We start from the raw sequence: 136,355 nt of genomic DNA, 5'->3' as shown, positions 1-136,355 counted from the left end.
TTGGCTTCCATGCAGACGAGGTCGCGCTCGCGGAACAGCCTCGGGGAGGCCCCGCCACGCCTCGCAGCGTCCCGCAGCCCCAGAGCCGCCCGGGGCCTGGCTGCATCTCCTCGCCCTGTGACTTACACTGCTCGGTCGTTTTGCTGCTTTTTACAAACCGAAACACCTGAACATCTCAGCATCACCTCTCTGTGTCCAGCGCGCTTCGAGGCGCTGGCGGGGGGTGGCCGCCCGCCTGCGGCCCGCCGCGGTGCTGTGCTTCGGGAAACAGAACTGCTCTAGCGCAGGGATGAGCTTTGCTGGGGGTTTGCTGTACATGGTGAAAAGGCGTCTGGCTTCTGCCGTGCCCGGCACGTGCCGTCACCAGCTGCTGCCGGACTGTCCCGGCCGGGAGAGACCGGCTGCCCCTCGCGTCTGGGTTGTCCGGCTACGGCTGGGGCTCTGCCTGCCGCTGCACTTATGTTCCCAGATTCACGGCCCTGCTTTGTCCCGCCCCTGGGCTCAGGTCTGGGAGGCCAGCGGGGGGCTGGGGCAGAGCCTTGTCCGGCTAGGGGGGAGGGGGCCGAATTGCCCTTGGCCTCTGGCCTCCCTTTCTGTCTGTCAGGGAACTGGGCAGTTCCGCCTCCAAGGTCCACACTGACTTTCACGAGCCTTTGGTGCCGGGCTTCAGAAACACGCTCACCGGCTCCCTGTCTGAGGGACGCCCAGAGGAAGCCTCCCGGGGACAGGCCGGCCGGGCAGCCGCGGGGGCAGGAGGTGGATGCTGACACGACTGCGATTTTACTTCCAACACAGGCGAAGCTCCGTGCAGGAGGGAAAACTAGCCACAAAGCGACTGCCTGCGTGTTCACGCACTGGCTAGAGGCCGCCTGAATTACTCGACAGTGCCAGGCGTGCAAGGGGCCTCGGACTGCCGGGCTGCCCGCGGGCCTGGACACGCCCCTCGCTGTCCTCGGGAGGCGCAGGTCAGAACCATGGGGGCCGCGCCTCACCCCTGTGAGCTGGCCCAGGCAGAGACCAGACCAGGGAGCACTGGCGAGCGGGGAGGGGGAGTCTCGGGCTGGGGCGCAGGGCCAGGAGCCTTCGTGGAGGGCGTGGGGTGGCCACTGCCCCGCGAGTGAGGCCAGTGTGCCTGAACCAGCTCAGCGCGGGAGACGGCATCTAGACGCAGCCCGCGGGTCTGAGGTCACAAACACTTGAGCCCAGATGTAGGAGAAACTAAAACAGAAGCAGCGCTGGGGTGGGGCCGGCTTATTGAAATGTCACACTGTGTGTGGAGGGCTGGTCCCCACAGGCCCCTGAACTGGCCGAGGCCTGTCCTGACGGGCAGTCACCGCTGGCCGCTCTGGTCAGGCCTGGCCTGGGGCCGCCGGCTTCTGGGCCTTTGGGGTGTGTGGCTCACAGTGGCGCGGGAGGCCGGGGCTGCGGGCGAGCGCGATAAGGAGGGCGCGGACGCTGTACTCACGGGCATGTGCATCTGCTGCCTGCCGGTCTTTGCCTTCGAGGGGGGCAGCTTCCTCTTCAGCTGCTTGACCAGCCGGGCGACCCGTGCCTCGTCCCTTCCCGCCTGCACGGGCTGCAGCCGGGCGCTCTGGAAGCAGGAGAAAGCAGCCCGCTCGCAGTGCTTCTGCAAAAGACGGGGTGCAGGTCAGGGATGGGGTGACTGGCCCGCCCAGGGAAGGGCCGGTCACTGCCCCTGGACACAGCCCGGCAGGGACAGCGAGCATCGCCCGGGCCCGGCCCGGGGGCCGTTCCTCGTGGGGACACACTTTCTGAGTTTAAGGCTCTGAAAGTGGCAGCAAGGGGGCAGCCGTGGGGAGCCCTACTTGGCCGGCAAGGGGCGTCCTCCCTCTCCGCCAGGCCCGCGGGCCTGGGAGCTGCGTCTGCCCCTGCCCTTCTCTGGGGGCTGCTGGGCACCGGCTCCCGGCAGCGCAGCAGCACAGCGACCCCCGGTGAAGCCCCGGGGCCCCAGGGCCCCAGCGTCCTCTGGCCGCTGAGGGAGGAAGCCTGGCTTGGGGCGCGGGGAGCAGGTGCAGCCCCTGCAGGCAGCGTGCTGGAGAGGGGGGAGCCTGCGGCGGCCCCTTGTCCCGGCCACTGGCCCCCCGCGGGGTGGCGTCTGGGGGTCCCAGCTCCGGGGCGCCGGCTCAGCATTTTCCAGGCACGCCCCAGGCCGGCTGCTTTGCATGCGCAGCCGGAGGGAGGCCCTTCCTGCTGCCAAAACGCTTATTTAATAGGAACTAATTGTGAATGTTGCCTATAGCACTTTTTTCCTTGAAAACCACACGCTCATGTGTTTGTTGAAGCTTTTTCTTTTCTCTTCTTTTTGACCACAACCGGCCTAACTTACTGGAAAAAAATACTGCTCGTGTTTAAAGAGGTGAATTTTCCAGCTGAAACTGAAAACAGCGACTGCTCCATCGCGCGGATCCGAGAGCCGCGTTCTCACAGCCGTTCTGCTGAGTGAGCACTTCCACGGCGTGTTGAAAGGAAAGCAGGTTTCAGGGCATCGGGGCCAGCGCCCAGACCACACCCCGGGGGCGCGGGGCTGCACCCCAGCCGCCTGCAGTGGCGGCAGCTCTCTCCGGGGCCCTGCAGCTGCTGTCTGCGCGCGGCTCTCTGCAGAGCAGGTCTGTCCCGGCAAAGTCGGGGTTCCCTCAGAGTGTCACAGGCGCTCTCCGGGCGCGGCAGCCGGCCCTGCACGGCTGTGTCCGGAGGGGAGGACACTGGGCCTGGCAGCCACCAGCCCTGCCTGTCTGGCACCTCCTTCTGGGGACACAGCTGCTGCGGGCCAGCTCCTGCCCACAGTGCTCCCGGATGACCGCCTTCAGGGCTTTGCAGAGGGGACAGTGAGCAAGGCCAGGGCGTGAGCCCCAGAGCAAGGCGGCGCTGAGGGCTGCTTGAAAGCACCGACCCCCTCGTAGCTCACCTGCCACCGGCCGCCTCTCCACGGGGCCTTGCTCTGCCGGCCCCTCTGGCCCCACAGCCCTGCCCCACGGCTTCTCCCGGTGGCCGCAGGGAGCCCAGCCGGGTCCTTCTCAGCTGTCAGGGCTGTGCTGGGCATTCTAGAAAGTTCCTCCCTACTCCCTAGCCTCTACCTGCTCCAGGGAACCCCCACCCCCGCTCACAGCTGTGACAACCCAGCACCCCCACAGATGGCGAGAAGGCCCCCAGGAGCCCCCTGGCCGGCCCGGCTGCAACACGGGACTCGCTCGCTGCGCATGGCTCTGAAACGGACCTATCTCCACTCAACTGGCCGACCGTTGAACTGTCCCGCTGGCCCTGCCGCGACATGGGGCGCTGAAGTGACCTGCGGTGGAGCCGCCTCCTGCCCCGCCCGCGGACCCCCGGCTGGAGACGCCCGCGCCCACCCGCCCTGCCCGAGGCCGAAGCGGACAAGCCCACCCCCCCTACACGCCCCTGCGCGGCTCTGGCGAGAAACCGGGCGTCCGGCGCGCGCCCCCTGGCACGTTACAGCTGAGCTGCAGAAGGACACGCCCGCAGGGCCCTGGGACCCCTCGTCGGGAGACGGACGGGGACGCTCTGGCTGGAACCGGGCTCCATGCGCTGACCCGCCGAGCTGCGGCGGGAGAGACGTGCACCCGGCGGCCCCACAGCCCGAGTGCCGAGAAAGGCGCCGCTGTGACTCACTCACTTTCTAGACTTTCACAGTCACTCGCCCTCGCTGTCTGCTGCTGGGCCTCCCTCCGCAGCCCGTCACCGCCTCAGGACCCCAGACTCCAGGGCCGTAGCCCCCAGACAGCTCGCCGCCGAGCGCACCCCGCCTCCCGGCCTCCGCAGAGGGCTGGCACCAACGGTGAGTCGTCTCGGGCCGAGACCAGGCTGAGGGGGCCGAGGAGCATGCCCCCCCCAACAGCAGGGTCTCCACCGCCCCAGGCCCCGGCCCCCCCCCGCACCTCTTGGGCCCTCCCCTCTCCCCCCGCCGCCCCCTCTTCCCCTTCTCTCAGTTCTGGAGAGGTGGGTTGTGCGTGTGGGTGCAGCTGCACTTCTCGAGTGTGCAAAGAGCTGCAGACACCCGTGTGCAGGCGGCGCCGTGGGCGCTGGCGGCCGAGAGGGAGCGGCTGTGCCGACCTGCCCCGGCCTCCTGCCACGCGCTGCCCGGGCATCTGGAGAAAGCGCCTGTGTGGCCGGGGCCGCGAGGCCGTGGCGGGCCGTGAGCAATGAGTATCTGCCCCAAATGAAAAGAAGCATCTCCCCAGTGATGAAGCCCCCCGCTCCTGAAGCCGGGCGTCCTAAGCCTCGCGAGTCGCTTCTTGGTTGGATTCACCAACCTCGCGTCAAAAACATTTTAACACATTCCCGCGGCGGGTCTTACCTTCACGTCTTCTGGCGCGGGCGGGAGCTCGGGTTCCTGGAGCAAAGGAAAGTCAGCTCTGGTTACCTGTGCACGTGCGAAAGCCCCTCTGTCCTAGCCGAGGCGGCCGGGAGCCGCGGCGGGGAGACTTACCAAGTCTCGGGCGGACTCCTGCAGCTGGCCCACGATGTCCAGGAGCTGCCGCAGCCTGACCAGCAGGAGGCCGGGCCCGTGGGCGCTCGGCTTGGGCGCCGCCGTCCCCAGGAGGATGAGCAGCAGGCAGACCGCGGCCCGCCCCATGTCCGCGGCCGGCGTCGCCCTGCCGCGCCCGTCCCCGCTCGGCTGACAGTGACGGGCCCTCAGCGGCGCCCCTATTTATCCGCGGGGGGGAAGGAAGCCTGGAAACCTTGTACGGTGGACGGGTGTGAGTAACCCTTTTCTTTTCCACTGGCGTGCGTGCGGGGAGGGGGCGGGGGCCAGGGACGGACCCGCGGCAAATGCGCCCCGTCGGCATCTTCGACAGGAAGGAGCGGAGAGGGTGAATTCCAGCGCGCGGCCCGAGGCAGGACGTGCGCAGCGTAAACAGTAGGTGCCACAGGCTTCAAAAGTGTAAACAAAGCGCTTTGATCTCCCCTGCCCCCCCATCTCACCTGCCCCCACAGTCATAAGGGCACTTCGAGAATGAGTAAGGGGGCGCCCCTCGCAGAGGACTTTTTCTTCTGGGAACGACTCTGCTTCTGACTGGAAGCGCCCAGTATTCCATCCCAGAGGTGGAGGAGAGCCCACCTTTTAGGAAATTTTAAATCGTGTGGGATTTTCCAAATTAGCAAGAATATTTTAGGTTCTTAATCAGGCTAAAGGATTTAGGATAGAACGTGCTTCCGCCTCTTCCCGAGGGCGGCCCGGGGGCCTCTGCAGAACGCCCACCCGCCCGCGGTCCAGGCCTCCTGGCGCGTCGCCAAGAGCCCCGCGTCCCTCTGCTCTCTGGGAGGCCCCAGCTCCAGCAGCCCCACGACTCGCTCCTGTGAAACCAAAGAATGCCCTCAAACAGCCAAACCACAGAGAGCCGTTGCTGGCTGTGTGGCGGTTCCTGGCCAGGGCTGGCACAGCAGGCACCCGGCCAGCCGGGCATGGGGTGCAGCTCCCCGAGGGCCTTGCAGCGACTGCTCGGCGCCTGGGGCAGACTGGCCATGATCCTGGCCGCTCGGCCAGGCCTCGCACCTATCCTGGCCGCCTGCAGCTGGCCGCCGCGGCCGAGGGGGATAAACTGGAGTCGGGACCCGGTTTGCTGCCAGACACCTTGGGCAGCGTGTCCGCTGGAGCATGTTGGGGTCTGGGCTCTCAGCGAGCTTGCTCTCGGCACAGTGGCCCCGGATGAGGGTGGACAGGAGCTGGGGAGCCAGAGAGGCCGCAGGACCCGGCCAGGCTCTCCCGCAAGCTGGGCCAACTGCTGAGGGTGGGCATCCCTTCCCCGTCCTCCTCCCGGGAACTGGCCATCCCCTTCTGTCACGCAGGCAGATGGAAGGGTCTGCAGTGGGCGTTCAGCCTGGATTACCAGCGTCCTTCATAGGAGACCAGGGCCGAGAGGGGCCAGGGGCCCAGGAGGCCAGGCAGCTCCCAGCCCCCAGCCCTGCTGCCCCTCTGGGACCCCCATCTACCTCGTCAAATCCTTGATCACCTTGAAACCATGGGCTTGCGTTGCCTTGGCCATGGGGCTTGTGGGGGTTTGGGGAACGGAGGCTCTTTGGCTGGGGCTCCGGTTCGGGGTGCCCGCTCCCACGGGGCCCCGGCTTTTTGTGATGGTCACTTTTATCGTCTCCATTCAGTCAGCCCTACCCCCGGCATGCGTCTGACATGGCCACCATAGCAGGGAGCCCTCAGGACACCAGGATGCTGCATGCCTGGGGTGGAGACCCGGCGAGCCCACCCAGACCCCAGCGGGCTGCAGGGATGCTGCACCCCCACGTGCTGGTGCCAGTCGGGCCCCCACCCCTGTGAGCAACTTGGCCTCTCCCAGGTCTGGTCACGCCCCAGGGCGGAGTGCCCAGGGAGCAGACGAGCAGAGTGGGAGGACCCGCCTGACCACGTCCTCCCCCCAAGATGCCCGGTGTAGAGGGTGAGGATCGAGCTGCGAGACGCTCTGTCCAGCCAGGTTGGGGCCCCGAATGCCCCCGGAGTCCCGCCTGCCGTCCAGCACCAGCGCCAGCCCTGTCCCTCCTGGGGCTGCAAGCACCTGCCTGGCCAAGCACCCTGGAGAGGCAGGAAGGGGCTTGGCCAGCAGGTGCGGCAGGGCCTGAGGCCAGAGGAGGCCCCAACTGCTCAGCAACTGAACTGTGATAACGGTGGAGACTGCCTGAGGGGCAGCTTCTCGTCCCTGCAGCACGTGGAACTCGGCTTGTACGAGAGTATCGCCAGATCACACATCTGGGGAAAGCGGCTCTAGAAAAGCTCATCCAAAAACATTTTTTCATCAGCCTGTTGCCAACACTTTGTAAGTCAGTTAGTGAACGATGTGTAACTTGTGCCAGAAATAATGCTAAACAGGCACCTCACCCCCCCACCCCGCGGGGTTCCGAGAAGAGGAACCGCCCCCTTTGAGGACTTGGAAGCAGACTTTACTGACGTCCCTCGAGCAGGGGGTACAGATATCTCCTGGCATTGGTGAGCGCTGGGGGTCTGGGTGGGCAGAGGCTTACCCCACGCGCACGAATAAGAGCCAAGAGGTGGCTAAGGTACTCCTGAGAGATTATCCTGAGACTCGGCCTCTTCAGGCCATACACAGTGGCGGTGGACCAGCTTTTGTGGCTGACGTCATCCAGTCAGTGGCTAAAGCCCTGAATGTATCCTGGAAGGTGCACACAGCACATTGGCCTCAGAGTTCAGGGAGAGTTGAACGAATGAACCGTACCATTAAAAGTACTTTGGCTAAGGATTCTCCCCTTTTGAGCTATTATATAGAAGACCCCCACCTTGCTCAGGAAGAATCCCCCGGGACTTACATCAGACAGGTGTGAAGAGCCTAAGAGAACAGCTCCAGGCTCTGGGCACTCCCCTCCAAGAGCTCCAGCGGTCTACAATAGAGAGAGCACCCTGCCCCCTGGGCTCCCCCGTGCCTGGGTGAAGGATTGGAAAAGGAACCCCTCAAACCCACATGGGTTGGTCCCTCCACTGTTACTCTAAGCACCCCCACGGCTGTAAAGGTTTCAGGCGTCACCCCTTGGGTGCATCACTCTAGAGGCAAACGAGCCTGCAAGCCAGAAGAAGACGCTCCGGCCAGCAGATGGATGGCGGCCCCTGACCCAAAAAATCCTCTCTGCTTGAGACGGCGAAAGGATCAGCCCTCCAGAGCAGCGGTGGACGACAGCCCTGCTCCGGCCACACTCGGGAAGCTGGTCAATCCACGCACGGCGGAAGCCTGAGGATCTTCTACATGTGTGACCTCTGGGTTGCTATACCGGCTGGACTCGTAGCGGCCCTCCTGGCAGTCGGTCTGGCCACAGTTGCCCCCCACGACTGGGATTGGAAGGAACGCTTTCTCCTTGCCCTGAGTTACCCAACACTGTGTGGGGCACAGCTGTATTCAAACGTCTGGTAGAATGAGCTTGTGTGTGGATATCTCCATGCACCTGCTCCTCACAGCCGCCCTTCCCCCTGTCTGCAAGGGCTTCTCTCCTGAGCCCCGGGGGACTGTGGCTGGGAGGTGGGAGCTCCAAGTCCTTCCTCAAGATCCCGCTACTGATACCCCTGTAGTCCTCGCCGTCTGGAAAAGGGGGCGTCCCGGATCCGGCTAGGGTTTGATGGCTGTGAGCTCTTTGACACACAAGATTGGGTTCGAAGGTGTTCAGATTATGGAAAACATTCAGAATTAATGAGCAGGGATATCTATATATGTGGGGGGCCCACCCTGGAGAAACCTGATGTGTGTAGAGACTTCTGTTCCTTGGGATGGGGCTGTGAATCCTGCTCACCCAGTCAATAGAGAGAGAAAGAAATTCTGCTCACCGCTGGGCACTAAAACCCAGGTCAGACATTGCCATCAGCCTGGCCCGGGGGTCCCCTGACAGAACCTGCCCTAACAACCACTGTGTTCCCCTCTACCTCACAGTTCATAACCCGAACTCTAACATCTGGACAGCTGGTGTTGTTCTCCAGCCGGGTTTAATGCATCCTCCTGAGTTCAGGAACACTCAGGTCAGATTCACGTCAGGCTAGTCTTTGTGCCCCGGCTGACGACAGGCCCGCAAGGGTCACCTTCATCTCGAGCACCTCAGATTTATCCCAACAAATGACTGAGTCTGCACGACTAGGCACGATTAATGCTTCGTACTCAGCTCTCAACCCCTCAAATGCAGTCGTTGCTTCAGATGGCTGGATCCGTGTGAAGCCAGGCCCCATCAAGCACACTGGGATTGTGCTCAGCCCAGACCTGTTCCCTCCAAAGATTTCACCTGACTCCTCCAACCAGATCTCGGGGCCTGTGTCTCTGTGGGGAAATGCCTCCGGTCCTTTGTCTCACACCTCTTAGGTCTGTGCAACAAATGACACATACCTAGCTTGTAGTCGAGGAGTTTACGAATGTTTTGTTCCACACAACCAGTCATGCTTCATTGTCACACTAGAGCCTAAGTTGTGTGTCGTAACTGGAAGGGACGCGCTTTCAGCCTGGAAGCCCCCTCATCGTACAAAGAGGGTTCCTATGGCCATCCCACCGGTAGTGGGTCTGCTGGCTGCATCTGGGGCAGCTGTGGGTGCGGCTGGAATAGGAGAGTCTCAGGTCCGTTGTAACGAGTGCGGGGACCAGCTCAAGTCAGATTCTGATGCTTTCACAAGGTCAGCCTTAGCCCCACAACGCCAGCTTGACTCTGGCAGCTGTGGTGCTCCAAAACCGGCGCGGGCTAGCTCTCCTTGCGGCTGCCACGGAGGTATCTGCCTGTTCTTGCAAGAAGATGGCGGCTTCTATGCAGGTGAGTCTGGGGTGGTCCAGGAAACACTCACCCAGCTCCAGGGTCGAATGGACCGCAGATGGGACGCCAACACCAGTCAGCCGGTGGGATTCCTTCTCTTCACGGCTGCCACGGCTGGCCCCTTGAGAGGGCCCTGCCGATCCTCTTCTTGATGCTGGGCTTTGGCCCTTGTCTGCTTAACATGCTTACAAATTTTATGTCTACACGGGTGTCAAAAATTAAGCTTCAGCTGCTTCTCACCCCCTACCGGCCAGCTAGTAGTGAGGGGGACACCTTAGAGGATGATGCCTTCTGAGAAAACAACTCACAAAGGCATCAAAGGGGGGAGATGAAGGGGAACCGCTAAGTAAATAAATCTTTGCAGCTCCTTGCTAGAGGGAGCTGGTGCAGTTAACAATCCAATGCAACTGTAATCAGCAAGCTTGCTCACTTAACAAACCTTTCCTTAGCAGACTAACAAAGTTACAAGGTCAGACTGCCGGCCAAGTTAGTCTATCTTTTTTTTTTTTTTTTTTTAACGATTTATTTATTTATTTATACAAGCACCCGGTACATTCAGAAGCGCGGGAGGGTGAGAGAATTCACCAGAGCCAGAGCGGGGAGCAGAGCAGGCAGACTGAAGAAACACACTGCTGAGGGGAGCAGCGGGTGGCAGGAGAGGTCTGCGCGCCATGTGGGACCCTCACCGGTGGCCGGGGATCGAACCGGCGCTGCAGAGGCTGCGGGCAGCTTTGCAGCCCAGCGCTCAACCGCTGCGCCAGTGGGGAGGCCCTTGTCTTCTTTTCAAGGACATCCCGAGATGCCTGTATTCTTGCTTTTCCCCAGCCCCTTGTTTAGGAACTTTGCAGCAAATGATGTGACCATGTAAGGACAGTTGTGTATAAAGGAAATTCTTTGTCTGTAAACCAGTGCTCAGACCTTACGGGGCTCCCCAGGTCGGGGACCTCATGCATGAGTACTCACGCTTCTCCTGCCCTCACCGTTCCTGAAGTCCCGCTGGTTCTTCCTCTGCCTGGGGAAAAGTAGCATTATTTCTACAGCGATAACATCTCTTGTGGAACAGGAGGCTGAAGGCGGCGCCTGTATAACGTGAGGGGCCAGATTCCCTCCCGGGGCTCTGCGGGTCACGCTGACCCGGCCCGTGTGCACAGGACAACACAGAGAGGAGGGATGGGCGGGGGACACGCGTGAGCACGCACAGGTGGCCGTGGGGCGGCGGCTTCCTGGGCAGGGCGGGGCCGGGCCCAGGCTGTATTGGGGCTGTCGGGGGATATAGGGGGTTGCACCTGCGGGGCTGGTCCCCTGGGAGGACGCGCCCGGCGCCCAGGTCACATGTCCATCTCTCCCTCACCTGCCAGATATGATGTGACTGCGGAGAGAGAAAGCGGCCGGCCGGCCCTCTCCCCCGCGGTGCGGCGGTCATGAGAGGCGGTCAGGTCGGGGCTCTCAGCTCCTCGGGACCCGGAGGTGGGGGTCAAGGAGAAGACCTGGCACAGCCCTCGAGAGCAGACGGGCCCTGAGTCCTGCGTCCGGGGCCCAGCGGGCCGCCAGGAGGGGCTGTCTGAGGGCGAAGGCCGGATAAGGTGCGTGGCCCGGAGGTGGGGGCAGAGGGTCCGGGGTGATTGGTCAGCAAAAGCCGGCAGGAGCTGGGGCTTGGGGCCCGGTTGTCTTCTGTGGCCACAGGGGAGAGCTGAGTGCTCGGACCCCTGGGGGCCGCCCCAGGAGAAGGGGAGGTGGGGTGGGAAGCCTCCACCCCGTCCACCTGCCCTGCACTCCAGATGCCGCGTGCCCAGGTGAGGAACAGACAGAGAAACACTTGAATGTGCCTGACTGCCCTGGGGGTGTCCAAGCAGGTGTGTGCCCCCAGGTGAGTGTGCCCCCAGGTGAGTGTGCCCCCAGGTGAGTGTTCCCCCCAGATGTGTGTGCCCCTCAGGAGGGCCCGCGGCCGCCTGTCACCCAGAGCCCTGGCCCATGCCGGCTCCACTCAGGTTTGTGTCTGTCTGGGCGGTTCCTGCGCCCCGGCTGCTCTCCAGCCGCAACCTCCGGCGTCCAGGGCGCCTGGAGCCGGGCAGGAGCCCGCAGCTGGGAGGCGCTGAGGGGAGCGTGAGCCGGGTCTCCCCGCAGGCCCTGGGCCCAGGCGCGGGATGGCGGGACCGGAGGGGCCGCGGTCACTTCTGGAGGTTTCCGTCAGGGCTCCTGAACAACAGCCTTCACAAGGAAAACCATCATTTTAACGGAAAGACAACAGCCCTGAGCCTGGCGCTGCGTCTGTGCAGAGGTCTCTGCGCAGGCGCCTGGGCCTCAGCCCCTTCGCCCAGGGGCCCTCGGTGTGGTCATGAAGCTGCCGCCTCTGGGCGCTCGGGTGCTCGACGGCAGGTGTCGTGGGGTATCCTGGCCCCAGCCCTTGGGGCCCAGCTGGTCCCAAGAGGGGCAGAAGACGTAAAACAGCCCCTTGTCCTGGAGGCCGGGAGCAGCGGAGGCGACTTCCGTCCGGCTGTGTCCAGGCTGGATGACAGCAGGAGAGCCCGCGCCCCCGGGGTTCCGCCCCCGCGAGGGGAAAACACGCCTCCCGAGAGCACATGGGCGGGCGGTGAGCCGGGCAGACGTCACCGGACAGGTCTGTGGCTAGGAACACGCTGAGTCAGCCCGCGACTGGAGAATCCACGCCGCCCGAGAGTGGACTTCCCCTGAGGCGGGATTCTGAGCCCCTCTCCCCCCCGCCCCCCGCCGCGCCCCCACTCCCCTCCAGGCGGGGCGCGTCCCTACGCAGGCTACCGCGGGCCAGGCCAGGCGGTGGGCTGCTTTCAAGGAACTTTTTTCATTCCGAGCTGAGGATTCTTGAATCCAGGATTCAGCATTTACGTGAACAGGCTCCAGCCAAGGTCAGGAGAGGCTCTTGACCCACTGCAGGAGGTGACCCCTGTATGCTGGGGCAGTGGGCACAGCCGAGGGCAAGTGAGCACCTGTGGGCACAGGCCAGTGAGCCCCGGGCACAGGTCAGCAAGCCCCGGGGGACAGGCCAGCAAGCCCCAGGGGGACAGGCCAGTGAGCCCCAGGGGGACAGGCCAGCGAGCCCCAGGGGGACAGGCCAGCGAGCCCCAGGGGGACAGGCCAGCGAGCTGCTCCCCCAGTGGCACATGGATGCTCTGGCCCCTCCTGCTGTGCAGACCTGTGTCTGGCGGGAGGGGCTGCAGGTGCCGTCTTGCTCCCAGCACTGTCAAAGCAGCTCATGATGCAGCAACACATTCTCTCTGGCATCTGCAAACCCCTGGGGAGGGCTGGGCAAGGCATGGGGCTCCCCTTGGTGGGACACTCAGAGACGCCGGGATCCACCTACCGGGGGGTGACAGAAGAGGACTGTCTGGGCCGGTGCCAGGCCCTCTGGGCAGCACAGCATGGCACATGGCGGGGGCCCTGCCCGCCACTGGCTGCTGTCTCCTGGCCCACAGGTGCCTGCACAGAGCTTGCCTCTGGACACAACAGCGCACACAGAGGGCATGCCCAGCGCCCGTGGCCCGGCTCACACAACCAGGACGAGACTGCGGCAGGCACCCAGCAGGCGGCTGCCTGCCTGTCCCTGGCATGTGAGGACACTCGGCGCAGGGCTCAGCGACAGCGGCTCCCCCTGCAGCTCCGGCCGCACGCGGGGCCCTGGGTGTGCGCAGGAGGCCACACAGAGGCCACTGGCAGCACGGGAGCCCGTGTTCATGGCACAGCAGGCACCGGCCGAGGCAGTTAAGAAAATCCTGCAGAAAAGCATTTCTTTTGATGATAATTTTAACAAATAATTTGTGTAGTTTCCTTTTTGGTAACTGCTGGGTCCCCACGGCCACTGTTAGCATCTGTGGGGCAGGAGGTGAGGAATTACTCAGAGGCGGGGGCAGATGCCTGCGCTGGGCGCCTGAGAGGTGGTGGGCCTGCAGGTCCGCACAGTCAGCGCCCGCTGGCCTCGTCCCCGAGAGCGGGGCCGCTGGGGACAGGATGGGAGCGACTCAGCAAGGGCTGGGGGCGTCAGGTCAGACTCCATGAGAAGCTCACGTGGCTGAGTGCCCAGTGGCCCTTCTGGCCTCGCCCGCAGGCATGCCAGGTGCGGCTCCATCTCGAGCCGTGCGGCCCCTGAGTGGGTGATGCTGGCAGCGTGGCCCACAGGCGCAAGGAGCCCCTGGTGTGTGTGGGGGGTACCCGATGGCCCCTGAGCTGGGGCAACTGCAGGGGTCCCGGCACGGGGCGCTTGCAGAGACTGGACGACCCAACCCCTCTCTGCCGGGCACCCCGCTGGCCCACGGGCAGGTCTGCGCCAGCTGTGGGGTTTGGACTGAGAACGGGTAGCGGCGCCCACTGGGACCCGGGCTGGATGGAGCCGTGCAGGGCTAGGGGTGCTGACCACTCTGCTGTGGACCAGGCCGGGCTGGTCGGTCTTCACCGCGGGCAGAGCTGCCTGGGTGATGGGAGCACGGCCGGCTCCTGGCTGACAAATGGCCCCGCAGGCCTGTGACTCACCGCAGCACGGGCTGGGCCCCCAGGAGCGGAGGGTGGGCTGGGTGCAGCGTGCGGTCAGTGGCCAGGGCTGGCCAGGACCCACACCGCCCTTCTCCTGCCAGCACCTCTGGCCCTGGCTGGCGGCTCGGCCTGAGGGACATTCTGGCCAGCAGGTCTCCTGCCCGGCCAGCCTCACCAGGGCCTCTTGCCAAAGAGAGTCAGCTCCAAGCTGGCCTAGGAGGCGGGCGAGGCGGGGCTCGGCCCCTTGTCCCATGCCCAGCGTGGTGGCCACTGTCTATGCCTGTGCAGATGTGGGGGTCACAGCCACAGGGGTCCCGGCTGCTTTAGCCACAGCGGGGCCTTCACCCGCAGCCCAGCGCCCAGAAGCCAGACTCCACAGCGCGGCCACCCAGCACCTCCGAGCCCTGCACACAGCTCCGTGGAGCCCTGCTCGTCCCTGGCCCGGGCAGTGAGGGCCCTGGGGCCCCCGAAAGCCTGTGAACTCTGTGCATGGACACGTCAGATGGAGCAGGAGAGAGGGAGGTGGCAGCTGTCCCCGAGAGCAGGAGCCGTCTGGTGAGTGCCCAGCCAGAAAGTGGCTAATGTCCTCAGGCGGGTGATGAATGACCGGGTGAGCCCTGAGCTCACGATGCAGGACAGCACAGCCTCCAACGTCACAGGCGCTGGCCCCATGCAGGCCCCCAAATGCAGACCCCCCATACAGGGCCCCCCGTGCAGGCCCCGGTGCAGGCGGCGGGGCAGCCGGTCCAGGCGGGGCAAGGCTGCTGACGCAGCATTCGGGCCCAGCTTGGGAGCTGCGCGGCCCCTCAGTTCTGGCGACTAGACCTTCACGCCCCCAACTCTCTCCCGGCAGAGCAGGCCCCCTCCCCCGACGCTGACTTGGCGCCTCTGTGGGACGTTCCAGCCGCCGGGGGCCCGTCCTGCTCTCTCTAGCACATGCAGCTGTTTCCACATCTGCACCGTCAATGTGCTGACGGTGCCGCCCGGGCTGTGATGGGGACGTTTCCCAGCCTCGCCTCGTCCCCCCACATCACAGGGACAGGTGGCCGGGAAATGACTCAGGAGGAGCGGCAGGAGGCTCCAGCAGGGCCTGGGGCTTCACCTGCATTAGCGGGCGGGCGGTCTGCACCCCAGATCTCAGGGTCCCTCCCCTGCCGAGGCTGCCCCCCGGCCCTGCAGGCAGAAGGTGCCCCCCTGGCCGCACCGCCGGGCCGTGGCGGGTCTGACACGACTCCAGGTGTGTGGAAAAGACGAGCGGACCTGCCGCTCCAAGCACGCGGCCTGCGGAGTCTGCGGCTCCCGGGCTGGGCTAGGGCGGCGGCCTCTCCCGTCTCCCTCCCTTTCCACGGCTGCTCAAACCTCAGCGCTTTGTTGGAAAAGGGGTCGAGGCGTGCTGGGCGCGTGGGAGGAGGTCGCCGCCCTGTACCCCGACCCGTCCTTGGCTGAGGCTGAGGCTGCGAGTGGACAGGAGGCGCGTCCGCGGGCTCCCTCCATGGCGGGCACGGGGCAGCGGAGCCGGGTCCTCCCTCAGGCTTCCCCCCGCAACCCGTGCGCCCGCAGATGCCCTGAGGGGCCGGCGGGGACCCTCCCCGCAGCCCAAGCCCAGCTCCTGTGCCTGACAGGGGGAGGGGGCCGTTCGTCCCGCGCCCAGCTCCTCCGGAGCGGCCTCACCGGCAAGGGAGGGCGTGGCGGGGCCCACAGTCCTGGCTCCGGCATTTTAGTGCCTTCAGTCAGCAAACGCAGCCAGATGCTGCCGCAGCAGCCACGGGGCCACAGCGGCCTGCAGACTCCCCCCAGGAGGACGCCCTGACATGACACGCCAAGTGCACAGGCAGGGCCCTCCCGCGGGCAGGCAGGCCGGGCCAGGGCAGCGCTCGGCAGGCGGTGGGGCTGGTTGTGGCCAGCAGATGCAGGGAGGAGGCGGCTGAGTATCTGGCCTCCAGGCTAGAGGCCAACTTTGGGGTGAGAAGGAAGCATGGGGGAGGAAGCTGCCAGGGAGAGGAGCCAGGGCCCGAGAGGGGGGACAGCCCAGCCCCTCACCCCAGGGCAGGCGTGGCTGCGGGCACCGGCTGTCCCAAGCCTGATGGCTTAGAGAGGATGAGAGCTGAGCTGGAGGGGGACGGGGCGGTGACAACTGGGCACAGCGGCGGGAGACGGTTGCAGTTTGCTGTAAAGGGAAACGACGAGGGGAAGAAGTGGGGAGAAGGGGGCTTCCAAGACGGTGCTCAAGACGGGCGGAATCGTGGCCTGTTTTGCACTGGGGGTGCCATTGGCACGACGATGGCACGGTGGTGCCAGGGCGAGCCTCGCTGCCACCTGAGTGGGGCGGCAAGGGCTGAGCCGGGAGGGGCAGGCTTGCTGCCGTCCAGAGGCACCTGGAGGCACAGGTGCGACCAGGCGTCAGCGTGGGGCTGCCCTCCTCAGGAGGCGGACACGGGGCGAGGGCTTCTGAGGAGGGGCGGGGTGGCGTGGGGACGGGGGAGGCTCGAGACGCCCGGGCAGGAGTGGGCAGCTGGAGGGCCCAGGCCTGTGCTTCTGCGTGGGGCGGGCTGTGAGGACGGCGGGGAGGGAGGGTGTGGCCGTGAGGGCAGGAAAGGACCCCCTCGGAGGCGAGCGGTCAGAGCCGTGAGCACTGCAGGGAGGTGCTGGGGCTGGACCCTGGGGCGCCGGGAAGGGGCTTGGAATGGAGGCAACAAGGAGCTCAGGGCTGGACGTGGACGGGGGCAGCTCAGGGCTGGACGCCGACGGGAGCCGGGATGTGTGGCCGGCAGCATGTGCCGAGGAGCCGTGTGGACAGGCCCCCCAGCGGCAAGGTCAGGGAGCTGGGGGCAGAGGACCGGGAGGAGGGCCCCTGCGGACAGCTGGGTCACCGCGTGCCAGCGGCCAAGGCGGAGGGAAGGACATGTGACGTTGGTGGTGGGAGCGACCGGACAAGAGGCCACGGGCGCCTGGGCCTGGAGCTGCCTCAGCAGGGCCTGACCCTCAGGAGGGAGGACGTGACTGGATGCGGCTGCGCGTCCCTGCGGCCCCTGAGGGGCAGCTGTGCCTTCCCCTTCTCCCAAGCTCTGCCCGCGCCTCCCGCCGCCGGCTCTCAGGCCTGGGATTCCCTCCGAGCCTGGCGTCCTCAGCCAGTCGGCCTGTCGCTCCATCCCTGCTCGGGGCCTGATGGCCGCCCACTACTGTGGTCTGCGAGGCATCTGCAGCCCCCGGTCTGCCCTCACCCCGTCTGGATCCGCAGCCCCACAAACGCCCACGCATGCGCCTGGCCCCTGCTCCCGCAGGCTGCTCTGCAGCAACCCTGTTCAGGCTCAGAGGCGAGAAGGAGGCTGCCTCAGACCCGGAGCCCACCCCACGCCCTGCCCCACCCCACTGCCCAAGCCTTACCCCCAAGGCCCACCCCAGCCCTACCCCATGGTCCATGCCCCACCCAAAGGCCCATGCCCCACCCCCACGGCCCAGAGCCCACGCCACACCTGGCCCAGGCTGCAGGGGCAGGTGGCCGTGGCCGCAGGCGCGTGGACCGGGCTCCTCTGGTGCACGAGCTTGTTCTCGTGGGTTTTCCCCGCCGTCCACAGGCCCGGCCACACCGCATGTGACCCGGCCGAGCCCCAGGGCATCTCACAGACTGCAAGGCGCCGGAGGGCCACCAGCCGGCCTGGGATGGCAGACGCCGTGCTGGACGTGGCCCTGGACGCCGCCGGGGTCTAGTGCTGGGCGCGGCCCCCCCCCACCCCCGACGCCTGCCCACGCTCCAATGCCTGCGCTCAGGGCCACCATGCCGCTGCCCGCACGGGGTGGTGCGGCCTGTGGGCTGGGCCCTGGGTCCGAGCGGCCGAGTGGCTCCTTCTTGGGGCGGTAAAGCCACCCATGGGTCGCGGGGAAGGGACCCCAGAAACCACTCCCTGGAGTCCACCTCCAGGCCAGCCAGAGGCCGCTACCGCCACCTGCTGGCCGCTGACAGGGTGATCCTGTCCAGGAGGGGCTGGACTCAGAGGATGCTCTTCACCAAGAGGCGGGTGGCCAAGGGGTTGAGATGCATCCTGTGAAGCTGTCCGCAGCCTCCGCAGCACGAGTTCCATCCCCTGCCAGGGAGCTCCCCACACGGCGCAGCAGACCTCTCCTGGCTCCCGCTGCTCCCCTCAGCAGTGGATCTCAGTAAATCTGCCTGTTCTGCTCCCCGCTCTGTCTCTCACCCCTCACATCTCTGGCCTGAACCCCAGCTCTTGTATGCATAAATAAAGAAATCTTAAAAAAAAAAAAAAGGGCCTCCCCTGGTGGCGCAAGTGGTTGAGCACTTTGCAGTCAAGCTGCCCGCAGTCTCTGCAGCGCAGGTTCCATCCCCGGCTGCTGGCAAGGGTCCCACATGGCGCGCAGACCTCTCCTGCCGCCCGCTGCTCCCCTCAGCAGTGTCCTTCGTCAGTCTGCCTGTTCTGCTCCCCGCTCTGGCTCTGGTGGATTCTCTCACCCTCCCACGCATCTGACTGTACCCCAGTTCTTGTACAAATAAATCTTTAAAAAAAAAAAAAAAGGAAGCGACCCTGCACTCCCTGGCCTGAGCCTCACCTGCGGGAGCCGGTGGAGGGGAGGGTGGCAGCGGCGTGGGGAGGGGCCTAGCCCACAGTGCCAGTAGCGGGGGCCGGCCACCAGCCCCCTCCCTCCGGGTGGCCACACAGTCTGGCCTCCTCGCATCGGCTCTTCCCCAGAGCCCAGGTTGCAGGGGCCACAGAGCAGGAGAAGGAGCGGAGCAGACAGGGTCCCTGCAGGCTGGCCAGGACAGCCCAGGGGCCACTCACTCTGCAGATGCAAGTGGCCGTGGCAGCGTCAGCCAGTGTGGCCCTGCTATGGGGGGGGGGGCACGGGAGCACCAGCGGGTCGCGGGCCAGGGGGTGGGGTTTCTGGTCCCCCGTAGTTGGACCTCTCTGTCCATCTAGACAATGGAGGGTGGTGCCCCATCCACCCCCAGAGCTCACGGGTAGCAGCCAACAGGGGGCCACGGTTGGCTGGGACATGGAAGGGAAGCAGCTCAGCCGGGCCTTGGAGGAGTGGAGGGCCTCCTGGAGCATGGACAGCAGGACCAGACACTCGGGTGGGGGCCGTAAGGGCTGGAGCCTGCGGTGGGGACCCCAAGTGTGGCTGGGGGAGGGGACACCGGAGCTGGGCCTGGGGCTCCAGCGAGACCCCCAGTCTGAAGCTCAGCTGGGTGCGTGGAGTCGCTGAGACGGGCCGGTTAGTGACCGCCCAGGTCAGTCATCTCCATTCTGCACCCTCTCAAGGAAAAGGCATTTCATGTGGTCACGGGGGACGAGGATGTGGGAGCATCAGAGGCTGAGCTGATGCTCTTCTCCCTGCTCTGTTTCAGCCTCTGAGAGCTGAGGGTGAAGTTGCAGGTGAGATGACTCACTGCTCAGAAAGCACCGAGGAGCCTCCGCGGGGCCTGCTGGGGCTCGGGGGAGCTGGGTTTTCAGGAAGAGGCTCCGAAAACAGCCTGTTTGTTTAGGAGGAACATCTCTGGGGACAATGCCCCCTCCCTGCGGGTGCTGCCCTGGCCTGAGGCACTGGGGAACCTACAGGTCGGGAAGGGGCTGGCCCTGGGCCCCCCAGAGCCTCATGTCCTGCCCCCCAGTTGCAAAGTCCTTCAGAGGGAGTTTCAGACGGAGGCTGTGGGGCCCTGACTCCTCTCCAGGACGGCGGGCTTCTGCGCGCACCTATTGTCTGGGTTATGTAACTCCAGGCCCAAGCAAGTCACTCAAACGACTTCCTCTTTCTGGGGCGAGGCCTGGGCGCCTTGCCTGCACTGACAGCGGCTTGAAGGCGCAGGATGCTCAGGCCGGGGCTCGCGTCCAAGGCACGCGCCGACCAGGGGCCCAGGACACACCAGGCCCTGCCGGCGCGTTTGGTCTTGAGCCGCGGGCCGTGTCCATTTTGCCCACCGTCCTTCCTTGAACTCCGAAGGCCAGTCTCTCCAAAGCCAGCGCCCCCAAGGCGAGCCGCTTCGGACACAAACCCAGGGTTCAGACAGGACGCGGGGGGCTGGATGGGGCGGGCCCCAGATCCCCAGAGCTGCCCCCAGCCTCCCGCCAGCGCCTGACACGGAACCAGAGGTTCTGGTCCTGTTACAGGGCAGCCCCGATATTGAACGGGTTCCTGGCTGTGGGTCCTCACCGCGCGCTGACAAGGGACTTATGAATACTCCACTGCAGGACACACAGAAGGTTCATAAAAGGTTGATTTACAAGGGAAAAGGAAAGAAGGAAAACGGACAACTCAGGGAGAAAATAGGGAAATAAAGTCTTTCATGCGTCCGACCCGATCCGCCGACCTGGAAACCCAAAAGCACTCTCCGAGCTGGCCGGACGCTGCGAGCTGGCGGGGAGCCAAAATGGGGAACCCCCCCAAAGCCCACGTGTCTGGCTTATACCAACCTGGCTGCTGAACCCCACCCTCAGGTCCCAGCCACCTTCCCTCTGGTGGGGACGGGATTTGTCTCTCCCAGTGTCCTGACGGCTTTGGTCTGGAGTGGGGTGGGGACCCCAAAGCCTGCATGGGGTTAGCTCGGCACATCCTTTCCCCCAACCGTCCCGCCGCCATGGCTGGCTGCGGGCTGAGGCCGGGGACTCGGCGCACCGACCAGACGCGGACCGCCCGTCCCGCCGCTCCAGGGAACCGAGTTCTAAGACGCCCTGGAGCTGGGGCTGTGACGCCTTCCACCGGGCGGCCCCGCCGCCGGGACCGACGCCCTTGCACCCCCCCCCCCCCCCCCCAGGCCATCAGGTTGGGCGACTCTCCCTTGGCCGGGTGTGCGCTGCTCCCCACACAGGACGCCTCTGCCCGCAACTGCCCCCGGCGTGGAACGGCCTGTGCTCGTCACCCGTGGCAGGACTGCTGGGGGCTAGGCCGAGGGCCTGGCCCCTTCCACGCGCTCCGACCAGGCTCTCGGTGGCTTCCTCACCGGCAACGTGGCTGCGCCCTGGTTAGACAAGTGCGTCAGAGGTGGCCCCAGCGCCACGGCCTCCCGCGGCTCCCAGGGACGTGTGCGTGTGACTGACGAGTGTGAGCCGGCGAGTGTGAGCTGACCTGGCAGCCCGGGGCGGGTCCCCTGCCTGTGTCCGGGAAGGGCTGCAGGCTGCTGCGGCCTAGGTCCCCCTGCCGAGGGGTCTTCCCAGCTGGGGCTGGGACGCTCCCGGAGAGGGAGATGAGCACAGGCACCCCCAGGAGAGCGCTGTGGGCCGAGCAGAAGTCGGTCAGCGAGGGGGGCAGTTCCACCAGGGGCCGCCCGGAGCCGCCGACGCCCTGAGCTCCAGGGAGGCTGCCAGGCCTGCTCCATGCACAGTGCGGTGGCCTCCGGCGGAGCCCGGGTGGCCACTCTCCGTGGCAAAGAGGACTCACCGCCCAGTGTCCCCGAGGGGTTCAGGAGTCAGCTCGGTCTCACGACATTGAAATGGTTTCCGCGTTCCTGTTGCCCGATTAACGCAGGTCCCTGCGCTGGGAGCCTGGGCTGGAGCCCAGGAAGGTGTGGAAGGTGGGTCTGGGCGCCCCCGGGTCTGGGCTGGCCTGAGCTGCCCCGGGCAATGCAGAGGGGGCAGGAGCTGCTGAAACAAGCCGTGGTATTGGCCTCGTGGCCGACGCCCCCCAGGCCAGCGGGACTCAGCCAGCTCTGGGGTGGAGTCACAGGGAGAAGTGGCCTCAACTCCACGCGGTCACAGCCCCCCAGGCAGGCGCCACACCTCACAGGCCGGCCCGCAGGCCAGCAGCCGTCCATCGGGAGGCCAGCAGGGCAGCCCAGCCCGCGTCAGGCCTGTCCTACCAGCTGGGCTCCGTGGGGCACCGGCGCAGGCATCGGCTGTGTCGTGCCTGCAGGTCTCCGCCGGGGGGGGTGCCGGGCAGGGCAGCCGTGCCAGTGTCCTCCTGCCGCCCGGTGGCCCAGACCCGGTGCTGTCCCAGTGGGAGGCTGCTGAGAAGGGAGGGGAAGGCCGGCCCTCGGCCGGAGCTGGGTGGGCGCCTCGCTGCTGGAGCCCCCCTGTGTGCTTGCACGCGCGTGTGGCAATGCCTCTCCAGCGTGTTTCCTGTGGCTGGGCAGAGTGATGCAATGGGTCACAAGACAGCCAGGAAGGAAGTCTCAGGTACAGGCCTTGACTCCGGGTTTCGGTTTGATTAACAGATGGAATTCCACGCAGCGGAAAGTTGTGGGGGCGGCCCCCTGGCGAGGGCCCGTCCCCACCGTGTGGAGCCCCTCGCCCCGCTGCCAGGCTCCTCCCAAGCTGCTGTGGGGGGCCACCCGCTCCCCGTATCTCTCTCAAAGGAATTCTCCTCTGAGGACAGCGAGTGTGGGTTTTTCCTGAAGAGAAACCACTGAGATTCACCTCAGAGCGGGCTGATCCTTGTGCGTATGGCCGTGACGGGGCCGTCGGATCCGCTGCCCTCGTAAGCGCAGTATTTTGGAAAGTTCTGCGTGACCTAATTTTGGTTAACTGGAAAGAGATCTCATGCAGGCGGTGTTTGAAGTGGCCGAAAGCTCGCAGGGCACTTTCTTTCCAGCTAACCCTGAAACGTTGAAACAAGAGTTAGTGAAAAACAAGAAGACGTACATCCAACTTTCTTCTTCACTTCCAGAACAGCCATAAACCCCGCAGCTCAGCTGCGAGCCCCTTTCTGCCTCGCTGGTTTTGTGCTCAGAGCACCAGCCGGTGCGCACCGCGCCGTCCGCTCACACACGTCATTCCAGACGCCCAGTGGCCCCGGGGGGTGGGCGTGTGGGCCAGGCTCCGCAGGGGAGTGGGCCCGGGGCCCCGTCCAGGTGCCTGCCCGCCCGGCGGGCTGCGGTGCCGGCTTCAGGGCGGCCACCTGTGCCTCGAGGAGTTTCCGGGGAATGTGCCAAAACAGGGAGCGCACCCACCCTGTGGACTGGACATGGCTCAGAGGAGCTTCACTCAGCAGCATGGGGCGTCCCGCCCGGGGCTCCGTCCCTCCTGTCAGGGGTCGTCCTGATGAGACACAGATGTCGGCCACGGTGCGGGGGTGGGGGGGGCACACCCAGCTGGCCCGCCGAGGACCCTCCTGTCACGGGGGCTCGCCCTCAGCCCAGAGCCTCAGTGGCCCCCGCAGCCCCTGCCAGCCCCCTGGGCGGCCCTTCTGCTGGGGCGGGCTCCGAGGGGCCGCCCGACGCCGCGCCGGGCACCCGCTAGCGTGCCTCGGGAGCCACCTGCGCCGTCACGTCCCCTGAGTGTGACAGGCTCGCGCGTTCAGCCTGACACACCGCGCTCGCCGACGGGGAGGCCGGCCGCGTGGGGTCGCCCCAGACAGCTGTGTGAACGCGGGGGACTCGGGCCTGGACGCTTTGCCAGAGTGATTCAGGAAGCCGCTGCTAAGAAAGCGTGATTCACCGTAGAAAGTTAAGTGGGGACTCAACTTGAAATATGACGTGCAAACCATAAATTAAAAAGTTTAACAAAAAAGAAAAGTCCCTTGTGGTTGCTTTTCTTGCAGCTGAGCCTCACCTTACTAGAAACGGGCGGGCGCCCCGGTCCCGGGCGGCTCCGCGGCGGCGGGCTTTCTAGAAGCCCCGCGATTCATTTCCACACTTCGTTTCTCCTTTTCCTCCCGTCCCCACCTGCGCCTCCCTCCCTCCCCCGCGCCTCCTCCATGTTTCACCTGGGCGCTGCTGACACGCGTTCAGGGAAGTCCAGGTTTGTGGCACGAGTCAGCGTCTGTGGCACGGGGCTCGCGCTGGCTTTCGGGGCCTCGCCTGTGTGCGGGGCGCCCACACGGGGTGGGGGGCCGCGTCGGGGCCCAGGTGGGTGTGACGGCCAGCGGGTGCTGCATGCACTCTGCATGTGTGTGTGGGGCATGTGTGCACTGTGCGTTGTGTGTGCTGTGTGTACATGTGTGCGCACTCTGTACATGTGTGTTCCGTGTGCGTGTGTGCTGTGTGTGTGTACATGTGTGTTGCAGTACTGTATGCGCGTGCCATGTTTCGTGCATGTGTGTGCTGTGTGCGTGCATGCGTGCGCGGCATGTACATGCGTGCTGCATGTCTGAGGGCTGGGACAGCAGCTGGCAGAGGGGCTGCGGCGGAGGAGCAGGCTAGAAGCTGCCAGCTTTTCAGGTCACTGTCCCTAAATTCTTAATCCGGCGGAGGCTGTGCGGGGCCTTCGCGGTGCAGCTGGGGCCCAGCCTTTCTCCATCAGCCGCTGTGCTGGTGCGGGCACTCAGGCTGGTGTGGAGAGGGAGGCTTCTGGCCACTTTTGGGGGGTCTCAGGACCCTGGGGGGGTGACGCTCTGGGAGTTGTGTTGAGGAGAGGGAGCTGAGTGGAGCTGCCTCGGGAGGGGCCCCAGTGCTGCCTTTCCCGGGACGCGGAGGAAGGGCCGGGCCAGGGTGGGACCGGGTCCGAGCCCAGCCCCGGGCCCAGCTTGTGTGCACAGTCAGGCCAGAGGGGCCTGGCCAGGCACCGCCACCCTCCTGGCGCCCTAGGGCATGCGGAGGGCGCTGGGCCAGGTTGGGCCAGGGAACGCTGGAGAGTGCTTAGAGGGAGACATTTCGCAGGACCCAGCCACCCCTGAGGAGGCTCATTTAGCTTTTAAGAATTTAAGGACACCCTAAAAGGGTCTTGCAGCCCCTCGTTGTCTAAAGTAAATGCGCTAGGAAATGGGGGGCGCCTGCCTTTCTGGACTGGAGGGGAGTTTCCTATGTTTGATCTGTGCCCCCAACACCCGGCAGCTGGCATTCCCGGCCCCCTCTTGAGCTCCACGTGGGTCGGCAGTGGCTGGGCTCCTGGGGCCTCCCTGGTTTGGGGGCGCCTGCGTGCGGAACCCCAGGGCCGGGGGAGCTGCAGGGAGCCACCTGTCCCGCTGCGTCCCCACAGCTCTGCTGCGTGAGTGCTCCCAGACATGGCAGGGCCCGGCCCCGGCCCTCCGGCCTCAGCCCTCCGGACTCAGAGGGGTCACGAAACAGTCAAGGCGCTTTTGTTCTGACCCCACCAGGAGCCCCCCTCACTCTCGAGACCTGGGCACGTGCTCGGCCGTCAGAGGGGGGTCCACGCTCCTGCGTGATGCCGGGCGTCTGAGGCAGTCGGGACCCTGAGAGCCACACCCACGGGGCCTGCAGGCACCCCTGGCCTCTCAGGTCTCAGGGTGCCTCTGGACAGGGCCTTCCACCCCGCGGGCAGCGGCTCCTGCTTAAAGGCTGCCTGGCAGGACGATTCTAACAAGACCCCGATCTTTGGTGCTGGATTTATGTTTTGGTCACTGATGTTGGGCTCGGTCCCTGCCTCCGGCCCTTTCTTCCCCACAGTCGTCTGTGGATGCATAAGCCAGCTCCTGTTTGTGTGGACCCCCAACAGTGAGACCCTGGGGTCCACTTGGCCACGTCTGCCCCTTGGCATACTAACTGGAAGCTCAGGGGCACAGTGAGGGTGAGGGACGGGGTTAGAAGTGGGTCCCAAAGAACGGGGCATGGCGCGCAGGGGAGAGGCAGGTGGGAAGTGCCCCGAGGTGCGCGGGTGACGGCGTGGAGAGCCAGTCCTGCTCGGCGGCCTGGGCACCTGACGTCCCTGCGGCCAGCGAGGAGTGTGGGCTGGCGGCCCCTGGGACCTCCAGCGGGTATCTTGCTCCTCTGGTTCCAGGGTCACCGCCGTGTCCGTGGCTGCGCCCCAGGGACCCTGAGTCTCCGGCTGGGCCTCGGGGACCGTTCTGCCGGGTGCTGGGACTCCGACTCCTGAGTCATCTGTACTTGTCACAATCGGCCCAAACCACGAGTGCGCCTCAGGCAACCTGCGCCTGAAATTAAACCCCAGGCGAGTTCGCGAGCACAGCCCCAGCAGCCGCTCCAGCGCGGCGGCCACACAGCCCCGCAGGCACGAGAGCCGGCTCCGGAGCCCAGCGCGCCCGGCAGTGGTCCGTTCTCGGCCCAGTGGACTCAGGAAGGGCGTCTACCTGCCTGCAGGGGATGCTGAGGACTGCCAGGGCCGTCCATGGAGGCTGCACGCCCTGGGGTCTGGCCCCTGCACCCCGGCTGGGGCGGTTCGTGCACCCCATTGCTGACTGACTTTGGGGCGCCTCTTTGGGGCTCCCCTATGCACAAAATCCACTTTTCTCCTGTTGATCTGTCATATGTCAATTTAATTACTAGGCCGGCCAAAGAACCTAGGAGGAAAGGAAGGAAACCGTTCCCTGCGGCCCGAAAGGGTGTTTCCTGACTTCCTCCCCCCGCACGCCCCCCTTAGACGAGTGCTGAAGTCACGGCCCCCCGGGCTCAGCGTGAGTGTCTGTTGAATGAATAACCAAACGGTCTTTCCTTTCTCTACACAGTCTGGCGTCCTAAAAAGCCTCCACCTGTTGTTATTTTCATCTGCCATGTTTCGGGTGTGAGCGCTGAGTAATGATGATGTGTCGCTGATGCTTTTTGAGGATAAACATTCTGCTTTGTAGATTTTATCAGGTAAAACCCCACTGAGTTTAGAAATCAGCATCGAAACTTTTTTATTTAAATTTGTTTATTCTCATGTGGATGGTCTCCGTCTACCTAGAACGATGTTGAGGGTAAAACATAGAAACAATCGCATTTCTTTGTTTCAGTCTTTCTTCCTTTCATCCTCGTCATTTCTGTAGAGCGGGCGAGATGCCGGGGAGGCTCTGGGGGCCGCACCTACACCCCGCCCTGCCCAGGAAGCCGCGCACCTGGCCGGTGAGTCAGGGCGGCCGGGCACTTCCTGCCCCGCCGGTGCCGGCCCAGGGGCGCAGCGCGGGGTCCAGGCCCGGGTGCGGGCCGGGCTCGGGCTGTAACCCGTGGACAGCCCGGGCGGGCTCCGCAGGGCGCTTCCCAGGCAGAAGGTGTGGCCCAGTGGCCGCAGTGGCCAAGCTGGGCCCCGCCCGAGGCTGAAAGGACGCGCGTCTCGACCCGCGAGGGCCGCGCGCCCCTCGAGTAGAGGCCACCAGGGCGGCCGGCCCCCCCAGGTCCCCCCTCCGGGGACAGTCCCGGTGAGACGGGGCTCCGCAGACCTGCTCCCTCCCCAGGGGGGGCCGCAGGCGCCCCAGCCCCGCCGGGTGGGGGGCTCCCAGGGGAAGGGGGCGCTTGCCAGCGCTCAGAGAAGCCGGGCTCCCAGGCAGGGGGAGCAGCAGGGGGGCGCCTGCGGGGCGGGGGTCAAACGCCGGGCGTCTTCAAGGGAAATTAACGAGGGCCCTGCGGGGGGGGGGGGGGGGGAGAGGGGGGAAACCGGCTCTGCGCCGTCCAGCCCCGAGAGGGACAGCGCGGCTCTCCCCGCTCCCCGCAGGCGCCGCGCGGGGAGGACGCACGGCCCGCTCAGGTCCGTGGGGTCCGCGGCCGGGGCGCCGCGCCCGGTGAGCTGGGGGGCCAGGCCGGCACCGCCCCCCGCCCCGTCCAGTCTCGCGGACAGAGCCGGGCGGCCGCGCCCGCCGGCCCCGCGCCCCGCCGTCCTCCCCCCGCGCCTCCTGCCTCCGCCCCCCCCCCCCCCCCCCCACCCCCCCCCCCCCCCGCCAGCCTCTCCCCCGCCGGCCTCTCCCCCCCGCGCCGGCTCTCCCCCCGCCGCCGGCCTCCCCCCGCCGGCCTCTCCCCCCCCCCGCCTCTCCCCCCCCCCCCGCGCCTCCCCCCCCCCCCCCCGCCTCTCCCCCCCCCGCCGGCCTCTCCCCCCCCCCCCCCGGCCTCTCCCCCCCCCCCCGCCGGCCTCTCCCCGCGCCGGCTCTCCCCCCCCCCCCCCGCCGGCCTCTCCCCCCGCCGGTCTTGCTCCCGGGCCGCGGCCGACAGACGCTTCTCCCGAGGCCCGGCGCGCGCCCCCCGGGGCCCCCCCCCAGACCCCCCCAGGCCGGGGGCGGGCGCGCGCCAGGCCCCTCCCGACACGGGCAGCGTCGGGCTGAGGTGAGAGACGCGCGCGGGGTGACGCCCCAGGCCCCCGGGCCGCGTCCGGACCCCCCAGTCCGCACCTCGGCGGCCGCGCGCGCCCCTGGTGGGAGCCGCCCAGGGCCCGGCCTCGCCGCCCCGACCCTCGGGCTCGGGGGCCCCCAGGAGGGGCCGCCGCGCTGGACCGTGGCCGTCCCGCGCCCCGGGGGCTGCTCTGAGCGGGCCTCGGCGACGCCCCGACTGTCCCGACTGTCCCGACGCCCCCGGTCCGCGGCCGGCCGCAGGCGGCGCGTCCAGTCCTTCCCCGCGCGGCGCGTTCAGTCCGTGCCCCCCCGCGGGCGTGTCGGGCCGTCCCCCCCAAACGGGCGTGTCGGGCCGCCCCCCACTCCGGCCGGGGCGCTGCGCCCCACCAAGAACCTGGCCGCGGCCGGACGCCGTTTCCCTCTGACCTTCTAGAAGGTTCGGCCCGGCCCCGCCCGCGCGCGCCCTCCTGACTTGCGGGCCGGGCCAGCCTCGGGGTCCCCGCAGCTCGGGCCTCCCGCCCCGCCGCCCCGGCTGCCCGCCAGCGCCGTCTCGCGGGGGGGGCTCGTCCCGGGCGCCGGGCCCCGAAGAGCCTCTCCCCGCGCCGCCCCGTCCGAGGCCCAGGGCCCACCCCGGGCCCGCGCCCCCCGCCCCACCCCCCGCCCCCCCGACCCCCCGCGCCCCCCGACCCCCGCCCCCTGATCCCCGCGCCCCTGACCCTCGCCCCTCGACACGCGCCCCCGCCCCCCGAGCCCCCGCGCCCCGAACCCGCCCCCCGACCCCCCCGACCCGCGCGCCCCGGACCCTCGCCCCTCGACACTCGCCCCCGACCCGCGCTCCCGGACACGCGCGCCCGGACCCCCGCGCCCCCCGACCCCCGCGCCCTGACTGACCCTCGCCCCCCGACCACGCGCCCCCCGACACGCGCCCCCCGGGGCCCGCCGCAGCGTCGCGGCTCGCAGGCCGTTGCTAGGGCCGCCCCAGCTCGCCCCGCGGCCGGCTAGGGCCGCTCTCGGCCTCCGCCGATGGCGTCACGCCCGCCTTTCCCGCCCTCCGTGAGGCGGAACTTCCGGCCGTTTCCAGCGCCCGGCGCGCGCACCGAGCGGGGGCGGCGCGGGAGGCGGAGGCCAGGTTGGTGGTGCCGGGGGCGCGGGGGCGCGGTGCTCGCGACCGCGATGTGGGGAGACGCGCGGGGACGGCCGCCCTCGGATCCCCTGCTCGGTCGCGCGGAGCCCGGCACGGGGGCGGGGGGCCCGGGCCGGGGGGCCGGGGCGCGGCCCAAAGCGGCGGGGCGGGCCCGAGGGGGCGGGACGAGAGGGCGGGGCCAGAGGACTGGGGGCGGGGCCGGGGGGGGGGCGCGGCCCAAAGCCGGGCTGGGGGCGGGACGGAAGGGGCGGGGCCAGAGGACTGGGGGAGGGGGCGCGGCCCAAAGCCGGGCTGGGGCGGGGCCTGAGGGGGCGGGCCGGGGGCGGAGCCAGAGGACTGGGGGTGGGGCCGGGGCCTGGCGGGGCGGGGCCTGAGGCGGGCGGGGCGGGGCGGGCCCAGTACTCCCGCCTCCTCGCTGAGCCGGCCCCGCCTCTGGTCCAGCCTCAGCCCGGAGCGCTCCAGTCCAGGGCTCCCAGCCCCGAGCCGAGCTGCCCGCCCTCCTGCTGGCCACTCTGCGGGCCTGGGCCTGGCTTGGGCCTGCTTCCTGGAAGCACCTGGTCGCCGGCCCTGGTCGCGGGGCTCGGGGGTCGGTGTCTCCAGCATCCTCCCGTGCCGGCCGGGCTGCCTGAGCCAGGCGGGGTCCACCGTGGCTCGCAGCTCGGACAACCCATCTCGTATCCCCGCAGGTGATGATCCGAGGTGAGGGCCAGGGGGTGGCCAACAGGACGCAGCACGTGGGACTTCAGCAGCTTTCGTCCTTTGCAGAGGCAGGAAGAACTTTCCTGGGCCCGGTGAAGTCTCCCAAATTCATCACAGATGGGGAGGGGCAGGAGAGCGTGCTGGTCACCTCCGCGGCCAGGCTCCTGGAAGGACTGGACCTGAGCGGCGCAGCCGGGCAGCTTCTCCGGGAAGCCATCCTGGCACACAGAGACATCTACGGGACTGGGGTCAGCACCCTGCTGTTCCTCGTGGGCGCCTGGAGCGCCGCGGCTGAGGAGTGTCTGAACCTGGGCGTGCCCGCCCCTGTCATCGCCACGGTGATGGAGGAGGGCTTGAATGTCTGCATGGACGCAGCCATCTCCCTCCAGGCCCCTCTCCACCAGGTCTCCGCCCACCTGGACAGCACATGGATGCTCTCTGCTCCGGAGACTTGCGGTGTCAGCCTGTGCCCATGTCCCCCCATGGCGCCCAGCCCGGCCAGCTGCAGGGAGAGCCTGCTGTGGGCCACCTCGCCGCGCGGTCACCGGCCCTCCCCCGTCTCCCTGGCACTCATGTCCAGTCTCCTACACTCCACAGAAGGCAGACTGAGACCAAGAGAAGTGTGTCTGGAACCCCGAGAGACAGTCTGCCCGTGGGGGCTCGCTCCAGAGAGCCAGCCCTGACCCGCAGCCGGCACTTCTGGGGGGCAGGTGGCGGCGAGCGGGCCAGCCAGCCCCAGGGTGCGGGGGTCTGCAGCGCGGCCATGGAACTGGGCCTGAGCCACGGAGACCCCAGCAGCATGCGGCTGGCAGGAGCTGCAGCCCGGCTGCAGGGCCAGAGTGCCCCAGCGCCCCGGGACGGCACCCCGGCCTGTGCATTCGACCTCGCTCGGGTGGTCACGTGCTGCTTGCCAGGCCTGCCCGAAGCTGCTTCTCACGTCTGCCCGGGGTATGTAGCTGTTGTGCCGGTCGCCAGTGCCACTGTGGCCCAGGAGCTGCAGGGCCGGCCCTTGCGTGTCGTTCTCCTCGAAGGCGATCTCACAGAAAGCTACCGCCACCCGGGGTTCAACCCATCTGCGAATATCAGGACTGTGCTGGGCGGCACACGGGGGTTGCAGGACAGCACCGAGGAGCCCTGGGTAGATTGTATCTTGCAGGTGCTGGCCCAGTTCCACGTGGACCTGGTGCTGGCACGGGGGCACGTGCCCGAGCCACTTGCTGAGAGGTGCGCTCACAGCGGGCGGCTGGCGGTGGGGGCAGTGGGCGGCCACGTGCTGCAGGCTTTCGCAGAGGCTTCGGGAGCCACGCAGGTGACCTACCTCACGCAGGTGGACGGAGGCTGTGTGGGCAGTGGTGTGCGCGTGGCCCCCTGGTGCAGCGGTGCTGTGGGAGCTGCGGCTGGGGTGGCGGTCACGCTGCACGCGGAAGGGATGTGCCTGGTCACGGCTGTGCTGACCAGCCCCATGGCTGCACAGATGCAGAGCAGGGCCGACCGCTTCTGGGCCTGTGCCTGCCGCCTGTACCACGCGCTGCGGGAGCAGAAGGTCTTCCTGGGCGGGGGCGCCCTGGAGCTTTGGTGTTTTCGCCAACTCCAGACCCTGGCAGAGCAGGCAGGCGAGGGCAGGCCTGCCTGCTGTGGGGGCCTCCCAAGTGCCGCCTCCTGGCTGGCATCCTCACTGGCGCAGTACAGGCCTGCCGTGCTGGGCAGCCTGGCCCACGGCTGGCACCGCTATCTATGCGCCCTCCTCTGCAACACCGCCCGCTGCTCGTCAGAGCTGGAAGCCAGTTCGCTCGTCCAGCGCCAGCTGCAGAGGGTCACGCGCTCCTGCTCACCTCCTGCCGGCGTGTTTAGTGAAAGCAACGAGCCCAGTGCTGGGAGAATGGATGCAGGCGCCTGTGCCCTGGGGGAGGCGCCAGGGGTCTTTGACGCCATCACACCCAAGCTGGAGGCCTGGCGCCGTGCTCTGGACGTGGTGCTGCTGGTGCTGCAGACAGACAGTGAGGTGGTCACTGGGCCTGGGCGCACGCAGCTCAGTCCCCAGGGCCCAGAGGGCCTGTTGTTCCTGTAGCATTGCTGCCTGAGTCTTTGCAAGGTCGTCCGGGGTAGCGCGGCTGCTGACAGACTCCCTGATGGCCGCGTCGAAGCCCCTGGATTCCAGCTGTCCCCAAGAGGAAAACAGCGGAGTCTGAGACTTTGGCTGCTTCACGCTGACCACTGAGCCCGCGCTGGCCCTCAGGCACCCGGGAACACATGATGCAGGGAGAGCGGCTGTGCCGCCCCAGGGGCTTGGGCGGCCAATTCCGCGAGGCCCTGCCAGGCAGGATGAGGGAGTGGCCGGGAGTGGCCGCTTCCACGGGGAGTGAAGACGCGCCTCATCCAAGGCTCAAGGCTGTGAAGTCTGCACGCGGCCAGACAGCAGGCTGGGCCCAGAGAGCCAGGTCCTGCATCCGACACCCCAGAAAGTGCACAGGAACCCTCAGCTCCCGACACCCCCTGCTCCACCGGTGCTGGCTGGCTCGTGTGTCCCTGGGGCAGCCCCCTGGCAACTCAGGTCGTGTGGAAGGAGGTTGTCCAGTCAGCACCACGCGGCGCCACTCCTGGCAGTTAATAATTAAGGCTCTTGTCAGCCGCTGGGTCATCCAGTCCGCGCTTGGGGCCGCAGTCTGGCCCTGTTCTGAGCCCAGTGGCCACCGGCCCTGAGGAGCTGGGGTCTATCTACCGGCTGTGTGAGAAGAGGGCGGCCGTGGGCCTGGCGGCAGGACCGTGGGCCGGGCGCGGGCTCTTCGTGTGGCCACGTGGGCCACGTCGACAGGAGAGGCCGCGCGTGAGGGCACACGAAGGGATGGTGGGCCGGGGGCTGTGTCCCCGTGTCCAGGAGACCCTGCCCACTGCTGCTGGGCGGTGTCTGTGGCCTCCGGCTATTTAAGACAGTCCAGCTCTGAGACTCTCCTTAGTTTACGTCCACGTTTTATCCAGGGAGTTAAGAAGTTAGACAAAATAAAAAGAAAACTAAGAGGACCTTGAGTTCCACCACAGAGCACGTGCAGAGTTTTGCTTTCCCCGGGCTTCACTGTAATCCGTTTCGGCCGTCGCCCGCCAGCCCTCCCTGAGCCAGCGCGCTTCTCGCCCCGGCTGCCGCGGCTTGCCCTGCAGCCGTGTGTGCGCCTCACGCTTGGCCCCTCAGGAGCTGGGGGTTTGTCCCGCCCTTTCGTCACTTCATAGCCCCTTTCGTGTGTCCTTAGCTCTGCGCATTTGTGAGACTGTGGTTTCCAGAAACGACTACGCTCCTGGGGTTCTGCAAAGTGTCCACGAGCTTTGCAAGGACGTGTGCGGGCATGGCCGAGCCCGCGGGGTGGGGCCAGGCTTGGCCTGTGCCCCGTGAGCTGCTCGCCTGCGGTGTCTCCAGACGGCCTTGTCCCTCAGGGGCGCCCAGACCGCGCGTCGGTGTTCTTTCGTCGGGGGTCTAGCTTACAAAGAAGGCAGGCATTAGAATCTGCCTGTGCGTGTCCAGTGGCCACGGCTACGGCCACGTCCACCAGCTCAGGTGCTTCTCTCGTGTGTCCAGCGATCTCGTCCGTGGCGCGGCATGCCCCTCTCTGGGTGGCCAGCTTTTTCTGACAGGCGGTGATGTGGAGAGGAGCCTGCTCTGCGGGTGGTGGGAGGCGGGAGGCAGGCCCCTCCCTGGCGAGCCCCGCCCCCAGGCTGTGGGAGGGGAGGTGCCCAGGCCTTGTCCTTGGCTGTTTCCTCACAGTCCTTGCTGCTGCACTTAATTTGCACCTTTTTTCTGAGCCCCTTTCGGGGTGTGGCTTCTGCTCTGTTTCTTCTCCTGAAGCCGTTTGTGGTGACGCTCGCAGCCTCGGGCCAGGCCCTCCCTCCCCGTGGGTGTTTGCGGTGCTCACCCCCCAGCGCTGACTTTACAGACCCCACTCCTGCCTGGAAAGTGGCTCTGCTGCCCAGGCGCCCGCCCGCCGCAGTGCCTGAGTGCCCTTTGGCACAAAAGAGAAACCCTGTCCCCACTTCTACCCTGCTCCTCAGTCCACCCTCACCTGCTGCCTGAACCTGCTGCGCCCCTCTGCTCTGCACTGCCCACCGGGGAGGTCCCCCTGGGATGCCCCCTGACGCCCCAGCAGGTCGAAGGGGGTCTGGAAGTACTGCCTCCCCGCTCCCCTGCAGAGAAGTCCCTCCCCGCGCCACTGCCCCCACCTGCTGCAGGGCCCCAGCTCCTCAGAGGCCCCCCGGATCTCCCAGGCCAGTCGCGTGGGCCCTGCCAGCTGTGAAGGGCCGAGAACGCGAAGCCAGCGGAGTATCTTCCTGGTGTCCCTGCCCCAGCCTCCTCGCGACAAGGGGCCTCCTGGCTGGGGCCAAGTGTGGTGTTCGGTTGCTTTAGGTCGTCACTAGATGCTGGGAACAGTGAAAATGGGACATACAGAAACCTGGAGGAAGGCTGGGTGGAATATAAACTAAGGTTAAAAAGGGTTAAGTCAGCGTTGTCAGTGACACAGAAATAGCGCAGCCCCCCTGCTCACCCTGTGCCCCCTGGGGTCCACCGGCCCTCCACAGGCGCGTCCTCAGTGCCCTCTGCGCCGGCCTGTCGGGTGTCCGGGAGCCCCGGGTGGCCCGCGAGACCCACGAGCAGCAGCTGAAGTCAGAGGCGCCGTGTAGGGGGACGGTCACCGGTGTGGGCTGGGCCTGGGGGCCTGCAGGGGCCACTGCCCTCGGGCACAGGGGCGCCCCAGGAAGGCAGCGTGGGAGCCCCAGGTCTGGGAGGCAGGCTGCGGGGCCCAAGGGGGAGCTGCTGGGGCAGCGCGTGAAGGCCAGAAAGGGCGGCGGGCGGTAGCTGGCGGCGGGCAGCGGAGGCGGGCGGGAGGCGCGGCTGCTGACAGTGAAGAGGGTGAAGAGCCTCGGAAGGCGGCAGGGACGCCAGCTCCTGAGCGGACGGGAGGGTGGCAAGAACCTCGTCAATCCGGGGAAAGTAAGGAACAGAAGAAAAACAGAAAAATACACAGTAAGCATGGAGAAACACGACTCAGCGTGTAGATTTTCCTACCAACGTGAACTATCAAAAGCCAAAAACTCACAGTTTAAACATCGAAATCAGTGACACTCGGCCCCAGACTGAGCCCCCACGGGATCCGCCCTGACCTCTGAGCAATGGCGGGCGGGGGAGGGGTGGGCAGGCGGGGCAGGGCGGTCACCCTCTCTCGGGGCCCCGGGCGGCCTGCACCGCGGCCACCCAGCGAGCAGCCCTGACCTCCGGGTGACAGCCACAGAGGTGACGTCACGGGGAAGAGCCGGGCCTGGCCCTCACCCTCCTCCCTGTTTAGCTGGAGAGTGGGCGGCGCCGGCTCCGGGGTGCCCACCCCACCCACCACACCTCCCCAAGGGGCTCCCACAGCCTCTCCCTTTGCCTCCGCTCCTGGACCTCACGAGGCGGGGCCTGCGGAGGCACCAGCCTCCCCCTCCTGCTTAGAAATGGGGGCGGGTGGGGAGGGGAGTCCTGTGGTCGGGGAGGCAGACCCGCCACGGCCAGCAGTCCCGGGCTCCCTGCCGCTGTGGGCTGCTGACCATCGTGCCCGGCGTGGACGGGCCCCAAACGGCGGATGGGAGACCAGCTGCACCACGTGAGTTCGTGGAAATCACGCTTGGTGTGACTGGCTCGACATTCAGGTCTCAAAATACGGATGCAGCCCTGGCCGTGACTGAGCAGAGCGGCTGGACGCCGGCTCCTGCGGGCGGGAGGGCTGGCTCTGCTCGGTTCCTGTGGGCCACCTGCTCAAGCAACACGCGGCCAAGGCTTCAAAGGGAGAAGCACGAGGGTGGGGTGAGGAGGCCCAGGGGCAGGGGCCGGGAGGCCCGAGGGCGCTGCTGGGAGGGCCAGGCCGCACAGGGCCAGGCCACATCTCGGCAAGCAGGTTGGCCCGGCTGCCCTGTCCTGCGCTCTGGGCCCGCGTGGGCCCACACATAGCGGGTTGCTGGGGCCGTTTAAGTGGACGGGCGCGTTCCTGCAGGAGACAGGCCCTGAGAAAGCAGCTGAACCCTCGACTCTCGCCAGGGCCGCGGCTTCCGCTGACCACGGCTCGTCCCGCCTCGTGGCCCAAGAAGGGCCCCAGCTGCACAAGGCTGGTGCCAGCCGCGGGCTCTCCGGGGACGATCTCTGTGGCCAGCCTGGAGGTCGCTGGCCAGGGCTGCAGACAGTCATAGTTTTGGCTGTGGGCGCAATAAACTTGGACCAGGGACAACGTGAAATGTCCTCGGTATGAAAGAGAAAAGCACTCAGCCCTCGCACAGACAACCCCGGCCAGCCCGCGGGCCGGCGTTTATGACGTTCCCAGATCCGGGAGGACGGCCGCGTGACCATGTGTGGTCAGCAAAAGCCAGTGGAGCTTAAGAACACTTCTGGGAACACAGAAGTCTTTCCAGGGAAAGAGGAAGGCCTCGGCGCTGGGCGGCCCGTGGGGGAGGCGGAGGCCCGGGGAGCTGCGGGCCGCCCTGCGTGGGAGTCTGTGCCTGGGGGTCTGTCCTGCTGGGCCCTCCAGGGTAGGTGTCCAGGTGCTGGAGGGAGCCCAGTCTGCCGGGGTTTGGGGCAGTTACTGACCCCCCTGCTTTCTGCTGACCGTGTGGGTCTTTCCTGCGGTGCAGCACAAGCCGGGCCTGCGTGCCCAGGCCGTGAGCGACAGGGTGGGGAGGGGGCGCGCGTTCGTGGGTCTGGGCCCGGAAGTCACGTCACTTTTGTGCAAAGTCTCTTCTCTCCCTGCCAAGCTGTGTCCATCACGCCTCCCGGGGCCAGCGTGGAACTCCGCTGTGTCCACATCGCTCCTGACTTTGTCTTAACCCCTGCCTCTTGCAGAAAGGAGCGTGCTCAGCCTCACGCCACAAACTCTCAGGAGTGGGCTCCCGGAGGCGCTGGCAGGGCCAGCTCTGCACAGCCGCTTTGGAGGCAAATTTGCAATGTCTCTTAAAATGGAAAATCTAGGGTCCCCAAAGTGCATCCTGGGTAGTAGCTCTGGAGAAGTGGACTCGCCTGCCCAGGGCAGTGCAGATGGGCTGCAGGGCCGGGGCGGGCGGCCAGGCGGGAGGACGCCACCTCGCCCGCCGGGGGTTGCGTGGACAAGGACACACTAACCGCATGGACAGTCACTGAGAGGCACACCCAGCGAAAATGCAAGTGGCCGAGCAAAAAGGACGGCGGGCAGCACTTGGGAGGCGTGTCCTGCGGGCGGGCGGGGCTCTTGCTGCCCACGGGGCGCGGGAAGGCCCCACAGACACAGCCAGACCGAGGGGCCTCTCAGGCCTCCTTCGCGTTTCCTTGGTAGCGACTTGAGGCTCAGGGCTCCTCGCTGGAGTGAAGGACGCGTCTGCATCATCGCTGGCGGTGATCCGGGACACGAGGACCCACACCTGTTTCTTCTAAGACTTTCACACTCTGGAATCTCACTTTAGGGGTGATTTTGAGTTAATTTTTTACATCACGTGAGGAAGGAGCCCCTAGTCCTTTCCCACGTGGCCGTCCAGCTTCCCTCGGCTGGCCCCAGCGCCCTGCGGATGCCGGCTGGTGGCAGGCAGCTCCTGCCCTCGCCGCGGCAGCCCGACTCCATGGTGCGGCGTGGGCAGGCTGTGATCAGACCGTCCTGTTCTCTTCCTCTGCAAGGTGGTCTTCGCCATTCTGGATCTTTCTCCTCCACATCAACCCTGAGATCACCGCGCCAGTCCCTTCAAAAACGGCAGTCGGGGGTTTGACAGAGAATGCGTTTCCCCTGTGGGTGAATGTGGGGGAGAATCACCGCCACGGAACAGGACATCTTCCCGCAAGGGCACGCGTCTTCCATTCATTGACATCGTCTTTCGAGCAGGCTTGCGGTTTCCCGTGTACCAGGCGCACGTTTGGGGGCTAAATTTATTCCCCCAAATTAATTTTTTTATGTTATTGCAAACGGAATCTTTAAAATGCGGTGTTTGGGCTATTCCCCAAGCAGTGGGTTTGCTGCTGCGGCCGGTGCCCTGCAGCCCCCCAGCCCCGCGGCACGGCCGTCCCTGAGCGGGAGAGGCGTCCTCCAGGGGAACAGGCCTCCGTGCCCGGCTGCCGCTATCCTCGGCCGCGTCTGGCCGCCGTGCCCGGCTGCGATGTCCACGCATGCGGGGAGGCCGTGGCCGGCAGTGTCAGGCTTTCCCGTGGCAGGTGCCCCTCGGGCTGCTGGTCCCTGCGGGTGGCCGCGTCGCCGTGTTTCTGTCCAGGGGCGCAGGTGCGGCTCCTTGTCCATCCTTTCATCACTTAGGCCCTAAACATTGCTAAGCCCGCAGCCTTTCTCTTGGCTGTGAGCAAGGTAGTGTCTACACAGCTGTCGCGGGCCCTGGGGCGTTTTCTGAAACTGCTTTTTGTGCTGGCCAGCTGCAACCCCCCGTGGCCGGTCATTTCCAGCACGGTCTGCGTGTTCACGCTCTCGGTAAACGGGCGTGCACGCTGGTGCAGGCGCCGGGCCTGGGGGCGGGCGGGTCGCGGGTGGGGCGGGGCCATATGCACACCTCCCGGCACACCTGCGTGTGTGGGCGGGGCTGGCACTCACGCGCCTTGTCCGGGAGACCTGGATTCCCGAGCTCTGCCTCCTGTTCCCAGACCCGCTCCAGGACCTGGGCTCCGGCGTGTCCAGATGGACCGTTGGAGCCGAGCCTGGTTGAGGGCCTACCCCTTTGCTCCGGGAGCTCGGGCTCAGGGGACACAATGGCCACTGGGGGGACAGGCTTGGGGCCGGCGGGGTGCGCTGGCCGGGTGGGGCCGGCGGGTGCCTCAGAGACGGCCTGGAGGGAGTGTTTGTCTTCACAGCTTCCAGGCAGGTGAGAGCAGGCAACTGGGGAGCGAGGCCCCAGCAGGCCCAGCCCAGAGGACAGTGTGCCTGGTCTGAAAGTGCCCACGAAGTGGACGCCTGCCCCGGGTAGCCTCCGCGGGCAGCCGGTGAGACCAGAGGAGAGGTCTGGGTCGGCCTGAGCCGGGCCTGCCCGCAGGAGCCGTGTCCTCCGCCTGACCCCTGCCTGCGGCGGCATCTGCGCCCGGAGCCCGGGGTGAGCCCCCTGGAGCCGCCGGAGGGGCAGGCCCGGCTCTGGGACGGTGCTGGCGCTGCCTCTGAGCTTCGAGTCCGGGTTTCAGAACCCGCTGCCGCCCTCGATGGGGAGCCGGGGCCGGAGTCGGATTTCGGGCACCCATCGCGGGGACCGGAGAGGCCGGCGGCCATCGGACGCGGGGACGCGGGGAACCCGCCCCGGCCCCCCTCGCTTCCCTGGCCGCGTGTCCCGGCGGCGCAGCCCCGACCCCAGCCCGGCCTGGGCCCTGCGCCCCGGGAAGGCGCCGCGGGGGGGGGGGGGCTGAGCCCATCCGGACGCCGGGGGAGGGGGGTGGGCCGCGGCGGGGCCGAGGCGGGGGCGCGGCGGGGCGGGGGGGGCGGGCGGGGCGCGGGCGGGGCGGGGGCGGGGGGCGGGGCTGGGCGCGGGCGGGCGGGCGGGCGGCGGGTTCGGCCGCGCGGGCCGGCGCGGGGCGGGGCCTGGGCCGGGGCCGCCCGGAGCCCGGCCTCGGCGCGTGGGGGCGGGTGGGGAGGCGGCCGCCGGGACGTGACGCGCGCGGCCGGGCCGGGCCGGGCCAGACCAGCCGGCACCGCGGCCGCCGCGGCCACCGCTCCGCGAGGCTGGGGGGCCGGGGGCGGCCGGGGCCGGGGGGCGCGGGGGCCGGCGCGGGGCGCGCGCGGGGCCATGGCGGCGGGGAGCATCGCCACGCTGCCCGCGCGGCCCGAGGACGGCGGCGCCTTCCCGCCCGGCCACTTCAAGGACCCCAAGCGCCTGTACTGCAAGAACGGGGGCTTCTTCCTGCGCATCCGCCCCGACGGCCGCGTGGACGGCGTCCGCGAGAAGAGCGACCCCACGGTGCGTGCCCCCGCCCGCGCCCCCGCGGCCCCCGCGCCCCCCGCGCCCCGCGGCCCCGCGCCCCCGCGGCCCCGCGCCCCCCGCGGCCTCGCGCCCCCCGCGGCCCCGCGCCCCCCGCGCCCCGCGCCCCCGCGACCCGCGACCGCGCCCCCGCGCCCCCGCGCCCCCGCGCCCCCGCGGCCCCCCGCGCCCCCGCGCCCCCGTGACTGGAGGGGCGCTGAGCTGCGGGTGCCGGCCGCGGGGGCGCCCCGGGGTGTCCAGGCAGAGGTGCGCCGCCGGGCTCCGCGGGCTCCGGGCTGAGCCAGACCTGCTGGAGGGAAAGTCCTGGCGGCGCCGCCCGCTGTTCCAACTGGCCAGACCCGAAGGCCAGAGACGCGCCCGGCGGGTGAGGGGGCCCGGCCTCCCCCGCGGGGCACAGGAGCGCGACCTCCTGCTGCTGCCGGGGCCTCACGCCGGCGCCCCCTCTCTGGGCGGGCGCCGGGCGCGGCCCTGCGGCTGGGCAGGTAGCCGCTTCCCTTTCCTTCTGGAAAAAGTGCTTGTGGTTGTCGGCACGACCCCGCCTGAGCAGCTGTGCTGGACAGTTGGGGTGCGCGGGGCCGGAGCCCACCCCAGTTTCAGGTCTGACCTGGAGCCACACCTGCGGCCACGGCCCGAGGGGCGGGAGGGCAGGTGATCCGAGTGGCCACGGCGGGGCTTGCCGGGCCCCCGGGGGTGGCCGCTCCCTCCGTGAGCCTGCGGGGTCCCGGCCGCCTGTCCTGTGACGCAGCTGGGTCCTCGGGCGGGGCGGGCCGGGGCAGGACGCTGCTCACGTTCTGGGGGGCCGGCGCATTGGGAAGCCGCAGCGAGTAGAGCTGCAGGCTCTGCAGCCTCAGGCCGCCAAGCCACCTGCGTGCCCCATGGGGCCGGGAGCAGCCAGGGCCCTGCAGGGCCACTCCAGTCCCCGGGGAGGCCACGGGCGCCCTGGTCCCCCAGCCCTGGACAGTGCGGAAGGGTCCCAGGGAGATCATCAGCCCCTGGCCGCAGATGGTCAGGCGGCGGCCCCCGGCCCCCGGCAGCTTCTGTGTCCCACCGGACACTTTATTTGCCGAGTCAGTCATTTTCTTTGAGCCGTTCCGCGTCCTGTTTCCTTTAGCGTAAAGCTGGAGAATTCTGACGTCAGCCGCGCTGGGCAGTGTGACGCCCGCGGCCTGCTCTCCCCGGGCTTGGCTGGGCTCCACGCTGTGACCGCGCTAACCCAGTGCTTCTCGAATGCGGGGGTCGAGATACCCGGCCCTGCCTGGAGGAGACCGCCGGAAGGGCAAGCCCTGGTGTCCCTGATGCCCGACAGAAAGTTTCTGACCCCAAAATGCTAACAGAGCCAAGCCGGGAGACCCTGCCGGCGCGATGGGCGGCTGAATACGAGAGGGGAAAGGCCGGGCTGCAGCCCCATGCAAGCTGCTGGGGCTGCCGTCCTGCCACCGCCACCCTCGGCCCAGGGCGGGGGGACGCGGGCCTCGCCGGGCCTTTCTGCCCGCGTCTGTGCCTGGCCTCGGCCATGGCCCGGGCCGGGGAGGCGAGGGCGGCCGAGGGACAGGGTGGACGGGACTCGCGGAAGCCGCTCCGCCAGCCCTCCCGGTCCCGGAACAAGCCGCAGTGGACAGACGGAGAAGAGGGCCGAGGTCACCAGCCCCCACCTGCATGTCCCCGGCGGCTCTCGCTGGGAACGGACCGTTTCCTGCCCTTTTCTAAAACCCGGAATAAGGCCCGTTTGACTTGCAGGCCTTGGAGCCGCAGGCGTGGGCCCGTGGCTGCTCCCCGGCGCTGTGCCCTCCGGCCTGCTGGGCCTGCTGAGGCCGCGCTTGGGCCACGTGACCCCAGCGGGGGCCCGACCTGTTCTGGGGAGGGAGCGTTCCCCAGCGAGGACACAGGCCCGCGGGAGAGAGGCCGCGCTGGGCTTGTGTCTGCTCTCAATCTGTTCCAGATGCTCTTGCTTACGAGAGCGCCGGGTGGCTGGCTGTGCCGGCCCTGCCTGGGGCCGCTCCAGGAGGCGACGGCCCGCCTGCCCCCTGCGTCCAGGCTCCGGAAGCCCCAGCCTCGGGGCCTGTCCAGTCCGCGGGTACAGGGTGGCCAGGCCTGCAGCCTGCCCTTCCCGCTGCTGGTCCTATGCACCCAGGCACAGCCCCCAGCCTTCACGGGGCGCAGACCTGCTGTCCAGGCCTTCCGAGGGGACTGGCGTCAGGCAGCAGCTGGCCCTCCGCGTGGTTCAGAAGCAGCCCGTGCCGGGCCTGTGAGCAGGCGACCACCCCTCCAGGCACCGGCGTGTCCGGGGCGCCACCAGGGCCTCAGCCGACCCTACCCCCAAGTACAGCCCCTGCAGGGTCATGCAGGCCCAGTGCCCTCTGCAACCCAAGGTCGGGCCTGGCCCCTGCTAAGCAGGGCTGCTGGTGCTCAGGAGTCCTGGAGTGTGGCGTGTGCAGTGGCTGGGGTGAGGCTGTGGTGGCCTGGGGAGCTGTGGCTTGCTGCGGTGTGGACGCTGCCTCTTCTCTGCTGCTGAGGCCCCTGGCTGGGCTGTGCCGCCTGCAGAGACCAGCGCCCACCGGGGCCTGCACAGCCCTGTCCAGTGGTTGGCAGAGGCCAGGCGTTGGCGGGGCCCAGGTGGCCGGGAGCATGTCCTCCCCCTGGCAAGGCGCTGGGGCTGGGTACGGCCGAGCCGTGCGGGTCGTGCTGGCACTCGGTGCCCCCCACCCCCACCCAAGCCACGCAGAGATCTGGCTTGGAGGGTTGGCGGATTTTCGGGCTGTCTGGAGATGAGAGGAAAGTTGAAGAGCAGGCGTGTGGACTGGGGTCCTGCCGGGGGCTACAGCTGTGGCCGTCGGGAGGAAGGGCTCTGGTTGTGCTGCAGTTGTGGCTCACTTAGGACTGAGACTTGCAACTGCAGGTTAACGCAGATTATCCCAGAAAGAAGTGGCTCTGTTTCTGCTCCACGCTGGCCAGCCTGAGGGCTCAGTGCCTTCTGCTCTGGGAGCAGCCACCATCCCCCAGGGAGAGGCCCCTCCTGTCCCTTGGGCCTGCCCTGGAGCCTGCGGGGGGGGGGGGGCGGGGGGGCATGGAGGGGGGCTCGACTTTGCCTGTGCCTGGCGCCATCAGGGACTGTGTGGGACATGGGACAGCTGGAGAGGCCTGGGCCTCTCCGGGACGGCCCTCGCAGCAGAAGGCAGAGCGTGAGCCTGTTTGGGATGGACGGTCTGCGGCCTCAGCGGGACTATTTTCTCTAGAAGCTCAGTGGGCACACGCTCGCCCCCAACCCCGCCGTCACCCACGCGGGCCCTGCCCGGGGCCACGGCTGCCGCCCGCGCCCCCACCGGGTCCTCCTCTCCAGCGCGCACGCGGCCCCTGCCCTTCCAGACGGCCCCGCCCCGGCCCCGAGCTGCACACCGGGAGCCGCCGTCTCGGCTCCGGCGAGTCTTCCTGGGCACGCGCACGTGTCCCCGCACACGGACATGCGTGCAAGCGACGGGGACTCACACCAGCACACGTGCCTCCAAGCATGTGCGCACACACAGCACACGTGCCACACACTCAGCACACGTGTGCACACGTGCATTCGGGGCTGGGAACCCGCCTTCTCGTCAGCCTCCCCACCCGCCCTCCGGGACAGCCCTCCCCGTCTCCTGCGCGCTGTGTCCTCCCAGGGCAGGGCCGTCCCGCCCGCCTCTGCCAGCATCGAGGGGTTGCTTCCTGGCGTGGCTCCCGACGCCCCCCCCTCGGCAGAGGTGTGCCTGTCTCCGGGAGCCCCTGGCTGGGGAGGGCCTCCCCCAGGTCCCGGCAGCGTGGCGCCTCCCTTCCTCCGGCGGGCCTGGCCCCCTCGCCCGGGCCTCCCTCCATCCTCGTGGTGGGCCAGGCGCCCTGGGCTGGGCCGCGCGAGGGTGGCGGAGGGGCCTGGCCAGGGCTCCCTCTCACAGCCGCGCCTCTTCGGAGGAGGCAGGGGGGGCGCGGGCGGTGCCGGGGTCACCTTTTACAGTGGAAAGTTTCCTTTATTGCTGCTGAAGAACCTGCCGCTTTTCTGGCCAAGCTGCCCTGGACGGCCAGACGCCCGGCCCCAGGCTCTCCCGAGGCGGCCGGTGAGTCACTCCTCAGTTGGGTCAGGGCTGCCTCGCGCCACGGGCGCATCCTCCGGCCGGGCCGCAGCCCACGGCTCTCGGGGGGACAGCGGCGCACACTGAGTCACGCCTTTGTGAGGTGATGTCTGCCTGGGCGGGCGGGGAGCGGGCACGGCCGCCTCGGCCCCCCGGCTGAATCACCGCCAGGGGAGGCGCCGTGGGCTTGCGGTGGTCAGCACACAAACAGGAAGTGGACTGAGGGGACGGTCAGCGTCACTGGCCGAGAGTGGCCTCTCCTCCCCCCCGGGTGGGCAGTCTGTCCGGAGCGGCTGGCCCCGCAGGCGCTAGGTTTTGTTCAGAGCCGGTGTGTGGTCCCCCTGCTCAGTCAGTCCTGGGCCTGGCCATTGTGTGCACGTCTGTGCACGTGTGTGTGCAAACATGCATGCGTGTCTCTGCGTGCCTGCACCTGTGCACCCCCACGCCGTCCCAGTGGGCACCCATTGGCCGCAGCCACCAAGCCAGGCTGCGCTGTGGCCGCTTCCGGGCCATGCTCTGGGAACGGGCTCGCCCTCCAGCAGCTCTGGCTAGTTCCCGGGTCCCTCACCCAGCCCCTTTCTGTCACATTCCCTCCAACGTGTCCGTCCTCTGCGCCCTGAGCTCCTGCAAGGGGGACGCAGGGTCTGGGTCCTCCTAAGTGATGCCTGGACTCCTGGCAGGGACACGCAGGGCCCGCGGGACCCCAGGGCGAGGCGTGGGGGCTCTGGCCATGGATGGTGCTGAGATGCAGGGACACAGGCCCTCCTGCTGGGCTCCTGCGCCGTGAGCGGCCGCCCGTGGGGTCCGGGTCATCGGCTGGGTGTGCCCGGGTACCGGGCGAGGGAGAGACCAGAAAATGCCCAAGTCCTGTGTTTTTGTACATAAAAGGGGCAGGTGGACGCAGAGGCCGCCTGTCTTCACCTGGTCAGGGGCCGCACCGCAGAGCCAGGCTCCCTGCGGGGGCTCGAGGCCTGTTGCCTGTCCGGTGTGCCTAACCCTAACCCTCCTGCCGGAGGGACGCCGCTGCCGGGGCCGGGGAGAGCGTGTGCCCTTGTTGAGCGCCGCAAGCCTTTTGGGTCGGATGATGCTTTCAAAACAGGAGGTGGAAGCCCCATGTGGGAGGACGTGCGGGGCCCTGAGGAGCCCCATAGTGTGGCCGGCGGCTGCAGGCTGTCCCCACGGCCACCCCTCTCCAGTCCACGCAGAGCCCCTGGGAGGCCGAGGGTCACCCTCGATGTTGGGTGTCACGGCCGGGGAAGGCGCCCCAGCCCCAAACCCTGCTCACAGCCAGTGTCCTCCGCGCTCTGGGCACTGGCGCGGCGGCACCTCGGGGAGGCCTTCCCGCAGCCCGAGTCCCCGAGCCCCGGTGGCCGGCTAGGCGGGCCAGGCTCCTGCGGGCGGCTGCCGCTCTTGGCCAGGCCGGCTTTTCCGCAGCGGAGGCGCCGCAGGCTGACGAGGAGCCGAGCGGCTGTTTCCTGAGAGCCTCCGTCTGGGCTGCTTCCAGAGGCGTCTCGTTCTGCACAGTCCAGGCGCCCCCCCCCCCCCCGCAGGCCCGCACACTGGGGCTCTGTTCCCGGAGCCTCCCCAGTGGCAGCGCCAGGAACACAACAGCCCGGCTGGCGCAGGGCGGAGGGGGGCAGGGGTGGGGGCGTGGGGGGGCTGGCCGCTGGGCCCGGGTCTCCGCCCTTCCCTCCCCTCCCCTCCCTTCCCCCGGCCCGCCTGTGCCACACCCCACCCCGCAGTGCTGCTCTGGCTGCCTCCAGCAGGTGAGGGGTGCATGTCACGTGCTGCCTTGTCCCCCAGGCATCTGAGGACCCCCCACCCGCCCTGGTCTGGGGCTCCACAGATGTTCACGAGGGGCTGTGGCTGCAGATGCGCAGGGAGCCGGGCTGCTGCCTCCCGCCTCCGCTCTGCCCGCTTTCCCAGGGGTCCAGCCCCAGAGAAGGGGGCGCAGGGTGAGCGCTGGGAGCCGCCCAGGCCACCCCTGAGTGGGAGCACCTGAGCTGCAGCAGACGGGCAGGAGCCCGGCCAAGGGGCTGCTGCCGTGTCAGGAGCTTCCGCCCAGGGCTGGCCGTGAGCGCCGGCGTGGACCCGGGGCAGGCGGGTGGGGTCTCGCGTGGCTCTGGGTCCTTCTCTGGACCTGAGTCGTGTGGGAGGCTATGCGCCCATCGGCGCCTCTTCCTCAACGGTGACCGCCCCGGTGCAGGCATCCACGCACCACTGGCCGGCTCGCGTTGCCAGGAGCCGGTTCTGCTTGGGGGACTGTAGAGCCAGCGTGGCCTGAGGACTGTCCAGGTCCGTGGCCCTTCCCCAGGCTTCCCCACAGGCTGCTCTGCCCGCTGCGGCCTGCCTTCCACCCCCCCCAACAACCACAGGCCCCTGCGGCCTTGGCTCCCACGGGACTGGTGCCGGTCAGGGCTGGGCACAGCGGCCAGGCCGGCCCCGCAGGCTTGGGGCCTGCACAGCTCACGCCGTGTCCCTGCAGCCGCCCCCGGGTCCGCCGTGACAGGCCTGGCCGCTGGGGCTCGGGGGCCGGCTTGTGCGTGACCGCACCGTGGCTGCACCGGCCGGCATTCCCGGCGCGCTCCAGTCCCAGCACGAGATGCCGCGGCTCAGGGTGGGTGCGCGTGCGAGGCCGTGATGCCGACGGAGCTTGTGGCTGGTGTACGTGCTTTCTCGGCGGTGGCCTCTGGAGTCCCGCCGTCAAAGCAACGTTTGCGGCTCATGGGCTCCAAGCCCAGTCCCGGGGGAGTTGAGGGGACTCGGGTTGCCAGGGGACACTCCCTGCCCCTTCCCCTGGGCCCCTCAGCTCCTCGCCCGCGCCTGGGCCTCCCATCTCACCCGCTCCCCTGCCCGCTGTCTCGAGCTGTGTGGGGCTCCCTGGGCTCGGCAGACCCCTCCTCCCTGGGCGTGTGGGAGCACCTCCCGCTGCCCGGCCCCCCCAGGGCGTGCCCCCAGGACGAGGCTGGCCCTGCCCAGCGCAGTGGTGGTGCCCCCGCTCCTGGCCACGCGGGGTCTGAGCTCTCCAACAGCCACACACTCGCCAAGTGGGGTGGGGGTGGGGGTGGGGGGCAGGTGTTATTTGGCTGTGGCCTGTGTTTAGGAATGTGCTGCCACCTCCAGCTGTCTGGGCGGTGTCCTGATGCTGTTCCTGGTTTATAAACTGTGTGACCTCCGCCCTCGCCTGTGGCCGACCTTCTAGTTTCTTCCTGGGGATGCTCCGGGCAGAATGTGTGTCCTGCAATGGTGCCTAGTGGCCTCGGGTATCCAGTCTGATGCCCTCGCATGGCCTGTGGGGCTGACTCGGACCCTAAGTGTGGCTCCTGGAGGCGCCTGGGGCTCTCCTGGGGGCTGGGTGGCTTCCTCCAGCTGCACCCCCGCAGCCCAGACCTCCGCAGTGGACACAGCCGCTGGAGGGGAGTGGCCGGCGGCTGGCCGGTGGGTGACCCTGTCCCCCACGGCCGGTCTCTGGAGGACAGGGTGGAAGCATGACGCCACGTGAGGGGCCGTGGGACACAGCCCCAGGCGCAGCTGTGTCCAGCGTGTCCAGCACAGGCGCGTCTGGGGTGGCGGGGCTGTGGCTGCCAGCTGGGGAGCCCTGACTCTGGGGCCCGGGGTCGGCACGTCTCTGTCCTTGCCGGCCACGCGGGTGCGGCTGCCCCGACTTCTGTGGTGCCACAAAGGTCGTTTTTCCTGTTACAGTCAAGCTGCAGCTTCAAGCAGAGGAGCGCGGGGTCGTGTCCATCAAGGGTGTGTGCGCCGACCGCTACCTGGCCATGAAGGAGGACGGGAGGCTGCAGGCGTCTGTGAGTAGCCGCCGCCCCTCCCTGCCGCGGCCGGCGATGGCCCAGGCTCCGCCCGCCTCTCGGGCTCCACCAGCAAGAGGCCCAGGCGCCCTGAGGCAGCGGGTCTGGGGGAGGGGGCGCGGGTGGGGGAGCCCAGGAAGAGCAGCCCAGAGCTGGGGGATGTCTGATGTCTGATGGGGGATGTCTGGCGCCCCTGCTGCCCGTGTCACTCTGGAGGACAGGGTGCCTGGAGGGGGGGCTGCCTCTGGGGACACCGGGGGCCGGGCGGGGGGGATGGGGGACGGGGTGGATGCCAGAGTTGGGGGGACTGGGGGGATGTGCCGCCGAGCAGCGTGTCCCAGGACAGCGAGTCAAGGGTGACTGGGGAGACCTGGGCCTTGTGGTGAGGAAGGGCTGACCCTCTCTGCACACCCTTTCTGTGAGGGCCTCTGGGCCTGGCCGGCTGGTGGCGGGTGAGGGCCTGTCCTGGCACTGCCCGCCCGCCTGGCTCCAGCGCTGTGGTGCCACTTCCCGGGAGCAGAGGCCTGGCCAGCGAGGGCCATTCCCCCGAGAGCCGGCATGGAGAGCTGGGCAGCACCCATGGGCTGGGAAGGGCGGCCTCTCCGCGAGGGAGTGCGTCCCCAGACACCAGGGCTCAACGAGGAGGCGCCAAGCTTAAGAGGACAGGCCTGAAGACTGACTGCGCTCCCTTGGGGAGCGGCCCTGGGCCCTGCCCGCTGCTCCGGCCCATCAGGAGCCTGACACCCCACAAGTGGGCAGCCTGAGCCTGGCTGGACAGGGCGTGGGGCGAGGCCTGGCGCGAGGCGGGCTATGTCCACCTGGAGGACATAGCCTCTCCTGGCGCACTGGGCTCCAGGGCCCTCTCAGCACGTGTGGGTGGGCCGGGCAGTTTCCAGGGGGCAGCAAGTCCCCCTACCACACAGCCCTTGGACTTGGAGGCGGCCTCGGGGCTGTCCTCGTCTGCCCGGGCCCTGGGGCCAGCCAGGCCCTCGGGGCAGGGGCGGCAGGCGGGGTCGCCCACCCTCTGCCCCGGCTCTGGCCGTCTCCCCCTCTGCTCCTGGGTGGGGCCTGCGGCCGTCTGGGGTTGCACTGTGTGCTGTGGAGGCGGAGACCGATGCCCTCCACGGGGTGCGCAGGGGCCCCCTCGGGGGAGGGCTCGCGCGGGGGTCCCTGGACGGTCTCCCTTCGGAAGTCGGGCAGCCTCGCAGAGCAGAGGGCCTGCGGCCCCCCCGCCCCGCCCGCCTCGCCGCTCCCCGCTCCCATCCCTGGCCCGGCAGCTGTGTTGCTGTGGCAACAGAAGCCGAGGACAAATACTAGGACCTATGACGTCCTGCGTTCACAGAGCTTGGCCTTGACAGATTGCACGAAGTGGGGCTAATCGCAGTTTCAGGTTTCCGTCGCCACGCAGCCCGAGGCCGGCGCTGGCTGAGGCGCTGGCCGGCTCCATCGGCAGGAACGTGCCCGCTGCGTCCCCACGGCCATAGCGGTGCTGGCTGCGCGGCCTCAGCCCGGCCGCGAAACAGCAGCGGTGACCCCTGCCCCGCGGGCCCTGCGTGTGATCCCTGTGACGCGAAACACTGTCCACCCCAGGCAGAGCTGGGCAGCCAGGGGCCGAGACCGCAGGCCGCCCGGCCAAACTCGTGTGGAAACAGCAGGCGAGGGCGTGCGGGAACGGCGGGACAGGGTGGGCTTCGCTCCAAAGAGCGAGCCCTAGATGGAGGCGGAGCCGGCGCCGAGGCCGCAGCCCCGAGGCCCGTTGGGTCGCCACAGGGGCAGCCTCTGTTCCAGCTCTTCCTCCTGAGACAGGCCACGCTGACCTGCGTCAGCCTGTTTGTAATTCTCGGAAGTGGCGTAAGCAAAAGCATCTCGGGATGGATGTTGTGCAAACCCCTTCATAAGCCAAAACTACAAAATCAAAGTCTGTAAAGGAATAAATAAGCCAAGACCGGAGCTGGGGGCAGTAGGCGCCTCCCACGTGGCAGCAGGCCACCCAGGGCCCTGCCCGGCGGGGGAGGGGCAGGGTGGGGCGGAGCGGGCAGAACACCGGCTGCTTGGTTCTGTCCCGTCACATCACAGGCTCAGACAGCGCTAAAGGCTCAAAGGCTGTCAAAGCCTGGGGGCCCGAGGTCGGCCCCCTTCTCTGCAGTGGCCGCCGCTCCGGCTGTTTCCCGAGGCAGGCCGCGCACTCCGCTCAGTGTGGGCTCTGCTGTCCCCGGGCGCTGCCTCGTCAGCCTCCCCGTCGCAGGGTCTCCCTAGCGTGGCAGCGTCCGCCGTCCTGCTGGGCACGGCCGCTGGGGAGCCCTTCTTGGGCCCGCCACGCCGAGGCGGTCAGGGCATCTCTATGTGGGGCCGCCGCGGGTCATGGGCGCCTGGTGGGGGGAGCCGCTGGTCCTGGCCCCGGCCCTTCGCGGCCTGGACGGTGCCTGCCCCGCGCGCCCCTGCCCACCAGGGGCCCATGTTCAACATGTGCGGACATCGCGTCGCTTTCCTTCCTTTTCCAATTCAAAGTAAATTTAGTATCTCAGCAAAACCAGATCAAGCGCAAGCACTGGTTCTTCCCGATTCAGATACTACCGTGGGGGTCAGCCCGGCACTGATCACCACTGGCCATCCTGACATCCCAGATGCGATGGCCCCGCGGCCTGACCTCGCGGTGTGGGAGTGGTCAGCTTGGGCCAGCGGGCCCACCCCACAGGCTGCGCCTCGCTCCCCACACCCGCGGCCGTTACCCCGCACTTAGACGTGAGCGTGTCGCTCGCTGGGCTGCCGAGGCCGCTCTGGGTGGTTAGCGCTGGAGCAGGTGCCCCCTCGGGCAGGTGGGTGTCGGGGGCGCCTTGGCACCCTGGTCTGTGCCCACCACGCCTGCAGCTCCAACTGGCATGAGGGAGGCGGCCGCCTGGCCCCGCCCTCTGCCCCGGGTGAGCCCTTACCCCGCCAGCGAGGTCTCGGTGCCAGCGTGACGCTGGAGACAGGAAGCCTCTGCCCGCGCCCGTGCAGGAGGCCGCTGTGCCCATGCCCTGGACTGAGGCCTGACGACCTGTTCAGAAATGACCCAGCTGTTCCCGGCTGCAGCCCGGCCTGCAGGGGCATCAGCTGGGCCTCCAGCAAGAGCGTCGCCCCCACTGCAGCGCCAGAGCCGGGCCGTCCCTGGCCCGAGACAGGAGATGTTGGTGGAGAAGGCAGCGCTGGGGCTGCCTGCCGGGGCTGGGGGCCAGGCCCTGCCGGCCCTGGGGTCACTGTCCCGGCCTCCAGCCTCCCAGGCTGGCCCTCTCGCTTCGTGGGTTGCTCCGCAGCTCTCCGCGTGGCTTTGCTCGCTGATGTACATTTGCCTGCTTGTGCCTTTGTCTGGCTTATCTTGGAACCAGAGAATCTGGGAAAAGCCCCGGGTCTGGGTGATGCGGTTTCCCAGCCGAGCCCCTGGGCCCGCGTGGATGGCGCCGCTGCGGCTGGGCTGCCTGTCCATACGATGCGTGCGCTGGGCGGCGTCGCACTGCGTGGAAATGTGCGCGCAAAACACACCCCAGACTTACACCTTGTAACTGTCAATTCGTGCAGAATAACTCAGCGTATGCCGTTGCCCAGCTTGTAGCAGATGTCAGCGTAACACAGAAAATGGGGGTTTCCTTTCTTCCCCCAAGGGAAGCTCCCACACGGGGCGGTGACAAGCGGCAGCTGCAGGGGAGAGGCGGGCGAGCGGCCTGGCCTTGCTCGCGGCTGCGTATGATGTCCAGTGGTGTCCTGGGGGGTTTGTGGGCATCTGGCCACTTCCTGTGCAGGAAGCCACGGTGCCTGATGCCCAGGAGACAACTTTAGCTCCGGGGAGATGTCCTGACTCGAGCAGCTGGTTGTTTCTGTGCCTGACTATGAACCGGGCCCCTCTCTTCCACTGGGGGGTCGCTGGGCCCCCTTCCAGAAGCCACTGGGCCTGACCCAGGACACCTGGCTGGTGGTGGCCCTGGACAGGGAGGACAGGTCGGCTCTGGCTCCCTGTGGGGATGCCAAGGCTGGGCAGCCTGGAGCCCAGCAAGGGGCCCCCAGATGGCTCAGTGTGGCCCCCGGCCGGTGTTTTGGGGCCGTTCCGCCCCTCTTGGGGCTCACCCTGTGGGGCCCTGGCCTGAGACCCGCCGAATCCCAAGTGTGTCTGGGTCTGTGATCCCAGAGCTGCGGCTGGGGTCAGGGGAGCCCCCAGACCTGCACGCAGGCAATCACAACCACCCAGTTCCTTGTTTTCCAGAAATGCGTCACGGACGAGTGCTTCTTCTTTGAACGGCTGGAATCCAACAACTACAACACCTACCGCTCCAGGAAGTACTCGGGCTGGTACGTGGCCCTCAAGCGGACCGGGCAGTACAAGCTGGGGCCCAGGACTGGGCCTGGCCAGAAGGCCGTCCTCTTCCTCCCCATGTCGGCCCGGGGCGGTTCTTAGCGCGCCCGCCTGCCTCCCCGCGCCCGCCCGCCTCCCCGCCTTCGCGCCCTGCCCACCCCGCCTTCACGCCCGGGTGGGGCCTCTGCCCTTCGCCGCCCTGGGAAAAAGGCCTGTGAAATCACATGCTTTGCCAACAAGTTGTCTTCATGGAAATCATACATGCTCCAAAGTCAGAGCTGTGCCCCCCGCGTGCCCACCATCCTGGCGCGCAGCGGGGCCCCCGCGGGCCGCCCTATAGCCCGCGGGCAGCGGCCGGTGGTAGAGCTGGTAGGACAGCCCCGGGTGCACGGCCGGGAGCTGCTCCATGGGCAGGTCCACCTTGTCGAAGCCGGCCTCGTGTCCATACAGCAGCAGCCGCGCCACCCGGCTGGTGAGGGCTGTGGTGTGGGCTGTGCGCGCCAGGCGGCCCAGGTCCATCCAGGCGCCGCGGGCGCACTCGTGCGGGCACAGGCGGAGGGCGAGCGAGCGCGGCTGCAGGCGGCACACCACGAACAGGTCCGACTTCCCGAAGGCGCCGGGGCTGCGGTGCTGCTGGCGGAGGCTCAGCAGAGACCGGAACTCCGCCCGCACCCCGGTCTCCTCGAAGACCTCGCGCACGGCCGTGTCTCCTGTGGGACAGACACGCGGGTCAGGGGCGGGGGCGCGGGAACGCCCCAGCACGGCTGTCAGCTCCAGCACCGCGTCAAGGCGCCTGAGGCCCGCGCCGGGGCCCACGCCTTTCCCACCCTTTCCTTGCCTTCCCCAAAGGGTAAAAGCCGGGTCCCAAAGGCTAAGCAGGCTCGTCCTATTCCCTGTCCCCGGTCGCCGGTCTGGGAAGCTGTCTGAACGTGCCCGGTCCCTCCCCCTCGCCCGAGTCGGGGCTGAGCCCACTCAGCGCCACGCGCCTCCAGTCCCGGCCAGAGATCTTCGGCACTTTCTTTGTTTCTTGAGATAAGACGCCAAGTGTGGGGGTCCGCTCCTCCTCACCAGGCTGCCTGCGGCCTCAGCAGACCTCTTAGCGCTTGTGCCCCAGGGAACCTTCCACACGGCGCGGATTTCCTCCTCCTGTGACTCTCGGGAACGCGCATTCTGGGGCAGGGATTTTGCTGCCCTCTGCACGGTCTCCTGGCGGCTTTCCCGAGACCTCCAGAGCCCCAAGTGCCTCTCTGACCTGGGTTGGGGGTGCCCAGGCCGGGGGCCCTGCTGTGGCGACGGCACAGGCTCGGGGGAGCCCCGGTCAGTGCCGGCCTCGTCTGTCCTGCAGGGCCTAGCCCTGCCCTTTCTCGTCTGCCACTTTGGAGCTGCGCTGCCTTCCCGCATCGCTGAGATTTGCCAGAGGTTAGACAGGGTTCAAGATTACATTTTAACGTAAAAAACATAAAAGAATTTAGAATGAGAAAAAACTTTGACCCAGCATGCAGCATGCCTTGGTTTTCAACGTTTTAAAGGCGGGCACTAGTGTAAACCTTTGTGTCCTCGGCCGATCTCCTTGAACTGTTGTCTGTTTTTAGATTTTAAACACTTTGAAAATTAACCCGGAGGCCTGGTCAGCTCTGGCCCCACTTGCGGGCGCGGGCGGGCGCCTGAGGGGCCCCGGCACGGGTCTCCCCGGCACAGCCGACCTCCTGCACCCGCAGTCTTCCGGGGCTGCCTCGTGAGTCCGCGTTTTTTATCTAGACAAAGTGCTTTTCCCTGTTGTGCCTTTACTATTCAATGTACTGTAAGCTAAGATGAGGACACTGTAGCTGTCGGACTGGTGTGTGGACTGCAGGGCAAACCAAGAGGGTTTTGTTTTCATTTTTGATGCTTCCCCGACATCGCGGTGTTTCAGTCACAGGACAAGAGCGAGCAGACTTTAGGACTTACTCGTGTTCGCGTTATTTAAGGGCAGGGCTAGGCTGACGTGAGGCAGGAGCACAGACGGGCGGTGAGGAAGGATCTGGCCGCCCGTGGCTCAGGGTCGCGACGCCCCGCAGCGCAGGAGGCTTCTTCAGGACGCCGACTCCTCCCTGTGACCGTGCAGACACCCCTGCGGGCGCCCCCTTGCCGCGAGTCTCGGGCAGGGGTCCCCAGCAAGGCCTCGTCTCTAGCTTGCCGCTGCAGGCCAGCGCCGGCCGCCTTCAGCAGGATCCAGTCCCCGGCGGGCAGCTCTGGGACGCAGGCCGAGCTGCACCCTCCTGGAAGCGCTGCCGGTGCCAGCCCCACCCCTCCCCTCATCCTGACCAGAGCCAAGTGGCTGCAAAAGGGCAGGCGGGGGGCGGGGACACACGCAGCCAGGGCTCTAGAATAGCTGGCCCTGGTCTCAGTGGACCCGGGAGAGCCTGGGCGAGGGCCAGCAGGTGCCGGGCCAGCCAGGCCTGGGAGCAGCACGCCGTCACTGAGGCACACGGGGCCAGGCCTTTCTGTGCAGCACCGCAACAGTGAGTCCCAGGCACCCAGAACATTCTACATAAAACACCAAAGATCACTCAGGAACCCGCCTCCTTCGGATGCTGGCTGAAGAGAACAGGGCTCCTGCATGCGGAGGGCCAGCTGTGGCCGGGCTCCCGGCGCGGCGCAGGAGGGGCAGGCGGATGCCACCGCTGTTCTCCCGCCAGCTTCCTGCAGAGTCAGTGCCACAAGGGACCCCTGGCCGATTTCGTGTTTTCCGGCCCGAGCTGTTGAGCTCAATTATTTCGGGGGTTCTCTCTCCGCTGAGGCTTTCTCTGCGCCGTTTTGCCGTGTCTGCTCCCTGGCCGTGGAGGCCAGCAGCGGGTCGCGCGTCCCTGCGCGGGACAGTTGCGCCCTGGTGCCCTGACCTCTGAGCGGCGCTGACCTCACGGTCGCTAGGGGCTGCTGGCCCTTGGGGGAGGGAAGCACTTGTGTTTCCCGTGGACTAAGCCTAGCGATCTCGGTCACAGCCTGTTCTGTTATCGTGCTGGTCCGCGCGGGGCGGCCTGTTTCCAGACAGTTTAACAGAGGGGCGGGCCGAGCGGGCGGCCTCGTGCATACGCGGAGGGGGTTGTGATGCTCTGAACTATGCTGACCCCACGTCAGCCCTGAAGTCACCTCCTGACACTCCCCACACTGAACCAGTCAGAGAACCAAGGTCTTATTTTAACTGTGGAGCAGGAAACCAGACACACGAGTCTCCTGGACACTGTCATGCGGGGGAAAGCGCCTGTACATACCGATGTTCTCGCCCGGCTCCGACAGGCCTCCAGGAAACTTCCACATGCTCTTCAACTGCACAGAAAGCCAGAAAGCAGCATTAGCACAGCATTTGCACACGCATGTGCACACACGCGCGCGCACACACGCACCGCGAATTCCACCCTCGGCTGATCAAGGTGGCTGAGAATCTAGTCTGTGGTGATTGCATGCACGTTTTTCCCCATTTCCTTTCTCCCTTTACTCTTTCTGGGGAAACCGTTCACTTATGAAATCCGTTCCCACCTTTTCCTTCAGGAAACAGAGGCGGTTTTGTTTGGTTAATGTGATAAATTCTGTATGAATGAAACAGTGGAGAGAAACACCTACTGAATTTGTGTTATTTAAACAATTTTGCTGCTAGTTAACTATTAATAGAGGAATTATACAGAAGCTGCTATAAATAAGTAGGAAGTACAGTACAAACGTAATCACTAAAATATGCTATTTTTAATTTTCACAACTATTTTCAGATTGTGTGTCTAATCAAATATATTAATCTTAAGAATTTTCTTGTTCTGTGTCAATGACTTATTGAAAGAGTGTAATTGCTTCTCGTGGGCAGTATGAAGACAGTTGATTCGTTCCTGTCTGTCTCTTCCTGGGGAGGGCAGGTGAGCAGAGCTGGTCTTGGGGTCCACGCCCTGGAGACTGACCCTGCTGCGAGGCCGCGGGGGTCCTCGGGGGGCTCCTCCTCCCATGCTGCGCTGTCCCTCGGGGGCAGACTGGCCCCACCAGAGCCCAGAGCTCGCGTTGAGCCCTCCGCGCAGCTCTAGGGCGCGTGCCTGTGGCGGCACATCTCCTGCTGCTGCCTTCTGGGGAGGCCCACAGCTGTGTCTCCATGGGGGCCTATCGGCTGCAGAGAAACCTCCCTTGCCTCGTGGACGTCTGTCCTGTATAGAGGGCGGCGATGCTCCCCAAGCAAGCCCACTTGGGCGTCTGCTGGGCGTGGCGCTGGGCAGCTGGAGAAGCAGAGGCAGCCGGGCGTGGGAAGCGGCAGACCGGGCCTGACCTGGAGCAGCTCTCAAACCCCAGGTGTGGGGAGATGGTGTCTACACGGCTGGTGGCCACGGGCACCCACGGCACCACTTAGGACTAAAGAACTCAGCGCAGGGCTCGTCGTCGTCGTCGTCCCCCTTGGGAAACCCGCTGTGGAAACCCCCAGCGTCCAAGCGGCCGCTGTCTCTGTGCCTTTGTCTGTGTTAGAAACAAAACACCGACGGCGCGGCACCCGCTGCCTCGGACTCTGCCCGCTCCGGGCACGGTGGCGCGTGGGACCTGTGTGGCCGGCGGCAGCTCTGTCCCCACTGTGGGCCCCAGGGCAGGGGGCTCCGACGCGGGGCTCTAACCACCTCCTAGGGACTTGAAAGCCGACGTGCTGGCTCCTCATTGCCGGAGTCCCACTTGCTGCTTTTTCTGTGTAAACCTTTGGGTCTCTTCTCGGCCCTCCCGTGGGCCCTCTGCGGGGCCGGACGGAAACCCGCCTTACTCGGGCTGCTCAGGGCTGCTGCGCCCGAGATGAGGTCGTCTGCTGCCCGCGCGGCATCTGCTGGCCTGAGGCCCTGCCAGAATCTCCTGACGGGCACAGGGGCTACTCCCTGGCAGCAGCTCACGGCCCGCCTGTCCTCCGGCACCTGCTTTCATGAGGAACTCCCTGCGAGGAGCGGGGAGGGGTCGACATCAGGCCTGTGTGAGCGGCTGTTTTCACCTTCCTCTGAAAGACAGAAATCTCTGCTTGCAGGTAAATCCCACGTCCTTCCCCCGTGGAAGGGCCTTCCACTGCCTTCTGGAAGTGCCCCTCCACCCTGCCTGCCTGTTGGGGCCGTCTCAGCCTTGCCCCTGCGCTGGGGCTGCGGCTGCTGCTGGTTCCGTTCCGCCCGAGAGGCGCTGCAGCCTCCTAGCTTTTGTCTGCGTGTGGTTTTCAGCCATGTTTGCAGCAGCTCCGTGGTTCGGAATGATGACTGCGACGACAGCTTTTTCCTATACATTTGCCAACCTGGCGCTCTTGCGTGGGTGTGCATGTGTGTCCGTGATGAGCAGCTGTGGGAGGCCCTGGGGGTGGCGTGGGATGACCCGCTGCCCCCGCAGCCCCTCTGTCCTGTCAGGAATTGCCGGCCCCCTCTGATACCAGTGAAGGTGTTACCTTCTGATGCAGTTTTCACAGATAGTAACTGGAGGTGAGATACTTCCCCTGTTGCGGCAGTTTTGAGTTTAAGCAATTTGAAAAAAAAAACAAACTTGTTCTGAAGTTAAACTTACTTTAGCGTTTCTAAAAGAATGAGGGAGCAGGAGTGACTCATTTTCTGATGCTTTCTGTCTCTATTTTTCCAACCCCACGGACAGCTTCTGTTTTCCGAGCAGATGAGGAGCCTCAGACCTGCCCTGGGCGTGGCTCCGGGGCCCTGGGCGAGGGTTTGTATAAACAGAGCCCCCAAACCCCGCTCTGCTGCAGATGGCAAGCGTGGGTCCGGCCTGTGCCCTCCCTCCCAGCCTCCCGGTGCTCGCCTTGTTCGCCCCACACTGCAGCCTGCCGAGGGGCCAGGCCTGGCCGTCCTCCATGCTCGCTCTTCCCCAGGCCAGCGTGCCGCATGGACCACGCCCAGCAGCCGGGCAGAGGCCCTGGTCCTTCGGGGCCGGCCAGGGAAGGGCCTCCTTTCTGCTCCCGCACAGCAGCATTGAGCTGTGTGGGTTTTCTATGAATTTCCACATTTCAGTGAGTAATTACATAGATTGGTTCCTACTTACAGACCAGCACCCCGAAGGGCGCGGGTGGGTGGCGTCAGCTGGCTGCCTCCCAGCCTCTGCTCAGCCCTGTGACATTTCATTTGACAAAGCATTTCCGAGTCAGTGCGCTATTTAAAGGTCGTAATGGCTCACCCTTTCTTTCCAAAATACTAAAGTGGCCCAAGCAGGCCCCAGGCAGGGATGAGTCTCACAGGTACACGTGTGTGGGCGTGACAGGGGGACGCCAGTGCACCCCGGTGCACCCCTCTGTCACGCCCCCGCGGGTTCATGTGTGGGGAAGCAGGTCTGCAGGGACCCGGGCTCGGCCCAAAGGACGGCAGCCAGCTGCGGGCAGGCCAGACCCCAGGGCTTCGTCCAGGCCCACCTTTTTCTCTACAAGCTCTTACGGCCCTTTGGCACAGAAAACACTCAGTGAACTCTGGTGACACTTTCTCTTTAAATGCAAGGAAAAAGGCAGCTAATGGGATATACTGAGGAGACAGTAAAGCCTTTTACGATACATCTCTGGAAGTAACTTGTACATATAGGGGGACAGATCTTTTTTTCTAAGCTTAGTGACAGAAATGCACCATGGGTGTTGTGCGAATGGTCGACAATGTCCTTTCAGAGCTGTGGTCTCCACTTTGCGTCTAAGCCAATGTAACTGGCTAAGTCGTTTCAGGTCCTGGCCCCACTGTCAGCCACAGCGGCAGCTGGTGGCAGGGGAACAAGGGGCGGCAAAGCTTCCCTTCTGCAGGTTGGCACAAAGCTGCCGGCCGGTATCGCTCAGTTCCTTATGGGCAGGGTCGGGTCTGTCTTGAAACCTTTACTTAATGTTCGAGTGTGGAGGCACTGGGGCCTGCCGTCCTCCCACAAAATGATTTCTTTGGGGGTTTGGTGAATTATTTTCTTCTGAAGATCAAACTCTGAAACCAGGTAAGCTGCACAAGGTCTTGACTCCACTATGCGGCCTGTGCATTTTGGGTGAATTAATTAGGTCCCCAGGTCTCAGTGTTCTCATCTTCAAAATGGGCATAAAAATGCTCATGGGTGGGTGGTGGAAGCAGTTGCAAACACGCAGAGATGTCCGGAGCACGCGCACGTGGCTCTGTCCGGGCTGCGGCACGTCACGGCGGTCCACTGCATACAGCATGGCAGACATGAGCACGAATGTATAACGTTTACATGTAGGAGAGCAGAGTTAAGTGGGAAGAAGACATCGAAAGTCACTGGATGATGACTTTCGGGGAGGATGATGTCAGCAGAAACCTCAGCTGGGAAGTGGCCGCTGCAGCTGTGATAATTTGTTTTCCAAGGGCCACAGCCCCAAGGCCGTGAGGAGTCCGAGCTCCGCTCTCTGTGCACAGCCAAGTCCCTGCAGCAGCGCATCTGTGGATGCGCGGGGGCGGCCCCGGCGATCTCCTTCCTTCCAGGAGAAAGCAGGTGCCGGGGAGCCGCCTGCTGGTTTCTGACCCTGGGCCACTGGCCACATGAGCACTGGAGAGTCCACTATGAACAGCTGTCCTGTGGATTAGAAACACCACTTCCCCTTGTCCTGCAGCCGTCACGCTGCGACTAGTGAGCAGCCAAGGCCACGCGGTCTCCAGGCCATGTCAGTATCTTTGGTTGGAATAAAAACCCCAAAAGCCCCAAAGCTCAGAAACGAGTAGCACCTCCTGCCCGCTGCGGGCACGGCATGACATCAGCACTGTGGTTTTCTCTAGTGAAACTGGGAAAACAATTTATGGGGCAGAAACAACTTACTTTATCTCGATCTTGTACAACCAATACTTTTCTAGTATTTTCATCAAATACAGCTCCTGTGGGGGGGAAACAGGAAGGTCAGTTGGTGCAGCAATCCCGTTGACCTTAGACGCCTCCACGCTCCCATTGTCCTCAGAACCCTCTGCTCACGGGCCTGGTGCAGAGCTGCCTCCCCCAGGCCCGAGTCCCCCGGTGGGGGCAGCACTGCGACTCGGGTGACGCGGAGATGAAGCAGGGAGAGGGACACGTGACCCAAGGTATGCTTGGAAACAGAAACGCTCCATTTTAGGGTTCTGAAGCAAGAAGGAAAACCACTGAATATATCAACAGTGGCTTCTGTAGAAAACGTAAACTAAAATGTAACGGGACTGCACAAAGGGCAGACCGGCAAAGAAGCGCCAAGGAGGCTGCTCCCGAATCCTGCTGAGCTCCCGCTGTGGTCAGCGCTTGCCCTCGCCAGGGAACTCGGCCTCTGAGTGTTCCCTTCCTGCCCGGGAGGCGGCCCTGCCTGCAGGGCGAGGGGGCACTGCCCTCCGCTCAGAACAATCACCGCGGTTATGCTCTGCCTGGGGACCCCAGTGGGCTCCGAGGTGTGGTCGGGTGAGGCCGGCCGGGCGCTGGCCTGGCGCGGCTGAGACCCCAGCAGTGGACTTTGTGCCCGCGGGGCCCTGGACGCGCAAATCGCGAGGCTCAGCCGAGCCCAGGGAAGATGCCCCGGCCGGCCGGCGTGCGCGTGTGGAGAGCGGCGGGCGAGTGCGGGGGTCACAGGCGAGGCACCAGCGGGGCCGCAGCTCAGGGCCGCGTGGCCTCGTGGAGTGGCCACGCAGGACCAGGCCAGAGGCAAGTTTTGGGGTCACACAAAACTTCTGCTCCTGGAAAGTCAGCGGCTTTCTCTCCAGCTGAACAGCGGGCGCGTCTGCGGGAGGCAGCGGCCTCGCGCGCCCCCCCGCCCCGCCCGGCCGCCCCCCGCCCGCCCCCCGCCCGGCCGCCCCGCCCCCCCGCCGCACTGACCCGCGACGCCCACTCGGTGCGTGGCGGCCGCGGGCAGCCGGCTGGGCTCGTCGCGCAGCCACAGGCTCAGCAGCGCCGCGGCGGGCTCGGCGTGGTGGAAGCGGAAGCCCAGCGCCGCGGCGGGCGCGATGCAGCGGCTCAGGGCGATCGGCACGCGCAGCCACACCGCCGGCCGGCCCTGCGCGCGCCAGCGCCTCAGCGCGCCTGCGGGCCGGACCCGGCGGTCAGCGCGGCCCCGGGACAGGGGCCGGCCCCGCCCCCGCCAGCCCCGCCCCCGCCGGCCCCGCCCCTCCCGGGCCCCGCCCCCCGGCCGCACTTGCCCCGCCCGCCAGCCCCGCCCCCGCCGGCCGCACCACTTGCCCTGAAGGCCGCGCTGAAAGGCGTCAGCGTCCAGCCCGGCCTCCCCGCCCAGCCGAACCCACACGGCCCCGAAGCGGTCTAGCTCGCCCCGCAGCTCGTCCGGGGGGCTCGGCCCGCAGGCCCCGCCCGCGGCCCCGCGATGCCCCGCCCACGGCCGTGCGGAAAACGCCCGCGCCAACGCAGGCCGCAGGCCGCCCCCGCCGAGCAGCGCCATGGCCCCCAGGTCGACCCAGCCGCTTCCGCTTCCGGGGCGGGGCCGGACGCGCGCGGAAGAGCGGCGCCGTCGGGGGGCGGGGCGCCGTCGGGGGCGGGGCGCCGTCGGGGGCGGGACCCTCCGCGCGTCCTCTCGCTCCTTAAGCGCCTCCACGCGAGGACGGCGTGGGCGGGGCGCCGTGACCTCTGCCCCGGAGGTTTTTCTCCGAGGCGCGCACGTTGAGCCGCGGGTCGCGGGCCGGCGCGCCGGGCCATGTCCTCCAAGAAGAGCCGCAAGCGGGCGGCGCGCGGCGCCGAGAGCCCCTGTCCCTCGGCCGCGCCGTTCTGCGCGGGGCCCGCGGCTCTGGGCGCCGGGCCGGGTGTGGGCACCGCGACGCTGGCGGTGACCGGCTTCCTGGAGAAGGGTGAGTGGGGCGCGGACCTGAGGCGGGCGGCGGCGCCTGAGGCGGGGGCGCGGGCCTGGGGGCGACGCCGACCTGGGGGGCCGGGCCTGAGGCGGGGGCGCGGGCCTGGGGAAGGCGAGGGGGGCGACGCCGACTGTGGAGCCGGGCCTGAGGAAGGCGAGGGGGGCGACGCCGACTGTGGGGCCGGGGTCTGAGGAAGGCGAGGGGGGCGACGCCGACCTGGGGGGCCGGGTCTGAGGAAGGCGAGGGGGGCGACGCCGACCTGGGGGGCCGGGTCTGAGGAAGGCGAGGGGGGCGACGCCGACCTGGGGGGCCGGGTCTGAGGAAGGCGAGGGGGGCGACGCCGACCTGGGGGGCCGGGTCTGAGGAAGGCGAGGGGGGCGACGCCGACTGTGGGGCCGGGTCTGAGGAAGGCGAGGGCGGCAACGCCGACCTGGGGGGCTGGACCTGAGGTGGGCGGGCGCGGGCTTGAGGAAGGTGAGGGGGGCGACGCCGTCCTGGGGGGCCGGGCCTGAGGTGGGCGGGCGCGGCCGGCCTGTGAGCCCCACAGCCTGAAGCCCCGGGGCCGGGGCGCCGCCGCCCGCGCGGCCTGACCCCCTCCGCTCTCCTTCGGCGCCCCGGGCCGGCTTGGCGCGCGGACCCTTGGTTGGGGCCGCACTCGCGGGCGCCCGCGCTTCCGTCGGGACGGCGGGGTCAGGTTAAATGTGAGTCTTGGGGGTCGTGGGGTGCAGACCCTGAGGACAGCACCCGGGCCTAGTACCCCTGGGGGTTGGCGCCCGGCGGGCGAGGTGAGGTGGGTGCTCGCGGGGGTCGGCCCCGCAGGGGGCTCTCCCCGGTGACCCGGAGGGGGACGCGTCCTGGAAGCCCTGGACCGGCCGGGGCCGGGCGCGGCCGCGCGTGGAGGGGGCAGAGGAAGGCTGGCCGAGCCCGCCGCGCGTCCGGGGAGGCTCGTTGAGGTCCCGGGGCGGGAAGCTTCGCCGGCCTGAGGCTCTCCCGGCCCCTGCTGTTGCCAGCTTAGCTCCCTTCGAGAGACCCCGGCGGGGATGGTGCTGGGAAGCGCCGTTTGCGGTGGCGGAGAAGTCAGGCCAACCCTGGGTTTTGCTTTCATTGACCTGATTCCTTTTTAGGGACAAAGATGGGGTATTTGATTCCCCAGGAGCCCTGCTGTTAGTTAAAACGATCAGGGCATAGATGCCATAGTAAGTCCTGTAACAAAGCTTGGGGCAAGTTGAAAATGTTTCAAGAATTTTGAGCTGAAGAGAAATACTGTGTCCGCGTCCCGGTGTTCACGCCTCTTGTGGCGCTTCCCGTTCAACTGCCCTGTTCGCAGCTGACACTGTCTCCCCCGGTCTGTTTCTTAAAGTTCTCTACAGGAAGGGGGTGGGGGCTCTGAAGGTCATTTGCTTTTGTGCATAGATACCACATTATCTCCCAGCTCAGCTCTTTCTATGTCTGGGCATGGGCACAGAAAGGCTGGCAGGCTCCAGCTTTGCCCCCGAGCAGCGCACGTCCACCCGGGCAGACTGTTAGTGTTAGGATGATAAATGCTGGTACCTGGCCACCCAGGTGTTAGAGTTGGGTGGGGGTGATGGGGATGCCCGTGCCCCATACTGCATAGCCAAATGGGCTAAGTCTCAGAGCTGACTTGGCTTAAAGTCTGTAATATGAAAAGCTCACAGGTCCCCTGATGCAAGTATGTTTAATTCTTAATGTCCACTCCATAAAGTTAGCATTCATTTTGTCAGTGAGCCCTCAAAAAGGTTGGTTTTCAGTCTGGTTTTGGAATCAGAGGGCTGAAACAGTGGTCTCTGGGATATCCCTGGTGCTGTCGTGAGCTTGCGTGGGTAGCGGGTTTTTAATTACTCTAAAATAAAGTGACTATAACTGCATTTGCAAAATTGTATGAGTTTTTTTTTTCCTTTCTGGTAGATGACAAAGTCCCCAAGACTTTCCAGAATTCCCTTGTCCAGCTTGGGCTTAGCACTATGAAGTCTGCAGACATCTGTATAGGCCGCCCAGTGTTGCTCACCAGCGTGCATGGAAAGCAGGAGGTAAGAGGTCTTTTATTCGTTAGTTTAGAAAGAGCTGAGATAGCTTTGATTTTATTTCCAATACAAGCAGAAGTTGATGAAAGTCTGTTTTAAAAGGTACAGCTATATGAACTTGCCCTTCCTGCGATGTTTCGAGTGGCCCTGAGAATAGTAGTAGCCCTTGAATTTGTGAGGTGGAGCGATGCCTTTCCCCAGAGGGGTTGACAACACTCCCAGCATCGCCCCCAGTCTGTTTCTTAAAGTTCTCTACAGAAAGGGGGTGAGGGCTTTGAAGGTCATTTGTTTTTGTACATAGATAGCAGATTATCTCCCAGCTCAGCTCTTTCTTTTTGCGGCCCTTCATGTGTGGACTCCAGACCCAGAGTTGCTACCCTGCCCTGTGTGCCTTTGCTCTGGACTCCTTGGAGTGTCTGCCCGGCGCCCTGCTGTTCTTACATGTCTTTTGGGAGCGAACACTCTAAATGTGTGCGTTTACCTCACTCTGGAGCTAGAAACCTTTGATCTTCTGCACCTTTAGGTCTGATGAGTCCAGGGTCCCAGAGCTTGTTGCTGGCTTTCAGTAATGCTTTCATTTTCTTCTTACCCGTTAGCGCCGTCTTTCTTTCTTCTAAATCTAATTTTGAGATCTTTCACTCTTTTCACTGTGGGGTCATTATTAATCATCAGAAAAAGTTGGAATGCTTATAAAATTTTTTTGAACTGTGTGAGATTATAATTCCTTTAGGGTAAATAATGATTGTTTTTTGCAGAGCATGCCCTTGGAGGTGCCGATCTTTCTGCCTTATCAATTGATGATGCTCTTTGGATGCTGATTTCTGCCTGTTTTTTCCCCCTGTGTTCTGGGCAGGTCTATACAGCCTGGCCCGTGGCTGGATTTCCTGGCGGCAAGGTTGGCCTGAGTGAGGTCGCCCAGAGGAACGTGGGCGTGAGGGTTGGTGATGCCATCCGGGTACAGCCTGTCCTGGGCCCTGTGCTACAGGCTGAGGAGATGGACGTGGCACTCAGGTGAGGAGGGTCGGGGAACTCAGGCGTGGTGCCCTCCCATCAGGACCGGCACTGCTGAGTAGCAGCAGCGCCTCCAGTGTGAACCATGTCTGCAGCACTGAAAAAGTAAGAAACAAATTAATGGCACCAGTGTAGTTTAATGCATGTAAGATCTGATTTTAATATGTAATAACTTAAAAATAATTAAGGTATTGTTCATTCTGTCTTTTAAGCTTCAGTGCTCAGACACCTCAAGTGTAAGGTACCATGGTTGCACATTCTGATTTGCACGGCCACATTTTAAGCACTAGGTAGTGACTACTGTGTTAAATGGCAGAGCCGGAGGATGCTCTGTGATTGTGGGCCTGGGACTCCCATGTACTGTGATGATTTCTGAGGTGAGAGGAAGGAATATTGGTAGATATTTAACTTTTTCATCTTGGTGTGCAGTGTATTTGGGACTTGTGGTTTTTTTTTATTTACAGGTATAAAGGAGTAGATGAGATGACCGAGCGGGCAAGAAACAAGTTTGTCTTGTCAAGCAGAGTACCTGATAGTGTGTTTTAACTCGTTGATTATTCAGCTTATTAAAATAGTAATTTCTGTGATTCCCTGACAAAGACTAATTGTTTCACATCAAGTTGTCAATACAGACTGTATCGCACATTCTCGTAGTTATTGCTTATGGGCTAGGATTTTGATAGTTTGCAGACACAAGTCATATCTGGTTTAAAAGAGCATCTTTTGATGCTTTAATTGCACCATAACAGTTTGGAGATATGTTTTCATTTTATAAATCATATTCTAATCATTGAGCATAATTTTAAATGTTTTCTGCTCTTTCGCTAGATTCCAAGTTGAAATTTTGGTTTCTTTTCTCCTTTAAAAAATGGAGAAGAACGACAGCAGTGCTCCCCACCCCCCCCCCCCCGGGGAGGGGCAGGGCTCCTGTCCAGGTTCCATGAGGCCTGGGCTGCAGGGAGAAGCCACCTGCTGATTGGATGTGTGGTGGCTCCAGCTAGTGAACCTGAGGGCGCAGTCTGTAGGTGCTGACTGTTGCCTGTTCTGGGGGAACTGTGAGTTTTAAGCGGAAGCATGGTTTTTAAAATTTTATTGTAAAAATGTCATGTTTTAAATGTGGCAGCAGAACTTAGACAAGAAGTTAATTTCCAGTAAGAAAAAACAGGAATTTAATCTGCTGCTTAAGCCTTTTATTGCATTTGTAATGTTTCTTTAGTTAGGCCAGAGCTCCTTCTAGTGGAGATGATTTTATCTGCACCATTCTTTTTTACAAGGCAGAATTGGTTGTTTTTTTACATGTTTGTAAATTTTTTTTCTACTTAGTTTAATAAATACAAACAATTCACTGTAATTGTATCTGGAGTCCTATAAACAGAAGCTAATTTAAATATTTAAGGAGATACTTAGAATTTCTTCATTTGGTTTGTGACATTTTCTCATTTCTTTTTTATATAAACACAGTTGATTCTCATTATTCCCAGTCATTACATTCTGTAAAGTTGCCATGAATGCTAACTTAGCAAATACTGAACAATGCTGGAGTAAATGTGCATATTTATATTTATTCTATATATAAATACATAAATTATGTGTATTTTGTATCCGTTGTGATCTTCAATCCTTACAGCACTCATTCTGGAAGATTATATTTTCCTTATTTTACAAAGAAAAGAGGGGACTGACAAGTGTCAGCTGCCTTGCCTGAGACCCCACTAACGGATGCAAAAACTGAGGTTCAAGCCCTCCCTTCTCCAGTGCTGAGACTTTCTGCTTGGCCTTGCTGCTCCAACCATCTCTCTCTGCCTCCCTTGGTCCTCTCTGAGAGTTGAGACGAGAAGCCTTTTCAACTTTAGCTGGGACATTGTCAGGCAACCGAGTTTTTTTTTGCATGTTTTGCACATATCCGCTGACCCCGGGGAGCCTCGCTGGCACTGAGTTGGGGATTGTAGCGACATTTCAGCAAGTAGGTGAATGGCAGGTTCATTATCGGCAAATAAGGAGGATCATCTCTCAGCTCCATTATTGATAAAGTGATTGGAAACCAGGCTGAGAGCGTGACACATGGGTCTGCTGGCTTTTCCTCTGCTGGGGTGCCCTCCTCCTCTGGTCTGGCAGCGCCTACGCGTGGAGGAGCAGGGAGATGCTCAAGATCTGAGAACTGAGAATGGTCTCTGCGCGAGTGTGTGGGTGCTGGGGTGCCTGCTTTCCAGGCCCCTGAAGACAGGATCCTGTAAGAAGACGGGATCTCATTTTTCCTTAGATACGTGCTTTCTGCAGCGTAAACTTCTGCACTGTTGTTTTCCTTATACCTGCTTCTGAAGAGAATGTGCTGTATAGGCTTTAGCTTGTTAGAATTTAATTATTTTGGAAGGGAATGAAGTAAGCTCTTAATAAAAGCCTTTCTCCAAGCTGGGCAGGTTCAGAAAGGAAATGATTAATTTAGGCCAGTATTTGTCAGATGTGTACTATAAATAGTACAATTTTCATCATGTTCCTCACACGTAGACAGCCACAGATAAGATAAATGTATCTACTCATGTGTGGCACTGTTGTTCACATGAGTCAGTAGGGGTGTGGGTGTGTATAAGGAAATATTATTTACCAAGCAGTATTTACCCTTTCTATGTGTCATGTAATCTGATGTAATTCTCTTAAAAAACCTGCTGTATGGGGGTGACTGGAATGATTGTTGGATTCACTTAACAAATAGTACCCTATATTTGGAGGAATGCTGATTGAGGCCATAGGGCACCAAATTGCAAGTACTATTTCATGGCTATAAGAAGTATCTGAGAAGTAAAAATCAGTCCAGAATTGCAAATCATGCCCAGGTTGTAAAAACCGTTCTGTTGAATAGGTGTGCATGGTGATCATCAGCGTGTCACTGTAAGACATTTCAGGTTCTGCTGCGCTCACTGCTGATTTCTGTTCTTACCCCACCCTTACAGTGAGAAAGATGCGAATGTTAACGAAGACCAGTTGGCTGGTTGTCTTCTGAGAAAGCTAGGTGAGACATACTTTAAAACTTAAGAAACAGAGCAGCAACAAAGACGGGATGTGTTTTCGAGGTCTTGTGTACGTCACAGTGACCGTCACAGCAGTGGGGAGCGCAGCCTGCGTGAGCGAGCGTCCTGTGGAGATGGGGGTGTGTGGCTGCCCGCATGGACTGATGGCAGTGTGTACATCTGTGGCTCGTCTGTGGACAGGCCTCGGGCACACTTACTCTTTCGTCAGAAGGATTGGTTTAGATGTGCACTGTATGTCAGTTTGTTATGGAAGGCGGAATGCCTAGCTATTTTGTTGATGCATTTGATAGAGTCCACGCTGAACTGAGTGTAGAGAATCTAAAATCATCTGGTACTTTTCTGTCCCTTGACAATGCTCTAAATAGGGGACAGTTAGGGCTGTCAACACCCGAGATGATTGTTGATTTAGTCTTTTCAATCCCATGCTTTTTTTTTTTTTTTTTTTTTTAAGATTTATTTATTTATGCATACAAGTACTGGGAGTAGGCCAGAGGTATGGGGGGGGGGCAAGAGGATTCGCCAGAGACAGAGTTGGGGGAGCAGAACAGGCAGATCTACTAAAATCCACTGCTGAGGGGGGCAGCGGGGAGACAGGAGTGGTCTGCTGCACCCTGTGAGTAGCTCCCTGGCCAGAGGTCAAACTCAGGCCGCAGTGGTTGGTGATAGCTTCGTAGTGCTGAGACTTTAAACCCGCACCACCAGGGAGGCCCCAGTCAAATGTTTTGGGTTTTTTTTTAGTAGTTGACAGAAATTGTTATTTAAATGTTAGATGGCTAAAAATTGTGCTGACATATATAATGAATTGCTTTCTAGATGGCAAGATTGTTATTCCAGGCAACTTTCTGTATTGTACCTTCTATGGACGGTCGTGTAGATTGCAAGTGTTGGGAGTGAGAGGGGCCGATGGCCTGATGCTGAGGAGGCCTCAGAGCAGCTCTGACCCAGACGTGCAGGGAATGGCCTCCGAAGGGCCCAACGCAGAGACCAGCACCCTGGACTTACCTTTGCAGCTGAGCCAGTTGGGGCTGGAGGATTCCCTGAACCCAGCATCAAGCAGTACTCCGTGCAAGCCCCCAGATGACAGAAGCATAAATAAAACTGCTGACACTGTGTCAGCTGTTCCACAAAGTCCTGGGAACGGCAGTGGGCTTGGACTTGAGGAATCCACTGATCTGAAATGCAGTTTTGAATCTGCCAGAGAAGGAAGAGAGCAACCTATGGATGAAGAGAGAGTGTTGAAATCAGCCTATCTGGGAGCAAAGTGCAACACCGATACTTTTTATTTTCTCTCTTCAACAACAAGAGTCAATTTTAAAAAGACACATGCAAATTCAAAAGACCAAGACGGCCAATTCAGAGTAACTTATGACATGATAGGAGGCTTAACTAGTCAACTGAAAGCAATACGGGAGATGATCGAGTTGCCTCTCAAACAGCCGGATCTCTTCAAGAGCTATGGTATGACGGCACCCGGCAGTGTGCGCGCCTCCTGGAGGCCGGAGGGCTCCTTCCGCGTGCCTCCTCCAGCCTTCCTGCTTTGCTTTCCTGAGCGGCAGTCATGGTGGGGGTTGAGTGGCTTTGGGAGGTGCCATTCGGTGCGCTTTTCTTTCTCTGCTCGGTCTTTGGGTTGTCCTGTGATTTTCGAGCTTCCACAGTTACTCCTGCTGGCGCTAGAGTCAGTGTCCTGTCGTGCCGCATCACTGTAGCCCCGGCATCGGAGCTGCTGGGTAGACTTGTAGGAGCTGAGCTCGGTGCAAACCTCTTGGCATGACATGATGGACTGACTGGCTCTAGGGGCCTGGCTGCCTCCCTGTGGTTTCCTCCGAGGCCCTCTGCAAGTGTTGGGTGCATTCCACCTTTTCCTCTCCACTTTTGCCTTCTTCATGAGCCTTTACGTCGAATGAGCCCTCACATGAACAGTTTGTTCGTAGTTCTCTGAGAGGGATGGTCAGGTGAAGGTTGGCATTGGGGGTTTACATTGGCTGCCCTGGGTGTCTGGGCTTTGTGTTTTGGTTGCTGTCCTGTGCTCCGTGGAGCTGGAGCTGGCGGGGGATGGGTGGGAGTGCGGCGGCCAGTTTTCCCAATCTGCCTGGCCTGGCTGTGTCTCCAGAGAGAAAGAGTTGTGTTTGGCCTAGTTAATGAGGCTGTTTCTTGGGGAGGGGGTTCTGGGGGGGTTGGAGAAGACTTGACTCTTAGTGTGATGATGTAGATAAACTTGTATTCCAGAACTCGGGTTCTGTGATACAGTAGTGCTGACGCCACCATTCTCTTTTTATAGGTGTTCCTCCCCCAAGGGGGGTGCTGCTGTATGGCCCACCCGGCACAGGGAAGACCATGATTGCCAGGGCTCTTGCTAATGAGGTTGGAGCCACTGTCTTTGTCATTAACGGCCCTGAGATTATAAGCAAGTAGGTGCCAGATGGCGTTAACTATACTTCTTAAATGTTCTTTTAAAAAATGGCTGCATAGGATTCTGTTTGGATATTTCATATGTTGAAATATTTTTACTTTGCCATTTAACATGTATTAATAACTAAGTTTGGATATAAGTTTTGAAAGTGATTTTAAGTATTCTGGGAATATTTAAAGACTCAGATGAGATTTTTAGGCAGATCTTAAAAAACGAGTGGGTCCTTAAATGTATTTTATTTGTTACAGATTCTACGGGGAGACTGAAGCAAGGTTACGGCAGATCTTTGCTGAAGCCACTTTGCGGTATTCTTTATTTTAGGTGTTTGCAGCCAGCAGTCAAGTCCACGTTAAAGTAGAAACACTAGCATTTTATATGAAGCCTGAAAGAATAGTGGGGAAGTAATAATGGTAGCACAGGATGTAGACTGTGTGTCTAGTAAAATTCTAATTACTGTTGCTTTGGAAGTTTGGTAACTCTCAATAAATTATATAATGTGGAAGAATTAAGACTGTTGCTTGGAAAGTTACATGATTCTATGTGTATACATAAGTATGTGGTTTTCTTTCCAGTACTTAGACGTGTAACTAAATTCTCTGTAGTTTAGGGCATCAGTCTAACTGGTCCCCTAGCTTTCGATCATAGAAACCCTTTATGCTTAAAACTTTTTTATGCTTTGCTTCAATGGGACATATCTTTTGCTCTTTAAAATCTAACTTTATCACTTCTCAGTTAAGGCTATTGCCTGACGCTGTGACATGTAGCAGAGTCTGTAGCTTGGTCTGGACTGTGGCCACGTTGACATCATTGAGACGTTTGACTAGACTCTGACTCCTGCGCTCTTATCAAAAGAAACTTCTAAGGTTTTTCCCCCAATGATAGTAGATGGAATAAGTCGTCTGTAGTCCCCGTACTGCAGATTTGAGCCCAGCAGTTGTGGCTGTATAGTGTGTTTTTGTTGTTACATTGTGATATTCCTGGCAGTTGAGGTTTCCTCTTGCAAGAAAATTTATCTTTTTATGGAGGAATTGATCTTCTTGAAGAGTTCTTTTTAAAAGTAGGTTTTTGAAAAAGAGCATTTCTCCATTGTACCTTTGAATTTTAACCTCCTCTAAGGGGACAGTGTCGCTACCCGGGCATCATACACCAGGCTGGGCATTGGCGGCCCCATCCTGAGGGTGGGCTCCACTCGCGTGAACAGCACCCTGGGCTCAGACCTGCTGCTGAGGGCAGAACCATTAGATGTGGCCGTAGAGAGGCAGTAATTTGGGCCAGAATTATTCTGAGATTTTCCAGCTTAACAGCCTGTTGCCTTTGTCTTTAGTGATAAGTAAATCCTAGTTTTGTTGGTTTGAGTTTCAATTAAAAAATCCAGATATCGTAATTTCAGTTGATAATTGGGATGTAAAATAACCAATTTAAAGGTGAAATCTATTATTCATTTTATTTTGTTTTTAGGCGCCCATCAATTATTTTTATTGATGAGCTGGATGCACTTTGCCCTAAAAGAGAAGGGGCTCAGAATGAAGTGGAAAAAAGAGTAGTGGCCTCACTCTTAACGCTGATGGACGGTGTTGGTGCAGTAAGTACAGGCTGGTCCCGGCTGTCCGGGGTGGTTCTTAGCAGCCCGGGTGTCACGGCACACGTGGTCACGTGTGTATGGGTTTGTGGGTTTTCTGAGATAAGGCAAAATACTTGCTATAAAAACTAGGGGAAAGTTCCACAAAATAGTTTTGTTCAGCAGATTCCTTACTCCTTGGGCACTGTGAGCTGGTGTGTTTTTCTGGTACCAAGTAACTTGCAGTGATTTTCTTTTTCTGTAATAAATAGCATTAACTTAAAAATTTGAGGTAGAAATCAGTAGCAAAGACTAGTTGAATTTGAATAGATTTTACTAAGAAATTTCACGAGCAGGTTTTATTACTCAGGAAAAATTATTTTGGGATTTTACATTTAAAAAGCTGAAGGAGAGAAAGTGAGAGACATGAAAGTGCGTTTTTACCACACTTCAAGGAACACATCCTTGTTACCACAGCCCCTTGTGGGGCATCGTGCGCTCCCATTGCTGAGGGCTCTGCCCAGGGCACGTGCTCTTGCTTGTCAGGACTGTGCCTGAGGTGCGCTCACGTCCATCAGGACTGTGCTGGTCGTGAAGGGAGACAGCAGAAATGACAGCAAGGGACAGAAAGATTCCTGTGGCTGATAATACCGTCACAAGAACATACTTCATATGTAGGGTTGGAAATAACTCATGTTTTAAAATTATCATGGTGGAATTGAAAGATTTTAGAATTGATCTAGTCCCAAATCATCCTCTTTTTGCACATTAAAATATCAGACAGTAAGGACTGGTTTTTGTTGCCTGTTGGTAGAAATTGCACATTGAAGGTTTTGTTATGTGCCGCTATTGCAGACATGTTATCATTTGAAGAGTCACACAGCAGCGGGCTTGTTACTGGGGAGGCCACATGGCCACCTGGTTCACAGTCCTGGGCAGTACTAGGTGAGGCCCTGAGGTTTGGTTCTCAGCTGATGAAGCTGGAGCGTTCACGTTGTTAGCGTGTTGGGGATGATGGGGTTGTGGGGACTGACCCATAACATCGGCATCCAGAAGATATGGCCAGTTTGTCCATTTCAGTAAGAAGGTAGCTCTTCAGCCGGCCGGCTGTCTGTTCATGGAGGACCCCAGTGTCAGCCGGCAGGTAGGTACCTGGAGGGTGAGCTTGCTGGAGGGCTGTTGGAATAGCTGCTCGCCATGCCCGTAGCTGCTTTTCTGCCCTGGGCAGGGCCTGCTGTGCACAGGTTTCCTGTCTTTGGTTGGGGCTGGAAGCAGGTGGCTGATGCTTAAACTTGAAACTATTTGAGCGAATGTATATGTCTTGCAGATGCAACGGGCCCGTTGTAATCACGCACATCCCATGTAATTGTTTAGGTTTGACTTTACTTTGTCACCAGTCACAGTCCAGTTCTGTTGTCTCTGAGGTTACACTTGAGTTATCCAGATACAGTGTGGGGTAATTTCCATAGGCGACTGGTCTTTATGATGTGTTCCAGATTTCCTTCTCAGAATAATTATCCATATGTAGATCAGGGTGACTCACACTCAGGTGCTGATTATATTGTGTCTGTTTTCAGGAACTTAAAAATTTATCCAAATTTGGGCCTCCCCGGTGGCGCAGCGGTTGAGCGCTGGGTTGCGAAGCTGCGCGCGGCCTCTGCGGCGCCGGTTCGATCCCCGGCTGCTCCCCGGCCACCTGAGGAGGGTCCCACATGGCGCGCAGACCTCTCCTGCCGCCCGCTGCTCCCCTCAGCAGTGCACTTCGGTCCTTCTGCCTGCTCTGCTCCCCGCTCTGGCTCTGGTGAATTCTCTCGCCCTCCCGCGCTTCTGACTGTACCCAGTGCATGTATAAACAAAACAAACAAAGAAACCAGCAAACAAATAAATAAATAAAGCATGCCTCTATAAAAAAAAAAAAAAATTTATCCAAATTAGCAATAAGCAAACTACAATTTATGAAGATTTCTTAGACAGCTGACTAATAAAGCCTTGTTCTGTTTAACTAATTTGTAGGTTATGATCTTGGCTTTTGAGTAGGGGGGACAGACAACATAGAACAGTTACGTTGAGCCAAGGAGAAGGACGTTCTATTACTCACAAGAGTGGTGTATGTCAGACACTGGAGCTAGGGGAGACAACACTTAATAGTAGCTCTGAAGGCGAGTAATAAAAATGTCAGAATAGGCCTCTGCTGCCCGGACAGTTTGGATCATCCTTGTTTATAGCCAGTTCCCAGATCAGTAGCTCTGTATTTTACTTTTAGAGAAATAATGTGATTTTCATTTGTTTGGTCAGGAGGGAAGTGAAGGGCAGGTATTGGTTCTTGGGGCCACAAATCGCCCTCACGCCTTGGATGCTGCACTCCGAAGACCTGGGCGATTTGATAAAGAGATTGAGATCGGAGTCCCAGATGCTCGGGACCGGCTTGATATCCTACAGAAGCTGCTTCGGCGGGTGCCCCACGTGCTCAGCAAAGCTGATCTGCAGCAGCTGGCCCGCAGTGCTCATGGCTACGTTGGCGCTGACCTGGGAGCCTGGTGCCACGAAGCAGGTGCGCGGGGCTGGGGTGTGTGTGTGGGGGTGTGGTCTGTGCTCTTAACTTGTCACACTCACTGATTTCTTCATGGAATAGCTCATTTCCCTGGTAATCAAATATGTGGTTAGTGAATTTAATTTCCATGATTTAGAAAACTGTAAAAAAAGAAATAGTCACTCTTATTCCTCCTTCCTAAAAATAACCACTGTGATAAAGTGTATCCTTCCAGACTCTGAGTGTGCACACGTGTCACCATATGCATTGATGACAGTGGTGTTTTGTAGATACTGTTCTAAGGAGGTTAGGGTGAGGTGCCTGCAGGAAATCCACATTGCCCTTAAAAAGCGGCATAGTATTTGTTGAAGTGCTGAAAAGGTACACACTCAGCCTTGTGCCTCGGATCCTGTGACATGATACTTGGATGAAAGTGCTGAGACTTTATTCACCACTTGCCTCTGTGACTTCAAGAACATTACCAGGTCAGAGCTGTGATTACTTCAGAAGCTCTTAAGATCCTTTAACATTTTCTTGATTTTTTAGAGTAATTTCAGCGATGGACAGTGTATTTCAAATTGGCAGTTTTTATAAACATATTTGATGGGGCAAGGAGGAATTTACTGAAAAATAGCTGATGGCTTTTTTCCCCTATTGAGGATATATTTATTTTCCAGTTACTTCTCAAGGCTGGGAGTCCGTTCTCTGGGGGGCCTAGTTCTAAGTCCTTTAATGCTGGCAAGGATTTTTCTTTCAGTTTGTGACCTGTCTGTATGTTATAAGGTGCTTCTGAGAATTTAAACTGGTAGATAATGGAGGAGATTGAATTCTTAGATTGGAACACTAGTCATTTTACAGCTTTAGCATGGAAATCTGGCTGCTTTAACTACAAATCACTGATCCATAGTTGTCTTCATGTAGTAGGCTTTGAAGACTGTTCCATTAGTCCTTTCATTCTGATTTTACCTGATAGATGCAGGAAAAGAGCGTAGGGAATTAAAAAGTCAAGGGAGAGAGAACTCCTGGAAAACTGGTAGAATCTTTGAATAGCTTTCTCTTGGTGAAGAAAATCAATTTTGTTTCTTTCTGTGGAATCACTTCCGCAACTTCTATGTTAGAGGACTCGTGGGGAGACTGCAGCTTGGGTCCTCCTGTAGGTGTGTGCAGATACGCTGCTGCTAAGTGAGGCTCCTGGGCAGCCCTGTCTGTCTGGTGTCTGTGCTGCTCCTTTCACAAGGAATGGTGGACTTTTTGTGGTGCACCAGAGTTCCTGGTACTCAGGAAGCAGGCGTGTCAGCGGGTAGCTGTTCCTTTATCCATGAAGTGATGATGAAGGCAATGGTGATGGGGCACTGCTCTGGACTGCACGGGGCATCCGGCAGGGCGTCAGTCTTCTGCATCCCGAGTAAGACGTGAGGACACTTCATGCACTTCAGAAGGCACTGTGATTCTCGTGGTCCAGAAACACAGTCTGATGAAGACAGATGATAAGTACTGTAAAAAAAATACGGAAAATTCATGACGTCCCCTATGGCTTACATTGAAATAGTGACAGAGATGAACTAGCTTCAAGAGACACTTGTACAGGCGGAATGAGCCATTGAAAAGGTGGAGAAGGGAAGGCAGTGCCTCATCTAGACTCACGAGTACCCGTGACGGAGCGGTCCGCTGACTTGAGGTCTTGTGATAGGTGCATGCGGGTCAGGACCCAGGGTCATCTCAAGCCAAATCTATGCCCTTAATCAAAATTAATCTTGACACACTCACCAAAAGGCCTGATGTTTTAGAGCTTGCCCTCTTCATGTAAAAGCAGCTGTATTTTGAAATGTTTTATCTCAGGTTTACAAGCCAAACTCTGACACATGCTGACGTTTAGTGTCTGTGTTCCTGCTGGGATTGGGCTGCCTTTCAAGTGAATGAGTTGCGTAGTCTATTATTAATTCCCGCTGATTCATAATGTTTTAAAGTAGCGGCGTGGATTAGCATGCCACACTTTTGGGCATCATGAAATGTCAGTTACATAGCAGCCACATGGATGTGCAAACTCTGCTGAACTGGGGAGACCCTTAGCAAGTTTTCCCCAAACTCAGGAATTTATTATAAACTTGTCTTCCTCAGGCTGCCTGTGCCATTTCAGGAGAGTGACCGTAAATAGAACCCGGTTTCTTCAAGAAGTGGAGCCAGTCCTTCTGTTTGCACTGAAATAAAATATTTGCTTCCTATCCCTTCAGAATTTATCTTTAGCATCCTTGCTGATTTCATGTCATTTCAGCGCGTCCATACCTAATACTTGGGTCTCGATAAGAGAGTATCAGTAGAACCGGAGAATTAAAACTTACTTAAACAGTGATTATGTCTTTCAAGTCAGTCTCATCTTGATATTGAGTCTCTTGCAGCTTTCCTTCACATTGAAAATTTATCTGTCCTGTACCAGAGTTTTTGAGATATTTATAGCTGTCAGTTCTCCCCCTTCATTAGCTGGTTTTAACAGGAGTTTATGGAGGTCCTGTATACAAAGTCCACAGCAGGCTGGCTCTTAGGAATGTTCTTGTTCTGACATTTCTCATTGTTTGAATTCTGCCAGTACTGTTTTTGAAGTTAGGGTGAAAACACTGATTCCAAAAAATTTCAGTATTTTCTAATGAAGTTCAAAGAAATGGTGTGGTTTAGTGGAGAGCTATGGTGAGCTCCATATTCCAGTGCTGTAAGCACTGCCCTTTATAGCCAAGTGGCCCTGGGTTCACCTGCCTGGCTGTTTCCTCCCCTGTGAACGGGGCTGTAGCACCCTTCTTGGGTGGCGTGCAGATCCAGCCGTCCACGTCCTCCTGGCTCTTACAGGCCTGCATTTGTGAGGAGGTGTTGGTGATCCTAACGGCCAGCATAGCAGAGTTCTCTGCCCTTCCGGAGGGGAGATGACACTGACTGCAGCGGGGAGGGTCCTGCCCACTAATGAGAACAAGCAGACTGGAGGGGTGTGGGCGGGGGGCCAGTGATGCCATCCAGGTGTGTCCTGGGCGCGGTCCTGTGGGCTAGGAGGGACACAGGGCACAGGGGTTTGGGGCTCTTCTGTCAGGACCTGCACTGCCCAGCAGCAGTATCTCTAGTGAGAACCTTCTCTGCAACGTGGCATTTCTCTTGTTGCATTGAAAAAGTAAGAAACAGAAATTAGTGGCACCAATGTAGTTTAATCAGTATATGTAAAATCTTATTTTCATATATAATAACATAAAAGCACTTAGTTGACGAGTGTGTTTTCGTTCTGGTAACGGCTCTTGCTGGAGTGATTGTATCTGGGTGGTGACATGGACTGGAGGGAAGGTGTCTTGTTCTGGAAAGAATGTGTTGGCATTAGGCTGCCTGAGGCATTTTGCCTTCTCTCAGTTTACTTTCGTTCTCCACCCTCAAAACTTTTGAGAGCACGGGAAAATGATGAAAACAAAATGACACACTTATTGTTTAATTAGCTATACCTGATTTTTTGTTTCAAAGTTGTTTAAGAATGTAGAAGTATTGGTTCTCTTTTTTGTTTACATTTTTAAATTTTAACTCTAGGGCCTCCCCGGGGTTGAGCACAGCTCTGTGAAGCTGCCGCAGCCTCTGCAGCATGGGTTCGATTCTGGGCCAGCTCGGGAGCTACCCACATGGCGCGGCAAACCTCTCCTGTCTCCCCGCTGCTCCCCTCAGCAGTGCTTTCGGTCAGTCTGCCTGTTCTGCTGCCCACTCTGTCTCTGGTGAATCCTCTCACCCTCCCGCGCCTCTGGCCTATAACCCGGTTGTTGTATAAATAAATAAATCTTTAAAATAAAAATTTTTCACTCTAAACTTTGACCCTAGTAAGGAAAGGAAAGCACATGGATTGCCTGCTCTCAGCCCTCTTCCTTGTTGTTATTGTGTCCATCTGCTCTAGTGAGTTGTTCATTTTTGATTTATAAATACGCATGTAATTTGTTTATTTTTATTTTTACTTATTTTTTTTAAAGATTGATTGATTGATTGATTGATTGATTGATAGAGACATACAAGCACTGGGTACAGTCAGAAGCGCGGGAGGGTGAGAGGTCTCACCAGAGCCAGAGCGGGGAGCAGAGCAGGCAGAAAGACCGAAGTACACTGCTGAGGGGAGCAGCGGGCGGCAGGAGAGGTCTGCGCGCCATGTGGGACCCTCTTCAGGAGGCCGGGAAGCAGCCGGGGATCGAACCGGCGCTGCAGAGGCTGCGGGCAGCTTCGCAACCCAGTGCTCAACCGATGCGCCACCGGGGAGGCCCTATTTTTATTTTTTTAAAGATTTATTTATGCTTTCAAGAACTGGGGTACAGGCCAGAGGTGGGGGGTCAGCGAGAAGAGTCACCAGAGACAGAGCAGGAAACAGAACAGGCAGACTGACTGAAAGCCACTGCTGAGGGGAGCAGCGGGGAGACACGAGAGGTCTGCTGCTCCACGTGGGTTAGCTCCCCTGGCTGGGAATCGAACTCCGCCACAGCAGTGACAGCCTGAGACTGACTCCCGGGCCACCACAGAGACCCGCATCATCGAATTTTAAAGCTGAGAAAATGTATTTGAATGTTTCCAAATATTAATAAATGAAGCTTTTCATCGGGAGTGGCCTGTGCTAATGGCAGATCTGGAGCAGGGTTAGTTTTTGGAAGCTGATACACTTTTGACATTGAGCTTATATGAAATCTGTTCAACTTCCGTGTTGTTTTCAAGAGTAGCGTCTGTGTGAACTGGAGGGCCTTAAAATAGAGTCTGCACCCGCAGAACCTCAAGGCCCTGGCAGCAGTGACCTTTTTTACAGCTTTTGCAAGTCTGTGATCTTCTATATTGTTCTTCCTTCCTTCCGTCCAGTCAGCTGTCCTGTATCGTGTCTCATACCTGCAGTCGCTGGGGAGGGCTGGGGTTTGCTTTACTTCAGCCATGTGTTTCCTCCGCCTGCCAGTCGGGGCTCTGTCTTGTTCCCCGGGTATGTGCGCGCTCGTCCAAGGCCTTCGTCTGTCCTCTTCCTTCTGCCTGGGATGCGCGTTGCCGCTTTGGCGCCAGGCCCCGTGGTCGCACGGGTTGAGTTAACACCGGTTTATTTTTCATCTTTAATGACTGCACCCTTCAATTGTGAAATACTGGCGTGCGCGCGCTGATGTCTGCGAGGGTTGTCTAGCCTGCCGCTAAAGCTCAGCGGCTTAGAAGTCCCCACGTGTGTTTCTAGGGCTTTGTTCTTCCCTGGCATCATGCTCGCCGCAGTCGCTCATGTGGCGGTGCTTCGTGTTTCCTCAGAGCTGAATTTGCCTCTTTACTGTGTGTCCCTCGTGGAGCGCTCGGTGCATTTGTGGAATAAATTGTTGTGTCTAAGAGGTTCTCTGACTGTTCGGGGTGAGTGATGAGGTGGCTCAGTATTGGAGATGGGCAGGTGTGCTCGGGAGAGTAGCTGCGCGGCGGCTCCGGGTCGCTGAAGTGGCAGGTCAGTCTCGCAGACACACACGGACGGCTCCCTTCCGGGGGGCTGTGCTCAGAAACGTGCAGATTTGCTCATGTGAAGACTGCTCTCCTCTCTCGTCCGGTCCTGCACCGTCTCCTCATTCACCCGCCTGCAGCGCGCCATCTCTCCGTGGGACTGCGCTCTGGGAGCGGCTGCGCCGGAGGACGGCTCCCACTTGGACACTGTGCTAGAAACCCTGCGTGCACATTGCCTGAGGCGACGTGTCCTGCGGAGGTTCCAAGGCTGTTCAGGGCTTTTGTGTAGACAGTTCGCTCGGCCCTGTCTGGGCGTCTCCTGAGTCACCGTGGTGCTGCTTATTCTGCCAGCCTGTGCTAGGGGGTGAGTAGTGCTTGCGCTCCAACAGTGAGATGTTGGGGGTCAGCGTCATTGCACCCCAGTGGATGCATAGATTTGAGGTAAGAAGATATTTAAACATACATTTCTGAAACTGCCAGCTGCCCGTGTCCCTTAGACCAACTTCTGTGCGGTGACTGTTTTTCTTCTCTTTACTTGGCTTCTTACATGATTTGTCTTTTTAATAAACTTTCTGAATTCTTACGCAGAGAGATTCACAAACTTATGAAGGAAGGCGCTCACGTGCCCCGCCAGTTAAGACCCAGAGCCCCTCCTGGCCTCGCGCGCCCCCAAGGCGCCGCTCCCGCCTGGCTTTCCCTGCTGGGTGCTCCTCTCCCTCCTTCCCTGTGGCTCAGGACCTGCTCTGGGCTCCCCTCTGCTGCGCTCCGTTGTGTGAATGTGGAGGACGTGACTCTATTGTCAGCTTCTGGAAACTCTAGGTGTCTTCATTCCTTTGGCTTTTCTTTCTTGTCTGGTAATCAGCGCATGTTATTTCCGTCTGCATGGGTGTGGGTTTCCCCAGCTCTCCATTCCTTAGTTCATATTTTAAATTGTAGTGGCTTTATAATTGTGAACTTGTAAGAGCGTATATGCTTTTGAAATCCAGGTATAGGGCCTCCCCGGTGGCGCAGCGGTTGAGCACTGGGTTGCGAAGCTGCCCGCAGCCTCCGCGGCGCCGGTTTGATCCCCGGCTGCTCCCCGGCCTCCTGAGGAGGGTCCCACATGGCGTGCAGACCTCTCCTGCCGCCCGCTGCTCCCCTCAGCAGTGTCCTTCGGTCCTTCTGCCTGCTCTGCTCCCCGCTCTGGCTCTGGTGAATTCTCTCACCCTCCCGCGCTGCTGACTGTACCCAGTGCTTGCATAAATAAATAAATAAATAAATAAATAAATAAATAAATAAATCTTTAAAAAAAAAAAAAAAAGAAATGCAGGTATACCTGCCCTTTCTAGATCCCTTCCTAAATGGAAATACTTGGTCTCCTTTATTGTCAGATTTCATGCTCACGTGGCACTATCGTGGCGGCAGATCGAGTCAGCTCTTCCCTTGTCTCAGCGCTGCCTGGTCACCTAGAAATGCTGGCGGGGTCGCCGACCACCATCTGGGCAGAGGAAGAGACAGATTGCTGTGGTCTTGATGACTTACATTTATGTTAGATTTTTTTTAGAAACTGGTTAACACTCTTCAGGGCACAAAGATGTTATTTAGTACAACATGTTGCCAGATGACTGCAGTTGTACTTACTGAGGTTTTTTATGCTCTGCACCATTTAGCTAAAACTACTGCGCTGTGAAACAGTCTAAAATGAACTTTGAGTGTTTTCTGCTTACAAGCTCTTCAGTTTCACAGTGCGTGTGTAATAGAGGACTTGGTATCTGGGGTTGCACCAAAGGACACAACGGAAGTGACCGGAAGAGCAGCATCTGAGCTTCCCTCTCACAGAGGGACACCGTGTCCGTGCATGGTGGCGTCACAGGCGTGGGGGTGGGGTCTAGACTGATGAGTTTAACCCTGTAGCCTGGACAGCGCAGGAAGATGGGCAGAGTGAAGAGCGGAGGGACTAGAAAGTCTTGGTGAGAGAGAGCCGACTGACCAGGGGACCGATAACGTGGTGGTGTGAGTTCTCCCCAGCACATTTTGCTATTGTTACCTCTGTCCTCAAGCTCCTTGGCGGGCGGTTGCCAGTAGCCTCTCTCTGTGACTTCTCCCGGGAGTCTCCCTGAGAAGGCCTCTAGTCCATGTTCTGAGCGGCTTTTCTTGGTAGTTTTCAGAAGTCCAGCCCCGCATTTTGGGGGCTTGTACGTGCTTGCCTTGCATCCATTTTTGTTTCTCTATTACAGATCAAATAATGAAAGTAAAATGACAAGTAACGGTGTCCTTTTAATTCAGTAAAATTTTGCTGAATCATAACAGTTAAAAGATGTTTTAAAATGATGGTGCTCAGATATTCCCGCTGGGTTTCTCAGGTCTCAGAGGCCTAATTTCCTTCAGGGTGGGTCTTGTGCCCTGGAACACACAGAGCAAACAGCTCCGGTATCGGTGACCTCCAGCCGCAGGCGGGCGGACCTGGGCTGCCCTGCAGGCTGAGGGCCCTGCCGGCCCGGCACTCAGCCTCAGCTCGTGTCGGGAAAGAGCGGGACTCCAGTCCGGCCACGTTTTCACTCTGAGCCAGAAGCACGAAGAACTTAGCAGCTCTGGCTCTGCAGGTCGGCGTCCTCTCAAGTGATCTGGGTTCGATGCCATTGGCTGTTGGCCCCTGTTGTATTTATTTCTCTGATTCTCCTCCTCTCTGTCTTCCTGATAGTTCTCTCCCTGTGAGCCGTCCTCTCGCCCTGTGCTCTCCACGTGACGGCCTTTCCAGGGCGGGCCTCCAGCCCCCGCCATCCCACCTCCAGGCCTCTCCAGCCTCCCCTCTGCTCCCTTCCACTCTGCTAGCAGCAGGTCTCCCATCCCAGATGGACACACGCAACGCAAGTCTGATTCCAGCCCCATTTCCAGGGGTCAGCTGCCCGTGCTGTGAGCCTTTCTGCCGGTCCCGTGCAAACCTGTGACTCTGGTCTGGATGTGCTGACAAAAAGGGCAGAGGCAAAAAGCGTGTTGTTAAGTTTTAGATGATTGTGGTACACCTCTGTGGCAAGTGGCTTCTGTGTGTGCCTGTGGTGTTTGTGTGTTCTGTGTCATGTGTGAAGGGAGCCTTTTCTCATGTTTGTCTTAACTCGTCATCGCCACATTCTTCCATTGCCTGCCCCTCCTTACACAAGCACGAATATCTAAACGCTGTGGGACGCGTGAGGTCTGGGCCTTTTACTGTTGTGTGGTGGTGGCCAGGTCTCTATCTTTGGGGTAGAAGGTGAGTCTGTGCGGCCTTCCTCCTCGTAGGTCTCTGTGCCTTGCGGAGAGTTCTGAGGAAACAGCCCAACCTGCCTGACAGCAAGGTCGCCGGCGCAGTGAGGGTCACCCTGGACGACTTCCTGCGGGGCGTGAGCGAGGTCAGGCCCAGCGCCATGAGGGAAGTGGCCATCGATGTCCCGAATGTGAGTCAGCTCTGCCCCTGCCAGTCACACAGTGAACTGAACTCTGAAAGGCGCTGAGAGTCCAGAAAAACTCCCTCATCTGCACTTTAAAGACTTGTATTTAATTAAAATTTTTATGGGGATAATTGTAGATTCAATTGCAGTTTTTTTTTTTTTTTTTTAATTTTCTAGAGGCATGTCTTATTTATTTATTTGTTTGTTTGTTTGTTTGGTTGGTTGGTTTATACATGCACTGGGTACAGTCAGAAGCGCGGGAGGGCGAGAGAATTCACCAGAGCCAGAGCAGGGAGCAGAGCAGGCAGAAGGACCGAAGTACACTGCTGAGGGGAGCAGCGGGCGGCAGGAGAGGTCTGCGCACCATGTGGGACCCTCCTCTGGTGGCCGGGGAGCAGCCGGGGATCGAACCGGCGCCGCAGAGGCCGCGGGCAGCTTCGCAACCCAGCACTCAACCACTGCGCCACCGGGGAGGCCCTCAATTGCAGTTTTTTAAGAAATACTGTGGGAGAGCCCTGAACCACTGTCCTAAGTTGTTCACGTTGACGTGAGCTCCGGTCTTGCTCGGCTCGAGTGCTCGTTTCACACGCACTCCTGCTTGTTTGTGTGCACACACGTGTTTCATTTGACGTGGCTTCACTGCCTGCCGAGGTGGGTGTGTGTCAGTCCTCGGGGACGCCTTGTAGCCACGCCCACCTCGCTCTGCCTCCAGCGAGCACCTCTTGGGGTGAGGTTTTGCGTAGCACGATCCCCTGGAGGCCCCTCCACAGCATGTAGAGTGTGTGCGCCGTGGCCGGCTGTGGTATGCCCGCCTTTCCCGTCCAAGGGCATCTGGGCTCTTGTCCAGGTCTGGGCTGTTGCCTTTTTTTTTTTTTTTAAGATATATTTATTTATTTAATGCAAGAACCGGGGTATAGACCGGATGTGCGGGAGGGTGAAAGGATTCACCAGAGACAGAGTGGGAAACAGAACAGGCAGACTGAGGGGAGCAGCAGGCGCGACAGGAGAGGTCTGCCACACCATGTGGGATCCTGGCCAGCCGGCCAGGATTGAACCGGCACCGCAGGCTGCGGACAGCCTCACTGTGAGGCGCTCAACCGCCTGAGCGCCACCAGGGAAGGCCCTCTGGGCTGTTTCGAATACAGCTGCTAGGAAGCCTTGTGTCTGGGCACTGTGGGTGTCAGCTGGTGCTTGTGGGGTCCATGCCCCCGAGTGCACTTACTGGGTGGAGGTGGCCAAATGGCCACCTGCTTGACATCATGTTGACGGTGTCTGGATGTGTGCTCTTCAAGCTGGGCCGTCCTTGTGAGTCTTGCTGCTTCCTCCACATGCAGCTTGTGCAGGGCTCCTGCCTTGTCCTGTGGCCACACACACCCGTGCTCACATGCCACAGCCCCTGCACACCGGGCACAAACATTGCCTGTGGCCCTTTGGCCGCATTTATCTCGGTAGCCTTGCCATTAGCCAGCAGAGCAGCTAATAATGTGTGTGGAGTGGCTGAATGGATGTTTCAGGAGGCATTTTTTAAACATTATTAGTTTTTCAGATAACGTGTGGAAATATTGAGGAGGGCCCAGATATTGGCACCTCACTTTAAACTGTTCAACAGAAAATTAAAAAATAAAGTGTGTGCGCTGTTCGGGTGCACATGTGAGGCAAAGCTGGAGCCCCCACTAAAGCAAATAATGGCAAATTTTTAAAATTGGTGTATTTTGGGAGAGTATTTGTGCTTCTGTTGTATTGACTTTTTTTTTAGGGTTTATTTTATGTATTTATGCATACAAGAGCTGCGGTGCAGGCCAGAGGTGTGGGGGTGGTAAGAGGACTCACCAGAGACAGAGTGGGGAACAGAACAGGCAGATCCACTGAGATCCACTGCTGAGGGGAGTAGCAGGCAAGTCAGGAGAGGTCTGCTGTGCCGTGTGGGTCACTCCCTGGCTGGCCAGGAATTGAACTCGTGCTGCAGTGGCTGCAGACAGCTTCATAGATTGCGTTTTAACCCTTGTGCCACCAGGGAGACCCCGAGGGTTTTTTTTCTTTTTTTAAAAAGGATTCTGATTCTTAGATGCTTCTGTTTCCTCTTGCTTTTTTTTGTGCTTATTTTTACTCTGTCCTGTCAACACCTCTATTTAGAAAATATCCTGTTCTGCAGGTGTCCTGGGCAGATATCGGAGGACTGGAGAAGATCAAACTGAAGCTGAAACAGGCTGTGGAGTGGCCCCTGAAACACCCTGAGTCCTTCGTCCGCATGGGCATCCAGCCGCCTCGAGGGGTTCTCCTGTACGGGCCGCCCGGCTGCTCGAAAACCATGATCGCCAAGGCCCTCGCCAGCGAGAGCGGACTCAACTTCCTGGCCGTGAAGGTGGGTGTCGTGTGGCCTCCTTGCTGCTCTCCGTTCCTGCCCGTTGGGGACATGGGGTGGCGTCCTAAGGGGAAGGGTGTTATTTCAGGTTCCTGAGTGAATGTGGGTGAGGTTTTAGGGTTGTGTTTTGACAGGAACAAACAGTGTGATTTTAGACTCCCCACCCCTGGGTGTTTACGTGCCCGAGCCGTGTCTGGTCTGGCATGTGCTGCCCATTTTCAGACTGAAATGCTTTCCCAGCGCAGCCTCTGTGCATGGACGCTGTCTTTCCATTGTTTCTCTAGGGACTTTACTCACACCCTGTGGCCGCTTCTGTCTCAAGTACGCTTGGGTTTCTTCGAGCGTGTTCCATAATGTTTCACTCTCCACAGTGCATGCTGGGTTCCCTCGCCTTCCCTAGACCCTTAGAACTCACAAACCTTGATGCACATTGGGATAGCCAAAAGCCACAGGGCAGTGCAGGCACATTCAGAAAGCTCCTGGGGAGACTGGGGTGAGCCCGGAGAGATTCAGGGGACAGAGCTGTAGGGGCCCGCGGTGTAAGTACGGCCCTGGAGTTGTCACCGAGCTGGTGTAGAGCAGTGACGGGCTGCAAGACAGAGTCGTGGCGGTCGCGCTTGATGAATGGGGCAGCTGGTACTTGGATGTGGGTGATTGTCACTGGTTTGTCAACTCCACACTTGAAATCTTGGCCATGGAAGTGTTCAGAAGAGCACCCCAGAGTGGGCCAGCGTGGGGCTCTGGCTGTCCCGAGACCCGAGTCATGGAGCACACAGCAGGCGCCCGGGAAGGGCCGAGTGGAGCGTGGGGTGTCGTCACTGGGCTGCTGCCAGTGGTCAGCCACCTTTCTAAAGCGCCAGTGATGAAGGGAAAGTCTTTGGTATTTACCTTGTCCCTCCGTCTGCAGCACCCTGTGTCGTGACTCCGCATGACGTGCGCCGAGCTTTCACCTGGTGCGCGGCTCCTTGGGCGCCCGGCCGCCTCTGCCCTGTTGCGGAGCCTGTGGGTGACACACTCTCCCCACTGCGCCTTCAAGGGGCGGCCCTCAGCTCCCTGGCGTGTCCCTGCAGCCCTTCCGCGGTACGTCCCCGCGCGCCCTGTTCCGAGCAAGCGGTGTGGCAAGTCCGCCTGTGGGTGCCGAGTCCCCGTGTCCCGGACTGTTGGTGCTGCACGTCCTAGTGGGTCTGTCTCCTGGGCTTGCTGATCTGGAGATGCCTTCATTTCCTCGAGTTGGCAGATACTTTTTGTTCACTTGCGCTCGTTTCTGAGTCTTCAGTTACGCGTGGTTCAGGCCGCCTGGTGCAGCTGTATGTACCCCAGGTCTGGTCCGTCCTTGCATCCGTGCTTTGATTTGAATCGTTGCTCTGCCATCGAGTCTGTCGATACTTTTCTTCTGCGGGCCTAATAGCTGCTTAGCACCTCACCCAGCGTATTTTTCATCTCAGATTTATCTTAACTCTGTAAGTTAGAGTCGGTGCTTTTCAGTGTTTTCTGCTTTGTCCCCTAATTTTATGTTCCTTAAAATTCTTGACAAAAGTTGACAGCACTGGTTTCGTGGACGGCTGATTTTATCAGCTCTGTTAGTTCTGGGCCTGTTTGTAGTTGTGTCACTCCAGTATTTCTGTGTCTAAGATCAAGTTTTTCCCCTTTTATTTCTATACTCCATGCGTTAGAAGATTTGCAAGAAGATTTGTAAGTCGAGGCCCATGACCATAACTGGGTGTTGACCCAGTGAGCAAAATCACATTCAAGGCATCCATTTCATTAAAGATTGTTGTTTATCGTTTCCTCTTTTTTCTGCTTCTATTCTTTGGTCTGTATTTTCTTTTGAATCACAGGACATACCCTTGGTTACGTGATCATGACACTGACTGGTTATTTTCTTTTCCCGCAGGGGCCTGAATTAATGAGCAAATACGTCGGAGAGTCGGAGAGAGCGGTCAGAGAGGTAGGCCGTGCGCACGGGGCCCAGGCGCGCCTCCCGGGCCTCGTCTGCGTCTCCGTCCTGTCGGGTCGCGGGTGTTACATCTGCTTCCAAGTCCAAATGCTGGTGATTTACTTTTCTCTTTAGGAAAATACTATCTTATTTAAGAAGGGTGTGTTGATCATTTGTGATCCTTTTTTGAAACTTAATGCCACCAGCCTTGAGTTTTACCAAGTAAACTTTTTGGTTCCCAGCATGACGAGAGAAGGGGAGTGTGTGCTGCTCATTAGGTTCACCCTCGGGGGCGGCTGCAGCGCCCTTCAAGCTCAGGGGCCTTGTGGCTGAAGAAGCTTTGGTGACTGAACTTGCCGCGTGCCCCTCCCCCCCATACTTCGCATCTTTAATGGCTGGTGGCTCTTCCCCCTTGATGCTGCTGACCGCTTGGGCAGGAGCCTCCCACAGCCCAGGCCCCACGTCTGCTTTCGGGGCCTGCGTCCTTGGGGCAGCTCGGGGAGAGAGGGGATGCAGGCGGCCGAGGCCAGGGCGGTTCCCATCCCCACCTCCTGGGCACCCAGGAGAGATGGGTGAGAGATGGGAATGCTTGTTTATCCTCTTAGACAAAAATTAAAACTGCTTTTTGCCCTTTTTTCCTTCTGTAAATGTGGGTAACTGACCCTATAAAACGCTAGCCGACGGTGCCACCCCTGTGATTAGAAGAGGGCGGAGGCAATGCTCGTCACATTACTGTCCTGTGCTGCTGTGCCAGGTGTGTGAGAGCAGGACCCGCGCGCCGGGCTGTCTCTGCTCGTGCTGACTCTGGCCCGGGGACACAAGCCCTCGCCGGTGACCTGGCCGGGCCAGCGGGGCAGTCTGGTGACTGCGGGTCCAGCCTACGGGCCTCTCCCACACACTGGGCATTTTTCTCATCCTGGCTTTACTTTGACCATTACTTCCCTAACCAGTCTTTGGAGAAATGACCAAGGCGTGGGGTTAGGGTAGCTTATGTGCTGATCTGTGGGGACAGCTTGGACTTGGTGGTTCATAACAGCCATCATATTCTGCACCCTGCGCTCTTCCAGGCATTGTGCTAATACAGCCTCTACTTTTTTTTTTCCCATTCACTTCTTAGAGTTATCTGAGGCAGGCATTTGTTGTCAGCCACATTTTATAGATGAGGAAACTGAAGTTGGAGAATTGCAGTTACCTGTTGAAGGTCACAAGCTTCCAGTGGTGGGGCTGGGCTTTCGCCGAGCGACACCCGCCCGCTTGTCTGCTCGCCACTGTGGCCTCCCGCTGCGGTCTCTCCTGCGCAGCCGGCCTCCTCTCACTGCCTGGGGCGTGCAGAGTCCGTGCCAGGGTGCATGCGGAGTTGGCCTGGGTGGCGTGGAGATAATAGATCTAAAACCAACTGCAGAGTTTCCTGGAGCTTGCTTGGTCTTTAGCTGATGTGGTGTTCTTTCCTCCAGATCTTCCGAAAAGCAAGAGCAGTGGCTCCTTCCATTATTTTCTTTGACGAACTTGATGCTTTAGCAGTTGAAAGGGGCAGGTAAGAAGTATTTAACAGGACTGCTTTTACATCTTAGAGATAATCATGGGGAGTAAATAGCGTTTCTTACACAAACTTTATTTATGAATACCTCTCGCCTAAATGAAAACATCTTCAAGTCAGTTTTTTTCTTTTCACTATTATTTATGTAATCACTTGATGGTAATACTTCATATGCAGTTTTGTTTGGGAAAACACCGATACTCATTTCACTTGTTATATTTGCGGAAACCCCAAACACGGCCTATCATAATTAGTGGCGTTCGCGCAATCAAACTGTAAACAAAGCGCAATTAAATGCTGATAGGATATAGTAGACTCCAGTTATAACAGTAGTTCTAGTATCAGGTTCTGCCTGGATTAAATCATGTTTTTAAAAATGCAGCTGAGGGGCCTCCCCGGTGGCACAGTGGTTGAGCGCTGGGTTGCGAAGCTGCCCGCGGCCTCTGCGGTGCCGGTTCGATCCCGAGCTGCTCCCCGGCCACCGAAGGAGGGTCCCGCATGGCGCGCAGACCTCTCCTGCCGCCCGCTGCTCCCCTCAGCAGTGTCCTTCGGTCCTTCTGCCTGCTCTGCTCCCCGCTCTGGCTCTGGTGAATTCTCTCACCCTCCCGTGCTTCTGACTGTACCCAGTGCATGTATAAACAAAAACAAACAAACAAACAAACAAATAAATAAAACATGCCTCTATAAAAAAAAAAAACTATTAAAAAAAACCTATTAAAAATGCAGCTGAAATAAATCTATTGTTGTTTAACATTTAAAAATAATTGAAAAGCGGGTATTGTTTCTTTCCTGAATATCAGGTAATGAGGGTGAGCGTCGTCTAATCCCAAATAGGCTACGTGTGTGTCTCGCGCTGTGCACATGTGTGGGTTCTGTTCTGATGTTTGGAGTCCCTTTAAAGCCTTTGTGCTGCAGGCACTTCTGTTGGGGGATGCTGGTCTCTGAGCAAGCCTCCTGATGTGTGGCTGGGGTGCACAGCGCTGCTGATGAGACTCCTTGCCAGCAGAAGGCGCCTGGGCCCTCCTGGGGAGCTGCTGCACCCGCAGAAGTGGCTGTCCTTAGGAAGCTGCTGTTAGGGTGGCGGCCCTGCTCCCCGCCCTGCTCGAGCCATGTCCCAGAGATGCCCATCAGCTTGTTGGCCTGTGGGCTGGATGTCTTGGGTCCTTTTGTTACTTCTGAGGGCCGATGGCCTGAGGGTCGCAAAAGCTGGTTTCCCGTCACTGCACAGGGGAAGAGTAGCTGAGGGGGTGCTGCGCATACCCTGACACCAAACGTCTGCTTGCAGCTGAGCAGGAGCAGGCTGGGGTGCGCTGCTGCGCAGGCGCCGGGGGAGGCCGACTGCAGAGCCGTGGCGGCCTCCGCAGTGGGATACGCGCTGTCAGGCAGGGAGGCTCTTGGTAGAAACGTCCCATTCAGCGGCCGTGGCGCTGTGGGAATTTGCAGATGTAACCGGGACGCTGAGGGTTGTCAGCTCACCCTGCGTGTTAACACGCCTTGAATTCCCTTGCGTCCGCGGCATCACGGGACTTAGGAGTACAGTAACCTGCCTGAGGGGGCTGGCCGCTTGCTGAAGGGAATAGAAAACGTTGCCGCAAAGTCTGGCTTCAGTCCTCTCCGCAGCTGCACGGTCCTGTGGGGTGTGCCTTGCCCTGGCCCAGCCCTCGCCAGTGATGTTCATAAAGTCAATTTATCAAGTTAGTGATGACACATTTGTTTTAAAACTTTTTCATGGAGTTAGTTTTGCTTTTCCTAGGATGTCCGCTTTATAGCTTTTGCTTCCTACTGAAGCTTTGGAAGTTCTTCAGCCAAGAATACTTCTCAGCCATGAAACGTCTGCACTGTGGTGGTCCCCAGCCCGCGCTCTGTGACCCGCGGGAGGAACGGGCAGGGATGGGCCGGAGCAGGGGGGGGGGGGGGTCCCGAGAGTCCTCCGACGGCAAGTGGCAAATTGGACAAGTTTGGGTTTCACGTCTTTTTATGAAAAATAATGAATGATAGATCACTTTGGTGGGCGATGTTGGGCCAGCACAGAATAACCAACTTTGCAAACCGGAAGGATCTGTTTCTGTGTTATCTGATGTCCAACCTGCAGTCCCTAGGAAGCGTCTGCTGAGCCGCTGGGCTCGTGTTTAAGCAGAGCTTGGGCAGAACTGAAAGGATGTCAGGCCGGGCGGTAGATAAGAATACTTGAAACACAAGGTGATGTGGTATGACCACGGGGCCCTCTAGAAACCAGAATTTAGATGGGGCAGATCATACTGGATGTGCCCCTTGTCCAGGGCCGGGACAGGTGCGGGGCGTGTCCGCCACACGGTGCTGTCTGTCCAGACGCTTGTCCCGCCCGTCTCAGCTCCAAATGCCTGTGGCTCAGCAGGTGCCGTGAGGACTGAGGCGGGCCAACATCGTGGCTTTGCTCGTTAGTAAGACCTGTGGATGCCACTTTGACTTTTGGGGGATCAGAGACAGTTAAATCCAGTGCAGTCCCCACTCTAATGGGCGGTCATCAACCTGGTTCATGGGCAGAAGCAGACTCCCTGCCTGCTGCATGTTCTGACGTGCACGTCAGAAATCGCCACCTCTCAAGCGTGTGGAGAGTCCTGACTCACACAGGCCCCAGCGCCTTGCCCGGGTGTGGCTGCGGCTTATTCCATGCTTTCCCCATTCCTGTCAGTGGAGTTCAGCAAGGGGGGAGGTCTGGGCATGCATTAGGCTTTTAGGCAGATGAGATTTTTCTCGTCATAAAATAGACAGCATTTTTGAAGTAATCAAGTGCTCGCGGACAGGCAGACAGATTTCTAAGCTATTTTTAAAAATCAGTTCTTCAGGTGCTGGGAACGTAGCTGACCGGGTCTTGGCTCAGCTCTTGACGGAGATGGACGGCATTGAGCAGTTGAAGGATGTGACCGTTTTGGCTGCTACTAACCGCCCAGACAGGGTTGACAAGGTGAGAAAGGAGGCGGGTCCTGATGCCCAGACCTGGGCCCACGGTTTGCCGAGGGCGGGATTATGCAAATAACCTCCTAGGCCCTGTTCCAGCCGGGCCTGCGGCCTCCTGCTTCAGAACTGAGACGACTCTGGTAGGTTTTTCTGCTTATGGCTTGGTGGCCCCGGAACGGTTCTGTTACCTTTGGGCTTCCCCTACCCCATTATGCATCAAGTGTTCGGACTGTTTTCTTAGATAAGTGATGTTCTGAGATTCTTTTATTGGATCATCTGATTTTTTTTTTTTTTTTAAGAAATTTTAAATATAGTCATAGTGAGGAACGTTTCTGGCTGTTTAGCGCTGGTTAAACCTCACTCACCACCAGCAACTTCTTAACACCTGTTTTTGTGCATCCCATGATCTCAGAATGGTTGTTACATATTTAAATGACTGAAAAAAAATCAAAAGAAGAATATTTTGTGACATGTGAATTATGTGAAATTCAACTGTACACAGTGACGAGGAAGCCGTGTGTGAACAGGCACGAGGTCTTCGCAGAGGATGCCGGGCGCGCCAAGGCCGTGTGTGCTGGAGCGTGTGCCGGGGCCCTTCTTACCGTCAGGCGAGGGTGTGCAACCTGCTCGCAGGTGACCAGACACAAAACCACAGGACACAGAGCAAAGATAAGGCAGACAGTGAAAGGTTGACTGAATTGGAGGAGAGTTTCTGTGAGGGCTTATCGTACTGTTCTTGCGCGCACCTCTGGCCTGTGAACGTGAAATGGTCTAAGTATTGAGGCAAAAATTTGTCTTGGAACAAAGGAAACATGAAGAGTCGTAACTGAGCCTTTTTGGTGAGTCATGCTGTGAGCGAGTCTGTGTCTTCAACGCCCACTGAGGAGGCTGAGGGGGACCTGTGAGTCCACCTAACTTCTCAGGGAAATTCTAGAAAATAACAGTAGTCACCAGGGCTGATGATATCCTTTTAGCCGTTACTGTTTGCCACTGAAACCGCCGATAGCGTCGGCGAACCACCTTTCCCACATATTTGTGAAAGAAAACATTTTCCTTGCCATGGGCGCTGCCCTCGCCCGAGCGTCAGTCAGGAGGGCCTAGGGTGGGGGTGGGGGCTGTCACCAAGGCCTGTGGGGGCGCCTTGATTTGGACCCCTATTCTCAATACAAGAGTGACTTCCACAGACTACTCTCATTTCCTCAGTGAATGTGAAAAAAGTGAATTTTTATTAGAGACTAGCGGGACATGTACCTGAACAGCAGGTCAACCAGTTCTTGGACTCTTGCTTGCTGAGCCTTCGTGGTGGCTGTGGACAGGCCCACGACCTGTGTCTGCAGTTTGGCCCCTTCCGGGAGGGCGGCCTCCTGCTGGCTGTTCTCGATGGGCAGGGCCAATCTATTCGGATGGTGTCGCTGCCCTTCCCCCTGCGTCCAGGGGGGGACCCACTCGCTTTCCTGCGGCTCCAGCAGAGTGACTCTGGGAAGCCCTCCAGGTCTCTCAGTAACTGCGTGTAGCACATGCTTTGAAGCCAACCACTTAAGATACACGTTTCATTGGCTTTGTGGAATCGCAGACGTGGAGCTGTCACCGCGTGGACCTTGTCCGTGCCTGTGCTGCGCTGTCCCAGCACCCAGGGTGGGTGGCCTGCGGCTGTGCTCTGCACCTCTCTGGGCAGGCGCTGAGTGAGAGCACACGTTGCATCGCACACCTTCCCTGGGACGCCACGTGGCGGTCCTCGCTCAGTGCCCCTGTGGCCTCTGCAGGCCGTGGTGGAGGAGCGCGAGCCGCCCCAGGGACTCTCCATCTGCTGACATGCCCTGGAGGCCGCTGGGATGTGGGGAGCAGGTTCCGGGGCCTCGCGTGCTGGCTCTGTCGGCTGCAGGCTCTGGGCTGGTCACTCACCCACATTGCATCCTCGTTTCTGCAGGCTTTGCTGAGGCCTGGCCGGATCGACAGGATCATCTATGTGCCTTTGCCAGACGCAGTGACCAGGCGGGAGATACTGAACCTGCAGCTGCGCTCCATGCCCGTCAGCAGCGAGGTGGACCTGGACGAGCTGGTCCCCCTGACAGACACGTACTCGGGAGCAGAGGTGAGGCTCTCCCTTGTGCTTCGGGGGCACCGGGCCGGACCCAGCCAGAAACCATGCATGCCTCTGGTCTCCTCAGCCAGACCCCGCGGGAAGCCAGCTACTTCGCTTGCTGTGCCCCAAAATTTAAGCCAGGAAGGCCTGCGGGGCAGCCCTTCACCAAGCCAGAGGCACGTCGTCGCTGCCTCTAGCCCCTCTCGCTGCCTGTCCCCCCTTCTGTTCTGCCCTCGTGCTCCAGGCCCGCGGCTTGGGTGCCTTGTGGGCTCGGCGTGCTGTGACGGCTCCTGTTGGGTCTCCGGGAGCTGTGCGCGCTTCATTTCCCCCTCCGGTGCTCTTAGTCCACTGGGGGAGCAGGTGGAAAGGCGCAGGAGAAGCCCTGGGCCTTTCCATCCCGTGGGCGATGGATCTGTGTCTCTGCCTAGACGGGTCGCTGCTGGTGCCGCCCCAGGGGTTCTGGAGCGCCGCTGTGAGGTGAGACCTGGCCGGCTTTGCGTGTTAGGTATCGGTGGGCGATGCGTCCTCACGCTGCTCTGGAGGCGGGGCAGAAAGCTCCGCAGAGCCCATGGGCCGTGCCGGACCAGAGACCACGCACGCCATGTTGCAGCGGGGGTCCCGTCGTCAGGGACTTGAGAGCGGCACGGCTGGGCTCCGGGCTCCCGGCAGGTCCCCCGAGGGCAGGTCGGGAAGAGTCTCGGGAAATCCCGCCCCCGCGAGGGACGCAAGCAGCACGTGGGCGGAACAAGGGCCTGGTGCGCCCCAAGGCTGGCATTTGTTCTTGGGGTTTGGCCTGTTGAAGCACTTCACGGTCCCCTGAGCTTTCCGAGTGTTCACTGTTTTAGTCTCAAAATTAGTGAGAAATTCAACGCAGACTAAATGTTGCTTCTCCTCTTCCCGTCCGAACAAAAATGGTGCAAATTCAGCTCTGGTTACCTTTCCGCGGCGCCCGCTCTTGGCAGCCGTCGTCCCCGCGGCGGGAGGGAGCCCCTGCCCGGGCACGGCCCGCCCCTCAGAGCCAGGGCCCGGGTTCCCGCAGTCGTCCAGGACAGAGCTCGCCCGGTATTTGCGACGGGGAGGCGCCGGCCCCTCTGCAGGGCGCGGTCGGGGGTGAGCAGGGCGACCCTGCCAGGCACTGTCTTCACAGGGGCTCGCGTGCTCAGGCTGCTCTGAGTCAGTGTTACGTCAACACGTCAGCTATTGCAGCCTTTGTATGCCAGGGGCGTGCGCAGCCCGCACTTCCCCTGTGAGGACCACAGCAGGGAGGGCATGTGCTGCATGGGCAGCCTGTGGGTGTCCACCACCCGGCCTGCCACAGGTCTGGGGGCTGGGAGAGGCCTGGCCGCCCGGGGTTGCTCTCCCGAGCCCTAAGGAGCCCACCAGACGAGGGGTTGGGGCGCGCGGTCTCTGCCGATATGTCCTCTGGGCGGATACGGGGTGGGCAGGGGTAAGGTGAGGAGATGAGACCGCCTGCACTGTCCCAGAGGAAGTGCTAGAAGCTTCCTCTTCCTGCCCGGCCGCTCCCTCCTGAGCACGCCTGCTCCTCCGCCCTCTGAGCTGCGTGGCGGCTGGCGTTGGACTTGGGGGTCACGGGGAAGGCCGCCTCCCAGGACCGATGCGTACTTGTGCCTGCAGGTCGTGGCTGTGTGCCGGGAGGCGGCCCTGCTGGCCCTGGAGGAGGACGTCCACGCCGACAGCATCCGGCGGAGACACTTCACGCGCGCCCTGAGCGCCGTCAGGCCCCGCATCCCCGAGGCGCTGAGGCGGTTCTACGAGGACTACCAGGAGCAGAGCGGCCTGCACGCGCTCTGAGGGGCGCCGCGGCGGCCTGCCCGGGGAGCTCGGCTCTGTGACATTCAGTCCGAAGCGTCAGAGGATCCTCAGCATGCGCGTGGGAAAGGCCGAGTGGAGCGTCTTCCTTCCTCACACTTTACACATCGCGCGGTCCGGAGGCTGACGAGATGGGCCTGTCTGAGGCGCTCGGGCCGGCCCACCGCGCTTTCGTTTTCGACCTGCTTCCCTCGGCCGCCTCTGCCCCCTGCGGGCCCGTGTCCGCGCCTTCCTCCCCAGCCGCGGGCGCCGACGCGCAGGGGCAGCCCAGGCCTTGCTCCCGGCAGCCCCGCGCCCGCCCCGTCCACCGGCGCTGCTGCTCCCCGCGGGCAGGGCCGAGGCCTTGTGTGTCGCTGTGGTGCCCTTTGGAATGTGAGTCTCGCGGGGCCCGCGGCGGTTTTTTCCCGAAAGCAGCGTCCGCGTCCAGCCTGTTCGTGCACTTCTCGGGCGCCAATAAAACGCCTGTTACGGATGAGCCGCGTCGCGCCGTGGTCGGTCGTCTCGTCTCACGTTGGGTTCTGAGCATTGCCTCCTGCGCCCCACCTGTCCCGGGGCCTCCTGAGACTCGTGCCCCGTAAATATCCTTGCGAGGGACCCTGCCTCGGGGTCACACGCCGCTCCTGACAGGACGTGGGGCTCCCAGCAGACCAGCCGGGGCGCCGGGCCTCGCCAGCAGCAGCGGCAGGTCCCGGCCGTCCATCCCCACGCTCGCCCTCCGGGCCGCGGCTGTACCCACGCCGGGCGGTGGGGATGCCCCCCGGGGCGGGGCCGACCCTTCAGACACGCTGGCTGCCAGCAGGCGGCTCCCCGGTGCCTGCCAGGCCCCAGCAGCTGCGTCCCGAGAGTCCTCAGCCTAGAACGGGGGCCGGGCTCGTCTGGGGGGTCAGCGCCTGGCACGTCGGGCTCGCAGGCCGGGTCCCCGGCAGCTCTGCGGCGGCTTGGGGCGGGCTGGGGAGGGATGCCGCCAGCGGCGCCTCGGACACGGGCCCGGGCCTGGTTTTCTCCCGGCCCACGGCCTCCAGGCTGAGTCAGCGCCATCCGGTGTGCGGGCGGGCGGGGCGGGGCCGGCGGCAGCAGGCCCAGGGCTGGCCGGGGCGCGGCCTCGCGGGGTCCCCGGGCGGCGGCAGGAGTGTGTGCTCAGCGCCGCCGCCCCCCAGGGTTCCCGCCTGTCCCGCACCCGGGGCCGGCTCGGACCTCAAGCTCCTCCGCGGACAGAAGGCGCTTCTCTGGCCCTTCCCGCCCCCCGGCGCCGCCCCTGCGCAGCCCTGTGCTCCCTCCCGGGACAGACGGGGGCGACGCCCCCGCTCGCTGCTCCGCCGGGACTCCGCTGAGCCGCGCGGCCGGGACGGGACGGCACAGCCCGTCTCCGCAGGGCGAGGCTGGCAGGCCCCGGGGCGGCGGGAAGGACACGCTGCGCGCCCGGCGGGCAGACGGGCAGACTGGAGCCGGCGCCGCCTCTGCCCTCGGGCAGCTGTTCTGAGCCCCGGCCCCGCGGGAGCCGGCGAGTCTCGGGAAGTCCAGGACGGGAGCCTCAGGGTGCGCGGAACCGGGCGCCTGTGGCCACGGCGGGCGGGCTGGCGGGCAGGGGGAGAGTCAGTTTTGAATCAGCCTCTACCGAAACTGCTTTCGCACCCCCGGCGGCGCCCCCTACCCCCACGGCGGGGTGCGCCCCTGGCCGCCGCCTGCACCCTCTGGGGGTGCGCCCGGCTCAGGGCCACCGAGGACCCCAGGCCTCGGCCTTGGGAGGGGCAGGGATTCACGGCTGGGGTGGCGGCGGCGCTTCCCCCGCCCGGGGGCTGCCTCGGCCCCGGGAGCAGCACTGGCCGTTCCCCGACTCGCGGGGCGCAGTACGGGGTCCCCTTCGGGGGCTCCTGCCGGCCTGTGCTGGCGTCTTGGTCTCTTCCGCGGCCCGGGAGGCGCTTCCTTCTGCTCATCTCCGCGAACGGCGCGGCCCAGCCGGGCGGCTCCAAACGGCAGGAGGTGGGGCTGGGGGAGCTGCCGAGACCCCCGCTCCGGGGCAGCAGGTCCAGGCCCACCTGCCCCAGGCAGACCCCCCCGCCGTGACCCGGACACTTGGGTCCGGCCTCGACGGGGTGTTGACCCTGCCTCGGTGACGCCGGTGTCCGGGCTCCTCTGCCCTCGCTCAGCTCCTGAACGTCCCTCCCCGGGCCCCGGAGCCGCCCCACGGGGCCTGCCGACGGCTGGGGTGCGGCCGGAGCCCCTCCCTGCTCTTCGGTCGTGCGTTTTGCTAAGTGGGAAAAGCCACAAATGGCGCGCGGGGCTCCGGCAGGCCCGGTGGCGGGGCCAGCGCTCTGCGGCCCGGGGGCTCCCGGGCCAGGGAGGAGGCCGCGGGCGGGCAGGCCTGCTCCCCGCTCCGTGCTCGCCGCCTGCCGCCTGCCGCGGGCTCTGGCGCTGTCGGGGCTCCCGACCCCAGCGGAGGTCCTGTCACTCCTTCAGGGGGTCCTGGAGCAGGCGTGGGCCTGGGCCCGGCCTCCAGCCAGCTCCGGGGCTCCTCGGAGGGGGCGCCTCGAGCGGGACCAGGAGCTCCGCCCCGTGCCGTGCCGAGGGGCTGCCCGTTCCGGGGGCGAGGGGATGGCCTGGCCGGCGGGGGCTGGGGCGGGCAGGTGAGGGGCGGGAGGGCGTCGGGAAGAGCGGGGTGTGGAGACGAATCCCCGTCGGGCCCGCTGGAGCCAACGCGGCGTGGGAGGCGCCTGCGGCAGCTTCTGCCTTGGTTTCCATTTTGCTCTTTTCCTGCAGACGCGAGCGGCTGTTTGCGCCCCTTTCCCGGGGTCCCCGCCGAGCTGCTCTGGCGGCGGCTCTCGGGCCCTGCTCGGCCGGAGAAACGCCGGGCGCGGGTTTGCCGACTTCCTTCTTCCCCTTTCCCGGGTCGCGCGCCGTTGCCGTGACGTTGCCTTCCGTGAACGGCCCGTGGGTTCTGGCGTGGCGGGCGGGCGGCAGAAGCTGTTTAGAGCGGGCCGTTTGGGGGTTCTGGGTGCCCTCGCCCTGCCTGTAACGATGTCCGTGTGTGAACCGCTTTGCAGTGTTGCGGGGAGGGTGGCGCGGGGTCTCCCAGGGCAGCCCCGGGCAGGGCAGCCGGCGCAGGGCCCGGGAGGAAGCGCGGCCGGCCGGGCTGCGGCGGAGGGAGTGGCGGCTCCTCTGCGCCCTGCGGGTCCCGTGAACACGCGCCTTTGTGGGCACCGGGCTGCTGCCGGGCGCCTCCGCCGCGCTCTCCTGTCCTTGGCGGCCCAGACGCCGCGGGCGCTCCGGGCGCCCCAGGGCCCAGCGCGGGCGGCCTGGCGGGCCACCTTAAAGGGGGGGGAGGGCGGTGGTGGGGTGACGGGGGAGGACGCAGGCCACGACCCTGGGCCCTGGAGCCGCGTCCGGCGAGGGCGACCGAGCCCTCGGGGGCTTCACGGGCGGCTGCCCGCGGGAGGCGACCCCCGTGAGTGTTCCCGGGCTGAGAGGGCGGGCGTCCCGTTCCAACCGCCCGGAGTTGACGGGCCCTGCGGCCGCCGCTCTGCCTCCGCCAGCAGCGGCTCGGCCGCCCTGGGGCCTGTGGCCGCCTGGACTCGGCCCCGGGTCGCCGACAGGACGGGAACCTCTGTCCGCTGCCCTGTGCCTCTCGCTCACGACGCCATCCACCCCGCCGCCCCTCCGTGCAGCCTCCACGGCCCTGACTCAGCCTGGGGAGCTGGGGCCCTCCCTTCTTGGGGTGCAGGCAGCAGGGAACCCCCTTCCCTCCCGGCTCCTGGCTCCCGCAGCCGGACTCGCCTTCCCCCACCTGGGTGGGTGTCTGCGGGCCCCGGGCGCGGGCGGTGCGAGGCCTTGCGGGCCGGCCCCTGGGCACACCGATGCCCACCGGCAGGGGGCGCCCGCCGCCTTGGGGCCCGATCACGCCTTGCAGGGCGCCCCCAGGGTGACCCCAGCTGCGCCCGGGCTCCTTTCAGAACCTGCCTGCGCCACTTCTATCGATGCCTCCGTTTCCGAGTCTAACAGGAGAGCGCGTGACTGAGGCTCGCGCCTCGCGCGGGGCCGCTGGTCTCCAGGGCCAGCCTCGCCCTGGTTTGCGCTCAGGAAAGGCCGGCGTTTCTTCCAGGCTTGGCCTGCGCTGCTCTCAGGGTCACTGCGCACGTGCTTAGACGACCACGCCTGTCCGCGCCTCCTAACTATGAATTTGCTCGAGTCGATCTGTTTCTGAAGCCGAGGCGGCGGCGCGGAGAACCCGGGCCGCCCCCGCCCGTGCAGATCTGGGCGGCCTGAGCCTGCGGGCGTCAGCACCGGCCGCGACGAACGGCTCATCGCCCCGAGCTTCCGGGCTCTCCGTCCCCCGGAAGGATGTCCGCGGCGGGCGTTTCACATCGAGACCAAATCGGTCTCCTCAACTTGCGTCGTCAAACAACAGCGACGATGTAAAAGTCAGTGACTCCCGGCGACAAACCATGCCCCGAGAAAGCAAACACGCGAGCAAACCAACCCTCGCTTTCCCGAGGAAGAGGCTGGCGCCGGCTCCCGTGCGCCGTCCGGCTTCCACGCAGCCGCTCAGCGGCCTGGTCCTCGGGCCTCACCGCGCCGGTGGGAGCGCCGGCCTGCGCGTGTCCGCGGCGTGGCCCCGGCTGCGAGTCCACAGCCGTGTGTCCGTGGCCGCGTGCTCCGTGTCGCCCCTGCTTTCCTCATGCCCGGCCCGCCCCACGCTGAAGCGTTCCCGAGGAAACTGTCCGCCTGCCGAGCCTTGGATCGGGCGCCAGGACCCCAGGGCGTCGGGCACGGAGGGGGCTGCCGAGCCTCCTCTCCCTTTAATGGAAAATGAAAACGGCAAATGACTGACTGAAGAAATATTCCAGCGTGGAGGCCGGGGGACAGTCGGTGCCCACGCCCAAGAGCGACCCCGAGTCCCCGAGATCCAGCCCTGACCTCGGGTGGACCAGGGCAGTGCGGCCCCGGCTCCGGCTGCTGGACCTGTGACCTGGGGCTGCGGCACACGTTGGAGACAGTGCGCCTGGGGGCATTTGCTTCTGCTGCTCTGGCCTAAAAGGCCCACTGTGGCCGGCTGTGAGCCAGCTGGCCTCTCTCCCGAGCGTCCATCCCAGCGTCAGCCTGTGCGCGCCTGTGCCGTGGCTGTGTCGTGGCGCCCCAGGAGCGTGAGGGGCTGTGTCGGGAAGGGGCTCCTGTGGAAGCACCTGGAGGCCATCAGAGGCCAAGGCTCCCAAACTGCTGTCCCAGAACCGAAATCCCAGCTGCGAAGCCACCTCCTGGAAGCCCTCCTGGCCTGTGCCATGGCCAGGGCTGGTCACCAGCCCCTCAGCTGGATGTCGCCGTGAGTCACGTCCCTCGGGTCGTCCTGGCTCCCAGCCGTGGCCGCCCGCCTGCTGCCCCTCACGCCGGATGCGGAGCCGTGTGTCCAGAGCCCTGGTCCGCGGCGTGGGGAGCGGGTGCCTCGCCGTGAGAGAGGCAGGCACAAGCCAAAGGGCATTTTTAAGAGCCCAGGCAGATAATCGTCTTTCTCACGTGAAGTATTTTTGATATCTCCGTAGCTCTCTCCCTGGCCTTGCCCGCGCCCAAGTGCTGTCACCCGGAGTTGCCTCGTGGCAGACGAACGCGGGGCTGCCGCCCAGCGCGGGCCGCGGAGCGAGCCCCAGGGGACACTGAAAATGCATTTGTAACATAACTGCTCTCGGTGCTGCCTCCGGAGACATGGCTAATTAGGCCGTATTTAAACACGGTTCAAATGCACCCGTGTTCGTTTTCTAAAAGCTGGGACAGAGAAGGAGAATTCGGTTTTGAAATCGGACTTAGAATTCTTTAAGTTGACGCTGCGTCTGCAAATCTGTAGCCGCCCAAGTGCAGTTTTTACAAGAAAGCACACAGCCAAGGGGAGTGAGAGTCACAGGAGAGAGAGAAGGGCCTCCCCGGGGGCGCAGCGGTTGACCCGCAGCCTCTGCAGCGCCGGTTCGATCCCCGGCTGCTCCCCGGCCACCAGAGGAGGGTCCCACATGGCGCGCAGACCTCTCCTGCCGCCCGCTGCTCCCCTCAGCAGTGTACTTCGGTCCTTCTGCCTGCTCTGCTCCCGCTCTGCTCTGGTGAATCCTCTCACCCTCCCGCGCTTCTGACTGTCCCCAGTGCTTGTTTAAATAAATAAATAAATCTTTAAAAAAAAAAAAACAAGAAATAAAAGGCTGATTTATATGAGACCAAGTGTGCAGAACCAGCCCTATTTAGATAATTAAAACAGCACTGGACACCCCCCAGCAAGGCCCCCGCAGAGCCCCCCCCGCCCCCCCGGCGCAGCGAGTCACCCCGCGGCCACAGCTCCTGCCGTCCCTGACAATGTCTCCACAGGAGGCCTTGAAAGGTCCTTCCAGACGCTTTTCCTCCAGAGTTGCTCGGAACAACATGGGCCCCTCGTGGGCGCGACCCAGGCCCCGGCCCAGCAGGCCGCCCTCTCCGCCGGCCCTGCCCTTCCAGCCGCAGTGTCCGGCCTAGGGGCGCCCCGGGGTGAGGGCTGCGGGCATCGGCTGCGTGGACGGCACCTGGGGGTCCCTGGGAGCTGCTTCCGTCCTGCCCCCTGCTGGGGCCCGGCAGCCCCCGACGGGCTGAGGCGGGCGAGGCAGGGGCGCACCCGTGTCCGGCAGCCTGTCCGAGGGCTCTACCCAGCTGGACGCAGCTGCAGAGGTAGGAGCTCACCCCGGCCTCAGGCCGCCGGTGCCGCGCCCCATCCCAGCCCCTCCACTCAGAGCCGCGTCTGCTCGGGCCGGGCTGGGGGGCGTCGGAGAGAGGGGCGCGCGTCCCCCTGGCCCCTCAGGCCTACCCCCACCCCGAGGTCCACCCGCGGCCCGGATGCTGGTGTCCCGCCTTCACGACCGCCGTGGAGTGGGGCCTGTGGGGGGGGTACCCAGGAGGCCAAGGACAGGTGCCCTGGGGCCGGCCCCGGGTGCTGCGGCCCGCGTGCGCCCAGTGAGAGGCCCGAGTTGGAGTTTGAATGTCCCCAGGGCACGCGGCTGTCCGGGTGGAAAGAAAGTGCCCTCGAGAGCGGCCGACGCGGCCACGTCCCAGCGGCGGGAGGGACGCCCCGTCTGGGGGAGGGACAAGGCCCATGGGGCAGGCGGGGTGGGCAGAGGCCACCGGGGCCAGCGGACACGCGGGATCGGGGCAGCGGGTTCCAGCCAAGCGCCCGCAACATTCCCCGGAAAGCGCACAACTCGGGGCCGCCGGCAAGAGCCGGGTCACCAGCAGCGGCCCCGGGTGCGTGAGGCCGCAAGGCCAGCGCGGCCATCTGGGGGCATGACCGGGACTGTCCCTGAAAGGACTATCCCCACCCACCCCATGCCCCACAGACGCCCCCCACACCCCACCCCCCGCAGACACCCGCGGTGCTGGGTTCTGGGGGAGGGACGTGCAGCAGGGCCCGGGTCCGCTGACCGGCAGCGCCGGGGTCACAGCGGGGAGCGAGCAGGAGACCGGGGCTCTGCAGGGGCCGGACGCTCTGGTCACCCGCGGACGGGGCAGGGCCGCGCGTCGTGTGCTCGGGGGCGAGAGGAACACGCGACGGCCGCCGTAAAGCAAATATATTTATTGTGCGCGCGTATAGACAGGGCTCCGCTCGATACAGTACACGGAATAAAATAAACCTTTACAACGTGACCCCAATGTACATCTCAGGTTATTTACACACCCCGAATGGGGTGGGGGGGACGCCCCGTCTGCAGCCGCGTTTGCCGAGAAGCAGGAGTGGGGGACCGGGCAAAGCGGACACGCCCCAGCAGAGGGGGGGGCCCTGGCCTGTGCCTGAGGGCCTGGGTGTTTTGGGGGGGGGAGGGGAGAGGAGGGGGAGGGCTGAGGTGGGGGGCGGCGGGGGGGTGCAGAGGGCCGGGGCAGGCGCACGGGGGTTCTGGTCCGTCCCGCGCCTTGGTGCGCCCCAGGGCCGGTCCATCCGGGCACGGTCTCCCGCCCCGGTCCGCCGCAGCCCAGCCTGCCCGGCGCGCGTCGAGGGCGCGGGGGGCCAACGTCTCAGCTTCCAAGTAGCTCCTGAGGCGCCGCCCGGGGCCGCTGCCGTCACCGCGGGGGCCCCCCTGGCCACCGCGCCCGTGAGCGCCCCGCGCTGCGCGCCAGGCCGCCAGGCCCGGGGACCCTCGGAACGGCCTGGTTCCCCGCGCCGCCGGCCGCAAGTGCATTTGTAAAAAATAATAAAATTAAATAAATACAATTCACTCATTCACGGGCAACAGAAAACCCGGCAGCTTTCAGGGTTTTCTTCCTAAAGAAAAAGCCAGCCACGGAGCGCGGTCGGACCGCGCGTGTTGACGGGCCGCGCCGGCGCCCCGGGGCTGCTCTGGGCGCCCCGCTACGCGCACTTCATAAACGTCCCATGGGGACAAAGCTCGCCCCGGCCGCCGTCCAGCGCCGCGGGAGGGGCTCGGACCCGTGGCCACGCCTGGTCGGCCCGACGGGAAGATTCAAGTGAGACGCGTGTGTCCCGCGAGCCGCCCGGGCCCCGGGGCTGGGTGGCCGCGGAGGTGGGGGGTCTCCCTCTCCCCGCTCCCTCCCCACACCACCTGGAAAGCACCGGATTTCTGCATTTTGTAAGATCCTTGGGGCTGATCCACGGATCAAAACCAGCACCCTGGCCACCAAGCCACCACCCTGCGGTCCCCGGACACCCCCATCTGAGCCCGCACCCCTTGGTCGGAGGCCCACAGGGGCCCAGGGGGCCATCGGCTCTCCTGGCCACAGACCCCACCGGACACGTGGCGACACGTGCAAACCCCATCAGCGCGGCCGCCCGAGCACCAGGCCCCGCTGCGGCCCACCCGCCCCGCAAGGCCCGCCGGTCACTCCGCCGGCCGCGCCCGCTCACTGCTCCCTCGAGGTCAGGTCCTCAGCACCTCAGCTGCGCCGGCCAGGGCCTCGCTTGCCCTGGACAGAGGAGACGGGCCCGGAGCCCCTGGAGCCCTCGGGGGCCTTTCTCCACGCTGGGCCCTCAGCGCTCTGCTGGGACTGGTCAGTGCGTGACCGGCCGTCCAGGGGCGAGCACGGGTGTAGACGCCGGGCCCCCGGGCAGGCCAAGGGCCACGGGCTGAGCCGGCGCGGGCGCGTCTCTGCCACAGAAGAAAAGAATGAAGACGAGGAGCAGGCCTTGCCACGTGTATTTGATCACGGCACACGCGCGTTTTCCAACTCAACTTCAAGTACTTTACTCAGAAGACTTCCGGCTTTTATCAGAGAACGGCATTAAAAAAAGTGCTTCTTCCCCGGAGCGAAGACGCGACGACCGGCCTCGGCAGAGCAGCTGCAGTCTCGGGCCTCGGGAGCGCAGCGCGGCCCGGTCCTCTGGTCACCGCCGGTGGCCGCGCAGCCCGCGGTTAGCCTCCCCTGAAGCGCCACGAAGGTCTGCCTGGATCTTGCATTGACCGCCTAACGCGCCGTCCACTCCGCCTATAAAATGGAGAATGTGGGCAGCGGCACGAGACGCGGTCAGGCTGGACCTCCCCGGAGCACGAGAGCTGCTGCCCACTGTCCTGGACACGACCCGGGCCCACCGCGCTCCCGGGCAGGGCTGCCAGGCCTCGGCGCAGGCAGGCGCAGCTTTACCGGGACGAGGGATGGGGCAGCGCGCCCATGGGCAGCGCGGGACCCCACGTGGGCTCCGGCCCTCCCTGCACAAGAGGCGCCTCTCCCGCCGAAGGCCCTGGGCAGCGAGGCGCCCGCTGCGGTGGGAGCGTGAAGACATTTTATTCAGCGACCGGGGCGGCCCCTCGAGCTCCCCTGGACCCACGGCCCCACGTCCCCTCCCTGAGCCCACCCGGGGCTCGAGCGACACCCTGGGAGCTTGGCAGGGGTGCCACGGCACAAATGACCCCTGCCGCTGGCCCAGGGCCTCTCCCGTGAGAAGCCGGCACGCGGGAGGAGGTGGCCATGCAGGCGCGGCCCCGCTGCGCCGGGAGACGTGGACAGGGCAGGGCCGGCTGCGCGCACGGGGCCTGCGGCTCGAGTTCCAGCCCGGCTGCCCAGCGTGGCCCCGCCCCAGCAGGACCCACCCCCGCCGGGGCCCACGGCCTGAGGCGCAGAGGGACTGGGTGGGCACGAGGCCAGTCCTGGCCGGGGCGGCCCCTCTCACAGGGGTGTCTCCTTTTTATAGCTGAAGCTGGGGTCGGGGCTCTCGATCTGCAGCCGCAGGGCCTGCTTGAGGCTCAGCTCCGCCTCGGGGCAGGGGTACCCCTCCAGCGCCTCCGGGTGCCCCGGGTCCTGCACGGCCCGCGGGCCGAGACCCTCCCCAGGAACACCTGGCTGCCCTGGAGGTGGTAGTTGGGGTTCGTGACGATGCCGTTTCTCTTCTTCTGCTCTCCGCCCTGCTGGGGCCCGAGCGGCGGCGGTGGGGGGCGCCCGGCATCCTGTGCGGCGGCCGCGGGGGGCGCCTGGGCCTGCCGGTCGAGCGGCGTCATCTCGTACTCGGCCACCTTGGGCTGCGCGCGCCCTGCTCGGCCCTGCGCCCCGCCGCACCCGGCCTGCCCGGGGTCTCCGCCCGCCCTCCCGGGCTGGTTCTCGCCGGCCTGAGGCTGGGCCTGGCCGGGCCCCACTCGCACTCACTGCTGGGCGAGCGCTGGCCGGGCCGGGCGAGTGCGCGGCGGGGCGGGGACGCCACGGACTGGCGGCTGCGGCTGCGGGGCAGCGAGTGCTGCTGGATCTGCTCCGTGAAGGTCAGGCCGTGGACGCTGTCCATGGGCACCGTCTGCGCCGTGGCCGTGGACGATGTGGTCCTCAGCGAGGAGGTCTTTGAGCTCTTCAGGGAGTAGCTGGACAGCGAGCACTTCTGCCGGTCGGCTGTGGAGTCCGGGGACTCGGAGGGGGAGCTGAAGGCAGGGGCTGGCCCCCCGGGCAGGCCCCGCAGGGAGGGCTGCGCCTCGCCCCCGCCCGTGCTGCCCGAGCTGCTGGACGGCGCTGCGGCCGGTGCTGGCTTCTGCTCGGAGGCGTGGACCGGGGAAGGCGCGCAGCCGTTGAGGCCGGCCGCCCCGTGCGTCTCCAGCAGCTTGATGATCTGGGAGTGCCCGTTCTTGGCAGCCACGCGCATGGCCGTGCGCCCGAACTGGTCGGCGTGGCTGGGGTCAGCACCCCGCTCCAGCAGCACGCGCACCACATCCAGGTGGCCCTCCTGGGCGGCGATGCAGAGGGCGGTGGCGCCCTGGTTGCAGGTGTGGTCCACGCCGGCGCCCCGTTCCAGCAGCAGCTGCACCACCCGGACGTGGCCCTGCCAGGCGGCCGACTGCAGCGCCGAGCGCCGCTCCCTGTCCGCGGCGTTGACGTCGGCGTGGTGGGCCAGCAGCGCCCGCACCACCTCCAGGTGGCCCTGCCAGCAGGACACGTGCAGCGCGGTCCTGCCCTCGGCGTCGCTGGCCTCCACGTCTGCCCCGTTCTCCAGCAGGCACTCGGCCATGGCCAGCTGGTTCTCCAGGGCTAGGATGTAGAGCGTGGGACGGCCGTCGGCGTCCTTGCAGTCCACGTCGGCGCCGTGGCTGAGCAGCAGCTCCACCACGTCCCGGTGGCCCTCCAGGGCAGCCACGCGCAGAGCGTTCCTGCCGTCGTAGCCCCGGTGGTCCACGCTGCACTTGCCCTCCAGCAGCGCCTGCACGCAGTCGTAGTGGCCCTCCTGGGCGGCCAGGATGGACGGGATGCGGCCGTCATTGTCCATCTCGTTGGCCCGCGCACCCTGCTCCATCAGGGCCTCGCAGATGAGCCGGTGGCCCTCGAAGGCCGCCATGTGCAGCGGCGTCCAGCCGGCGTCGTCCCGGTGGTTCTCGTCCAGCCCACGGTCCAGCAGGGTCCGCACCACCTCCACGTTGCCCTGGGCCGAGGCGATGCTGAGCACGGTGCGGCCCTCGCCGTCAATGCTGTCCACGGCCGCGCCCCAGAACAGCAGCGTGTTCACCACGGCCGCGTGGCCCATGGAGGCGGCGGCCAGCAGGGGCGTGCGCCCGTTGTGGTCCGTGTGGTCCACGTCTGCGCCGCCCTCCAGCAGCAGCTCCACCACGTCCACGTGGCCCTCGTAGGCGGCCACCAGCAGCGGGGTCATGCCGTCCTTGTCGCAGTGGTCCACCTCCGCCCCGCGGTCGATCAGCAGGCTGACCACCGCCGCGTGGCCCTTGCTGGCCGGCACGCAGAGCGCGGCCACAGACAGCGCGGTGCGGCCGTCGGCGTCCTCGTGGTCCAGCTGCGCCCGGTGCTCCAGCAGCAGCCCCACGATCTCGCGGTGGCCCATGTAGGCGGCGGCGATGAGCGCGGTGCGGCCCTCCTTGTCCGCCTTGTTGGCCTCGGCGCCGTGCCGCAGCAGGCTCAGCACGATGTCCTCGTGGCCGCCCCAGGCCGCGGCGCGCAGCGCGGTCCGGCTGTCGGCGTCAGCGCAGTCCACCAGCACGCCTGCGCGCAGCAGCGCCGAGACCACCTCCGAATGGCCGCCCCAGGCGGCCGAGCGCAGGGCTGTCCACCCGTCCCGGTCTGTGTGGTTGACGTTGGCGCCCCGCCCGATCAGGCAGTTGACCACCTTGGTGTGGCCCTGCCGGGCGGCCAGAGTGAGAGGCGTGTGGCCGCGGGCGTCCTCGATCTCCAGGTCCGCCCCCCGGGACACCAGCAGGTTGACCACGTCCAGGTTGCCGCTGTAGGCGGCGCTGCCCAGCAGTGTCCTCCCGCTGCTGTCACGCCGGTTCACGGAGGCTCCGTTGTCCAGCAGGGTCCGGATGGAGTCCTCCCGCTCCAGGGCCTGCCGCACGATGCAGGAGGCCCGGTCGTCCTCACTGTTGACGCGGGCGCCCGCCTTCACCAGCAGCTGCAGCACCTCCTGCTCCGTGGGCACCAGCGTGCACAGCGCGTCCCGCACGGGGGCGCCGCTCCACACCATCCACAGCGCCAGCTCCGCTGCCGCCAGCTTCAGGTTGGAGCGCGTCAGGTGCAGCGCGAACTCCTGCGCCTCCAGGGCCGAGAGGCGCGGGGCGCGGCAGGTGCAGCTCATGGCCAGCATGCGGTGGCCCTCGGCCGCGTTGCACAGGTACTTCTGCGTGCAGTGCTTCACGTCCAGCAGCCACTCCGCGAAGCTGTAGTGGAACAGCGTCTTGGTGCCGCCCTGCCCGTCCACCAGCAGCTTGGCCAGGACGTCCAGCTTGCGCTGGAAGTCGTCCGCGGTCAGCGACATGCTCCTGGTCCACACGGCGTGGTACAGCTCCGTGACGGTCAGCGGGCGGCAGGCCGCGAGGATCACGTTCAGGATCGGCTGGACCTTGGCGAACTGCTTCCTGACAAAGAGCCTCTGGCACAGCCAGAGGTAGAGGCCGTTGAGGGTGCCGGGGATGTCGCGGACCTCCCGCAGCGTGATGAAGCTCTCGGCCACGCCGTCCAGCACGCGCTCCAGGTAGAGGAAGCAGCCGCTGCTCTTGATGTGCAGCTGGTTGAGCATCTCGGCCGTCTCCTTGGTGAGGTGCTGCCGCAGCGCCTCCTCGCGGTCCAGGCGGTGCAGGATGTACTGCTGCACGTCCTTCACGACGTAGGCCTTCCGGAGGTCGTCCAGGCTGATCTTGCGGAAGCCTAGGGAGAGACGGGGAGGTCACCGGCCGAGCCCAGCCCGGCGCCCGCCGCGAGGACAGGCCCGGCGGCAAGGACGCCGACGGTGGCCAAGCGGCCAGCACTGCAGACCCGGCCGCGCCGCCCGCCGGCTTCCCTCTCTGTCCCGCCACACCCCGAGGGCGGGGGCCGCTTCACGTGCCCGCACGGGGGGACGCATGACCGTCCGGGGCCCCTCACGTCAGTGTCAGGAGGCCGGCCGTGGGCAGCCCCATGCTCGGCGCCGTGCCACGCAGGCCCGGCCCCACGGCGGGGACGCCCGGGCACACGGGAGAGCTGGCGTCCTCCCGGCTGTTTCTCTGCCTGCCCACGCTCGCGAGCCGCAGCCATGAGGCGGCGACCACATCCATCCGGCCGGGCGCCGCGACGGCAGCCTGAGGTAACTGTCGGGAAGAGCTTGACTCGCAAGCCGCAACTTGGCCAAATTGTGTTAACCCGACGACAACACAATAAGCAACGCAAGGCCGATGTAAGACACGCTGGCCCCACGCTGGCCCCACGCTGGCCGAGATTCACTCCAAGGGCTTTAAAGGGAACCCGAGTCTCGCTTCCGCCGGGAGACGGCCTGGGCTCGGGCGTGAGCCTGCAGGCGTGTGCTTCACCTCCGGAAGAAACACCGCTGCGGGCAGCGAAGAGACGGGGATCTGGAAATCCGGCAAAGGCTGGAGACAGCCAGCGAGGGCCAGCGAGGGCCAGCGAGATGGCCGGTGAGGGCCAGCGGGAGGGGCCGGCTGGGGCCAGCCCCACGGGAAGGGAGCCCCGGTGTGTGCTGCCCACAACAGGCGTGGGCACCGGAAGGGCACCCGGCTCTGCAGGAAAGGGCGGGAGGAGCCCTGGCCAAGGCCGTTGGCCAGTGGAGCTGACGTGGAAAGGCCACGGACACGCCCGAGAGGGAGAACTGCAGGGTCAAGGGCAGAGGCTGGGAAAACCTAGGCGGGGCGGCCCAGGGCCTGAGTGGCCAGGGCACGGGTGACCACTCTGCCAGCAGAGCTCCACGTGGCCGCGCGGGCCAGTGGGCTGGGCCGCAGGCAGGTCTGGAGAGGGAGCCGTGAAGGCAGCTGCGGGGCGCTGAGCTCCAGGTGAAACATGCAGCTGCTGAAAAAAACAGCCGGAACGACACCTGACGAAGGCACACACCTGGACAGGTCTAGTCTACCCGAGAGCCAGAACCCGCAGCTGTGCACACGCACGCCCCGGCACGGAGCCTGCAGTGCCAGGCACACACGCAGCCCAGCACGAGTCAGTCACACGCACGTGACTGGTTCTTCACACTGGACCGAGGAGCTCAGGATGTCTGGACTATGAAGGACACTCCTGACCCAGGTGGCCCAGCCGGCCCCCGCCCCACACGCCAGCCCCTCCTGAGTGCTGGCCGCGCCCGCGTCCAGGGCCCGAGGGCCGTGGGCCGGCCCGTGGTTGTGGGGCTCTGGACAAGGCTGCCCACTGGGCAGGGGTCCACGGGAGCTCACACAGGCGACACGGACCTGCCGGCGGGGCCCACCCCGCGGCTTGGTTCAGGGCAGCTGGGCGAGCTGAGACGGGGCGGGCAGGGGTGAGGCCCGTCCGTCTGCCAATGGCGGTTCCGTCCCGGGGAGGCTGGCAGGACGGGACCACTGGTCCCGTGGGCGTGGATGCAGGGCCGTGGTGGCGCTCGGCCAAGGGGTGGTGCTGACGCCGCCCGCCCTCCGCACTGCCCCAGAGAGCGTCCAAGGGTGAGCTGCTGTCACTGGGGCCCCAGAGCTTCCCCAGCCGCGTGTCTGTCAGCAGCAGTGAGCACAGGACACAGCAGAGCTGGGGTGCCGGGAGGGGAGGCAGGGCCAGGTGGGGTAGGAGGGTGGGGAGGGCCTGGAGGGTGGGCCCGGGGGTGCTGGCCGGGGCGAGGGCGGCATCTGGGTGGCTCCCGAGGATGCTGGGTGGTGCTGGGGCTCAGTGTGGTCGCAGGACGGGGTGCTGGGGTGGTAGCAGCGCCCGCTCTGGCCAGCACGGGTGCCCTGGGGCAATGGCCTGTTGGGGGGCTCTGGCCTGGGAGGCGGGCGCGGGGTGCTTACCTGTGAACATCTTGGTGACGGCTTTGCTCTGCTTCCGCGCAGAGCATAGGAGCAAGAGCCAAGGCGGGAAGAACTCGTGGTGGCCGGCCAGCAGCTCCGCCACCGTCCCGGAGAGGCCGGCGGCCGAGTGCTCGCCCTCGGCGGCGCCGCAGCCCTCGTCCACGGAGTCCACCAGGAGGTACAGGCTCTCGGGCGGGGGCGCCATGCCCAGGAGGGGGAGCAGCACACACCTGCAAGGGCGAGGCAGTCAGAGCCCGCGGGCGGAGCAGCCCCCCACTGCCCTCGGGACGGCCCAGTGTCCACGCCGCGCGGGCTCGCGTCCACAGGGAGACACGCGGCTGCCCATGAGGGGCGGCAGGTGCCGGCGCCTTCCCCCTGGCACGAGCAGGGGGTATCCGTGGTGTGGACCTGTGGGCGCCTCCCTGACGTGGGGCCGGCAACTGCGCCCGCAAACCTCACCGAAGGGCTGGCAGAGGTGGGCACCGGCTGGCAACCCTTCGCGTTCCAGCACCGAGGGCAGCCACCGGGCGTGGCGGGAACAGCACCTCTCCCGCCCCGTCACTGGGCGGGCAGCCAGCGGGCCTTTTCCCGAGAGGAGGCCTCACGCGGCCCCACAAGCCGAGCAGGGGCCCAAGCGCAGGCGCAGGGGTGTCTGCAGGGCCAGCTGCCCGGCGGGCTCTGCGGGGCTCCTCCTGGTCACCAGCCCCACGGGGGCCGAGAGCCAGTTCCACCTCCTCCGCCGAGCCCCACCCGGCGCCCCGTGCCTGTTCCCCTGGGCCGCGATCCCCGTCCCCCTGGGCCCCCGGTGCCATGGACCGGGACGACGGGGGCTCCTGAGCGCCCCAGAGGAGGCCGTGCCGGCTGAGGCCACCCCAGAGCATCCGGGCAGTGGCGTGAGGGGTGGCTCGACCCCACCACTGGGCGCCCCGCTCCCGATTTGGGGGAGACGCGCAGATTCAGAAGGGGGCCTGGCCCTCCCCGGAGCAGGAGCTGTCCCGAGCAGGTCTGCTGGGCTCTGCCTGCGGCCCGGGGCCGGCCTGCGTCCTCCGCACCGTGCCAGGGCGTCGAGAGGACGGCCTCGGTCAGGGTCACGACGGACACCAGCCCAGGGCAGAGCCCCAAGACCCGGAGGCAGAAGGACCCTCGGTGCCCAAGTCAGAGCGAGACGCACGGGGACGGGGGACGAAGCTGAGCCTCGTCCACCAGCCGTGAGTCACCGCCAGGAAAGGCCACTGGTTTCTGGAAAGCCCAATATCGCTCTCCAAGATAACCACAAGTGAGATATAATTAGTTCCCTTAATTAATACTTATTTTTATTAAGCAATTACACGAACATTTCACATCCCGTTTCATTACCAAGGACTATATTTAGCTGCGCGCACGGCAGGAAGACGCGCGGCGCCCGGGCCGCCAGCGAGGACAGCGGTGCGGCCTGGTCAGGGGCGCTCCCGGGGGCGTGGCCGCAGGGTGAGGACAGGCGGCCAGTGCGAGGGACCCCAGAGGCACCCTGAAGCATTCACCCCAAGAAAGGAAACCACTGTCCTGTTTGGAAGTGATTCTGTGATAAAAAAGGAAAACCCGGCACCACTGCGGCGCGCAAAGCGAAGGGCCGGAACCCCACGCGCACCCCAGCGGGGCCGCGACTTCCGGCCAGCGTGGGGCCGGGCGGCCGGCAGGGCCGGTGCCAGCGGGCAGTGGCCTGGTGTGCGGCAGCCTCGCCGTGCCCAGTCACGCCACAGTGTGGCACAGAGGCCGCGTCCGAGCAGCGCGGTGCTGCGCCCGTCAGCGGGGAGGCGGCCACGCTGACCGGATCAGCGGCGCCCCCCTGGCGCGTTAGTTATCAGGACGCAGAGGCGACGGCGCTGGGCTGGGCACTGAGGGGCCCTGAGGGCCACGGCTGCACAGGTCGTGGTGGGCAGGGCTGCGTGGCCTTCCTGACAGCGTCAGGAGTGGAACCTGGAAATTATGAAGTCATGAAGAAACCGAAGAAAAGTAGTGAAAAGGGTTTCTCTCTCTGCAGTCCCCAACTTCGTGGGTCTGTGAGAAACTAACATTTTTTTTATCCGTTTTCTCTTTCTATGAAGCTGTTTGCCCACGAACACACAGAGGCCCCAGTGTTACCAGCTGCCATCTGCTAAGAACGTTACAGTTCCGTACCCAAATCGGTTTAGAATTTGGTTTTTTGGTGAGAAATGAACAAAAGGATCTCCTCTGGTTCCCTCTCGTCTCCCGCCGGGCCACGCCGGCTGCCGCCATCTCTGTCTCTTCTCCCGACCAGCCCCCCGCCCCCGCCTAAGTGCAACGCGCCCCGGAAATCCTCTGAGGGCCTCGGCCGTCACCAACAGAAGCTCTGCAAACCTGCGCTGTGTGCGTGGAAGCAGCAGCCCCAGGGCCGAAGCCGCCCCCTGACCTCCAGGCGCTCTCCAAGTGCGGGGCCACGTGCCCGCAGCAGGGGGAAGGCGCCCCTGAGGACAGCAGCCACTGCTCCGCACCGAGCCCCGGGGGGTGGTGCAAGTAGGGGCGGGCCCTGGACACACGTGGGCTGGAGCCACGCTGGCCAGCGACTGACCACGAGGAGAAGGCTTGTCACTGCGTCCGCGCCCTCGAAGGGAGCCTCTTCAAACGCCCCTGGACTTCCCATTGCTTGGGGGCACACCCAGACGTGGCAGCAGGCTCCCCCCGCCCGCAGAGGGCCAGGGCCTTCCCCAGGAGACCTTATCTCATTCGAGAGGACGTGGCTGCACACGAGGGCACCCATCACACTCCTGTCTCCGAATCCGCCCGCGGCCGCCTCCCCCAGGCGGCCCCCGGGAGGTCAGAGGCCCGGGCAGCAGCGCCTTGCCCAGTGCAGGCCACAGGAAAAGGGCAGGAAGTGCTTGTCGCTAACGGGGGGACGTCTCTGCAGGGCTCCCCGCGCTGCTGTAAACCAAGGAAATCGAGGCCTGGGCTCCAGCAAAGCCCGTGCAGCTCCAGGCTCTTCCCGGGCAGTGGCAGACCAGCTCACAGCTCCGAGGCCGCACCCCTCCTGAGGCCCCTCCCCGTTACCTTTTAAAGGCCTCTGCGGGGTTCCGCTCACACTCCCCGGGCTCCAAGAGCCTCTGCACGGCGGGGTCCCTGAGCTTGTCCTCGTAGCCTGGGAGCAGTCCGCTGCGGCTGATCTGGGCCACCAGGCCTCGCACAAAGCCTCCCGCGCACAGGGTGTCGGCGTCCTGGGCTTTGCAAAAGTGGAAGGCCAGAGCCTGGCGGTGCAGGCCCCGTTGCAGGCCGGCGGGCGAGCTGGGCCACAGAAGCTCCGTGCACAGTGCCGTCTTGCCACTGCCAGGCCCACCCACCAGCAGCACGCCCCAGGCGGCGGTCCTCCCGGGGCCCGCGCTGCCGTCAACGCTGCCACCAACGGGACTCGGGGCCGGGGCCGGGGCGCTGGCCTTCTCCTGCAGGCAGTGCTGCAGCTTGTGGAACACCCACTCCCGGCAGTAGAACGGCTTCCCCTGCAGCAGGCTGGTCTGGGCCATCCCGCAGGTGGGCTCTTCCCAGGGATTCGTCATGATCGGCTTCTCTCCCACGCGCGCCAGACCCCGGCCGCGTCCACGCAGGCTTCCCCACCCGCGAGGACACAGGCGCATACTAAGCTGCCTTCCGACGGGCAGGGGCCGGGCCTGGCCGGGTATCTAGGGGGCTCGCCGTCCAGCTGCAGGGTTGCGGCCCAGTGCTCGGCTGGCTGGCTCGCTCCCTGTGCCAGGGGGCTGCGGGGCACGGCCCCATGGCCACGTCGAGCTGGGGTGGTGGGCTGCAGAGGAGGCCACCCTGGGGTGCTCAGGATTTCTTTCAGGCTGTGCCCGGTGGCTCTCCAGGTCCCATGCGAGAACCCTGCATCTGAAGACGCGGGGAGGCGCCCCCTACAGTGACTGCCCCCAGGGGCTGGCGGGGGCGGGCGCTTCCCCCTAGAAGGACGTGGTCAGTCTGGACCCTGCCCCGTCAGAGCAGCTTCGGAGCACGGTTTCTTAGGTGGTGGAAGACAGGCCACTGCCGACACCTTCTGAGTTCACAGCGTTCACAAAAGGCATTTTTCAAGAGGGCAGGTCTGTGAGGTGTTTTGGCTTAAGGTGTCCAGGTAATCAACAGCTCCCACAAGTAACTAAAATAAAGCAAAGAGAAATATCTTAGTGCAAAATATCATCGATTGCGAACTTGCTTGAAAGATACACTTGCCCTGCTAAAACATCTCAGACCTACTAGGCTTCACGCTCTGTGCTTTGAGAAACTTGGACAATCTTGCAACATCATAATTACATTTTCCTGTATTTTTCTTCCTTTATGCTTATGCTTCCCAAACACTGTGATTTTAATCGCCACCCTAGATTCTTAAGACCTTACTAAGGCGAAGGGGCCTCTGTGCCCCACAGGAACCTCTTCCATTCCAGCAAAAAGACCCAGCCGGAGGGAAGGCGCCTGGGGAGGCGCCTGAGTGGGTCTAGCCGGTCAAGGCTGCGTCCACTGGCCTGGGCAGCACGCCCGTCAGGGCTTGTGACACGCAGGCCTGCTGGCCAGGGCGGCAGCTGTGGGCAGGACGGGGTTAACAACAACAACAGAAGGCGCAGGGGACGGTCCTGCGGGCAGGAAGGATAAGCAGACCCAGGCCCGGCTCTGGCCTGGCGGGCGCCCGGGCCGGGCAGACTCCTCCCCGCGCTGGGGCTGGGATTCGCCTCCAGTTCCGGTCTCAGTCCAGCTGACAGACAAAAGGAACCCCGGGATTCCCGGGGCGGAACCACCGCGAGGGGCCGCGAGGCCGCAGGGGCAGGGCACAGGCCGCGGCCAGCGCCCCCGACGCCCCCATCTGCACTCTGCGGGGCGCCCCCCGGCCCTCCAGCGGGACCCTCCAGCCCCGGGGACGGTCCAGGCAGGGGCCTTGCAGGCCCGGACCCTCCACATCCAGGGATGCCCCAGGCCGGGGACCCCTCCAGATCCCCGACCCTCGAGATCCAGGGCCCCTCCAGGCCGGGGTGTGGGGGTCCGGCTCCAGGGGCCCTCAGGGCGGGGCCCCTGCAGACCCGGGGCTCTCCGGACCGGGCCTTGCCGGCCAGAGACCCCCAGCCCCGGGGCCCTCCAGGCCGGGCCTCCAGGCGGGCCCTTCCAGCCCGGGGCTCGGGCCGCGGCCTTCCACGCCCTCCACGCCCGGCCTTCGCGCGGGGACCCTCCGGACCCTCCGCCCGGCCTAGACCCGGCCCTGCCCGGCCAGCGCGTCCCTTCCGGCCGGACCCCGGACCCGGCCCTGCGGGGCCCGCGCGCGCGGGGACGCCGCGGCCGCCTCCGACCCGGCAGGGCCCGCCCCGGCCTCGCCGCCCGCCCGGCCGGACCCCGGAAGGGCGCGGGCGGCCCGGAGCGCGGGGGCCGTCCGGCCTCGCCGCCGCCCGTTACCTCAGCCGGCCCGGCCGCCGGGCCCGTCCGGCCGCCGCCGCCTCCGGCCGCCGGCCCCGCCGCCAGCTCCGCGGCCGCGCCCAGCCCCCGCGCCCCGCAGGCCCGGCCCCGAGCCGGCCGCGCCCGCCGCAGCCCCGCCCCGCCCCGGCCCGGCCCGCCCCGCCCCGCCCCGCCTGCGCGCGCCCCGCGCCCGCCCCGCCCCGCCCGCGCGCGCGGCCCCCATTGGCCCGCCGCGCCGGCCCCGCCCCCGCCCCCGCCCCCGGAGCGGCGCGCCCGCCCGGCCCCCGCCCTTTCTTCGAGCGCGGCCCCGCCCCCGCCCGGGCCCCGCCCCTGCCCAGGCCCCGCCCCCGGCCATGCCCAGGCCCCGCCCGGGCCCCGGCCCCGCCCCCGCCCGGGCCCCGCCCCGCCCCCGCCCAGGCCCCGCCCCGCCCGGTCCGGCCGCCTCGGGGCGCCAGCGCGGGGTCCCGGGCGCACCCTGAGCCCCGCCTGTCGCGCCGGGCCCCGCCCGCCCCCTCCGGCGGGGACCGCGTGGCCGCGGCCGGGCGCGCCCTTCCTCGCTGGCCCTCGCGCCGCCCCGCGCGCGCCCCGCGGCCTCGGCACTTCCCGGGGACCCCCGCGCCCCGCCGCCCGCGCCCCCGGGCTGCGCGTCCTCGGTCTGCGGCCGGCGGCCGAGGTTCCCCCGAAACAGCCAACGGGCTGCCGAGGCCGGTCCCGCCGCGGGCGACGCCCGATGTAGGCGCTGCGGCTCCGGTACCGGTTCCGGTTCCGAGCGACCTGGACCCCTTCGCGGCTCGCCGTGGGGCGCCTTCGGCTCCGCGGCTGACACTCGAGTCCCGAGGAAGCTCCGGTCGGACAGGACGGCGGCCGTTTCGCCCGTTTCGCCCGACAACCGGCCGAGCCGCCTCCGCGCAGCTCGGGGCGGGGTCCCGGGACTGGGGTTCCCGGGACTGGGGTCCCGGGCTGGGTCCTGGGACTGGGTTCTGGGCCTGGGTTCCGGGGCTGGGGTTCGGGGCTGGGGTTCTGGGCTGGGGTTCCGGGCCAGGGATTCCAGGCCTGGGTCCCGGGCTGGGTTCTGGGCCTGGGGTTCCGGGCCTGGGTCCCGGGCTGGGTTCTGGGCCTGGGGTTCCGGGCCTGGGGTTCCGGGCCTGGGTCCCGGGCTGGGTTCTGGGCTGGGGGTTCCGGGCCAGGGATTCCAGGCCTGGGTCCCGGGCTGGGTTCTGGGCCTGGGGTCCGGGCCTGGGTCCGGGCTGGGTTCTGGGCCTGGGGTTCCGGGCTGGGGGTTCCGGGCCAGGGATTCCAGGCCTGGGTCCCGGGCTGGGTCCTGGGACTGGGTTCCGGGCCTGGGTTCCGGGGCTGGGGTCCCGGGGCTGGGGTTCTGGGCTGGGGGTTCCGGGCCAGGGATTCCAGGCCTGGGTCCCGGGCTGGGTTCTGGGCCTGGGGTTCCGGGCCTGGGTCCCGGGCTGGGTTCTGGGCCTGGGGTTCCGGGCCTGGGGTTCCGGGCCTGGGTCCCGGGCTGGGTTCTGGGCTGGGGGTTCCGGGCCAGGGATTCCAGGCCTGGGTCCCGGGCTGGGTTCTGGGCCTGGGGTTCCGGGCCTGGGTCCCGGGCTGGGTTCTGGGCCTGGGGTTCCGGGCTGGGGGTTCCGGGCCAGGGATTCCAGGCCTGGGTCCCGGGCTGGGTTCTGGGCCTGGGGTTCCGGGCCTGGGTCCCGGGCTGGGTCCCGGCCTGGGTCCCGGGCCTGCCTCGCAGGGAGGGCGGGGAGGCGGCTGGGGCAGCCTCCGCCATGAGCCGCAACTGGGCTTCAGGCTTTTTGCCTTGAGGTTTACTCACATGTGGCGGGGCGTGCGGCCCGCGGCGAGGACCACGTGTTGCCAGTCGCTGGACCCTGGGCACCGGGCGTGGGGTGGGGGTGGGGGTGGCCGCGCGGTCACGCGTGGATGCCCGGGCCCTGGCTGGCCGTCCCCTGCCCAGACGCCGGCACCAGCTGGGCGCAGTCCTCAGGCGCCGGCCGACAGAGCCCAACTTGCTTTTCTCCTTCCAGATGCTGGGCTGCCCAGGGGACCACGGCTGGCACCACGGCTGGCAGGTCGTCCTCCCACGGAGGGGCCACGAGACAGGGCGGAGAGCCAGGAGGAGCAGGTGGCCTCGGGGAGGTCTGCCACGAGACGGCCTCCGGGCCTCCGGGCCTCGGGGCCTGGGGCAGGGGCCCGGCCGGCGCAGGGGGTGGGCTCCTCGGCTGTTCTGCTTCCCTCCCTGGCCCGGCCAGCAGCAGCCGCTCGGGTAACTCAGAATCTCCCCCCAGTCAGCCTGTTATAGAGCAACCCCGATATTAAACGGGTTCCTGGCTGTGGGTCCTCACCCGCGTGCTTACAAGGGACTTACGAACACTCCACTACAGACACGCACAAAAGGTTCATAAAAGGTTTATTGACAAGGGAAAAGGAAAGAAGGAAAACGGACAACTCAGGGAGAAAATAAGGAAATAAAGTCTTTCATGCGTCCTACCCGATCCGCCGACCTGGAAACCCAAAGGCCCTCTCCGAGCTGGCCGGACGCTGCGAGGGAACCAAAATGGGGGACCCCTCCAAAGCCCACGTGTCTGGCTTATACCAACCTGGCTGCTGAACCCCACCCTCAGGCCCCAGCCACCTTCCCTTGGGCGGGGATGGGATGTGGAGTTCCAGGTGTCTTTGGCTCTGGCCTGGGGTGGGGTGGCGTCCACAGAGCCTGTGTGGGATCAGCTTTGGGACAGCCTTTCCCCTAACAAGCCTCCTCCACCTGCAGGCTCCGAGCTCGCCTCCTCAGCCACTCGCCCGCCTCTGTTGATTCTTCCTTTGATTTCCATTTCATTTTTGTGAAGCCCCTTCTGTTTTTGAAAATTCTTCTGATGGAAAAATATAATAAAATCCCACATCTGGACCTGAAGTGGGAAGCCCATGCAGTGACTGGTTTCGGAAATACGCCCTGTGAGTGTCTCTTTAACATTTTTCACAAAGACTCAAAATGCTTCACAAATATCCATTCATCCCTGTTGTGATTTCTGGGAAAAAAATGTTATTGTCCTTAAGAATAATTTCATTCAGCACAGAAATAGACAAACGCAGGCCTAGAGCTTGATTTTTTTTATGAAACCAGTAAGTGAATGCAGTTTTAAAAACTCTCAAGCATAACGTATTTCCACGGAAACCATGCCGTTGTAGCATTTTGTTTCTCATCAAATCGAGGTTGTGGCCGGCACAGATCGCACTGCAAACACTAAATAATTGACAATAATCGGAAAACTTGCGACGGCCTCCATTCATGCGTGGTCACAAGAATCAACAAGATTCCTCCGTCACCCTCGGAATGAGAGGCTCTGTCTGATGCTGGCGTGGAGCGAGCCCTTCTGGGGTCCTGGCCCACTGAGCGATGGCCGGGCAGCCACGCGGGGTGGGAGCACCTTTGTGAACCCAGCGCCAGAGCGTGCCGGGGCGGACTAAAGGCTGGTGCTGCGGCCCCAGTGATGGCGGTAGAAGGCGTGCGGGGTGAGGGCTGGGGGTCGCGGGCGTACTGGAAGGGGCTCCGGTCCAGCAGGGGTCAGATGCCCTTGAGTGTCCCGAGTGTCCCACTTGGTCTGCTCCTGCTCCTCTGCTCACCGACGGGACATTTATCTGGCTTTGACCACGGCTTTTTTTTTTTTTTAAGATTTATTTATTTATTTATGCATATGAGAAATGGGGTATAGGCCAGAGGTGCGGGGTTGGGGGGTGAGAGGACTCACCAGAGACAGAGTGGGGAGCAGAACAGGCAGATGGACCGAAGTACACTGCTGAGGGGAGCAGCAGGGAGACAGGAGAAGTCTTTTGAGCGGTGTGGTTCATCTCCCTGGCTGGGGATCAAACTTGTGCTGCAGAGGCTGCGGACAGCTTCCTAGTGCTGTGCTCAACCCCGTGCACCACCAGGGAGGCCCGAGCATGACTTGTTAACTGAGGTTTTTTCTGGTAAGGCCGTGAGTCCAGCTTTGGAGCTGTGTGCATGCGCTGGGGGCAGGGAGGGCGAGCTCCTCAGCGCGCCCATGTCTGGGCACCTGTGGGGGCGAGCAGGAAATTCACTCCTTTGGAGCCATCCTCTGTGCTTTCTTCACTTAAAGCACATCATCTGCTTGTGTTTATCCTGATGATTACTTAGGCGAATACTCCATTCATTCCTCTAATTATGCAGGCTTGTCACGTTACTGGGGAGGACACACGATCTGGAATAGCAAAAACGAAGCTCACAGCGGCATGAGATGCGGCCGTGTGGCTGTCTGAAGGGATTTGGCGACGACCAGACTTCACTAAGAGCAGGAAATGCCGGGTTCTTGTTTGCTGCTCCTTTTGGAAAACTTTGAGCTTTGAGATTCTCACGCTACTTAATAAAAGCACCACAATTATATAGCAAAAGTCAATTACAACATTAATTAAAATGCAGGCTTCCTGACTGTCGTTCAACCTTCAGCGACTCCTGGATGATTAGAGTGAAGTACTTATGGGAGAATTCCTCTGGTTAGGATGAAGAGGGCAAGTGCGTTTAATTAGAAGATATCTGAATTTTTAAATGCCTGGTTTCTCAAATTTCTTCATTGGTTTTGCAGAAGAGACACCCAATACCCTCCTAGGACACCCCTGGCGTCTTGTCATAGCTGTTAAGTCATTGCTAGCTCTGTCGCCTACCCCCAGAGGAGCAGGGTGACGCCGAGAACAGCAGGAGCTGTGCAGAAGGGCAGAGAAATGTGTGAGTAGCTGTGCTTTTTCCCTTCCCAGCAGTGAGCAGTAAGCAGTGCGGAGTGAGCAGTGTGGAGTGTGCATCGGGCAGTGAGCAGTGAGCAGATTGTCTGTTTACAGATTTGCTGACCCTAGAGCGCACTCCTTTTTCCTTCTCACTTCTGATACCAATACGTCTTACATCAGTGGTGCCTGACAAGTAGCGTTGGTCAGAAATCGATGTTCCTAGAACTATACAAGCTACCAAGACTGATGCATGAAGACACAGACTGTCTGAACACACCCATGTGAGTAAGGGGGTTGCGTCTCCTCCCGACAAGAAAAGCCAGAATGAGATGGTCTCGCTGGGGAATTCTACATTTAAAGAAAAGTTAATGTTCACCCTTCTCAAACTCTTCCAACTAACTGAAGACAGGAGACTACTCCCAACGTTTGAAAAAGCCAGCATTATCCCAACACCCAAAGCCGTAGGGACACTATACGAAGAGTAAACTCCGGGTCAGTGTCCCGAATGAACATAGAGACGAAAATCCACAGCAGAGTCTGAGCATGTGGATCGGCAGCACATCAAGAGGATCCAGACCATGTCCAGGCGGGATCTATTCCTGGCATGCAAGGATGGTTCAACCTGCGTGGAGCGGTCAGTGTGACACGCCATCGTGAGGGAATGGAAGGGAAGCCATATGGTAGCGCCATAGATGCAGAGAAGGCACTTGATAAATACACTATCCTGGCATGGTAAGAGCTCCCAATAAATTGGGCGCTTTGCACAAATGCGTCCATGCCAGCATAGGCAGTGGTGCCAGGCTGAGAACGTGTCCTTGAAGACAAGGAATAAGACAAGGTGTCTGCTCTCACCACTCAGCCGATGTAGTTCTGAAAATCCTGCCCAGAGGAGTTGGGCAAGAAATAGAAACAAAACCCAAATCAGAAAAGACGCAAACTACACTTGTTTATAGACGCGGTGTCTCATACGTAGGGAACCCTCACACCCTCCCTTCTTGGGTGTTAATTCCTACTCATAAATTTAAATTCTGGCTTAGATTTTGGAGTTATCTCGTCTCCAGGAAGTGGGCCGCCCCTCCTGTTCTACCACAACGCGTCCACACACGACAGACACCGTGCGGCCGTCTGTCCCCACGAGAGCTCACGACCATCTTGCCCGTCAGTGGCTGTCCCAGAGTTCGGGCTCTGTGGTTGTCTGCTTTGCGACTAAATGGGTGGGTTTTTATACAGTAGAGATCAGAATCAGCAAACACCCCAGGCAGTGGGGTCCCGACGGGGTCTGGAGGACTTCACCCCTGCTGCCCGAAGGGCCCCCAAGACCCGTTGCCCCTCAGTGTGTGGTGAGCGTGTGTGTGGTGTGTATGTGAGTATGTGTGGCGTGTGGTGTGTGAGAGCAGCGGGCCCACCGTGAGCTGTTGCGCTTGACCTCGGCGTGAAGTGTGTAGGAAACTAGTGCAGACATGGAGCCTGTGTGTGGTCACAGACCCAGTCGGGGCCGGCGGAGGCTCAGGGGCAGGCCCCGCAGCAGCGGCCAGCCTGGAGCTGAGGACAGGGCCAGGGGGCCGGAGGGCGGGCCGTGTCCAGCTCCTGCGTCCAGGGCCGCACGGCCTGTGCCCTTTGGGGGTAGTGCTTTGTGGATCTTCCTGGGGTCCCGGCGGCTCCCGGCTCTCAGGGGAACAACGGGTCCAGCCCAGCCCACCGGGGCAGGTCAGCTCCGGGGCCTGGGCTCCAGGGGTCTCACTGAGACATTGGGTCACGTCCCGAGTCAGGAGATGCCTCACCTGGGTTTGGGTTTGATAAGTTTAATGTCTTTTTTGTAAGACAGTCGTTGCACAAAATTAAAAAAAAACAGTTCGCAAAGAGGACGAGGGAGGCGGCTTCGCTAGTCCTTCGGAGCCAGAGGCTAGACCCGGGGGGTGGGGGGCACGGGCCTGCTTGGGCTTGGGAGGCCCAGGGCCTGCTGTCCGTGGGCCGGCGGCGGCTGGAGGGCAGGTGCCTTGGCGGGACCCCTGGCCTCAGGCTGTCCTTGGGGTCAACCCCCCGCCTCTCCCCGCTTCCTGCTCACTGTCTGCGCTGAGGCGTCGGGAGCTACAGATTTGGGGCTTATATTTTTACTCTTTAGGGAAGTGGGCTTGGGAGGCTGCCGCTTGCCCGCTGTCTGAACCGTGGCTGCGTGGACGCGACGACTGTGGCTCCGGGCTTGGTGGCGTCGCCCGGGAAATCCTTGGCGGACTAATTGTCTGGACCTACAATAAGAGGATGGAAAGAAACAGCATAAAGCAAGAAGGCAAAGAGGCCTAAGAGCCGTCTACTGCACAGGCGGCGTCCTTCCAGGCAGGTGAAGGCGGGAGGGGGGCGCCTTGGGGCGAGGTGGGGAGCGGGGTGCTGTACCCCAGCTCCTCGGCTCGCAGAGCCAGTGTCGGATCTTGCTGCGTTATTTTGTATTTCCAGCCAAACAAGTTTTCTACTAAGGTTGTTCCAGGAAGCCCCACCTGATGGCCGGGGGCGCGGGGCGCGGCCTCCTGGGGTCCTGGTGGAGCCTCCCCCGCTGAGAACAGAGTCGGGGAGGCCTGGCCGGGCAACGGCTCCCGGGGCGCTGGCGCTTTTGCAGGATCCGCGTGCAGGCGGAGGCCCAGGGCGCCTGGGCGGGCAGCGCGGTCCTGCTGACTACCTGAGCGGTTGTCTGAACGCCTGATGCCTGACAAGTTCGCGAGAACAGGGGTGCGGCGCCAGTGCCCAAGGGAACCCCCACCTCCTGCTTCCTGGGGGGGTGCGGGTCAGGGTCCCCTGAGGACAGCTGTGCGGTGGCCTCGGGAAAGGCCGGGGTTGCGCACTGGGCACCGGACCTCTCCCCCCGGCCCCGATAGTGACTATTTTATTTTTGCCATTTTCCCTTTTTATTTTTGTCATAATTCCTTTTTTTAGTTCTATCTTTCACATCACCGTGCAGGCCCCTAAAGTCCCCACCAGCTCGCCTGGGAACGTCACCACCGGCCTCTGTGCCTTCGCTCCCGTTTCGACCCCCAGGATGTCTGTGGTTTCCCTGCCGGCTCCTGCTGGTTCTTCTTGCTGTGTCCCCGACCCGTTATTTGGCCCCGTATCCCTCCCGCAAGGGAAACCATTCGCTCTTTCTTTTCCCTCCTGGCATGTGTGGCTGAGCAGCCCCCTCCCACCTCCGAGCAGAAGGCCAGCAGGCGGGGCCGCGAGGCGCCCTCAGCCCTGCCTGCCCGGGCAGCTGTCGGAGGTGCAGCCGCCTCTGCTGCGACTCCCTCTGCGTTTCCCAAACACTCTGACAACCAGCGTCCCGGCATTCAGGAAATGGCGCTGCCCCTCTCGGTCAGGGTGGGCTCAGCTGGCCCCACCTTCCCCACCCCCCACTCCTTGCGCGGCGCGATGTGTCAGCCCCGCCAGCCTGCGTGCAGCACTGACTGGAAACTGTTTCTGTCCCCAGAAGCACCCGCGGTGCTCCCCGTGAGCATAGGCTGCCGGCTCTGTGCGCCCCCCTTCTCTCTGCCGGGCGGGACTGAGCGTCCCTCAGCAGGCGATGGCGCAGCGCGCGGCCCTGTGACCCGGCGCCGGCTGGGCTGGGGCGTCTGTGGAATCTCTGGAAGCGGAAGCCGAGCGCTGGCGGAAGCGGGGGCGCTGCTGCTCTTCCTGGGCGGCAGCCCGTGCCAGGCTTTGCATTTCTCAAGGGAGACTATTTCTGCAATTACATGCAAATGTACTGTCCTTTATTGCACTCCATCAATTATGCAAAGTCGTATTTAATTCGAGTCACATTTGACTGGTTTTTTGACAGATTTTAAAGACCTTTCCCTCGAGTTTTCATTGCCTGGTTTTTCCTTGTTGGGACGAAAGACGCACGTTCTTCCAGCTCTGCCCTAGAGGGACCCGCTCGGGACGCCCGTCCTTCTGGAGGCCACCCGCCCGTCCCACTCCGGAGAACTGCTTCTCAGGCCTCAGGGAAGGCACCGGCGAGGCCCTGGCGGGCGCCCTGACTGCCCGTGTGTCTGCTCACTGCTGGCCCCGAGGGGAGCATCTCGACCGGGAGCGCGGGGAGGGGGGCGCCGTGAGGGGAGCCGCGGCCCCGGCTGGATGTCCTCACTGCGCCCAAGAGCCCCTGGAAGGTGCCAGCTGGTCACCCCACTCGAGTTAGTGGGCCCCATCTGGGGTGAGCGTTCTCGGGGCTTGAAGGGGACGGGGGCCTGTGGCCCCACGCGTGGACACCCCTCACCCCACCCTCACCCAGGAACCGCGAGCAGCCTGAAGACTCACACACGTTTCGCGCAGTCCTCCGGATTCCGAACCGAGCAAACAGCCACAAGGGGCCCTTGGACAGTTTTTAAAATCCGAACAGCCCCAAGGAGCAGAGGCGGCCGCTATGCACATGGACCAGAGACGCCCTGTGGGCGCGCAGCGCTGGGGCTCAGGGGTCCCTGAGTGGGGCCGCCCACACCCGCCCCCCTACCCTGCGGCCTCCCACTGCGGGCAGGTGGCCTCCCCCGTGGGGTCCGCACTGGGCTCGCGGCTGCCTGGGGGACACGCGGGCCGTCCTCGGGGAGACACTGGGGCTCAGGGGGTGATGTCCATGCGGGAGAGGCCCCTCCGGGCTGCCCTCAGGGACACTAGCACCAGCCGTTCTGACCCCCTCGGGTTTTCCCAGGCGCGACCCCCGCGTTCCCTGCGTCTCCCCTCGCCTTCATCGGCGCCTCATCGTCCTGCAGGCACCGCTCAGTGAGCCGCCGCCCCCGTGCCCCCCTGGGAGGCGAATCCCGGCGGCAGAAGCGCCCCCGCGTTGGGCCGGGTCCCGTGAGCTGGTCGGCAAGGCAGAAGCGCCGGCCTCCTTCCTCAGGGCAGCCCGGGCGTTTCGCGTGGCGTCCAGGTCTTGTGCCCTCACGAGACTCTCACGCGCTGTTTTTGAAAGGTCTTAAATGTCACTTTTACTCTGTATTTGAGAATTTCAAAGTAGTGTTTTTTAAAAAGGCCATTTTGAAAGGGCCATTTTACATCCACAGCAAAATGAAGCGGCCGCTGTGGAGGTTTCCCGGCCCCCCACATCCCCCAGGCGCCTGACCAACACCTGGCAGGGGAGGCTCCGCTCCAGCCGACGGCCTGTGTCAGCACGTCCCGCCCAAAGCCCGCGCTGACGGCCGCGCTCGGTCACGCGCCTTCTCCGGGCCTGGGCTGTGCCGTCTGAGCCCGGGCGGCGGCTTTCAAAACCAGCCCAGCTGAAATGCGGTCAGGTCAGGCCTTCTGCCCTCGGGTCACTGGGGCGGGGATTCGGGGAAGCAGGTTTCTAGAAGACGGAGCGTCAGGGGTCACACGGGCGTCCCCGGAGAGATGGCAGAGTGGCCCGAGCTCCGGGGGGAAGGGGTGGCCGCGCTGCGGGTGGGTGGCAAAGTGCCGTCCAGGGCCCGACCCTCCAAGGAGCTTTCAAAACTGCACCAGCTCTTCATTTAAGCGGGATTTGGGAGAGTGAAAACAAGGCCTGTGGCGAGGAGGCGGATTGGGCCCTGGCTTACGTGGGAAACCAAGGGTTAGTGGAATTACGTTCAGCTGGATTTTTAAAAAGCACTTTCAAGATTTTATTCCGATATGAAATATTTATGTTAATGTGGGCTCAACAGGCTTGTTCTGGAAATAAACTTGTCTTTTAAAGTACTTTTTTTTTTTTAAAGATTTATTTATTTATACAAGCACTGGGTACAGTCAGAAGCGCGGGAGGGTGAGAGAATCCACCAGAGCCAGAGTGGGGAGCAGAGCAGGCAGAAGGACCGAAGGACACTGCTGAGGGGAGCAACGGGCGGCAGGAGAGGTCTGCGCGCCATGTGGGACCCTCCTTCCGGGGGCTGGGAAGCCGCCGGGGATTGAACCGGCGCTGCAGAGGCTGCGGGCAGCTTCGCAACCCAGCGCTCAGCCGCTGCGCCACCGGGGAGGCCCTAAAGTATTTTTATGACAATTCTCCCAAAGATAGTCTGATGATTCAAGTACAGTTAAATCAGAGACTTTGATACTAAGCGGAAGTCACACCCGACTGTTTCTATTCCAGAAGACAAAGCTATTGTGGGGGGCGCCGGTACCCTAGCACTCAGGAGCGGCGGAAGCCTCTGTCAGACGCGGCCTCAGGGAAGGTGGAGCCACCCCAGAGCCGCTGAAGGGTGGCCGCCTGGAGTCCACCTGGACTCCACCTGTACCACCTGGACTCCCACCTGGACTCCCACCGGCTCCATTTCACACGAAAGTGAACAGAGGCTAAAATCAGTGGCGGTTTTCAGAAAGCCGTCCTGACACGGCTGCTGGGAAGGTCGGAGGAGTCCTCCTGCTCCTCGCGGCTCCTCACGCCCCTCCGCCATCGTAGCCACGGGCTAAGCTTAGCTCAGACAGTTAAGAAATCTTAGAATTAAAGAAAGTTTAATCATTTCAGTTCACTGAAGAGGCTATTAGGTCTCGCAAACGCCCTCCCAGAGGACCACGAGGGAATCAAACCCCGAACCCTGTGGGGCAGCTGCCCGCAGCAGTGCTGGGCTTTGTCCCGGGCCATGCACCTTCCTGCCCCCAGAAGACAGAAGCGCCTCATCCCACTCCCTCTGGCCACCGCCGACCCAGCAGGGAGGGCGGGTGGCTCGGAGGCTGCTGAGGTGCCTCCTGGCTCCCCTTCGTTTGCTGCTTGAGGGGAGCAGCTGACTCATCAGCAGAGCATGCCCTGCCCAGGAGCCACTCCTCCGGCCTGAAGCTCTGCGTTTCTGCTGTCCTGTGAACCCGGGGTGGGGTGGGGTGGGGGTGGGTGATGGGCAGTCACCCGCCAGAACAATCTGGCTGAAGACCCAGAGTTGCAAAATTCAGAAACGCTTAGTTTGCAAGGCCCCGCGGGGTATGAGCGCTAATTTTGTACTAGCGTGTATTCAAATCTTAATAAGATTATTTGAATTCCTTAGAAATCATGGTGGGAAAACAGGAAACCAAAGAATCCCATAAAAAAGCATGACAGGGGGTCATGGGAGGCTGTGGCCGCAATGTGTGTGAGAAGCAAAGCTCATTGAGATGCTGCTGCCCCGAGAGTGGAGTCGGACCCTGCGCCCACGTCAGACTCCTGCGCAGGAGGCCCGGCTGGGCTGTGCCTGCGGCTCTCCGCCTGCGGCCGCCCCCACCTTTGTTGTTTTTGGAGACGTTCTGGACGGCGCATACCAGGCTCTGACGGGGAAGCACGAGCACCGGCCTTGCGTCCAGACTGATCTACGACGGGGAGAGACGGCAGCTCGCAGAGCGCCGAGGCGCTCCTGCCCCTTTCTAAGCCGCGGCAAGCGATACCGGACACATGAACACGGCAGGCAGTTTTGTAAGAATTAGCCTCAAATGGAAGAGGCCTAGTTCAAATCACCTAAAGAACAGGCCCCCAAGATGTTCGGAACAGCCCCCCAAAATATTCCTAACTGACGCCCCAACATATGTTACCTTGGCATGTGGATTACTTTATTTTATTTTTTAAGATTTCTTTCTTTATGCGTACAATAACTGGGGTACAGCCAGAGGTCGGGGGGTGGTGAGAGGACTCCCCAGAGACAGAGTGGGGAGCAGAACAGGTGGATCCACTGAAATCCACTGCTGAGGGGAGCAGCGGGGAGACAGGAGAGGTCTGCTGCGCCCTGTGGCCGGCCAGGGATTGACAGCTGCTCGATGGCGCTGTCTTTAACCCCTGCACCACCAGGGAGGTCCAACATGTGGATTATTTTAAACTGAGGTCAACTGAGGCCCCACAGTTTCTTGAGAACCTTTTGTGACTCCACCAGGTACCTAGAAGAATGAAAATCGGGTGTCTCACCCAGAATTTGGGATTTTTCCTGAAACAAGCCTTCTACCAGAGAACCCTGCCTCTCTAGCAAATGTCTAATTATGAGGGAGCTGGGCTACCCCATACGAGCCCCCCTCCTGGTCATGTGAGTCCTGTCTTCCCCGTGAAGCCCAGGCCCCATCTAGATCCTTAGTTCAGGACGTACCCCAATTTCCCTCACTGAGGTTGGAATCTACTTTTATGTGGATTTCCCAAAATACTTAATTAAAATGTCTGCCCCTTGCTAATCTGTCTGATGCTGATTTGATTGCTCGCCCACCATGGTGGCAGCACCGCCCACTGCTTTCCGCGTGTTGCCTGCGCCCTCCCAGCTCCAAGGCCAATACAAGCCCCAGGTGGGTGTCCACGCCCCTAACCTTGTCCTGCAGTCTCGGGGAGGGGAGGACACGCTTCACACAATGTGGTCAAAACTTGTTTTGCAAAAGATTTGTCTCACGAAGCCCCAGTTCCCACTTGTGTCCCTTCTTCCTGCTCGTTTGCAAACGTTTCCTGCCGGTCTGTGAAGGTAACAGCTTGACAGAAAGAGCCAGCTGCAAAGGAAACCAACGGGCCGGCGCTGGTCGGCCCGAGAGGGGGCTGGCGGCAGAGCCCACCTCGGCCCCCGCGGGGCGGCTGGAGGTCATGGCTGCGGAGACGCCTTCCGTGGGCTGAACCACGCGACCTTGCCGGCGACCCCGCCAGCAGCAGCTTCGGCGCGTCGTGGGCGTGCAGGTGCGACCCTGAGAGCTTGAAGACGCGACTGGAGTAAAGTCCCAAGACAGGACAGCCAGGCCCCGGCAGAGGCTGCGGCTCTGGGCATCTGCTCCTGTGAGGAGAGGCAAGTGTTTACGCGCTTCTGAGGACGGTGGCGCGGCGGCCAGAGAGGGCGGTCCTCGGGGAGCTGGGGGTTGCCCAGCGGTTTCTACGTTCTTTGAAGCAGAAGAGAAAAGAGGCCTCTAAGGCTGGGTTTTATAACAGCTGGCCTGGAGGACGAGAGAGAAAGGAGGAGGCCCGGCAGAAAGGACAGAGGCTCCCTGTTCCCTCGTGCGGGCCCCCGGCCTGCTCGCCCCATGGGACAGGTCGGAGGCCCCGTCCCCTGGACGCTCCTCGTGGGGCCTCCCCAGCCCTCCCTGGACTCTCGAGGCACCTCACGCAGCAGCTGGCCAGGCCCTCACCCAGCAGGGGAGCCCAGGCCGGCCGAGCAGAGCTGACACTGGCCCGTCCTTGGCGGCAGAGCCGGGGCTGCGTGCGCTGGGCCTTAGTCTCTGTACGGACTCCCCCGCGCTGGTGACCCAGCAAGGACAGTCCCGCCCGGAACCGAGAGCCCGGAGCCCGCGAGGTCGAGGGCAGCCGGCCTTGCTTTTCATGATTAAATGGTCAAGCAACACTCCCGGGAGGGGCCGCTTGTGTCTTTAAGTCTCTCAAGTTAATCAGTGTGTGTTTGAGAAAGAAAGGACTCAGCCTGCGGGGCCCGGCAGGGCCAGACTAACTCCAGGAAGAACGGAAACCAGCAGTCGCGACTGGGAAAGGGAACCCCACGTCCCCCAGTTTCTGACAGAATCACTCGGGAGGCTGGACGATGGTTTCAGAGGACACAGCACCGCACGGTCCTCACCAGAGCTAGGTCAGAGCTGACCAGAGCTAGATCCCAGAGGCAGAGGCTTTTATTCTGTGCCTGACACGTGACTGGAAGGGCCCCCGGGGGGCTTCCTGGGCCCTCCACCAGGCATATGGCCCGGCGAGGCGGCACATCCCGCAGCTCACGGCTGGCAGTGCCCAGCGCCAGCGCCCGTGGGCAAAAGGAGGGCTCGAGAGGCAGGACTCGTCCAGAAGTCCAGGCAGAAGTCCTGGTGCTCTGCACAGCTGCGTACCCCACACCCACCGGCAGCGTTCCGGAGCGCTCAGCGGCTGTTTGCCAATTTTCTGGCCATTTTATTTGCTCGTGAGCTCTTAGAGACAGGACGACAGCGAGAGGCGGGATGGCAGATGATCTCACACAGAATGGAAATGCACCGTGTCCCGGCACTCGGCAGACGGGCTTTCTGCGCCAGCAACTGTTTTGAAGTAGCCAGAGGGACGTACAGAGAGGCGGGCCCCTGTGGGGGCAATCCCCGGTGCCTGCTCTGAGCTCAGGCCCGGCCCGCCCTGGCCAGCGGCTCCAGCCCGAGAAGTGATTTCCTGGCAGGCTGGTGCCCAGCGCCCACAGGCCACGCTGCCCGGACGGGTCGCGGCCAGGCTGCCCCAGAACACCGCAAAGCCGCGGAGCTCAGCCTCCTCGGGGGCAGGTCGAAGCCAGACGAGACGGCCCTCCCCCGTTGCCGTGGTCTCTCCTGCTCAGCGTCTTCCCTAAGAGGCCCGGCCCGCCTGGGTGTTTCTCACCCACCACAGCAGCGGTTTCCAGGCTGCGCAACAGGTCTCCGCGTGCTGAGAAGCCCCACAGGGCATGACGCGCTTCCTCGGCCCCGTGGGGTGTGTCCCTACAGTCCTGTGCCCGGCTCGCCCCCCTCCCCCCGCAGCCGGGCTCGCCCACGCCGCTCAAGGTTGGCCGAGGCAAGGGGTCGGACTGAGTGGCCACGCCGGGGCCTGCACGGCCACCTGCCGCATGCCCTGGCTGCCCAGCAGGGCCACGTTCCAGCGGGCTTGGCCGATGGCCGCAGGCGGGCTGGCGTCTGGCTCGGCAGCCTTCATCCCCGGGAAGCGCCAGCCGGGCTCTGCCCGCCTCCCCTGCGGCTCCGCGGCTTTCTCCCTCGACACCTGCCCGGGACGCGGTCCTCGCGCTTGCGCACCACGGGAGCACGGCCGGGCGGGAGGCGAGCCAAGCCTGTTGGAACTGGATTATAGACACTTTAAAAAACGCAACCACAGTCACTGACACATTCAGCACACGGACGCCCCGGGAGCCCCCCGTTTCCTCCAAGGCGCGCTGTGGCTTTGTCCCCGCAGCCGACGCCGTCACATCTCTGCCGCTGGCTCCCGCGTCTCCCGCAGATTCCGTTTACGTCCAGGGGCTGGACTGGCTCCAGCTCAGGTGTGGGGGGAGAGCACCCCGAGACCCTGGACTGTCTGGCTGCCGGGGCCGAGAGGCCTGCCCGGGTGCTCCCGGGGCCCTGCACAGCAGGAGGCCGGGTCTGGGCTGCGGGGAGGCCCAGAGGAGCCTCTCCTTCTCCACAGGCTGGTGCTTTTCTCGTTAGGTCATGTCTTTGGCACTCGTACGTTAGAATTCTTCCAGAAAAAATGCATTTTTCTCATTTTCTCCTTGGTTCCCCTGACACAGCCGAATGGAAAAGGCAAGGCAGGTGGTGGACCTGGCTCTGCCCGTTGGCGCCCCGACAGGCGGCTGCTCCAGTGCCCCGAAGGGCCGTGTGCGCGATGCTCCGGGCCGCCACTGGCCTGCGATCGCCGCGCCCACTGCACCCTGGTTTCCTCAGTCGGTCTTGTCACCACCCAAGGCCCTGCAGGCCGTGTCCCCTGTCGTCTCCCCTGTCACAGCCTCGCAGGCCGGGCTTTGCTCTGCTCACCGTAGACGTGCGGCTCTCTGGGCGCTGCCCTGTAGGAGGGCACACGCGTTTACCGGGAGTGGACGCGGGAGAGCGAGCGGCCTCTTGCCGACGGAGAGTGTGAGTGTGAGTGTGAGTGAGCGTGCCTGCAGAGGCAGAGAGAGGCACTTGGCACGACAGCTCATATTTAAGCCGGATCCACAGCGAAATGACTGTGAAGAAGTAAAATCAGGCAGTTTTCACAAATGTGAAATAATACAAAGGTAACAGAAAAAGCCTTTTAGGAAGAAGAAAGAAAACCGCGCCCCCACGTTCCACGCTTGTAAGACTTTTTTCATGACAAATTTAAGAGTGGCAAACAGTTCATTTTGGGTGATAAAGCAATTCTGTTCTGTGACAAGACGCCAGGAAATGCCCGAACATCAGAATCCACCTGGGTGCGCTGAGCAGACCCGGAGGCCGCGCCGGGGGCCAGCAGGACCGGCTCGGCCATGGTGCCAGGCGCGCCTCGTGTGGGGTGTTCTGGGAGGTTCGCCCTTCTGGCCGCGCTCAGGAGGTGTCTGTGGGACCCACACCCCGGCGCCGGTGGGGTCCCGGCCTCAGGCTCCGCTGTCCAGCGTCCCGGGGACACGGGTCACCCCCGCTGCCCGGCGCGGCTGCTCTCCTGCCCGCTGGTGCACTGAGCGCCGGTCATGCGGAGCATAGCCCGTTGCACGCGCCGCCCTGACTTTGGGGACACCAGAGAAGATGGATGCCTGGGACCCCGTCAGGTTGGGGGCCTCTCGAGCCCCGCAGGTGGGCACCCGGCCCGGGCGAGGCCTGGGCAGCGAGGGGGCGCGAGGCGCAGGCGCAGGGGCCCACCTGGGCTTACAGGCCGGGCCGGAATGGCCTGCCTGGTTCGCCCACGAAGGTGCCGGCGGCGGCTTCCTACACCACTGGGTGCTTTTCTTCACGAACAAGCCATTTTCAGCGACTTCTAGATAAAACCCCGGGAGAGCCAGTGCCAAGAGCACACGCACTTGACCCAAAATTTAATGCTGGGTAGACAAGAATTCCAAAGCAGATGTTGGACAAATTTGCGTGACGAATGAAAATAAGCTGCCGTGTCTCCGCCGTCCTGAGCCAGGGAGCCCCGTGGGTGATGCTCTCCGGGCTTCAGAAGTGATGTTTTTCCCGAGAGAAATAATCTAAACCAAACCAGTTTGGGAAAGGTAGGGCCGGGGTAAGAGCAACGTCATCTTCACTCAGGTGAATGGCCGAGGACCAGCGGCTGCGTCAGCCGGGGCTGCTCAGACTCGGAGCCTTGGGCGTGCGACGGAGGCCGAGCGTGTTGCTAGTTTCTGTCTCTCAGCTTTTCTGCTGTCAAGTGTCCCTGTTTTATCCCCTTGCCACCGTGGAAGGGCCAGAATGAATGGCTGAGTCAGCCACAGTTGCAGAGGTTCCATCTAACGTTTTCCAAAACATACACAGAGAGCGCTTTGGGAAAGTGGATTTCATGAATTTAGAGAACAGTTTTAAGCAAAATAATCTAAAATTTGGAAACGAGCTGAGTCCAGTCCTTTGGCCCAGCGGCACGTGACTGGTGCCCCCCGCGCGCCTCCAGGGGCCTGGTCCAGCCTCCTGGTCACCAGCCTCCAGGGTCCTGGTCCGTCTCCTCAGCACAACTGAACAGAGGCCCGGGCCGGGCTGCCAGGGGCCCGTGGGCTCTCCCAGAGGGAGGTGCGGCCTTGTCCAGTGGCTGGAAAGGAGCCGGGCTCAGCCTGTCACTGCAGCAGCCTCTTTGATGGACTAAATAGATTTCTATTTTCTTTTCTTTTCTTTTTTTAATATTTACTTATTTATGCATACCAGAACTGGGGTACAGGCCAGAGGTGTGGGGTGTGAGAGGATTCACCAGAGACAGAGCGGGGAGCAGAGCAAGCCGATCTACTGAAATCCACGGCTGAGGGGAGCAGCGGGGAGACAGGAGAGGGCTGCTGCGCCATGTGGGTAGCTCCCTGGCCGGGGATCAAACTCGTGCTGCAGAGGCTGCGGGCAGCTTCACAGTGCTGTGCTCAACCCCCTGAGCCACCAGGGAGGCCCTGGATTTCTGTTTTCTAATCACCATCCTGCTGGTGCTTACATCAGTGAATTAAATGACCTTTTGTCACATGTTCACATGGGATTTAAATTCCTTCCTAGCTTCAAATAACCTATGTTTTGGTACATATTTTACGTTACATCCTTCCCCCAAAGGTTCACGATGCACAGTCAGGAATCAAGAGTCCGTGCAAAGGTGAGGACGAGGGGACCCCAGCTTCCAAGGGGCGTCGGCAGCGGAGCTGACGGCAGGGCCTGGCCTCCTGTTGGGGAGATGACCGTTGATCACACCTGCAAGCTGCCCAGCTGCGCCAGGGCCGAGTCCAGTGCGTGGCTCCAAGGGGAGCCCAGGACCCGGCTCTCTGGACCCCAGACCCTGTCCTCTGAACTTGTGGGTTGAGGGGGCTGCCTTGCTCCAGGGCCGCTGTGTCTGCGCGGGCCCAGCTGGCTGTGCTCCAGGCCGCTCTGGTGAGCTGCAACAATAGCCGCCGATTCCGAGAGGAACAAGGGCCCATTGTCGCGCCGCTGACCCCAGATTCCATTAGAACCGACTGAGAAAAGCGTCCCCGCCACCCGGCTGACCCCAGATACTTAGTTGGTTTCATCAGGCTCTAAAGATGTTTATTTTTAGCTGCCTCGCTGCAGCCAGTCTGTTTCCAGGTTTTCTCTGCAGCGTTCTCTGTGGTCCCTTTCTTCGCTCTGCGGGTATCCAGGAAGGAGCAGCTGCGCTGCCTCCCAGCCCGGCCTCGCTCCCCACCACCCGCCCGCCCCACCCACGCCCCACTGTCTTCTGGGGCTCTCCAAGAAGCCCCACTGCGGGGCCTCCTCCCCCCGGCCTGGGACGCGGCTGCCAGCACCAGCACAGGCCCCCCGCCCCCAGCCCCACGGCCTGTGCTCCCCAGTCCCCCCGCATACCCCCCCGCCCCAGTCCCTCGCCCCGCCCCCCAGAGGAGCAGGATACTGTCTCTGCGACCTGCAGCTTCTATTTCTAGATCTGATTTTGAACATTTATTTCTGTATTTGGGATTAGTCTGAAGCGGTCAGTGGTTCATTTCACTCTTGTGAGGCGTCCGGGGAGCGGAAAACTGTCCCCAGGATCATTGGGGTAAAGCAGCAGACACAGAACAGCCCGGCCCAGGGGCCTGCACGGAGCGCCCATCCCGGCTCCGCCGCCTGCACCGGACTGGCCCGGGGCCTCGAGGGCCGCGCCGGGCGCTGCTCTGGTCCTCACACCCCCGCTGCCCCCGCAGCCAGTCCCGGGCCCCTGGCCGCGGGAGGACAGAGGGCTGGTGCCCACCCCGACTCTCGGCTGCCAGGCGGGCTCCCCCGACTGTCTCTTCTGTTGAGTCGATTGTTGGATTCAGAACCTTAATTTTGTAGAAAACACAAAACTGAGGTAACATCCTAGTTTCAATGTCATGGTTTCTCAATGTCCCTGCTCAACCCGAGCGCCAGCCGGGCACCGGAGGCGTCGGGCTCCCCTCCCTCCTGGGTGGGGATTCAGGAAGGACACGCAGGTCGTTAGACAGGGGGAGCCGGCAGCGCCCAGACAGCAGCGATGACGTCACAGCCACTGGGCGCCCCGGGAGCCGCGTCCGCGCTCTCGCCTGCACCCCAGGCTGCGAAAGACTCTGCGGACTG

The 136,355-nt window shown here is 62.9% G+C and overlaps 4 protein-coding genes across 6 annotated transcripts; 2 read left to right on the top strand and 2 right to left on the bottom strand.

The window, feature by feature from the left end:
* Positions 1 to 27,632: 27,632 nt before the first annotated feature.
* Positions 27,633 to 30,177, top strand: BBS12 (Bardet-Biedl syndrome 12). 2 transcript variants are annotated; one of them, XM_054690620.1, is made up of 2 exons: positions 27,633 to 27,643; positions 29,479 to 30,177. In XM_054690620.1, exon 2 carries the CDS (start codon positions 29,482 to 29,484, stop codon positions 30,172 to 30,174), a length of 693 nt encoding a protein of 230 aa, XP_054546595.1. In that variant the 5' UTR covers positions 27,633 to 27,643; positions 29,479 to 29,481; the 3' UTR covers positions 30,175 to 30,177. The 2 variants fall into 2 exon arrangements, with proteins under 2 accessions (XP_054546595.1, XP_037353036.1); XM_037497139.2 differs by lacking the exon at positions 27,633 to 27,643 and adding an exon at positions 28,732 to 28,777.
* Positions 30,178 to 30,254: 77 nt separating this feature from the next.
* AFG2A (AFG2 AAA ATPase homolog A) lies at positions 30,255 to 95,743 on the top strand. The gene is made up of 17 exons (XM_037497138.1): positions 30,255 to 30,439; positions 47,215 to 47,318; positions 63,318 to 63,439; positions 64,287 to 64,444; positions 67,393 to 67,451; positions 68,284 to 68,928; positions 69,749 to 69,878; positions 70,129 to 70,185; positions 71,339 to 71,462; positions 73,734 to 73,989; positions 82,669 to 82,823; positions 84,970 to 85,179; positions 87,074 to 87,127; positions 88,570 to 88,649; positions 91,470 to 91,596; positions 93,517 to 93,681; positions 95,308 to 95,743. The coding sequence occupies exons 1-17, from the start codon at positions 30,255 to 30,257 to the stop codon at positions 95,482 to 95,484; spliced, it is 2,808 nt and encodes a 935-aa protein (XP_037353035.1). The 3' UTR covers positions 95,485 to 95,743.
* On the bottom strand, positions 51,819 to 61,898 carry NUDT6 (nudix hydrolase 6). 2 transcript variants are annotated; one of them, XM_054690621.1, is made up of 4 exons: positions 61,822 to 61,898; positions 59,401 to 59,456; positions 54,894 to 54,948; positions 51,819 to 52,352 (listed from the first exon to the last, which is right to left on the bottom strand). In XM_054690621.1, exons 3-4 carry the CDS (start codon positions 54,937 to 54,939, stop codon positions 51,898 to 51,900), a joined length of 501 nt encoding a protein of 166 aa, XP_054546596.1. In that variant the 5' UTR covers positions 54,940 to 54,948; positions 59,401 to 59,456; positions 61,822 to 61,898; the 3' UTR covers positions 51,819 to 51,897. The 2 variants fall into 2 exon arrangements, with proteins under 2 accessions (XP_054546596.1, XP_037353037.1); XM_037497140.2 differs by lacking the exon at positions 61,822 to 61,898 and adding an exon at positions 60,772 to 60,870.
* A 9,743-nt stretch (positions 95,744 to 105,486) lies between the features above and the next one.
* Positions 105,487 to 115,942, bottom strand: ANKRD50 (ankyrin repeat domain containing 50). Its single transcript, XM_037496418.1, is given in 5 exon segments — positions 105,487 to 105,758; positions 105,761 to 105,967; positions 105,970 to 109,065; positions 111,150 to 111,379; positions 114,195 to 115,942. Coding segments are annotated over 5 exon segments (4,260 nt in total). The 5' UTR covers positions 114,773 to 115,942; the 3' UTR covers positions 105,487 to 105,609.
* Positions 115,943 to 136,355: the final 20,413 nt, after the last annotated feature.

This window comes from Talpa occidentalis, unplaced genomic scaffold, assembly GCF_014898055.3.
Source record: "Talpa occidentalis isolate TD23 unplaced genomic scaffold, MPIMG_talOcc4v2.1 talOcc4.8, whole genome shotgun sequence".
NCBI classification, from domain to species: Eukaryota; Metazoa; Chordata; class Mammalia; order Eulipotyphla; family Talpidae; genus Talpa; species Talpa occidentalis.
Note: the sequence above shows the minus strand (reverse complement) of the source record. Positions and strands in the feature narration are given on the sequence as shown.

Excerpts from the sequence above, each read along its gene's own strand:
- BBS12 (XM_054690620.1), top strand. The coding sequence starts at position 29,482 with ATGATCCGAGGTGAGGGCCAGGGGGTGGCCAACAGGACGCAGCACGTG.
- NUDT6 (XM_054690621.1), bottom strand. The coding sequence starts at position 54,939 with ATGTGGAAGTTTCCTGGAGGCCTGTCGGAGCCGGGCGAGAACATCG. Across the intron at positions 52,353-54,893 it reads GGAGCCGGGCGAGAACATCG|GAGACACGGCCGTGCGCGAG; the intron begins GTATGTACAGGC and ends TCTGTCCCACAG.
- AFG2A (XM_037497138.1), top strand. The coding sequence starts at position 30,255 with ATGGAACTGGGCCTGAGCCACGGAGACCCCAGCAGCATGCGGCTGGCA. Across the intron at positions 30,440-47,214 it reads GCTTCTCACGTCTGCCCGGG|TCAAGCTGCAGCTTCAAGCA; the intron begins GTATGTAGCTGT and ends TTCCTGTTACAG. Across the intron at positions 69,879-70,128 it reads GGCCCTGAGATTATAAGCAA|ATTCTACGGGGAGACTGAAG; the intron begins GTAGGTGCCAGA and ends TATTTGTTACAG.